Below are 144,179 nucleotides of genomic sequence, written 5' to 3' on the forward strand. Positions count from 1 at the left end.
TAACAAGATAGTTTTATTTCACGACCTGCCTACAACTGCAAGGTTATGGTACAGCAGTAGCAGACAGGAGTGTTATAAGCTCCGACGACGAGGTGAAAGAAGAGGTTCATAACTTTCTGAACAGCATGGTGGCGTGCTTGTATGACATGGGCATAAAAATACTGCCACAGCGTCTACAAAAATGCGTCGACATAAATGGTGATTATGTCGAAAAATAGCTAAATGTTCAAGCTGTAAACTGATGTAAATCATTCTAGAAATAAACAGGTCTATGTAGAGTACTTACAAAAAAAAAATAGGAGACCTTACTTTTGGGATTACCCTCGTAGAAAGACAGTGAAACTACAAATAGGCGCTAAATGGTTGGACGTCCACGACTCTTCACAGAATGTGGGGTTCGGAGGCTTGTCTGCTCTGTAAAATAGTAAAGATGGTGATCTGTGGCATATCTGCCGAAAGAGCATGCACGAGTTTTTCGGAGTACTCCGTTCATCGTACGAGGGCAGTTCAGTAAGTAATGCAACACATTTTTTTTCTCGGCCAATTTTGGTTGAAAAAACCGGAAATTTCTTGTGGAATATTTTCAAACATTCCCGCTTCGTCTCGTATAGTTTCATTGACTTCCGACAGGTGGCAGCGCTGTACGGAGCTGTTAGAATGGCGTCTGTAATGGATGTGCGTTGCAAACAACGGGCAGTGATCGAGTTTCTTTTGGCGGAAAACCAGGGCATCTCAGATATTCATAGGCGCTTGCAGAATGTCTACGGTGATCTGGCAGTGGACAAAAGCACGGTGAGTCGTTGGGCAAAGCGTGTGTCATCATCGCCGCAAGGTCAAGCAAGACTGTCTGATCTCCCGCGTGCGGGCCGGCCGTGCACAACTGTGACTCCTGCAATGGCGGAGCGTGTGAACACACTCGTTCGAGATGATCGACGGATCACCATCAAACAACTCAGTGCTCAACTTGACATCTCTGTTGGTAGTGCTGTCACAATTGTTCACCAGTTGGGATATTCAAAGGTTTGTTCCCGCTGGGTCTCTCGTTGTCTAACCGAACACCATAAAGAGCAAAGGAGAACCATCTGTGCGGAATTGATTGCTCGTCATGTGGCTGAGGGTGACAATTTCTTGTCAAAGATTGTTACAGGCGATGAAACACGGGTTCATCACTTCGAACCTGAAACAAAACGGCAATCAATGGAGTGGCGCCACACCCACTCCCCTACCAAGAAAAAGTTTAAAGCCATACCCTCAGCCGGTAAAGTCATGGTTACAGTCTTCTGGGACGCTGAAGGGGTTATTCTGTTCGATGTCCTTCCCCATGGTCAAACTATCAACTCTGAAGTGTATTGTGCTACTCTTCGGAAATTGAAGAAACGACTTCAGCGTGTTCGTAGGCACAAAAATCTGAACGAACTTCTCCTCCTTCATGACAACGCAAGACCTCACACAAGTCTTCGCACCCGAGAGGAGCTCACAAAACTTCAGTGGACTGTTCTTCCTCATGCACCCTACAGCCCCGATCTCGCACCGTCGGATTTCCATATGTTTGGCCCAATGAAGGACGCAATCCGTGGGAGGCACTACGCGGATGATGAAGAAGTTATTGATGCAGTACGACGTTGGCTCCGACATCGACCAGTGGAATGGTACCGTGCAGGCATAGAGGCCCTCATTTCAAGGTGGCGTAAGGCCGTAGCATTGAATGGAGATTACGTTGAAAAATACTGTTGTGTAGCTAAAAGATTGGGGAATAACCTGGTGTATTTCAATGCTGAATAAAACACAACCTGTTTCAGAAAAAAAAGTGTTGCATTACTTATTCAACTGCCCTCGTACATTGCTGAACATGGAGCTCCACAGTAGATCACCGCAGCGTGTTCACATGTTGACCCAACGACATCGTCAATTACTATTTCAGTGGACGCGGGACCATCGGGATTTGACCGTCGATCAATGGAAACGCGTCGGCTCATCGGGTGAATCGCATTTTTGCTACACTAGGCCGATGGTCGTCTCCACAAATGCCTTCATAGAGGTGAAGGGCGACTCGAAAATTGCAGCGCGCCGCGTATGCAGGCTGGTGGGAGATATTCTCCTGTGCTTTCGTGGGACCTGTCGTAGTAATCGAATACATGCTGGCAGCTACGAACCACGTGCATCCCTTTATTTTCCATGTCTTCCCCCACAACGATGTCATCTTTCAGCAGCATAATTCTCCGTGTCTCAGAGCCAGAAACGTGCTACGGTGGTTTGAGAAGCGTTATAGCAAACTCACACTGATGTCTCAGCTACCAAATTAGCCTGTTGTAAATCCTATGGAATCCTTGTGTGTCGCTATCGGGCACAGTGACCGCGTACGCTGATCAGCAACATGTTATTTGAGCGAATTACTTGGCCTATGTGTGGGCATCTAACGTCAAAAAATGGTTCAAATGGCTCTGACAAGGGGAGGCCGCCAATTGTGAAATTCAGATTCGATTCATACTGCGCATAATAAAAGCTCATGGCCAGAGGTGTAATGTGGCAAAGCACCAAGATGCACTTCTCAGCCGTTGTCGAGAAAATCGACAGTTAAAAGAAACCATTGCAGTGAAATACTCTCTACGAGTCATAATTTTCTACAGCGTCGTGGCGCAGCGGTAACCGCTCGGGTTCGTAATCCGAAGGTCGCCGGATCAAATCTCGCGCCATGCAACCTTCTTTTTTTTAGTATTTGTTTTTTTCAAATATATATATATATATATATATATATATATATATATATATATAATTCCCGGCAATCAGTTGCAATAATTATGCATATAATAAGTTGTTGAAAGTCGTTTGTCGTGGAAAAACTGGCGACTTCGAACATCATTATGTTTTCCGCAAACAAAGTTGTATTTCACGAATGATATTAATTATCTTCATAATGTTATCCACATATAGTTAACGGAAGACGTAGAAGCGATATTCCGAAAAGAATACGTATAGCGTAACACAAACGTTCGAATTAGAATAGAGACACCACGAACACAAATTTGCTGTGGCAGGTATGAAATATAAACTCCGTTACTCGCTCGTTACACTTGAAGGACAGATGTTGAATGGGCCGAAACGAGCCGCCGTATAACAGCGTAGTTGCGTGCTAACTTCGAAAGAAGGTAGATGCGGTCCCTAGCGCAACTTATAACATCGTCGAAAATCAGTGCGGACGGGAGAGCTTTGGTACACCCTGTTAAAAAAAAAGGGAAAAATGAGGCGGTACAATTGGAGAGCGATCCGCCTTCACCAACATGCATAAGCAATTCATTAATAGTATATATATATATATATATATATATATATATATATATATATATATATATATATATATATGAATTACAAAAAACTAATAAAAAAAAGTTACATGGCGCGAGATTCGATCCGGCGACCTTCGGATTACGAACCCGAGCGCTTACCGCTGCGCCACGACGCTGTAGAAAATTATTAGTCGTAGAGAGTATTTCACCACAACGGTTTTCTTTTTAACTGTCGATTTTCTCGACAACGGCTGAGAAGTGCATCTTGGTGCTTTGCCACATTACACCTCTGGCCATGACCTTTTATTATGCGCAGTATGAATCGAATCTGAATTTCACAATTGGCGGCCTCCCCTTGTGAGCACTATGGGACTTAACATCTATGGTCATCAGTCCCCTAGAACTTAGAACTACTTAAACCTAACTGACCTAAGGACATCGCACAACACCCAGTCATCTCGAGGCAGAGAAAAGCTAATGTCACATACCTCCTCAAATCTATCAACAAACCGTCGGATCCCTGATACGAAGAATCACTGATGCATTTCCTTCCAAAGACGGACAAATAGCTATTAAGCAGATGGTCACAATTGTTTTAACTTATCAGTCTACATGCGCCGGAGTTGCACAGGTGTGCATATATGCTGTAGCAACGCCCTCAATCTGAAACATTTTGATCACCCCATATAGCAACCTCATAAAGACTGTCATCGACTAAATGAATGACGTATGTGGACGTTTCATTAGCAATCTCTTTGTTGGCAAACTCGACAGAGAAAAACACTCAAAGCCATTGTTGATTCACTGCAAAACAAAATTAGAATTTTTCGTAAAGAAATCTCCATTCACAAAATAGTAGCGTCGTGTTCAACAAACCCTCATTCTCACAAAAAAGCCTTTTTTCATTCTTCCGTTCACTGAGCTGTTACTACTCCTTTATGTGGTGAATATCTTGAAGCTGAAATTAATTTGATAGAAAACTATTGTTATCAGTAATGGATACGACCCAACCATAGTGGATCATAATTCCAAAAATAAAACGAATTATAGAATTACCACTGTTGACACTCCTAATAAGAAATTTAATGAAACAAAAATTATACAGTTCTTAGGAGCTATATCTTACAGGATTCAGCGTCCCTTCCGAAAGAAATGTTCCCACGATAATTTATTTCTCCACTTCTTCACATTTTTCCTGCAGCCATTTCGCACTGGCTTCCCTCAACGTCCTATTTATTTGATTTATATTTCTGTAATCCTAATCATTTTTGTAGTTCCTTCCGCAGTTGATCAACTGAAGTATTTCTTCTACTACAAACGTTTCTTGGGCTTACTAATAGCTATGTTTGTCTTCCCAACATCCAACGATTGCTGCAGTATCAACATATTTAGCGAACTTCAAACATGTCTCATTCTTCCTCAGATCCTCAGCACCCGCACTGATTCAAAATTTTCAAATGTGTGTGAAATCTTATGGGACTTAACTGCTGAGGTCATCAGTCCCTAACCTTACATACTACTTGATCTAAATTATCCTAGGGACAAACACACACACACAGGCCCGAGGGAGGACTCGAACCTCTGCCGGGACCAGCCGCACAGTCCATGATTGCAGCGCCCAAGACCGCTCGGCTAGTCCCGCGCGGCACCGCACTGATTCTTCGATACGATTCTCCTAAACTTCAGTGTGACCTTCGTCATTACTAAATTGGAATCTGTTTCTCTAATTGTCCCTGGGTACGCCTTGCAATGCAATATCTGATTTTGGAATGTCTGTTTGACCATGAGGTAATCTGACTGAAATCTTCGTGTGTGGCCGGGTCTTACCTCCTTATCATGCTATTCTGCAACAGAGGATTCACTATTACTAATATTGTAGAAATGAGTTAGCCTTTCTTCTCTCTCACTTCTATTACCAACCAGATATTCCCCCGTGATCCATTCTATTACTCCTGCTACAACCGCATTCTAATGCCCCAATGATTATTAGACTTTCATCTCTCTTTAAATACCGATTTACCCGTTCGATATTTGTCTTCTTCTTCTGTTTGGGAACTATCACTGTCGATGTTGGCTTGTTGTCGACTCTGATGACAGCAATCCTAAATTGTTCACAGTAATTCCTTCTCTACCCCAAAAAAAAAAAAAAAAAAAAATGGTTCAAATGGCTCTGAGCACTATGGGACTCAACTGCTGAGGTCATTAGTCCCCTACAACGTAGAACTAGTTAAACGTAACTAACCTAAGGACATCACAAACATTCATGCCCGAGGCGGGATTCGAACCTGCGACTGTAGCGGTCTTGCGGTTCCAGACTGCAGCGCCTTTAACCGCACGGCCACTTCGGCCGGCTCCTTCTCTACCCCATGCTCCTATTCATGAAGGATCCCACTCCCTTCATTTTAATTTCTGCTGTTGTTAATACCTTTTCTTCTTTACATTTCACTGCACTGATCCCCGCTATATCTAGACCGTGTCTTTGGATTTACCCTTTCCGATTTTCTACCTTCCGTATCACATTCAAACTTCTGACATTTCACCTCTCCAACTCGTAGGATGTTACTGTTTCGTTCTCATGGTTTCCTCTATTTTGTAAGTCCTCTCCTGGAGATACGAATGCCGAACTAATGCGAAATATTTTGCAACTGGATAGGTCATCATAATTCTGTTTGAATTTACAGGGCACATTTCCTGTGAATACACTTTATCTATCTTTAATCCAGTGGTTTCCATTGCCTCTGCATCCACATGTTGTCGATCATTGCTGATTTATCCATCTTATGGGGACAGTTTCGCGACCCGATGGCAAGAGAGTGTTCTGAACCTCTCTCCGCTCTTCTGCCTTCTTTAAAATGGTAGAACGAATGTGACTTCTTATGCCAGAAGTTTTCGGCAGCCATTGTTGATGGCTTTTATTGGAAGTGACTAATAAACCTTTTGGTTATTAATCAGAGACCCTAACACTAGAATATGGGCTCATTTGTCAGCAAAAAGTCTACCGTGAAATAATAAAATTGCGTATTAATTCGTATTTTTCTTTTTCGTACATCGGAGAGTTTGTAAAGCACTTTGTCTGCAGGCCACAAGTGGCCCATCGAGAGCATCTGACCACTGTGTCATTCGGATAGGAGGGGCGTGTGGTCAGCACACCGCTCTCCCGGTCATAATGATGGTTTTCTGGTTTTCTTTGACCGGAGCCGATACTATTCGGTCGAGTAGCTTCTCAGTTGGCATCACGAGGCTGAGTGCACCCCTAAAAAATGGCAACAGAGCATGTTGGCTCGGATGGTTACCCAACCAAGTGCCGGCCATGCCCGACAGCGCTTAACTTCGGCACTCTGCCGGAAACCGATGTATCCCCTGCGACAAGGCCGTTGCCTGAGAGTTCGTTGGTCTTCGACAATGCAATTCACCAGCTAGGAAACAGCTTAGCTAAGTAGCTTGCTGGTAAGTCTTTTAGTCACTATAACTTTCTTTTAAATTTTGGTAGCTTGGTGAACCTTCTACATCAAACAACAGCAACTCTGAGAAAAATAGCAGCACTCTTGACACACTGCAAAGACTGAGACATCAGCCTTTCGCGATGTATTTGTGTGAGAACCTCTGATAAAAATTTTCTTTTTTACGAGGACATTGGCAGAGAAGCACAGTCAGGGAATGAGAAGGTGGAAAGCGCTAGCAAAGCAAGCACATGAATTGCGCGTAGCTGCGCAGACTCTTCACTCGTAAACATGGATCAACTTACAAAGTGGCTCCAACGGCACTGCGGGCTGGCGCGTGTAGTGCCTTTAGAGGAGGTTACTGCCGCGCTGACTGCGCGATTAAACAAGTCATCCTCAGATTTTATCGCCGACATGCCTTGTTGAGTTTCAGTACAGCTGTCAGACTATGGAATTCTCGTTCCTACGTGAGAACAATCGACGGCCTCTCAAACATACTTAAGCACAGTGATGTGTGACAATTTTAGCAAGCTAAAGCTCAATGATGCAACGTGAGAAACATCACGTTCATGATTTTCGTTGCCGTCATTGGCGACGTCGTCGTCATCAGCAATTTTTCTTCTGTGACGGATAGGAGAATTTTCGCATTCACTCACGCTGAAACGGTTTTTCCAGATTATTTCTGCATGTAGTTGGTCCAAGACACGCAAAAATAGACGCAGAATCACAATTGTTTATTAGCAGTAGATACGGGTAGGTAAAAATGATCAGAATTTTGTGAATGAATATATTTCACGTTTAACAAAGAAATTACAACAAAAATTTCCTAAATAAGATGTTGTTCCACAATAATGCTGTTATCCACCATACAGTATGATGCCAAGAAAATAGTGTATAAATTAAGAAACAGCGGCAATAGATGAAGTGTAGATCATTGTTCTGACAGTACACATAGGCAGTACGCAAATCTAATTACCTGTCATGACAAACGATTCTTTCAGCTAAGGTGACTTTTTGAAAGACGTAAGGATTGGGCCTGTATCAAAGAAATGTGATGCAGAAAATGTAGGAAACTACAAGTCAATTACTCTGCTGTCATCATCTCCAAAATTAATAGAATCCACTGTAAAACATGGACTAATGAGTTACTTAAATAAACATAGCGTCCTCAGTTAAAGACAGTCCAGTTTCCGGTGTAGCAGAAGTAAGTATCCAGCTGTAGTAGAGTTCATAAACGTAGTATCTCGTATACTACAGAACGATGAAAGTATCACAGTCATATTTTAGAAGTATAGAAGGCCTTTCATACTGTCCACCAAACAATAATACTAAAAACTAGGCTCATTCGTAACAACAGGAATTTACAATCACATTCCGCTCATACATGAAAAATGGGTTGCTAAGGGTAGAGCTGGCATAAATTTCAAATGATGCAAACTTTTTAGTGAAACATTGTTTATATCGTAAGCATATTAAGATATGAGTCCCTCCGGGGAGTATCTTAGGACAAATGGTTCAAGTGGCTCTGAACACTACGGGACTTAACAGCTGAGGTCATCAGTCCCCTAGAACTTAGAATTACTTAAACCTAACTAACCTAAGGACATCACACACATCATGCTCGAGGCAGGATTCGAACCTGCAACCGTAGCGGTCGCGCGGTTCCAGATCTTAGGACACATATTATGTTTATAATTACTGCACAGTTACTCACAGACGTCCAGTGTGGACTGTAATTATCATACATACGGCAGCGAATCTTGGTAGGAATGCTAATCCATTAACGTGGATCCGATTTACGCTGGAAATAAAGGAAGTTCCGTTTTTGGCAAATTAGTTCCAGTTTTGGCAAATCTTGCTCTATCATTACAAGACATGTTCCCATATATAATGTGTACGACTGGCACGTGGGCATAAAAGATCAAATAAGTGAAAAACGTATAAAGTTGATTTTACTGTTAACCATCGACTAGACAATTTGTTCAATATGAGCACCGAAGACGTCAATGATATGGTGCATCCGTAAAACGACGTGATCAACAGCTGGTCGCAGCAGTTTCTGTGGAATCTGAGCAACGTTTTCCTGTATACTGGCCTTAAGATCAGGTAGAGACCGAACGCGTCTCTGGAAACTGCATTCTTTTAGATATCCCCAGAGCCAAAGGTCTTATGGAATCAGATTTTGTGATGGTGCAGGCTATGTATCTGCAAAATCTAAGGAGATAACACGTTCGTGGAAGCTTGCATTAAATAGATGTTTCACAAGATGAGCGACATGAGATTCTGCCACATCTATTACGAAAACAGTAGCTGCCACACAGATGCGCTCTTCCAAAGCAGGAATCACATGCTGCACAGGAAGGTCTCGGTAACATGCAGACGTCGTGGTACAACTGACGGGCCCACTGGATGTATTCTCCCCAAAGAAGAACGGACAGAGAACAAAGGAGCTTGTGGATCCACACCACAGAATAACGTACGGCATGTGCAATGGCTCATCGTGCGCAACACGCGGGTTAACAGTACCCCCATTTCGGCAGTACGCTGTAGTGTAAAATGTGCCTCGTCTCTCCATAGATTGTTGCCCAGCCACAAGTCATTAACTTCGATTGTTCCAGAAAATGAAGATCAAATTCAGAACATTGCTGCGGGTCATGAGGTTTCAGCTGTTGCACGGTCGGACCTTGTAAGGGTTGCAGCTGTTGTGGTTTCCAGTGCAAGGACTGATTTCATGCAGAGCTCCAAGCTACTCTGTTCTGTGCGAACCTCTTCTTCTCCGAATAACTACTGCAACCAACATCCTTCTCGAACAACTTACCATATTCGTCTCTTGGTACCCCCCTACGATTTTACCGCCCCCCCCCCTCCTCGACTTCCCACCACTACTAAAGTGGTGGTCCTTGAAGTTTCTGATTGTGTCTCTTCAGCCGATCTTTTCTTTTGGTAAAGATGTGTCACAAATATCTTGTCTCTCCAGTTCTATTCAGTACCTCCTCATTAGTTACGTAATCTACCCACCCCACCTTTAACATTCTTCTCTAGTACCACATTTCGAAACCCTCTATTCTCTATTTGTCTAAACTATTATCGTCCATTTTTCACTTCCATATATGGCTACACTCCAGACAAGTACTTTCAGAAAAGACTTCCTAAACACTTAAATCTATATTCGACGTTAGCAGATTTCTCCCCTTCAGAAATGCTTTTGTCGGGTGTGTCAGTCTACATTTTATATTCTCTCTACCTTGGCCATCATCAGTTACTTTTCTGCCAAAACAGCAAAACTCGTCTACCGCTTTCAGTGTCTCGTTTCCTAATCTAATTCTCTTAGCATCACCGGTTTTAATTCGGCTACATTCCATTATTCTGGTTAAGTTTTTATTTCTTCTCCCTGAAATTTAATTCCCAATCCTAATTTGTCTTTGGTTTCCTTTACTGTTTGTTCAGTGTACAGATTGAATAATGTCTGGGATAAACTGCAACCCCTTCTCACTCCCTTCTCTAACTGCTGTCTGGTTTCTGTACAAGTTGTAGCCTTTCGCTCCCTGTATTTCATTCCTGCTACTCTCCGAATTTCAAAGAGAGTAGTCCAGTGACCATTTTCAAAGGTTTTGCCTAAGTCGACAGACGCTATAAACGTAACTTTCCGTTTCCTTAGCCTGTCTTCTAAGATAAGCCGTCGTGCCAGTGTTGCCTCGAGTGTTCCTACATTTCTCCAGAAGCCAAACTGATCAAGGTCGGCTCCACAAGTTTTTCCGCTATTCTGTAAAGAATTCGTGTAAGTATTTTGCGACCTTGATTTATTAAACTGACAGTCCAGTAGTTTTCACACCTGTCACCAAATGCTTCCTTTGGAACCGGAATTAGTACTTTCTTCTTTAAGTCAGAGGGTATTTCGTCTGTCTCACACCAGATGGAAGAGTTTTTTTCTCTACCGAGAGGCCTTGTTTCCACTTTTAGAATTATGTCAAATTCTTCTCACAGTATTATATCTCCCACCTCATCTTTATCTACGGTTCTACGTCCTGTTTTCTTCCTGTAACATTGCCTTCATCTTTACCTCTACTTCTCTTTTCCCCAAAGACGTCTTTCATTTTTCTTCAGACGGTATCTATCTTTCAACTAACGAAATAAGCTTCTAAAACCTTACATTTGTCCTCTAGCCATTCTTGCTTAGCCATTTTGCGTTCCTGTCAATCTCATTTCTAAACGTTTGTATTCCATCTCGCCTGCTTCATTTGTTGCATTTTCTCCTTCCATCAGTTAAATTCAATATCTATTGTGTCATCCAAGGATTTCTAATAGGTCTTGTCTTTCATCCCACTTGATCCTCTCCTACCATCACTATTTCACCTCTTATGGCTACCCATTCGTCTTCTATTGTGTTCCTCTCCCCTGTTCTAGTCAAGTGTTTCCCAATGCTCCATCTGAAACTCTTAACATCCTCTGGTTCTTTCACCTTATTCAGCTTCCATCCCCTTAATTCTTTGTCTTTTTCTAATTTCTTCAATTTTAATCTACAATTCATACCCAATAGATTGTAGTCAGAATGCATATCTCCCCCTGGGAACGTTTTACAATTTAAAATTTAGTTCCTGAATCTCTGCTTTACCATTAGATAATCAGCGTGAAACATTAGGTTTCTGCAGGTGTCTTCCACTCATCCATCTTCTTTTCTTTCTTAAACCAAGTGTCAGCGATGATTAAATTATATTCAGTGCAGAATTCTACATCGCGGCTTCCTGTTTTATTCCCCTCCCCGAGTCCCCATTCACCTACTATTTTTCCTTCTTTTTCCTATTATCGAGTTCCAGCTCCTCATCACAATTATATTTCATGTCCTTTAACTATCTGAACTATTTATTACATTTTATCACACTTTTCTTCATCATCTGCGAAGCCACTTGGCACATAAACTTGTATTACTGTGGTAGGCGTAAGCTTCGTACATATCTTGGCTACGACAACGCATTCACTATTCTGTTTATAATAGCTTATCCACATTCTTATTTTCTCATTCATTATTAAACACAATCCCGTATAACCCCTTTTTTTTAATTTTGCGTTTATAACCCAGTAGTCACCTAACCAGAAGTCCTGTTCCTCCTCACACCGAACTTCACTAATTCCGACTATATGTAAGTTCAACCCATCCTCTTCCCTTTTTAAATTTTGTAACCAACCAATTCGATTAAGGTGTCTAACAATCCGCAGAATGCCAGTTTTATTTCTTCTGATGACGACATCCTCCTGCGTAGTCCACTCAAGAGATCCGACTGAGGGACTATTTTACCTCCGGAATATTTTACCCTAGAGGACGGCATCATCATTTAACCATACCGCAGACCTGCGTGCCCTCAGGAAAAATTACATTCGTAGTTTCCCCATCCTTTTAGTTGTTCGCAGTACCAGCACAGAAGGTCGTTTTGGTTGATGTTACAAGGCCAGATCGGTCTATTAACCAGACCTTTTCCTCTGTAACTAACTAAAATGCTGCTGCCCTGCTTCAGGAACCACACGTGTGTCTGGACTCTCAACAGGCACCCAACAGTTGTGGTTTCATCTACGGTACGGCTGTCTGCACCGCTGAGGCACGCAAGCCACCTCACCGAGGGCAAGGTCCTTGGTTCATTGGAGGCCTGTACGAGTAGCAGTGTAAAACAGACCGCAAAACTTTCCGTGATGTTGACCATGGGATGGACGATTCTCGTGACACTACACGAAGACTAGCTCTACCCGGGGCACGTGCAGCATGGTCAGTTACATCAACAGCAACATCGCCAATAACTGCTAACCAGATGGGACGCCTTCCTTTTCCAGGTGCCTCACCAAGTTCATCCGTGTTTTCGAATTTCATTGTTATCTTATTTAATCATTTACTGACAGTGGACCTCCCCACAGACTATTCAGTTAGCGATACTCCCTCAATGCAGCACATTAACTGTTGTTCTTAACATGAAACACACCAACAGTACATGGACTCTGTTGTCGAGAGCCATACTGTTTTTTCACATTATGGCTTGTCAAACGCCAGCATGGATGTTATAGCATCATACGAACAGTGTACAGCGCCGTATATGCACCTGGTGGCCACAACTGGAGCTAATTTGTTTTCCACATTAGTGCGTTGGCATATCTACCATGTTTCGCTGCCGTACGATTCTTACAGCCCACACAGTACCACCGTGCTGTGCGGTACATCAATGACTTTTCAGAAAAAGTTAGATACGTGAAAAAAATTATTTTTGCTAACAAGTCATGATCTTGAAATTAGAGCCAGACCGCAATTATATTTACCAAGAGTAAATAAACAAAGAACACGAAACTGCCATTTACAAGGAATAAAACTGCACAATAAATTGTACGAGGAGCTTAAAGACACAAACAGAATCGAAATATTTTTGAATGTGAGTTTCTGCGTAGCTGTTACATAGGTTACATCGCAAAGTCAAGGGTTTTTTTACGTTTTTTACGTAACACGGAGCATGGAATGGTAGAAAATAGCATTATTCAATAAAAAATCAAGTATCATTCTTCAGGTAACTATTAAAGTTCAATGATTTTTACTATATATTCCTATGCCACGATCTATGACGGAATATTCTAATGATGGAATATTCTAACATCTTTCCAATGTGTGGAGACCAATTCATTCATTCTGGTGGTGAGGCAATGTCTGAGATGAACTAAGAGGATTATGATGATAAGGTCTCATACTCCGAGGAGCGTAGGGGGCGATGCGGGAGACCCGCACCGCCATACTAGGCAAGGTACTAGTGGAGGTGGTTTGCCATTGCCTTCCTCTGACCGTAATGGGGATGACTGATGATGCAGACGACACAACACCCAGTCATCTCGAGGCAGGATAAATCGCTGACCCCGCAGGGAATCGAACCCGGTAAGCCGTTCACGGGAAGCGAGAGCGCTACCGCAAGACCCAAGCTGCGAACCTTAGTGGATAACATGAAAAATTGCTAAAATGGCGAAAGTATCGTCAAGAACTTGATGCCAGCCAAAAGAGAGTTCAAAATGGCTCTGAGCACTATGGGACTTAACATCTGAGGTCACGAGTCCCCTAGAACTTAGAACTACTTAAACCTAACCAGCCTAAGCACGTCACACACATCCATGCCCGAGGCAGGATTCGATCCTGCGACCGTATCAGTCGCGCGGTTCCGGACTGAAGCGCCTAGAACCGCTCGGCCGCCGCGGCCGGCCTAAAAGTGTGTGTATGTGTGTGTGTGTGTGTGTGTGTGCGTGTGTGTGTGTGTGTGTGTGCAGTATGGTGTAGTGTAATGTAGTGGGCAGCAGAGCGATCTTGCTGCGTGAGAGACTCCTATCAGAAAGCACCAGAAAAGGCAGACCAAAACTGGCACTAAAGTAAACTTTCATTATCAATGGGTTCACCTGAAATTTCTGTCTTCATGCGTAAAGAAAATACGGTCTCGTGAAACTGGATGACTCTTTTGAAACACCCGGTATTTTCAGTAATGCATTCATAAGCAAAACTTACAAGTCCGATGATTCTAATGACATGCAGAGTGCATGAATATTCAACAAATCGGAAAAATTAATAGGCAAATATCGGTGAAAAGATAAATTTATTCCGACCCGCAAATGTGTTGCCTAGATGCATTGGCTGGTGGGTGTGAATCAGTTTTAATATCAGCTGAACAATAAGCTAGAGAAAGCCGCGAGATGGCATAAATGAGTAAACGACAGCTCGGTTATTTTGATACTCGCAACGCACAGTGCCAGCTCAGGAGTACGGGGCGGGTTAGGGGATGGCGCAAACCGTGCCGCCGCGCAGGGCGGCAGGATTTTGTGGACGGCAAAACGTTAACATATTGTATTTGGTTCAAAAGGACGTTTTAATCAACATAATGAAAGTTTTGTACAAATAGAAATATAAATCATTCATAATAGCTAGTGTCTTTCTGGAAATTATATACGGTATTGTGAAACAGGTGACAAATGAAGCGCTGATGTTTGTCCCCTTGGGTCTGCGTTTGAAAACAGCAAAGCTTCCTGGTGGCAGCGTTGCCATCTTAATTTCTGCCATGCGCCTAAACAATACCGAAATGTCAACTTAAAAGGCCCTACGGAAGTGAAAATCTTTATAATTAAGAAATAAAGATAGATGTCATTATATCATAGCCTAACCGTAAAAACATATTGCAGTATCACTGAGAAAAATACTTTGTAATGCATAAATAAAGAACAAGCAAGACTTTTCAATCCAGACACTGTGCTTCAGCGACGTTTATACGTGGAGAGATGCACTGAATCTTTTCTCCTACTGATTCTCCTCTTTTGGTCTGCCGTTAATACCATTTATATTGTTCTTCTTCTTGCCACATTCTGTAAATTAACTTTTTGTACTTTGTCTGAAACTTCTTCTAAGATTTCCCTCGTTCACTTTCCCCTCTCGCTCTTGAAAACGTAATCAGTTCATATTGAGATTAAGACAATACAAAAAAACCTATCAAACCTTATTTTGGAGTTGAAGCAACCAAACTGTACTGCACGAGCTGTTCACCCAGTTTCGTCGCATTTTACACTGTTTACCTTTCAACAGTTGTAAATAGGATTTAGCTGTTACCTCTCGGTGGAATAAATGAAAGGCCTTTCGAAACCGCTCGAACCATAGATCATGGCATGTCGGGAATCACGCCTTCTCGGTATCCGACCATAGCTGTTTTTCCTTAACGGACTACGGGCACACCAAACAGATACTGGCGATGTATACACATTTTCTTGGACCGATACAGTATCTAAAACGTTGCGCTATCCACCCATCACGCCACATCTCCTGGAACACAATCCTTTGCTTGAAGGGGGCGTGAACCGTTTGCCACTAGTGGCGTCGAGGCCGTTTTGCGAGAGTGAAGCAGCTCGGACCGCGCAGGTCTGCGGAGCAATGGACCGTCTGTTTGTTTTACCGCCCGTGTGACTTCCAAGTTTTTTATGGCTGAGCATCTTCCGGATCCGAGGGACGTGCACCGGAAATGGGAGTGGACGTCATTCCTTTGGCCGACCGTGTCTGAAGTCAAGCAGTGGGCCATAGTCATTTGCACGTCTTCTGGCAGCTCAACGTTTTTCCAGTGGTTGAAACTTCACGGCAGCTTTGGATGCTCGATGACCTACATTTAGTTGGACGCTTCGGTGCCGGGACCACTCAGCTTTCGTAAAGACTGATCTTGCTTCCCGCTATGAGCGTGATAATTGTGATTGGTTCGGTTCCTGCGCGTGTTTCTGCGCTGCTGTTTGTATACCGGGCTCGGTTCACCCTCCTGTTGTTGTTCCCTGATCCTGTGTCTCACTGGGTGATCTGAGTGCCGTGTCGCTCGTATGAAAGCATTACAGCTTCAATTTAGTAGTTGTCATAGAGTTTTTATTTGATTGTGTCTTTTAGATTATTGGAGTCTTGGACTGCATGGGGTCACGCATTTTTTTTGTGTTCAGTGTGTCATTATTTCGTTCAAAATATTTTTTTGGTCGATATTAAATCACCAAGTCTCCTTTAGATATTTGGAGAATGCAAGATGATGAGTCTTACGGAGACAAATCTTGTTGCATGTACTGGCGGGTCATACTTCCAAGCCAAACTTGTATTTAACGTAGGTGAGCTTCATCAGCCAACCGTTCGCGTCTTACTTCCACCGAGCGAGGTGGCGCAGTGGTTAGACACTGGACTCGCATTCGGGAGGACGACGGTTCAACCCCGCGTCCGGCCATCCTGATTTAGGTTTTCCGTGATTTCCCTAAATCGCTCCAGGCAAATGCCGGGATGGTTCCTCTGAAAGGGCACGGCCGACTTCCTTCCCCGTTCTTCCCTGATCCGACGAGACCGATGACCTCGCAGTTTGGTCTCTTCCCACAAACAACCCAACTCTTATTTCCATTTATGTTTTCCGTCTCTCGCGATGGTAGATACCGTTTCTACCTCGTAGCGTGATTTGAAGCTGAATCTCAGTTGGCCGCTGCACTTCTTTACGGTCAAATGATAATTAAATCATTACCCTTAGCTGTCGACAGGCGTTGATATACATTAATGGCGACAGTTGAAAATATGTGCCCCGACCGGGACTCGAACCCAGGATTTCCTGCTAACGTGGCAGACGCTCTATCCTTCTGAGCCACCGACGGCACAGAGAATAGTGTGTCTGCAGGGAGTCATACCTCGCATGCCCCCCGTGAGACCCACGTTCCCAACTCAATGTCCACACACTACATTCGTAGCACCCCTGCCCATTACACTCATTACTCGCAGCAGACAATCTTACCGAGTCCCGTAAGATTTCGGGCAATGCGTGTGCATCCGCACGGAAAAAGGTCAATGGCCGGTCAGCCTTAACTATATGAAGATGGTATCTGTTCTTTCGGACATGCATTGCCCGAACTCTTACGGGACCCGGTAAGATTGTCTGCCGCGAGTAATGAGTATAACGGGCCGGCGCACTACGAATATATCTTTATTCATATCTGCACTATATATATATATATATATATATATATATATATATATATATATATATATATATATATGGCGCTGGTTGCCCTGGTCAGTTATGATTTTGACGCCTTATTACAACTGTTTTGTTTACGCTGTCAGCTCGTGATGATCACTAAGTATTTACTCATTTTACTTGAATTATACTTCTCTGTTCATCAGGCTACCATTGTATGTTTGTGAACTTTGGGCGTGTTCCGACTGGTTGCTTAGAAAAGGAGGAGTGTGGTGAGCAATGTATCGGGCTTGCCGTAAGTAATTTCGGGGCCGTTCGTCTGGACTACATTGTCTGATGCGTGGTGGTTTCACAACAAACGGCGTTAATTGTTTCTCTTTCCTTTTAATGAACTCCTTTTAGGTAAACCTAACTTATTTGCTGCATTTTATTCAAACACATTCTAAAGATATTAATTGCCGGCCTGTTTTCAGGACTGGTTTCCTGTCATGTTATAAGACGCTGCTAGTTGGTGCATTCTTGACTTTTACAGAGATTGTTTCATCGATTCTCAGTAGCTGTTCTTAAGCTGTTTTATTTAAATGTACGTATTAGTCAAAGTCCTGCTGACCTGACTGGTTAAGTTACTTTCTTGGGGAGTGTTAGTAAAAATATTGATACGAATTATATTCAGTCCTTATTTTGCTCGGTCCTCCTACTCTCAGGCAATCTTACGCCAGTTCTGCGTACCAATTTATATATAAGTCATTCGCTGTCCTATTATCTTCGACGTTGCACATCAGAAGCACCATTGATACCGCAGACAATGCATTATTAAGCAGAGCTGGTTGCTACTGGCCTCACGCCCCACGCTGCTCAGGGAACGAGGAAGAAGTGAGCAGTTTTATTTAGACAGGTCATCCCAGGAGCAATGGTCAGTATTGTAGCAAAAGACAGGAGTGACCTTTCGAGGCAAAGATTTAAACATAGACTCTAAAATGCATATCTTAAGAGCTACGAGCACTTGTTCTGTAGAAAAGATGTATTCTAGAGTATCAAAGATCAACAAATGTTCATGCTAATAGCTCTTGAGATATTCACTTAAGAGCCCATGTTTATTTTTTTTCTTGTTTTACTCCATACTGTTTCCTTTCAAAATATGGAAAACAAAAAGTCTACTGTAGAAGAGATTTGCTTAACAGTATCGAATGAAGAAGAACTCCTAGCTCTTAAAGAACGTATTTTGCCCATATTAACTAGACTCTTTAGCCACGAATTGTGCTACAGTTATTCAGTATAGATAATGATACAACGGAGTGACTGACGTCGCCTTTTTAGACGTATGTTACAAAAATCTTTCCAATTGATTAATGAGTCTATTTTGGAACACAGGTATTTCATTAAAGGTGTCTAAAGTTTCTTGTATTTTCTTATCAAGCTCTTGCGCGGTGATTTTACTTTTGCGCGTGAGGAAACTTCTGCCGACGCCTTTTCATAGCCTCGGTGTTGTACCTCTCTTCTGTTTGACAGTGTCACCTAGAATTCGAAATAATGAACTTTTTTTCTCAGTATTGCTTAATTAGAAGGACCAAGCTTAATTTTCTTTCATTGGCAGCTGTATTCTTGCTAAAAGTACAGCTGCGATACATTACAGTTCAGATCTTTATGATTTCCGTGATACAATAGCTTTCGTTTATCACTCAGAAATAACTTCTTGCGCAGCAACTTCACTAATTCTCATGCAAATAGCTCAAATACTGCATTACAGAATTCGTAAGACTTCATCTAATAATGTCTCTTTAAAGTGTAAGCGCCTACAATATAACATATTGTCTTATAATAATTATTATTAGACATAGAACGTTTATGCTCAAGGCACAGCTAAATTAGTATTCTATAAAAGTAAATGTTTTCTTATTTGTTTTTGTTCGCGTTTTTCTACACATCAGTCTACAGCAGGCGTCGTACACTTAAATGAGTTATAGGACGATCGTCCCTGTTATATCCCTGAGTACAGACCACTCCTTCTGAAACACCCTGTATACTCAGCGAGTCAAATAACTTAATCTTGGCTGGGGTAATTGTGGAGTTACAACTCACTTTGTTATACTAATGGGTGCCCAGTACCTGTCTCTGGTCAAAAAACATATTAGTAAGTGCAGTAAGTGCGATTTGTGAAAATAAACTGTCATGGATATTTTGAAAGAAGTTGATTCAGTCTGAGAATACAAGGTGGATGTCGAGGGAGAGAAGCGGGGAGGGGAAGCGTGGGCGCTGCTTGAAATTTTCGCCCGGTGTGGAAAAATTCCTGGAGCCAGCTCCGGCAGCGCAAGTAAGCCGGCTTTTCCCATGAGAGTTGCCCTTCTGGCAATACACCAGAGCGGCCAACTTAAGAGCCAGGGAGTCTTCCCCGAACTCTCCGGCAAAAGCCACTCGAACGGTCAACGCTGCCCTCCTTGAAAGATCGATTATAGGAATTATTTTTCCTGCAATACACGCTTCACAGTGTTTACTCTGACACAGCCGGCCGGAGTGGCCGTGCGGTTGTAGGCGCTACAGTCTGGAACCGAGCGACCGCTACGGTCGCAGGTTCGAATCCTGCCTCGGGCATGGATGTGTGTGATGTCCTTAGGTTAGTTAGGTTTAATTAGTTCTAAGTTCTAGGCGACTGATGACCTCAGAAGTTAAGTCGCATAGTGCTCAGAGCCATTTGAACCATTTGGACTCTGACACAGTAAAACCACGGAGACCTGCTCTCGAAGCTCATTCTTACACAGACTTTAGACGGAGCCCATTCAGTCTTAGATTCGCGGGGATGTTAAGTCATTAGCACGGAAATTGGTGTCGTCTTTAGTTAATATGAAGTGACACCCTTTATTTTGGAACAGGTTATGTGTAAAATAACATCGGCAGATATCTACCTGCGCCATCGCAGTATGCTTGCGCTTAGCTCGAGCACTGTAACTTCACTAACTGCCTGCACATCAGTCACCACTGCTGTTGCAGTAACAGTCATCGTGGTTACCACACTTTGTATTCGAATCTCTCGTCTCTCATGGTCAACAAAAATCTCCCCTGTACGTTCATTAGGATGATTTCTCAAATTCCACTGGTCAGGACTCTCCAGCTGCGAGCCTATATTTCCTGATTTCCTTGTCGACTGTTTACCTCTTATTACTTTAAGTTACTGCTGAGGACTGGCTACGCATCAAGTATGCCAGAATTCTACACTGATGCCATCCTATGCTGCAGCAATGCCACTTCACATTTAAACTTGTTTTTTAGTGATGAATACGTAATTTTTCCATTGATACAGTGCTTGTCTGCAAGGTGTTCGTGGCCTTTGCACAATCAATTATTATATATTTTTTCCGCTGTAATGTCGCCCCCTGATGTGTCCACTGTTAGGGGACAGATGATCTGTGGCTAACACCTTTTTATCTGCTGATAGGAAAGTGATAACAGACAGGGCAGTAATTCTGTGTAATTCGTCTTCGATTTCATGAATATAATTTGTATCACACTACACAACGAAGCAATGAGTATCACGTACCACTGTCACTAGGATGTTACACTTGGAGAAAACTTTCGACTGAGTTTCAACAAAAACGTTAGAGACACCTCCTGATTAACAACGATACTTCACAGAATAATACACAATTCGCTTCTGCATCATCCATTGCAGTTCATCGAGACGGAGACAAAATTGCGAATTCAAAGAGGGGAGAGTCAAGGAATTTTCATAACACGAAATCTATTCTCAGCAGGTTCAGAAAAATCTGCAATTCCTTAACCAGAAAATGAGCGAATGATTAGTGCTAATAAAGAATAACTGACTAGCATTCTTTTTTCAACGAATCTTACTATTTTACTCTAAAACAGATACACTTCTACGACGAATGGAGGAGTTTGCTAAAGGAAACCAAAACTTATGGCAACACCGAAATAATGTATAACGATCAATTCGAAAAGGATACAGCTCAAAGTAACAATGGTATCACATTATCAACTGAGGATTTCTTGTATTTAAGGCAGCGTAATACAGATATTGGATGAATACGAAGAGAAATAATGTAAGAATAAAAATCTTCTTGAATCCTTTTGGTACACGAAGATTCCGAACTGTCTGAAATAGAAAATTTAAAGTCTACGCATGTTAACTGTTTTGAGCTATAGCAGAGACTGAGTTTGGAAGTGATAACGCCTAGTGAACCGTATGTTCAGAGAGCAATACAGAGACACACGTTGGGAATTACTAGAAAAGATAGGAAACTAGAGAGGAGGATCGGAGTACAGCCTACAACGGAGGATCTCGATTATAATGAAAATGGAGCTGGGTGGGACATGTAACCAGTTAATTTCTTTGCTGCATTCCAAGAGCTAAGACATGACGACCTAGTAAGTATAGCATGGAAAAGATTAGAGGAGGCCATATTCTATAGCTGATACAGACTAATAGTTGATTATAATATTAATGGTGGTGACACTTCTGCCATTTGTTTTGATTTTTATGTAATTCTCTAGGCAGCCAGTGTAACATCATTAGAAGGCGGTGTGGCCGAGCGGTTGTAGGCGCTTCAGTCTGGAACCGCGCGATCGCTATGGTCGCAGGTTCTAATCTTGCCTCGGGCATGGATGTGTGTGATATCCTTTGGCTAGTTAGGTTTAAGTAGTTCTAAGTTCTAGGGGACTGATGACTTCAGATGTTAAGTCCCATAGTGGTCGGAGCCATTTTCTTTTTTTTTTGTAACATCACTGTAATAGTCTTGTGCATGTCTTTTTATCAGAGAAAACTGAACAACAATGGGATTTCAGACTGAAATGAACACTCGTCCATACGTCGGCGAATTCTGTATAACAGCAAACCTGACTGGCTATGCCAGCTACACAATCAAAACAGCAAGCCAACCGGTTTCCATCACGGCGAAGCCGACAAAACAAAAATCACAAATAACTTCCGCAGACCGCTACGGTCGGTGCCCAGGTTCACCACTAGTAACCCTCTTGACGTATACTGTCGTTGCTACAATGCGAGCTTGCCAGCAGCTCAACCACGGCTCAGACGGTCGCAGACGTACTTTCTCCCAAGAATCCCCGTGGCACATTTTTCCTTCCGTCCTAAAAACCTACCTTTCTAATGTCACTGTCCTCTACGAGGGCGTGCGTTTCAGGGATGTTGTCAGGGGTGCAACCAACCATTAATAAGGCCTTATCTGTGATTTGCGACAGAGTGCTGTGCAAACTCTTGAAGCTTTTTAAATCCATAAACGCTATTAATGTTGTACATATTTATTCTTCATGTCTACATATAAGCAGCCCTCTGCCGCCAGAGGGGTTAATTGTAGCGTGTAAGATGGCGGTATGTAACACAACTATGTTCGTGCGTGAGAAACAGTATGTTGTAATCCAGTTCGGAATTCGAAGGGGTTCGTCCACACACGGAGCATCCTTTCATTCAGCACGACAATGTCCGACAACACACGAGTGTTGCGACATCTGCAACAATCCACTACTTAGGTTTCATTCTCATCAGCAATCTTCAGTATAGCTTCAACTTGGCCCCATCCGATTTTCATCTGTTCCCGAAACTTCAAGGACGCTTCACATTGATAGTGAAGAAGCGGTGCAAGGAGAGATAAGGCTTTGGCTCCATCAACGAAGTCAAAGATTCTGCAGTGATGGTATCAACAAACTGGTCTCTCGTTGGGAGAAATTTGTTCGTCACTCATGACCCAATGGTGCCTCCAAAATTCCCATAAAGCCCGTTGTAGACCACATCAAATGCAAAAAGAACCAATCGATAACCTCCATTTGCTTAAGCAGGTGGAAGTGTACAGTATTCATACTTGGACCCTGTATTGTAGGACAGTCAGTAGGATTACACTTCTGCTAGGCACACAAACGGTCCCTATCCCAAGGTCTATCCAAAACACTTGACGCTACCTTTCCATCAACAATAGAACACAAGGTATAACCACTGGAAATCCCGTTTCTATGTACTGCGTTTTGGAACATTAGGTACGCATGCTGTAGCATGCATACCGACAAGTAAACTATCCCTTTATTCTTTCCGATTCCTGCAAGCATGTACGCGCTCAGCTGGCAAAAGTTATGTTTATGAATCGTGTCGTTGGCATAGTCAGTGAATCTTTAGAAATTGGGGAGTCTGCTGGCACGCAAATGGGACTAAATATTTAAGAAAATATCGAAACCTTTGTTACCGCTATGTAATAAATACACTAAGCTGTACAGAGTGAATTTTGGATATGTTTGGAGTATGAAATGATGCGTAGATAATGCTGAAAGGGATCGAAACTTAGGTAATAATTTTCACACAGAATGATATTAAGTACCAGACATCGCTTTCTTTTGCTTAGAAACGACAAAACAAACGAACGTAAAATTAATAAACAAGCATGTAAAATTAGAACAGTATAATGAATGTCTGTACACACGTAAAAAGAAGTATACTTGTCGCAAGCCGCATTAAAAATTTCAGTCTCCAAGTGAAACCGTATGGCTCCTGTGTGTTTGTCCGGCTGCGTCGCACATTTTGCTAGTACATGAGCTTCACCCTTGGTTTTCCGACAAGTGTGAGCTCAGGCACAGGTAGTTTGCAAAGCCGGCCGCGGTGGTCTCGCGGTTAAGGCGCTCAGTCCGGAACCGCGCGACTGCTACGGTCGCAGGTTCGAATCCTGCCTCGGGCATGGATGTGTGTGATGTCCTTAGGTTAGTTAGGTTTAAGTAGTTCTAAGTTCTAGGGGACTGATTCCCATAGTGCTCAGAGCCATTTAGTTTACAAAGGTAAAAAAAATGGCTCTGAGCAAATGGTTCAAATGGCTCTGAGCACTATGGGACTTAACATCTGAGGTCATCAATCCCCTAGAACTTAGAACTACTGAAACCTAAGTAACCTAAGGACATCACACACATCCATGTCGGAGGCAGGACTCGAACCTGCCATCGTAGCTGTCGCGCGGTTCCAGACTGAATGAAGCTTCTAGAACCACTCGGCCACACCGACCGGCTATACAAAGGTCACTCCCGTAAACGAAAACCTGATTGTTGAGTAAACGTTAGGCCCCTCAAAAAATACAAGCGGAATTTTAGTGTTTTATTCTACACCTGACAAAACAAAACTGTTCGCATGTCAAAACTTTTCGCTCGTCTTCATAAGCTTAGGTACCGTTGGCTGTGTACAGCTCGAACCAGTCTAGACACACTGACTGGTGACAGCGACATGTGTAACACACTTTTAGCACTGTATCTGTTCCCTTCTTATTCTAGAGATTCTAGATCTTTTTGAATTTATGTGGTTGTGTATGACTACAGCATATTGTTTTAAATATAGACTGTAACACGTACTTTTATCTGTTTGAAACGGGGAACTGTTTCTGCCTCGTATAAACAAATAAGAGAAGAGCTTTACAATTACCTGGTAGCCGCGTGGCAGAATTTGAGTGTCTGAATTTTCTCGAAAGTAATTAACGTTCGCGTACGTGCGACACCATATTTCTTTTACACTGTGTTGTGTGTTGTGAAACATTCCCTCAGAAAAACTTTATGAATGACTCTGTAGGTAAACCCCCTACGTTATTTGATTTTCAAACAGCTGAGCAGAACTGAACGTGCTCAGACGTTTCTCTCTTTACTTATTCTGATCACCAATAAACTGACACACAATATTGTTAGGGCAACGCATTCTGACTTTCAATAACACCTAGAAAAGAATGGCCCTGACTAACAATAACCTATACCTTTCATGAATCACTTACCTCACAAAAATCTTCGTTACTGTAACTACTGCAACACAGCGAGCGCCGATACTGCCAGCTAAATAAAGGATTCTAACTACTGAAGGAACTAACTACTGATAGGCATAGTTAGCCAATGAAAGATTTTGATGCAGAACAAACTATGTATTTACCTTAACAGTGTTCGAAAGTCATAATATCTAATCAGTTCATGACATTCAGTCTTACAAATTTTGTTTTTCTGACGGACACACGTCCAGACCGTCCGCTTTAAAAACTCTGCCATCTCTCTTCCCACATCCACCACTGCTGGCGACTCACCTCCAACTGCGCAACGCTACGCGCTGTTCACATCCATCTGCCCCACACTACAATAACGAATATTCCAACAATGCCAACCAGCCACAGACTGCACACAGCAAAGGCAGTGATTTTTACGAGGTGCATTCAAGTTCTAAGGCCTCCGATTTTTTTTCTCCGGACTGGAAAGAGATAGAAACATGCGCATTGTTTTAAAATGAGGCCGCGTTCATTGTCAAGACGTCCCAGAGAAGGCAGCACCGTACGGCAGATGGAATTTTAGCGCCAGCGGCGAGAATGTGAACTGTTTTAAATACTTAAAATGGCGACGTTTTCCTTACTTGAACAGCGTGCAATCGTTCGTTTTTTGAATTTGCGTGGTGTGAAACCAATTGCAATTCATCGACAGTTGAAGGAGACATGTGGAGATGGAGTTATGGATGTGTCGAAAGTGCGTTCGTGGGTGTGACAGTTTAATGAAGGCAGGACATCGTGTGACATCAAACCGAAACAACCCCGGGCTCGCACAAGCTGGTCTGAAGACATGATCGAGAAAGTGGAGAGAATTGTTTTGGGTATCGCCGAATGACTGTTGAACAGATCGCCTCCAGAGCTGGCGTTTCTGTGGGTTCTGTGCACACAATCCTGCATGACGACCTGAAAATGCGAAAAGTGTCATCCAGGTGGGTGCCACGAATGCTGACGGACGACCACATGGCTGCCCGTGTGGCATGTTGCCAAGCAATGTTGACGCGCAACGACATCATGAATGGGACTTTCTTTTCGTCGGTTGTGACAATGGATGAGACGTGGATACCATTTTTCAATCCAGAAACAAAGCGCCAGTCATCTCGATGGAAGCACACAGATTCACCACCACCAAAAAATTTCGGGTAACCGCCAGTGCCGAAAGAATGATAGTGACTATGTTCTGGGACAGCGAGGGCGTAATCCTTACCCATTGCGTTCCAAAGGGCACTACGGTAACAGATGCATCCTACGAAAATGTTTTGAAGAACAATTTCCTTCCTGCACTGCAACATAAACGTCCGGGAAGGGCTGCGCGTGTGCTGTTTCACCAAGACAACGCACCCGCACATCTAGCTAACGTTACGCAACAGTTTCTTCGTGATAACAGCTTTGAAGTGATTCCTCATGCTCCCTACTCACCTGACCTGGCTCCTAGTGACTTTTGGCTTTTTCCAACAATGAAAGACACTCTCCGTGGCCGCACATTCACCAGCCGTGCTGCTATTGCCTCAGCGATTTTCCAGTGGTCAAAACAGACTCCTAAAGAAGCCTTCGCCGCTGCCATGGAATCATGGCGTCAGCGTTGTGAAAAATGTGTACGTTAGCAGGGCGATTATGTCGAGAAGTAACGCCAGTTTCATCGATTTCGGGTGAGTAGTTAATTAGAAAAAAAATCGGAGGCCTTAGAACTTGAATGCACCTCGTATACTGAGCACTACGTGACGTTACCAACATTAAAACGTAAACAGCCTGCTTACATTTGGAAAGTTGCAACTGTAAAACGAATACAGCCGAGGTACACCAACATGATAACACACTGCGCCCCATCGGGTATATAGCAAACAGCCATTTGCTGCCGAGATGTCCCAGCATACTCAGCCCACGACAGACAGCGTCCTGGCACTCATCCAGTATGATACTTTCACCGCATTACGCCAATTGAATTTGTCGGCCAAAATGAAGTGTCACATGAACTAAAACTGACACCGGCCCACGGACCTAGTGCTGTATTATGGGCGAGTCTCGCCGACGGTGAGACAAACACCGAGGAGACAAAAGTCGTTGGATAGCTACATACTCATATGCAGATGGTGGTAGTATCACGTACACAGTGCAGCACACTGGCGGAAATGCCATTTTTACTCTGGTGATTCATGTGGAAAGGTTTCCGACGTGAGAATGGCCTCACGATTGGAATCAACAAGCTTTGAACGTCGAACAATTGTTGGGACTAGACACATATTACATTCCACATCGTAAATTGTTAGGGAATTCAGTATTCTGAGATTCACAGTGTCAAGAGTGTGCCGAGAGTAAAAAATTTCACACATTATCTCTCAGCACGGACGATATAGTGTTCGACGGCGATCACTTAACGACTGAGAGCAGCGACGTTTGCGTAGAGTTATTAGTGCTAACAGACAAGCAACACTGCGTGAAATAAATATGAGGTGGACGACGAACTTATCCATTAGGACAGGGCGGCGAAATTCGGCTTTAATGGGCTATGGCAGCAGAGGACCGACGCGAGTGCCTATGCTAACAGCTCAGCATTGCCTGCAGCACCTCTCCTGCCTCGTGACTATGTCATTTGGACCACAGACGACTGGAAAACCGTGGCCTCACCACATAAGTCCCGATTTCGGTTAGGAACAGACGATAGTAGGATTCGAGTGTGGCGCGGACCTCAGGACGCCATTGACCCAGGTTATCAACAAGGCACTGTGCAAGCTATTAGTGGCTCCATAATGGTGTGGACTTCGTGTAATGAACTAGGTCCTATTTGGTTCAAATGAATCGACCATTGGCGGCAAATGGTTATGTTCAGCTACTCGGATCCATTTGCAGCCATCCAACGATGGAATTTTATTGATCTTTATTTTACAGGTCCCTCTTGATCACACAAATTTTTACACTTCACTATTACCGGTTTCGGCTACTGCCATCTTCAGATCATAAAATATTCTGATGTAGTATCAACGTCAAGCTAAATATGTAGGTACACAGTAAGAGCACTTACTATGTACAGTCATGCTCAAAAGTATCCGAACGACCTGAATTGCATTTCGCCTGATTCGCATGTAACCCACATGACGCAGCAGTCTAGCAGGTCCTCTAATCGCTCCTTGGTACAGTCGTTGACTATTGAAAATGGTTCCAACAAGTCACAGCTAGAAAACTCTGCTCTCTGTCGCAATAATTCAAGATGTAAAGTAATACCACGATACTACAAATATCAGCATCAAATATCATAGATAAGACTGTCCTTAAGGCTTGTAAGCTCACAAGTGGTTGAAATGCCTCTGAGCACTATGGGACTTAACTTCTGAGGTCATCAGTCCCCTAGAACTTAGAACTACTTAAACCTAAGTAACCTAAGGACATCACACACATCCATGCCCGGTGCAGGATTCGAACCTGCGACCGTAGCGGTCGCGCGGTTCCAGACTGTAGCACCTAGAACCGCTTGGCCACTTCGGCCTGCTGTAAGCTCACATTTATTGCAATAAATGTCATACCTGAAATGTTACCACTCTCATCATTACATCAGATAGGTAATGCACGTAGTAAGTTCGTCGTATTCATGATTTACTCTTCAAAGTAACCATACCGTACTTGCTCTGTAACACAAAATGACATTACAAATTTAAGTTATTCACGAACAGCTAGTTGAGAATATGTATGAACTTCAAATGACACAACGAACCGACTCGTTCTGCATATGCATTCAAACCCAGATCATGCAGACTAAGATTTCGTGACTGACGGAAACTAACAGTCATTCCTGACTAGGCATACAGAGATTGATATGCCTCGATTTTAGACACTATCAGTTAGCAAATATAAACTTTAAATCACATAACGTAAACATTTTTAACGGACACGAGCTCCTACCCAGCATCTATTGTCCCTGTTAACGAACTACGAGAGATGTTAAATATTGCTTCTTCACAAGTAACTTACTTGAAATGCCGTGAGGTAAAACTTTGTGTTGGACAGGTATCAGAACCTAGAACCTAATCGGATTGTTATCGAAGCACCATCAGCTGTGACATATCGGATTTTCTCGGCAGTAGCTAAATGTTTTAACTGAAATGACGAGACGATACATTACTTTTGTCCTTTCCAGGACTCCATCACGGCACCTATCGCTGTTATATTCTAGAGAAAACGAACGTTAAATATGGGTTTGTTACACCAGCAGCAACATGTGAGCATTTTTGAACTAGAAATAATATGACGAAGAGTTCAGTGCTGACTGGAAATCGAACCACACACATATCGTAGTTAACTACACACAAAGAGACGTCAGCTACCGAATTTTTCTCCACTATCAGCTCGGAATAACTTGCTTGAACTTACAGTGATCTCGCAAATAGTTCTATGTCTCACTGGGAGTCAAAAACGTTAGATATCGTTAGTGTTGACAACGAATGAAAATGCATTAAAAATCAAAATTATTATCCACCAGCAGATAAGTATTCTCATGCTAGAGCCTGATAATACAGCTCGGAATAACTTGCTTGAACTTACAGTGATCTCGCAAATAGTTCTATGTCTCACTGGGAGTCAAAAACGTTAGATATCGTTAGTGTTGACAACGAATGAAAATGCATTAAAAATCAAAATTATTATCCACCAGCAGATAAGTATTCTCATGCTAGAGTCTGATAATACATAACGAAAAGCTTAGTGCCTGGGCCAGGATTCGAACCCATTCATGCGCAATATATGGAGATGTTGAGGAATCTGCAGTTTTGAACAAACAACAAGTTTTAGTCGAGCTGTATTGTCACGAAGGGATCAAATTCCGCGTTAAGGGTGGTCTGAGTTGCATTCCCAGTTCAGAACCAATTTATTTAATACAAAAGCTCAAATAAAAGATGGAATAAGTGTCCTGCGACCCTCCATAGCGTTTGTTTCATCACTATAAATATATAACTAGTAGAAGAATGGCTACTGGTAATGCCGGCCGGAGTGGCCGTGCGGTTCTCGGTGCTACAGTCTGGAACCGAGCGACCGCTACGGTTCCACGTTCTAATCCTCCCTCGGGCATGGATGTGTATGATGTCCTTAGGTTAGTTAGGTTTAATTAGTTCTAAGTTCTAGGCGACTGATGACGTCAGAAGTTAAGTCGCATAGTGCTCAGAGCCATTTTGAGCTACTGGTGATAGAGTTCACACATTTCACCACTCCTGACTTTATTGTGGTTCAACACAGCGTCTACTTGGTAGAGAAGGAATACCATGTTTAATGGGAATTTCAGACCACAATGCCATTATACCTGCTTCACTTGGCGTAGCCAAAAGAGAATAGAATCTGTCTCTCCCTGTTAAAAATCATCGGCAGAAGTTGGAATCGATCCCAGACTACCATCATACAAACCTATCATCAGCCCAACAGACCACCAAATCTTCTTCTCTGATACTTATTTCTCTATCATAAGACCGTTGCGGCGCACTCGATGAGAATTCTGACACACAGGCTCCCTCTAGTGGTTTGCAGGATGTTCAGTACATTCATTTACTTGGTTGACAAAATCGCCACGAACTAGCGGCCTCGGCTACCCAGTACATACATTCGACTCTATTTTTTAATCACTGAAATAAAATCACGTAACTGCCACCTAGTCAGAACTGCCAAAAGTGTAGGATGCAGAAACTGAAATAGGAAGTGTTCCTTTCCATTTGAGCTACTCTATTGCGGTATCTGCTTATTGAAAACGTCGTGCAATGCAAAATAAAGGCTGTAACTGCCTGTCTCTCAGAATTCTAGGTCCGGCCATGTGCATTATCTCACAGCACTGTGGAATGCGGAAGTTTTGGAGGACCTATTATTCACTTCTGGAGTTATTATAGCTACATGACAGTAGCGTAACAGTAAGCGTCGCACACTGTAGGTTAGACGTCGCGAGTTCTGTTACATTGGCTACTACATTTTTTAAAACGCAATTCTGCTGTCTGCTCAAGTTCCAAATTTAATTGAACTTTGAACATAATTCCCTTCACTTCTTAACCCAAAATAGCCGCATGTGGAAAAAGGGCTAATTTCTGTGACATTTTGTTCTTTTGCGGTTTAATAGACGGCTAGGCAGCAGATGCATCTCGAAGCTTTTGTATTATGTATGGGGAAAGCGCATCGTACCAAAATACGTCGGAAAAGTGTTTTCTACATTGGCTGTCGTCTGGTAGTGGCATTTTATTCTTCTTCAAACCTTTTTTGACAGCTTTAACTCAGAACAAGTTTTCTACATGCATGTAATCAATAAACTGCATGTGCATTGTCAGACTGTTATAGATAAGGTGGACCTGTAAAATTTTGTGGATGACAGTGCGCCATTTTATTGGGTCACTGTTGTTCACGATTGGTTTGATGAACATTTTACACAGTTCGAGCGAATGCTTTGGCCTCCCATATCACTCCACATGAATCCCATCTAACATTTATGGGTCATAATCGAGAGGTCAGTTTGTGCACAAAATCCTGCTCTGGCGACACAGCTTTCGCAATTGTGGACAGGTGTAGAGACAGCTTGGCTCAGTAATTCTGCAGGGGATTTCCAACGGCTTGTCGAGTCCACGCCACGTCGAGTTGCTGCAATGCCTGGCAAAAGGACGCCCGATACGATATTAGGAGGTATCCTGTAATTTTGTCACCTCAATATTTTTACAGAAGCTGAAGACAGGAACACCCCAGCTCTGGGGTGGGATAAGGGGTTAAGGAAGACGCTGCGAAGGAAACTTGAGAAAAATTGTTTGTGTCCTGAAATACGGTCAGCTGCACAATGGCCTTCATTAAGGAACTGCCAAAAATCAAGGAAGCTTTCCTCGCCATCAGCATCCATTTAGTGAGCTACTTGTGCACAAATACACTTCACAGAGTTCGTCTTCGCCTGCGGGAAGTATCCCGCGTCCGGAAAGAGGAGCAGTTGAGTAGGTATCTGATGAGGAGTCGTGCAGGTAATTAGGGACAACATCTGTTGCACCAAGAACATGACATCTCTTGCGATCTGCACACCAGGCGGTGCTCGTCTGTGTTCAAAACATCACAGGCAACACACATCGGGGTGTCTGCGAGGTGAATCCTGCGAAGGCGTGACCGACATACTTGTTTCTCATTGACAGTGAGGTACAACGCAGACTGGACGTCATTGTCAAGGTAAGAAGCGGACGCCGATCGTCAAACGGCACACCAGTCGACGCAGGGATGCTTCCCCTCAATCACATTCTGTGACCTGGGCTGCTGAAATGAACCACAGATATCCTTCATGGATGTCAAGTGCTCTGGCAGTGTCAAAGTACAGACATAGCTCAGTTAGAGAAAAAAGTGGCTCAAGTAAAAGATGGACGGCGGGACTTCCGATATCTGGATGGGTGCCGAGAGAGAGTGTGGTACATGCAATAGGCTGGTACAGCACGTAGGACAACGCCATGTGAGAGCCAATGAAAAGGGCTACCGCTCTACCAAGCATATGATACAGACCTAAACCGACCCTACACCACGGGAGGGTGAGGGCCTTGTACGGTATATTGTACAGCAAGCCGGGGCAAACAAATGAACCCATTGCCTGAAGCGGCGGGCCTTGGTTAGCGGAATAGGAAGTGTCTGTGCCACGTGGGGGATACATGACGCCAAATATACATTTATATACTGCGTCCGTTGCAGAAGGTAGAGTACTCATAAACGGTGATCTAAGAGCCTGGCCCGTAGTTGGGAAAGCAGTCGCCGGCAGATCACGTGAATCAGATAGTATCAGTTACACGCAAGGGAGGAACACTATCCGCAGGAAACCCCACACCGATTGCCATGGAGCTCGATTTGTGGCCGTTAAGGCAGCTATCAGTAGTTTCGCCGTAGGTGGTAACCGATGCCAGTTACTCCCCGACCTCAGCACCGCTACGAAGAACGATGACGAGAAGTCTGCGCAAGCAGTGCAGCTGAATGCATGGTTACCGAGATACACCCCAGAGAGACGTTGATGGAGGCCGCTACGCAACGGTTCTATGGCGAAAGTATATAACATTTCAGAGTGCGAGCAGCCTTGACGCACTGATCGACGGATCGAGATGGGAGTGGGATGGCCATTGTATAGCGCACAAGACGTAGCTCCACGAAGGAGACGCATTACTACGCCAACGGTAATATCAGCGTAGTCCATATTGCGGAGCACCCATTCCCCGTAGTCATGCTCGACCCGAATGAACGCCTGACTAAAGTCAGGAGCTGCCAATAGTCCAGGCATAAGACGAGCGTGAGTAAGGGCGATTATGTCCCGGTAGTGACAGAGCGCAGATCCTCCCAGAGAAGTCTGATTAAGGGAAACCATCTACCGAGCTGCCCATGTAAGCCACGCATCCAACTGCCGGGTAAATATCTTCGTGTCACTATTGACTGACGGCAAGGGGCGGTAATGACATATTCGTGAGGTACCCCAAAGTATGTGTACGGGAATGAGGAAACCGTCGAGGAAGCCGTTTGTAATCGGCACGAAAAGTGACATAAGGTACTGGCAAATTTCCGTCCACACTGGCGCCAGAAGTGGACAAAGTACCCGATAAAACTCCAGTGGTAGGCCGGCAGGGTCAGGCGACCTGTTCGTAGAATCTGCCTGGATAACATAGTGGACTTCGTCCTCTGTGACGTTAGCAAACAGATCTATAGTCGCATCCACGGGAATCGAGCCAAAGGAGAGTCTAGAGACTGCTGAAACGTTGACAGGGTGATGATGTTGTCCAGAGTACAGCATAACATAATGTGCGTGGAAGGCAGACCTGATATCACGTTGGGTATCAAAATTCTGCCCATTATCGATCGTAAGAACATTAATCAAAGTCCTCCGACGATTGCGTCGTTCTGCTGTGAGATGGTACATAGATGGGCGCTCTTCCACTAACCCATCATGTGTGCGCGCTCTGACCATAGCTCCTTCAAGATGGCGGCGAGAGAGAGATATGAGCTGTGCCTTGGCACGATTCACCATCGCCTGGCGGTTTGGTGAATACGCACTTCATAGTACGAGGGCGGTTCAGAAAGTAACCTCCGATTGGTCACAGTGCGTGTTGTGGGGGGAGTAGCGACGCCATCTGCGCGTTCACGCACTCAACAAGTCAGTCGGCATCAAGCCGTGGTCGAGTGAACGTCGTACCTGCGCTAGTTTAGTTTTTGTGGCAGTTTGAAATGTGTGCTGCAATAGAAAACCCCGCCAAATGTGAAGGGCGTGCTGTCATAAGGTTTTTTACAGCCAAAGGATATTCTGCAGAAGCTATTCATCGTGAGCTTTGTGCCGTGTACGGACCAAGAGTTATGAGTGAAGGAGTTGTCCGCGAATGGGTACGTTTATTTAAAAGTGGACGAGAAAACGTTCATGATGAAGAGAGGAGTGGTGACTGACGAACTCGTTCAGACAGTTGATGCAAAAGTTCGTGAAAATCGACGTTTCTCAATGTCGGAGTTGTCTACTGGTTTTCCACAGATTTCTAAGACTCTCTTGTACGAGATAGTGACAGCAAGATTGGGTTACCGTAAGTTCTGTACACGATGGGTGCCCAAAATTCTTACCGACCACCACAAAACTCAAAGAATGGCCGCTGCATTAGACTTTCTGTCACGTTATGAGGACGAAGGAGAACCATTGTTAAACAGAATCGTGACCGGTGACGAAACCTGGATTAAGTACGTGAACCCTGAGACAAAAGAACAATCAAAGATGTGGGCACATTCAAATTCGCCTACCAAACCAAGAAAAGCCTCGCAAGATTTTTCTGCCAGAAAACTGATGGCAACGGTGTTTTGGGATGCCAAAGGAGTGTTGTTGGTTGAATTCATGGAACGTGGTACGACCATTAATCAAGACGTGTACTGTGAAACAATAAAAAAGTTACGACGGGCTATACAGAAGAAACGCCGTGGTATGCTGACTTCCGGTATCGTTTTTTTGCACGATAACGCCCGTCCTCACTCTGCTCGCAGAACAACGGCCCTTCTTGAGTCCTTCAAGTGGGACGTTATCAACCATCCACCTTACAGCCCAGACCTGGCGCCAAGTGATTATCACCTCTTCATGCATTTGAAGAAATGGCTCGGGTCACAGCGGTTAGATGACGACGAAGAGCTCAAAGATGCGGTCACAGGCTGGCTCCAGGCACAAGCGGGTGATTTTTATGCAGAAGGAATTTCAAAGCTTGTGAAGAGATACGATAAGTGCCTCAATCGCTATGGAGACTATGTAGAAAAATAGTGCAAAGATGTAGTTGTAAGATGCATATATTAAAATATTTTTATTTAACTTGGTGTATTTTTTTAAATCAACCGGAGGTTACTTTCTGAACGGCCCTCGTACATTCACAGTGAATGATGAAATAGAATTCCTAAGTCCATCGCCGCCATCTGGGCCTTGTGGAGAGCAGGCTTTGTGCAGACCACCACCGTGACAGGGCAGACTGATAACCACCATGGTGTCAACGACAAGCTGTACACGTGCTCTCGATGAGCTGCCGGCAGTCGGGTGAAGTAAGATGGATGATGTTCAGTTTCCATAGTCCACGGTCACAACGCATCGTTTGGTGGCAAGGATTCATGCGGAAGGTATATGCATCATGGTCAGAGAACGCAACGGGCCAGAGTTTAGCAGCCTGCACCTGACTGACAGTATTGTGGGAGATGTAAACACGACCGAGTTGGCTGGAAGAAAGACTAGTGAAATGCGTAAACCCCAGACGATCGCCATGAACTTGCTCCCAAGAATCCAGTAGGCTGAGGTGTTGAAGAATTGTCGCTAGCGCTGCTCACGAAGAGTGACAGGATTGTTGGTTTTTGGGTGCCTGGGAGCAATTAAAATCGCCTGCCATGATCAATGCTTCCTGACGACCCAGGAAGAGAGGCATGACTATCTCTGAGAAGAAGATGGAACGTTCACGGCGGCGACCCGAACCGGATGGCGCATAGACACTGACGATTCTGACGCCACTAAACGTGAGAGCCATAGCTGTGGCATCAGGGAGGTAGATAACTGCGTCAGCGAAGATACCGTCACCCCACTACTAGTAGGGGAAGCATCAGAGACATGTGCTGTAAAACCATGGGGAGCACAGAAACTTGCTACGTGCAGCTCCTGAAGGAGAACAACGTCACAGCATGTCATGGAGTAAAGCCGGTATGTGGCAATGCGAATGGTGTTGACACTGAGCGTGGCTACGCGATAAGTCTGTAAAGCTGCCATCGCCAGGAGGATGTGGGTTATCTGACTACCACGCTTCTGTTTCTTGGGGATAATGTGTTTTTAGGGTCCCGTCAGTTCAACACAAGAAACTGTATTTTATGCGATGAGTGGAATGGTGAGATAAACAGATTATGTGGACACGGTTTTCCCTTGCTTTGTCCAGGGCAAAAACGTGACGTAATGCCCATGAATTATTGGCGCAACAGGATCATCATCAGATGGCTTCATGAAGCTCACAAAATTGTCAAACTCCTTAGTAAAAACATGAGTATCCATCCAGCTAATATGGTTGCAAGTTGAAGTAATTCTAATATGAGGGACCATATTCTAACATGCGATAGTGTAACATATTAGGATCTGCATGGTATCGCATATTAGGAATAAGCTATCCTACACTAGGAATCTAGCCTGATAGTTAGGTTACCCGGATTGCAGGACAATTCTTTACAGCAAATGAAAGCGTGCGCTGTGAAGAAATAATCATATGAATATGTTCATCTTCAGACATTAAATCCCTAGCAGCACATAGACTCAAAATACTTGAATTCCAACATAAAATGAGTGATTTTCGGCAATTCCAGCTCCGTCACATTGTCTCTGTTCTGCGCTTCAGGAGCTGTGAGAACGAAGTTCTGATGCCTACTAGTAAAGCTGAGCACTTACTGTGCTGTAGTCAGAAACTAGTTTTGTCTCATTAGTGAACTCAAACGTAACATGCACCTTTCCTCCATATTCAGTCTTATGGGTAAATAAAAAACAAAGGTAAATCAGAACATAAATAGTAGTTTTTCGAAATTAAATTAGAATTGCAGTTAGGCAAAGCGCGCTCGCCAGGCTAGCGGCACGATCTAACGCACTGCTTTCCGAGCGAGAAGGCGTGCCGGTCCCTGGCACGAATCTGCCCGGTGGATTAATGTCGAGGTCCGGTGTGCCGGCCAACCTGTGGATGGCTTTTAAGGTGGTTTTCCATCTACCTTGGCGAATGCGAGCTGATTCCCCTTATTCCGCCTCAGTTACACTGTGTCGACGATTGCTGCGCAAACACTTTCTCCACGTACGCGTACACCATAATCACTCTACCACGCAAAAATTGGAGTTACACTCGTCTGGATTGAGACGTTCCACTGGGGCTTAACCGCACAATAACCCAGGGTTCAGTGTGGGGTGGCGGTGGGGTGAGTGGACTGCTGTAGCCTGTTATGGGGCTGTGTACCACTGAGGGATATGGCGGGGACGACGCTTCTCCGTCGTTTCTAGGTCCCCGGTACAGTACATACATGCATAAATACAAGGCAAAGCGCAGAGCATGCTGTCATTTGGAATCTGCAGTGTCATACCTGCAGAACACCGAAATTATTGACTACTATTTTCCTTGAAAATAAGTAACAAACTATATTTCCGCAGCAAAACCACATTCTGCGATTTTCCTGTCAGTTTGAAGGTCGTGTGCACTTTCGTGCTCAATTATCTCCTTCAGATCATTACACACATCCAACCGGATTTCAATAAATATTGTTGGACACAATTTAAATGTCTTATTCAGACCCATTACGCTTATAGATGAGTTTCTTTTTCCTCAGGATATCTGTAATTTTCCTTTGAGGTCAAAATTTATGACCTCATCGTTAAAAATATGTTTCTTCTTACTCACTTTCATTCTCACGATATTATCTGTTGCTTTTGTTTCCCCGTTCTGTAAGCTACTTTTGTGAATAGTTTTATGCAAACAGACAAAATGTTTCCTCCGACAACTTAGTGTGTGACTGCTAATGACTCTCAGCATATCCAACTAAAGCAGAAAAAGAATTCCTGTTGAAGTAAGCGCTTACATTGCCATTTTCATCTCCACCATGAAACGAATAATTATTCGATTAGTTCCCAGAATGAGATTTTCACTCTGCAGCGGAGTGTGCGCTGATATGAAACTTCCTGGCAGATTAAAACTGTGTGCCCGACCGAGACTCGAACTCGGAACCTTTGCCTTTTAATCTGCCAGGAAGTTTCATATCAGCGCACCCTCCGCTGCAGAGTGAAAATCTCATTCTGGAAACATCCCCCAGGCTGTGGCTAAGCCATGTCTCCGCTATATCCTTTCTTTCAGGAGTGCTAGTTCTGCAAGGTTCGCAGGAGAACTTCTGTAAAGTTTGGAAGGTAGGAGACGAGATACTGGCAGAAGTAAAGCTGTGGGTACCGGGCGTGAGTCGTGCTTCGATAGGTCAGTTGGTAGAGCACTTGCCCGCCAAAGGCAAAGGTCCCGAGTTCGAGTCTCGGTCGGGTACACAGTTTTAATCTGCCAGGAAGTTTCATTCGATTAGTTACTCTGATCTACACTTGAAATACAAGCTATGTTAAAGATAAATTTTTGGCAACACTCTGATTGATCTAAAATCACGTACTCTTCAGACTACCAATATTATCTCACTGTTATAAAACGAAGGCCTCAAAATAACTTGTATGTGTTTTCTTACAAATTTGTGTGATACAGTTTTTGGTTGCTCCTGCAACAATGCTTCTCTTAAAGACTAAAACAGCATGTACCCATGAAAATAAGACAAGCTTTCACTGTCCTTTGGCCACATGACGGGGAATTAAAAAACTGTTAGCTATGTGGCGGATCCGCAATCTGATTCAAAGTTTGACGCCCAAGCACTTCAACTGTGAGCTGCTTGCACGGATACGCTAGTAGCTTATTCGGATCGCATTTAACGTTCAAGTCAATCACTGCATGTTTCGCGGTTACTGTCGACGTCCTATAGTTCTGTGTATATTGTTTATTCGACATTAATTACCAGTGTTGTGTGTAGTATGTCTCTCCGGTATTACGATTTGGTGCCGCTAGAGCCCAGACAGGACAATGGCTGGTCGAAAGCGTTGCCCAAATTCTGAGGCGGCTGCACACACGGAGAATGCCAGAAACGGAAACAATTTTGTTTTGTCGATAGTAGACAACTTCCTGCACACGTACACAATGAAAATTCATCCTGCATCAATATTTGTGAATACGACAGCAGATTATTTTAATGTCTGATTTTTCCTGTGTTATCATTGTAGTTACTTGTCCAACATTGATCTTCACAAAGTGCAAGGTATTTCATAAAACTGAATTGTACCGCAAAGTCTATCAAAGCGAACGCGTGGTTGTGCGTGTGCTTAAACACATGCATGTGTGCAAATTATGAGAAAGTGTGTTTAAAATCGTCTAAAATAAATAACATAATGAATAGAGAATGTTTGAAAACTGAGCTTGCTAACCAATGATATATTCTGGACTTCCGAAATCTAGCATGTCAGAATTAGATTTACGTTTATAAACAATTTGGTCTCTAGAATTGTTGTTTTACTGAAATATGTCAGTTCTTCCACCATCCAATAACTAAGAAATTTATTTTAGCGACTTTTAGAATGATCCTGGTCTCATTTGTTCTAATCATAACCGATTTATATGGATTACAATTCCTTTTTTTCTGTTGCATTTGCCATCAGGGGAAATTCGGCGAACACTGCGCTTGGCGCCAGGGAACCGTCACGTAAGCCTTCCCCACGTCGGGTGTAAATTACGGTACAAACCGATATTTTCGGCCCGCGAGACCACTGTGGCACCGGGCAAATATTTTTCTGTTAGCGGATCGGCTCTGAGTCTGTTATTTCAGTTGCCCCTGCCGCCGCGTCCATTTACGCTACGGGAAACACGACGGCGACGAGTTTAAGGGTTGGATCCGGCTCTCCTGTTCTCTTCCAGCCCTTCCCTCTTTATTGCTCCTTCAGAGGTCTGGACAGTATGAGTATTGCAGCTCAGTACACGTTCCGCTTCGGTGGTCGTAGCGGTCATGCGGTTTTTACGCTGCAGCCAGTGTTTACAAGCTACGTGCTATTCGTGCCGCCTCGCGTATTCTCTGTTACGCGGCTCCATTTACGCAGAAGCTCATAGTTTGCGTGCCCTCCTAAGCGGATGAAAAGTAAAAACAACAATGGAAATCTACCTCCCGAAGAATACCGGAACTCACCAACGAGCGACCGACAGCCATCGAAATTCAGCAAATATTAAAAAGCTACTTGATAGCAACAAAACATTATGTAGACATTGTGCACTTTATGCTTCAAATTCTTCTCTTTAAATTTAGGTTATTATTATCAAGTGTAACTAAAAATAAAAGTAGAGGACTTCATATTTGTACATTACCAGAGTAACGTATTTGCTACGTTACAAGTAGTGATGTTCAAAGTTTTGCAGTTTACTTTAGGCGTACATGAAAAGAGTCTAAGCAATTTACCAAGGCGGAATACTGATCCATTACCTAAGAGTCATGCCCAGGCTAATCGAAGAGCTGAAGCTGATAACATAGATGACACTTGCAACGTCAAGGCAACTAACAGTAGCCGGCCAGTGTGGCCGAGCGGTTCTAGGCGCTTCAGTCTGGAACCGCGCGACCGCTACGGTCGCAGGTTCGAATCCTGCCTCGGGCATGGATGTGTGTGATGTCCATAGGTTAGTTAGGTTCAAGTAGTTCTAAGTTCTAGGGGATTGATTACCACAGATGTTAAGTCCCATAGTGCTCAGAGCCATTTTGAACCAACTAACACTAAACAGTCCGACCACCGAGGAGAAATTCTGATCAGAACCGGACAGTTGACAACAATTTGCAGAGTCACTATCTGAAAAGGCAGAAAATCCCAGATGGACACAACTGAGTCTGCTGGTACACAAAAGATGAGTCAAGTTTCTACAGAAAATTCTACCAAGAAAAGATCAGCAACTTGATTTTTATGTTTTAAGGAGACTGGCAACCTATCAGGCATGTAAATTTGGGCTATAGTACTGACAGAACGCAGTTATGACCTTTCAGGGTACACAGCATTAGGTGCCCAAAGGTTGTTCCTTCTGCCGGCCGGGGTGGCCGAGCGGTTCTAGGCGCTACAGTCTGGAACTGCGCGACCGCTACAGTCTCAGGTTCGAATCCTGCCCCGGGCATGGATGTTTGAGTTGTCCTTAGTTTAGTTAGGTTTAAGTAGTTCTAAGTTCTAGGGGACTGATGACCTCAGAAGTTAAGTCCCATAGTGCTCAGAGCCATTTGAACCATTTTTTTGTTGTTCCTCCATTTGCTCCGTCCCACTTTCTTTTCTTTCTTTCTTTTGCTTGTGCCTTTTCTCACAATGACGCAGGGTCATTCCATCCCCCCGGGATGGAATCAGTGTACCGCAACTGTCTGCATCTAGTGTAATCCATGGAAGAGTCTAAATGTGTTCAGATGGCTGCGAGCTGTGGAACTGAGGCGGAACGTGGGGACCAGGCCTGTATTCACCTAGTGGGACGTGGAAAACCGCCTAAAAACCACATCCAGGCTGGCCGGCACACCGGTCTCGGTCGTTAAGCCGCTGGGCCGATTCGATCCGGGGCCGGCGCGCCATCCCGAGTGCAGGAAGCATCGCATTAGCGCTCTCGGCTAACCTGGCGGGTAATTTGCTCCGTTCCACTTATGCCTGAGCGCGAAGTGCAATTGAGTGACAATCATTGCGCTCCTATTCTCGGGATGTTGAAAGCGAGGAAAGAGGAGGTGGGAAGTGGACGTTATCTTTCCCAACGTCTTTTGAAATCTTGTTAGAGAACACGTTCTTCTACGCAAAAGAATGTAAGTTATATCAGTAAGTCATATGTTAGCCACACGCACATACAGGTTGAATATTATTTTAACAATGTTCTCGTACTGATATTCTGCAGCTATATATAATGTCAAAATGAAAATGCAGAAACCTAAGGAACAGAGGGACGATGATGAAATATGGTTAACTATTTTCGATTTACAATTTAATCATACCAGTCTCGTTGAATAATAGCGCGTTACCGCAAATGTACTTCACATTAACAGTGCTAGTTTTAATAATAAAAGAAACTAACACATAAGATCGATGTTAATAATTAAATAGTGCTCCGATACTTCTTTAATGACACTCTAATTTCTTTAATTCATTTACACTGCATCTGTGAATCGTACCATAGAAAGACTGAAAGCAAAGAGAACTATGACACCAGCTGCAGGTTGAAAGCCGAGCAGTTTGTCATTATGAACAATGCATGTTACCAACTTCAGTACAGTAGTTCACAAACTCCTAACTCATTGCACTGTTTAGCATTTCGCGTTGGGGCATTAGGCAGTTGCCGTGGGCCGGCCAGAGTGGCCGAGCAGTTCTAGGCGCTACAGTCAGGAACCGCGCGACCGCTACGGCCGCAGGTTCGAATCCTGCCTCTGGCATGGATGTGTGTGAAGCCCTTCGGTTAGTTGGGTTTAAGTAGTTCTAAGTTCTAGGGGACTGATGACCTCAGAAGTTAAGTCCCATAGTGCTCAGGCAATTTGAACCATTTTTTTAGTTGCCGTGGGACGCAGTGAGTGACAAACAACCAGTGCGCTTGTAGTTGAAATCTTTTACTTTCAGAAGGTCATAACTGCTTACTGTAGGAATCAAAGCCAAATTTTTGGCCCAGGATGTATTGCTGGGGCTAATATCTTGCAGAGCCTTCCTTTTGTTTGCCAACTCTCCCATGGTTTAAATTTATTTAGCTTATATTTGAAATGTAAAAGGTCAAAACCTGCCTTTCTTTGCGATAAATAATACACTTTCACTACCAAAAATGTTTTAAGCTGATCGATTTTGCAATGGGACGCATGTGTCCCATGAACGTACATGGATCTATGTTTCTACGTAAACATATGAATTTCAGTGATAAATGTCTTATTTTATCAGGATTTCAGTAATGGAAAAACTATAACAAATCAGTACCAAAACACATGTGTTCTCCTGTCAATGAAAAAGATGTAATATCGCACATAATCTTTCAACATGACATTTAAAAATGGCTTTGAGATACCAAACACCAGTTTTTTTCCACACACTATGAAGGTTACTGCCGGCCGAAGTGGCCGTGCGGTTAAAGGCGCTGCAGTCTGGAACCGCAAGGTCGCTACGGTCGCAGGTTCGAATCCTGCCTCGGGCATGGATGTTTGTGATGTCCTTAGGTTAGTTAGGTTTAACTAGTTCTAAGTTCTAGGGGACTAATGACCTCAGCAGTTGAGTCCCATAGTGCTCAGAGCCATTTGAACCATTTATGAAGGTTACTGGGGAATGTATGTCCCACTACACACAAATTATGTACTGTACAAGCCAGGTGTGTAGTAACGTTTCAAACCAAAGTCTATGATATATAAGAAAATACAATTAGTTACTTCAGACGTCCTTTGAATGGAGAAAATGGTGATTTGATATGATTTTCGTGAAACGGACACGCTATAAACACACGCCACCCCATTTGATCGCTCACAGCCCTCTACATATTCACCCCATGGTCCGTAGCAAGGCTCGAAACCATCTCGCTACATGCTAGCACAAGACAGATACGAGATGCAGACGTTCTCACGCTCAAAACTGCATGTCACTTTAGCGAGGCATATAAATCCCATGAACAGGAGAGGGTTAAAATATGAGATCATGCTGTTTATGCGAGTAGTAGCAAAAAGGGGGCTCAACAATGTACACACAGCGCTCTCAACCACTTCAAATCGAGACCTAACGGAAATAGAGATTCAAGATCTAACAATGACTGACTCGGATGCGGTATCTTATGCCTACCAAATGTCTGTGGAAAATCGTAAAGGCAGAAAGAAAATACTAATCTGTGGATTGTAGGGTTACTTACAAGCAAACGAACAAAAATATAAGGAAAGAGAGGCGAGGGATAATCTCTGTCCATAATCCACACATAGTTATAACAGGAACCGGAATAATGAGTAAAGACAACGGAACTGAAAATAAGTAATTCACAACCTTAAAACGCAATAATGACCTACAGAAATTATATAATTTGTGTATTAAATAAAATTTAAACCAACTTGTCTCCAGCGGTTCTATACGCGTTCGGAATCGGTATAACCTTACTGCAAGAAGTTGATTCAAGCAATCTGTATGAAATTGCAGGATACAGTGCTACTAAAAGGTCATCTGTAAGTACAAGCAGGGCGATATTAACAAAAGACTATATTCCAGTGGCACGAACCGGGAAACTTTTAAGCGAGGGAGCATTATCAATAAATACAGAAGATAAAGTGTTTGCAAACTTGTTTGGTCCGTCTGGAGGCAGTCGTAGAGAGCAGAGGGCCGAGTTTTTCAAACAGGACATTATGTGTGTTTCGCCAACGATAGGGCGCAAAGTCGTATCTGAACTGGGAATACTGATCACAAATTGAAGTACTACTGACTCGTAGGTGACATACGTAGACTCATTACTATACATATAGATTCAGCCAACAGAATTCATCGCGTTTACATCTCTTAAGACTTAGTACGAAGTGACACTAAGTCAGAAACGGGCCTGTAAATTTTTGCTATTATTGTGTTTTATTACCCGAGTCAAGGTACAGAAGTAATCGACTTCCAGTGGAAATGTTCATTGGAAGTTAAATGCTACCTCACTTATAAATTAAGAATTAAGAATTTTGGTGCTGGAGACACGGAACGCGTGCGTCACTAATGTAAGAAAATAACCCATTCTATTAAACTGGAGGGTGGAACAGGCGAAACCAAAAATTAGAACTTTGCAAAGGTAACATGTTTACAAAATAAATGAGAGGCAAAAGAATTACAGAGAAATTTTTATCTCAGGTGTCTCTGAGAAGTGTACCAAAATACTATTTTGCAGTCTCTGTGTTTTAAGACGTACTGTGCAATGTATGTGAGACAGCCGAAGCAATAATAAACAAGTTTCTCTCTCTGCGGGAATCACAGCAGACGTGGGAGTTCTGGACGTGGACACAGAGTGAAATATGGGAGTTTGGGTCAGTTGATGCTCAGATAGCCGAATCGTGGCCCGCACGAAGAGGGAACTCCGGATTCGAAAACCAGTCTGGCACAGGTTTTCATATATTTCTAGTAAACCATGTAGCTCTTGTATAATTGTTTTCGCAATTTTCAAATGCATTTCATAATGTTATACAGTTGTCAATCGTCGGCAGTGACCGTTACTTCGGACATACATTCGAGTTCGAAGGAACATTACATCGAACTATACAGACACGGTAAGATGCAGACACAGTCCTACTGTCCAGAATGAGATTTTCACTCTGCAGCGGAGTGTGCGCTGATATGAAACTTCCTGGCAGATCAAAACTGTGTGCCCGACCGAGACTCGAACTCGGGAGGAGACGAGATACTGGCAGAAGTAAAGCTGTGAGGACCGGGCGTGAGTCGTGCTTCGGTAGCTCAGATGGTAGAGCACTTGCCCGCGAAAGGCAAAGTTCCCGAGTTCGAGTCTCGGTCGGGCACACAGTTTTAATCTGCCAGGATGTTTCATAACAGTCCTACTGTGACTCTCAGGTCAGTTTGTAACACCAGTATCGATTGTAAGTAGTTTATACTGTGTAATTATGTGTATGTGACTATGAAGTGTTTGTTATTTACTAATGAAGGTCATTGAATTGTCAGAGAGAAAGTTGCAGTTTGTAATATATGTGTTACGAAAACTAAAACAATGTTTCAAAATAATGAAACTTTGTGAAATATGTATGTTCAGTAAAAGAAATTGTACTTTGAATGTTTGTTCATGCTTAGAGAACTTGTGTATAAAAGGTGTAGGGAACCCCCTCCCCTACAGAAGTGGCTTGGCGCGCGTTAAAATGTGGATTTGGCGGTCGATCTGGGCGGCTACAGGGTGAGCACACTACGCTGTCAGTGGCTAGCCTTTGTACGGTTAACATCGAGGGGCCAAGTAAGGCATTTGAAAGCCAGTTTGTACTGAAATGGCCTCGTATGTAGTTTCGGCTGTCGTATGGTGCTCTTGTTATTATGGAATGGCTCTAATTATAAAGAGCATTCAACATCAAGAGTGTGAGACCAGATAGCCACCACGTGCTTGACACCGCTATTGCGCCACTGCCCAGCCAACTTCAGGAACTCAAATATGTATCATAGTATGGACTAGTATGTTTGTGTGAATGTTTTTCAATAATAATCCCAGTGGTATAAACATGTGTTTGAAACTTAAAATTGTCGTGATCATGAAACCAATGCAGGTTCCCATCCTAAATGTGCAGAAACCGAGTATCCTGTTTCTAACTAATTAATAGTTTGCTTCTGTACTAAATGTGCTGAAGTTCAGTGCCAAATTGTGTAGAGTCATCGTAAAAATACCTGCTTCACAGGTAATAGACATGGCACACATACTGAACCTATATAAAAAGTATTTTTGCATTGATTATTAGTATGAACTATTTTCTGACGTTAACTGAAATTAACATTTTAATTACTTGCTTTAAAGTATGAACATATAAACTATTTCAAGTATATTGGTAAACTGCATTTTGGTTCCCAAATAGTCACAGAATTTGCCTGTAAAGACAGTTTGAGTTTATGGGCAAACATAAGAAAGATAAACTAAATACTGCTTTTGCTAAAGAAAATGAAGCATTTCCATAAAAGTGTGAGTATAAAAAGTGTCTGCGTAATGTTATTTAACTTCGTTTGTGGTGTCTGTATCTTAGTTAAACCAGAAATCTGGTCATGCCCAATTTTAGTCTCGTGAGGTCTTTAGTAACATCTTATTGCTGAGTTAGCTATTGATTGCAACAGTAACTATTATTACTATGAGTGAATTAACTTTTAAAATAAAATGATTACTGATTTGAGTAAATAGTAACTACAGCTACCCACTACTCAGTTCGGCCGGTAGTCGTGTGTATTCATTGCATTATTCAAAAGGAGTATTAATGAAAGACAATTTAGTGGCTCATTGTCTTGAAACATAATGTTTCAAACTATCATGCCTAATTAGGCTGGCGACCATTTATTATTTCATTTGCCTGAATGTCAATACTAGTATCGCTTGCAAAGTAAAGTCTTTCAGTTTTCTATTAATTGCCACTTATACGAAATTAATGAATGATACCCTCTGTCCATTAGGTAGACACACGGTTAAATAAATGCAAAAATTGACACACAGGGTAACACTAAACTGCGAGCATAGCGTTATACTTGGCGCAAACTTGCAGCCTGCGTGTTATACGTGACTTCTCTGTAACAGGATTAAAAATTCAGTTACTAGGTAACTATTGTGTTATAAATTGGGCTGAAGAATGGAAGAAAATTAATAACAACCAGCTTTCACCAGATGTTAGGATAATATGGTATTGAGTTCTCAGTGAAATTATTCCAGGATGCACACTTCTGTATTCTATCTGTCTTACAGATTCGCCAAGTGTAATAAAGGGGATACGCTTCTACAGCGATTCACATGAGACCACGCACGCTGGGAAAGAACGAAACAAAAACTTGCATCGCCACTGAGGACAGCAGCGCAATATTTCACCATACAAGAAATTGTGACAGCAGGCCAAAAGCTGTACCCCAGCAACGAAAACAATACGGATCTTTGGCTGTCGGGACAATTCTTACACTACGTGACAACAGAAATACCGAGTTTAACGGAATTTAAGTGAATACCTACAACATGAACTGCATAGAAAACGATCAAAACAATAATTCACATTTCAAAAGAGCGTGATATCAGTGCGCCCCAGATAATATCAGTGTATAGATAGTTTATGGCTCCACGTTTGTTATCTATTTAAGATTAACACTTTTACCCACTACGTTACTTGTATTTGAGACGCAGCTTCTCGGACTAGGTCAAAGGTGGCAATAAGAAAAATTACTGCTGCGAAGGAGAAGGGGGAGGATAAGATTAATATTTAACGTCCCGTCGACAACGAGGTCATTAGAGACGGAACACAAGCTCGGATTGGGGAAGGATGGGGAAGTAAACTGGCAGTGCCATTTCACAGGAACCATTCCGGCATTTTCCTGAAGCGATTTAGGGAAATAACGAAAATCCTAAATCAGAATGGCCGGACGCGGGTTTGAACCTTCGTCCTCCCGAATGCGAGTCCGGTGACAGCGAAGGAGGAGATTTTCATTTATTTTATTTTTATCCTCAACAAGAAACAAGAGCTTCAGCTTCTGAGGATGACCAAGTGATTGGATTTAAATAAAACATCATAATTCTTTGTACTGATAAAGAAGCAAAATCTTTTTTAGGACAAAGAGCGACAGAAAGAATTTCAAGAGAAAGGGGAAAGCGTTCTACATCTCAGCAGAGAAGGAATTGTTGCTCACCAAAATGAACTTTTCTGTACTACTGCTATTTCAGTTCCATGAAATATAAAAATTTCCTAATTACTCACTTTACAACGAAGAAGGCATATCTTTTAAATTGGCGATGGGCCGTCTACGATGCTTTAGAACTCTGTTCTTTAAAAGATCATCAGCATCTTTCGAACGAGAATGAGGGAAATCGACTAAAGCAGGATTGAAATTGGAACTAAATCCGAGTGAATACGGTAGGCCGTCTAGCTTTTGCTTGCGATATTGCCATTCTGTCAAACGACACAGGAACTACTAGGATTCTAATCGAACTGTTAAAGGAAAGCATCGAACAAACTAAGCATCAGATATAGTTTGAAAGAAACAGAAGTAATGACTGACAACAAATATGCCCCTCAAACCTGCGGAGGAAATCAGCACAGTAGAAAAATTTAAGTACCTGAATGAGAACATTATGAAAAACTGACTGGACAAGAAAGCACGTAAGGAACCAATACATGAACTTGAAATGGTCTACCAAACGCCGCCCACGATCTAAAAGAAAAAAAAGATGCGTTTCAATAAACACTAAAGTGCAACGGTACGAAACTGTATGAAGCTAATAGGTATAAGCAGGTGAGACCGAAACCCTAAATGCAAATAACAGCTTCCTTAAATAAATGGCGGAGAATGAATCATTAGCGTAAGCAAGGTGTTCAGTTGTCATAATGATATCTGCCAAAAAAAGATACACAAAATAAGTCTATGGAAAAATAGAAAATTACTGACTCAATCTGCAAAAGACATTTACGATTTTACGGTCTTTATCGATGACACCTTAACTGATGGTAAATAACAAGATATTCTTGGAAGACGATCTTCCAGTATTGCTTCCAGATCTTTCCTTGGACTTGGCGTCAAACAACGAGGTTTCAACACGAGAGTTGTCGAGCACATTATTCTGTTGCAGCACGGAATGTATTAGATCACGTGTACAATAGTTGGCGGATCGGAAGAGACGTTCCTATGTCTTAGAATTTGAAGCCATTTTCAATATTTTTCGACCATGACTGTCTCAAAAATATGTAAAGGTTTTTAACTACCGCTAACAGTCACAAAATTTGTTAACTAGTGTATTATTTATTTATTGTGCGACATGCTTCGAGGGTATACCCAATTATCAGGCTATATGGAATTACAAAAACAAAAAATCCACAATAGGATCATTCAGATGTTAAACCGTCTTTTCACAAATGCTGTGCTTATCTTTGTTGTTATGGCGTTAGTAGCGGTAGTTAAAAACATACCCATCTCTTAGCGTGTAATCCCACAAACAAAAAACAGGCTAAGTAAGATCTGGCGAGATCTTACTTAGCCTGTTTTTTGTTTGTGGGATTACTTTCCGAGTGAAGTTTGTATTGACGGGCCAACAAGGCGCAATATCTAACAAGAATCAGTATGTATTACCAAAGCATGTCAGCGGATAAAATCGGAAACACTTCTCACTTGAGTTGACTCTTTCCATGTTCATCGAAGGGGGTGCAGACGTTTTTGAGAACTTGCCGTGAAATAATTTAAAAAATATACCACGTTGGTTAGAGGGGACATGACACACCTCAAACGAGTACCTGCTTGGTGAGTGCTCTGGTTTTCTTACTTTTACGCAATGCATTTTTCTTGAGATAATGCGGTTTTCTGAACCAATTATAATATATGTCGATTATAGCTCCATTCATCGCTCAACGACAAAAGTGTTACATAATAAACTTAGGTATTTTTACCCGTAGAATCCGAATCTACAATAGAAATCGGATGTTCCGATCTAAGATTTCAAATTTGCCCCTATGCTCCATCCCCTGGCAATAGTGCAGGTTGGGTGTCAATATTGGTACCACCGGATAGCATTTTTCAAAATAATGAAGACATATTTTTCCGTTTTGAAATCTGATAAGCAGTTCTGTGAGATATTTTGTTGTTTCAAGATAAAAAAAACTCACCCCGTATACATCGCATACCTACACTGACTTCAGGAGGGCACATGCTGATGACAATGAGGTCGTTTATTCAAATACTGTGGGGTCATTAGCTGAAGTACCGAGTACTGTGTCAGGTGGGCAACGGCCATGGGCTCGTGAATTACTTCGTCATGCGTTATGTTGGGAGAAACTGAAGAGCGATAGACTGGATATTGGTATACAGTACCAAACAGTCTGTATTAGTAGCAGTTATCGAATGCTCAGTTGATTCCGTAAAACTACATGAACTTACTGGATAGTTCGCACAGTTAATAGAAATGTATTGAGGTGTGTCAGGGATATGGTTAAAGAGATGATTCTAATGGCTCTGAGCACTATGGGACTTAACATCTGAGGTCATCAGTCCCCTGGAACTTAGAACTACTCAAACCTAACTGACCTTAGGACATCACACACATCCACGCCCGAGGCAGGATTCGAACCTGCGACCGTAGCGGTCGCGCGATTAAAGAGAGATCGCTTCTTTTCACGCAAACTCTTTGAAACGAACTGATATGACGATTGTTTGTTCTGGAAACTGCGAAAGTCACGGGTAACATAATCTTAAGCAGCGGTGCATCGAGGATGCAGCGCATAGGAGACGTGGAAAATGGAGTGCCCGTAGAGGGCTGCTCTTGTTGTAAACATTTTTTGTGTTAACACAGTGATGTGACGCACAGTAGGAGTTGATAAAATAATCTGCCGTAACCATCAGGACACAGAAGTAATTATTTACCACTGTGGTGTCATATTTATAAATGAGATTAAAACTAAATAGACAGGTCATGTGATTATATAGTGTATTTTTTTTTATTTTTTTTTCGTCGGTGAAGCTGAGTTCGACGATGTGGTTGTATGGAGTTATTGAGTTGTGACTGCTCTGGACGTGTACATCTGAGTTTGCTAATACCAGGACGCATTAGAGATAAGGAGGGTACTAGAAATTACATGTAGTTCTAACTTTAATATCATATTGAAGTTTGTAATGCTCATGTTAAAATGGATCAGTAACATATTATGCAGCATTTGACATCGGAGCACGAACCGTATTATGATTTTATGGTATACCTTTCTTTTTTACGTAGTAGTTAATACGGTTTGCCACAGTGACTGGACGGCCAACTTTACGTTTTATATGGTGGCAAGTAACTAATAACAATGGCTGTATAAATTTGATGAATTTTACTGGTGACTGGACAAATTGCATTAGTCCGCCTGAGGAAGTAAGTACACTCAAAGAACACGATAAAAACGTTATTTATAACGCCGCCGTCTGTGTGTTTGTTTACTGAAATCAAGACGCGATGCGGCAGCGCCTCGTTGTTTGATGTTCTTCCGGAAGTGTGAAGATTCCGCCAGCTCAGGGCGAGTTGTTCCTCTGGTGAGCGTGTAAACAAGAGTCGACCGGCGGCTGTTAACAGCTCCGCCGCCGCCGCCCCGAGCGCCTCCGCCCCCGCCGCCGCCGCCGGCTGCCTAAGTTAAAAAATCGCGAGCCGCCCGGCGGCTGCTACATAATCCCCGGGGCACACTCATTAAGCCGGTGAAATACGGCGGAGCTGCGCGGGCTTCTTACAGTTTGTTGCGGAAACACGGCCTTCATTAGCTGCCGGTCCGGAGGCCGGCTCGCGCTAAGTCTCTCCGGCGAGTCCCCGGCGCGACTCTCCGGCGCTCGGTTCTTGTTCGCCAAGGCGCCCACCCCACTCCGCCCACGCACAAATATTGGCCGAGTGTGACCCGACGCCTCCCTACTGGACTAGCGCGTCCCGTGCTCACAACAGGTGAGCATTAACGCACCGCAGTTTATACAGCCATCGATATGTACTACAAGGACATTTTTTACTTGAATTCACATCAGAAGGATTGACCTGTTTTATTTGGTAAGAACTCTCTAAAGTCAAAATCGAACTTTCACTTGCAACACCTGCAACGTATTGCGGTCATTGCACTGGAGCAACCTACGGCTTTGCTAGCATCTGTATATACAGGGTGTCCCAGCTATCTTGTCCACCCAGAATATCTCTGGAACAATAACAGCTATTGGAAAACGACTTTCACCGGTATCAATGTAGGGCTGGGGCCCATGAATGTACATATTTGGAAACATTCTAAAACGAAAGCATATGTGATTTTTAACACAAACTTATGTTTTTTTTAAACGGACCTCCCATATTTTTTCTTCAGCAATCCATAGCATGACAAAGCACATACACAATGGCGTTGATTGCATAGCAATATTCCCATTACATCCCGAGATATTGAGACGCGAAGTTGACCCTTGAAACACCCGACATGTGCTGCTAGCGCACGTCCTGAGGCTCAGGCGTGAACCCCATGCTGCCCGTAATCGCGATGTGATTGACATGTGTAATCACACCTCCATACTTATCAAGAGGATGGCAGCAGACCGTATTATTCGTTTCGGACCATCGTGATTACGTCCTGAGCCTCAGGACGTGCGCTAGCAGCTCATGTTGGTTGTTTCAAGCGTCAACTTCGCGTCTCAATATCTCGGGATATAATGGGAATATTGCGATGCAATCAACGCCATTGTGTATGTGCTTTGTCATGCTATGGATTGCTGAAGAAAAAATATGGGAGGTCCATTTAAAAAAACATATGTTTGTGTTAAAAATCACATATGCTTTCGTTTTAGAATGTTTCCAAATATGTACATTCATGGGCCCCAGCCCTACATTGTTCCCATTGAAAGTCGTTTTCCAATAGCTGTTATTGTTCCAGAGATATTTTGGGTGGACAAGATAACTGGGACACCCTGTATACTAATCAGACAGAACGTTACTTAGTCCCCCTTAAACATCCCAACCACCACCACCACCAGAACGTTACGACCTCCGGCCTACTATCGATGTAAAACTGTGGAGACGATAGCAGCCTCACCTGTCAAGGGACATGACTGTTAGTCAGACACACTCACTGTGCATGTAGTACCAGAGAGCTTGCTGTTCCTGTGGAGATTGTGATGGCCCGGAAGCTCGGCACGAGCATTTCAGAAATTGCATAACTTGTGGGGTGTTTGAGGAGTGCTATGGTGGATTTGTTCAACATGTGTTGAAACCAGGGCGCAACTACGTCCAGACATAGTGGGGTTGGGTCGCCACCCTTCATTATAAACGTCGCATGTCGTAGGATGGACAGACCGGTAAAACAGCGAACTGTGGCGGAACTAACATCAGACTTCAATGCTGGGCGGAGGACAAGTGTGTCTGAACACACAGTGCACTGAACGCTCTTAACGATGGGTCTCTGCAACCAATGATCCATGCTAGTGGCAATGCTAACACCACGACATGGGCAACTGCGATTGAAGTGAGCACATGACCATTGGCAGTGGACGTTATCGCAACGGCATAGCGATGCATGATCTGATGAATCCTAATATCTTTTTCATCATGTCGATGGGAGGGGGCGAATCAACCATCTTCAAAGGGAACGGTTCCTTGATCCCAGTACTGCAAAACGGGGACATGCTGGTGGCGGCTGCACTATACTCTGAGTAACTGTCACGTGGGTGCCAGTAAATCCAGTGATGCTCGTGCAAGGCACCAGACGACCAAGGAGTGTCGTATACTGGTTGCAGACCACGTACACTCCTTCATGATGATCATGTTTCCCGACGGCAGTCGCAAATTGATAATGCGCCTTGCGACAAAGTCAGGAGAGTAATGGACTGGTTCGAGGAATACAGTGGCGAGTTCCAGTTGATGTGTTGGCCTACCAGCTCTCCATATCTGAAACCCGATCTAACACATCTGGGATGTGATCGAATGTGGCGTCAGAGCTTGTCGCCCCCCTCGCTGGAATTTATGGAAATTAGGTGACTTGTGTTTGCAGATGTGACGCCAACTCCCCCCAGTAACCTACGAAGCTCTTACGGCTTCCATGCCACGATGTGTCACCGCTGGTATCCGTGCCAAATGTGGACATTCCGGCTATTAAGTAGACGATCATAATGTTCTAGCTGATCAGTGTATATCCACCTTCAACATGGACATTCTTTACTTGAATTCTCTCACGTTGAGAAATCAGAAGGACCCATCTGTTTTACTTGGCACAAACTTTCTAAAGCCAAGAATGAACTTCCACTTGCAATACTTGCAACGTATTGAGGACATAGCGCAGGAGCCTCTGGTCGAAGCGCAACCTGCAGGCTTTGCCAGAATCAGCATTTATGTTCAGGCATACTTTTTTTTTCTCTACCACGTTTAGATCAGAGAGTGATCAAGAGTATTACTTTACATCAGCAGACATTAACAATCAACAAAGATATTCATAGAGTATTTACAGTAATTGTTCAGTGTCTTTAACTTCACATGTCGATGTCTATTACAAGTATTATTTTTAACTTCTGAGTATATTAATTTATTTCGCTGATTTACATTGAGTTAACACGCTAGCATTCATCGGGCTTTAACACACTCTGTCCTCTCCGTCTGCACTAGAAGTGACCATTTTTGCCAATTCAGAATGCTCGAGCTGTGTCCGATTCGTTATTTCTTGCCCGGCACCAATCACGTAGTGTCAATGAAACAGAAATATATCCATATATCGGAACTGAAAACGAGCTTTAGGGAGCAGTATAACTTTAACACAAGCTGTACGAGAACTATAATTTTAAAATTTCCGCAAACAAGACAAAAACATTGGCCTTCAAAGGTAAATATACTGTTAGAACCAAAATTGTAATCAGTATGACTATATTAGAACAATAATAATTTAAGAACTTATATCATGTACAAACATCAAAAGGATCTTAAAAATATATTACCCATATTCCAGCAAACATTGATAAACTAAATAGAAGCCTATTAACTAAGACCGGAACAGAAACACGAATGAAGTTAAGTGATGGCTTTGCCTGGGTTCCTTTGTGGATCTGAAACATGAACGCCGATAAAGCTGATAAAAGTAAGATACACCTGGCAAAAAGAGATCCTTAAGAACAGTATAAGGTTGTACCCTATCAGATAAAAAAAGCATTTGAAAAATAAGGGAAGAACTAGGAGTAAATTCTTTTCCAGAAAACATTGTCAACTATAGAAATGATAAGAGGGCAAGTGGACAGAACGAGGGGGAGGTTCCCAAGAAGATTGTTGAACTGTAGGCCTTAGGGAACGAGGAAACAGTGGTCAGTTATGGTTTGGAGATGGAAAAGGCAACATTACCTAATGCATGAACCTTAGCATGTTAGCATAAGGGAATGCAAAAAGAAAGAAGGTGAATGGACTACAATAGTGGACTATGTTCGCGTTGTAACATTTTCTGTTTCTGTCAGCGGGTTTTTTGAATATTAGGTGTAAACGAAGTGTGAAGAATGCCTTGGTAATCAATTTCTGAAGCCAATATAGCATAAATATTTCTTTATTTACTACAAGTCTTAAGATTTTTTTTTTATAAGACGTGTTCATTTTGAGTTGGAAGGAAACTTGGGTGAGCAAAAAGTAGCACATTGTACAAAGATTTGTCATAAACATTTAAAATAAATGTAGCACTCACAGATGATTGTTTGGTCGTGAAAGTCGCGGTACACAGTAAAATATGCAATACCACATCTGTTTACATTACAGGGACTTGTACTAATCAGTGAAGAACAACCTTAGAAGGTGTGGAAGGTACTATTAATTTTATTATGCTCCATGGCTTTTGCGACGTAACAGTCATCTGCAAACGGAGCATATATGGACATCCCCATGTGCACAATGTACTTTTTGATTTTAAAGGTTTTATTTATGAGAATCTTTTGTACAATGTGCTACTTTTCATCCACTAACATGATAATTTGGAGTGAGGTTCTAGTTCAAAATGAACACATTTTGTAAGAAAAATATTTGACGAGTTGAAGATTAAAGCGAAGTCTGTAGAATCCGGTTGTTGTAGAGAAAGAAATACTTGTGTGAACTTGGCCTTACAATTTTACTACCAAGACACTCCGTTTACATGTAATATACAAAAAGTACACTGGCAGAAATGGAAACTGCTACAACAATAACATAGTCCACCAGTGTAGTCGATTCACCTTTATTTTCTTTCTTTCTTTTTTTTATGCTAACATGCAATAGCTCCCAACACCAGAGTACGGTCGATATCTTTTCTTCTGCCCTCCATGACTGCGCAATGTTGTCTGTTCCAGCTTCAAAACATATCTGACCATCGTGTGCTTGTTGCCTTAGGCCTATAGTTCAACACTGTTGTCGGAAACCTTTCCTTCGGCATTCTATCTCCTTGTTTCTCCGAATCATTTCTGTAGTTTACAACTTTTATTCCAAAAAGTTTGTTCCTAGAACTTCCCTTATTTTTTCTCTTAATGTTTCTTCTGAAAGAATACAGCCTTCAAGTCTTCTTACGAATCGCATTTCGGCAGCTTGCATCACGCTTTTATCAGCTTTAATCAACGCTCATGTTGCATATCCATACAGGAAGGCTGACATAGCAATTACTTTGCAGCACTTCATTCATGTTTCTTTTCTGGTTTTTGTTTCTAGGCCTCTACTTATACTGAGATGACAAAAGTCGTGGAATAGCGATACTCTGGTGATACACGTGAAAAGGTTTCCAGCGGAGCTAGAGCCCCAACGACGGGAATTAACAAACTTTAAACGCGGAAAGGTAGTTGGAGCTAACGCATGGGACATTCCATTTCGGAAATCGTTAGGGAATTCAATAATCCGAGAGCCACAGTGTCAAGAACGTGCAGAAAATACCAAATGTTAGGCATTACCTCTCACCACGGGCAATGCCGTGGCCCACGGCGTTTACTTAACGACCGAGAACAGCAGCGTTTCGGTAGAGTTGTCATCGCTAACAGGCAAACAATACTGAGAGATGTGACCTCAGGAATCAGTGTGGGACATACGACGAGCGTATCCATCAAGACAGTGCGGCAGAATTTGGTTTTAATGGGCTATGGCAGGAGACGACGTACGCCAGTATCTTTGCTAACAGCACGACATCGCCTGCAGCGCCTCTCCTGGGCTCGTGACGATATCGTTGGGATCCTAGAGGACTGGAGAACCTTGCTCTCGGAAGATGAATCAACATTTCAGCTGTTGAGAGCTGATGGTAGGGTTCGAGTGTGGCGCCCCCGAAGCCATGGAGCAAAGTTGTCAACAAGGCACTGTGCAACCTGGTGGTGACTCCATAATGGTGTGGGCTGTGTTCACATTGACTGGACTGGACCCTCTGCCCAACTGAACAAAATGAGATCATTTTCAGCAATTTATGGACTTTTTTTTCTCCTCGTGTGACTAGGGCTTCCTGTCGTGGAGACCGTTCGCCGGGTGCAAGTCTTTCGATCTGACTCCACTTCGGCGACTTGCGCGTCGATGGGGATGAAATGATGATGGTTGGAACAACACAACACCCAGTCCCTGAGCGAAGAAAATCTCCGACCCAGCCGGGAATCGAACCCGGGCCCTTAGGACTGACATTCTCTCGCGCTGACCACTCAGCTACCGGGGGCGGACATTCATGGACTTGATGTTCCCAAACAACGATGAAGATTTAATGGATGACATTGCGCCGTAACCAGCCTCAATTGTTCGCGCTTTGGTTTGAACAACATTCTATACATTTAGAGCAAATGATTTGGCCACCTGGATCACCAGACATGAATCCCATCGAACATTTATGTGACATAATGTTCAGCGCCAACACATTCACATTTATGGTCGGCTTTAAAAGTAGCATGCCTCAATATCTCTGCAGTTGACTTCCAAAGACTTGTTGAGCCCGTGCCACGTCGAGTTTCTGCACTAAGCCGAGCAGAAGGAGGGTCCAGCTCAGTATTAGGAAGTATCTCAGTGTGGTTTACTGATGTTTGCTGGGGCAGAGGTAATTTGCGTTTAAAATCCTTCTCATGTTTATGAATAATGAAAACCCGTCTCTTGTTCTAATATAGTATCACAGATAACAGTTTTATTTCCATCAGTATGCCTACCTTTGACAGCACTGTTTTTGTCTTTTTAGGGCAATTTAAAAATTTTAATTCTCACATAATGTCTGTAACGTATATAATCTTTTGTTGCCGATCGTCCTCATTTCTGACATGTGGATATATTTCTTTTTCGTCAACACATTGTGATTCGTGGCGGCCAAGAAATAACACGCACATTCCTGTCGCGCCTTGTATGAGCAGAAATGGTAGTTTCTTGTGGAAGTTTCAGACTGTGATCAGAAACTGCCGGATAGCGGCGTGTTAATCTAAATCAGCGAAATAAATATTACTGTAAAAATGAATGTCTATGATATACACTCATGCTCATAAATTAAGGATAATGCTGATACATGGTGAAACAACGCTCCTGTGGGCAGTTGGCGGGTTTAAATCACCTCGGGGTATGACCATGCGGTGCATTTGACCTGCGGTCGTCGCACGATGGCGCTGGCAGCAGTTCACGTACGCAGTGGTGTGTTGGTGCATGTAAAATGGCTCTGAGCATTATGCGACTTAACTTCTGAGGTCATCCGTCGCCTAGAACTTAGAACTAATTAAACCTAACTAACCTAAGGACATCACACACATCCATGGCCGAGGCAGGATTCGAACCGGCGACCGGAGCGGTCGCTCGGCTCCAGACTGTAGCGCCTAGAACCGCATGGCCACTCCGGCCGGCTGGTGCATGTCAGAGTACGGTGCAGCGAGTAAGTGCGCAGATGGTTTCAAACGTGCTAATGGTGGCTGTGTGTTGAAAATGGCTCAAAGAACACATATTGAGACGTTATGAGGGGTAGAATACTTGGGCGGCTGGAGGCTGGTCAAACACAGCAGGTCATGGCACAGGCTCTCCGTGTGCCACATACTGTGATCTCAGGATTATGGCAACGATTCCAGCAGACAGGAAACGTGTCCAGGCGCTACAGTACTGGACGTCCACAGTGTACAACACCACATGCAGAACGATATCTCACCATCGGTGACCGCAAACGGTCACGGAGTACTGCAGGTAGCCTTGCTCAGGAACTTACCGCAGCCACTGGAACAGTTGTTTCCAGGCACACAGTCTACAGACGACTGAACGAACATGGCTTATTAGCCGGAGACCTGCACGGTGCGTTCCACTGACCCCTGGCCACAGGGGAGCCCGTAAAGCCTGGCGTCAAGAACGCAGTACATGGTCATTGGAACAGTGGTCCCAGGTTATCTTCACGGACGAGTCCAGGTATAGTGCGAAGAGTGATTCTCGCCGGGTTTTCATCTGGCGTGAACCAGGAACCACATACCAACCCCTTAATGACCTTGAAAGGGACTTGTATGGCGGTCGTGGTTTGATGGTCTGGGGTGGGATTATGCTTGGTGAACGAACACCCCTGCATGTCTTTGACAGAGGAACTGTAACAGGTCAGGTGTATCGAGACGTCATTTTGCACCAGTATGTCCGCCTTTTCAGGGGTGCACTGGGTCCCATCTTCCTCCTGATGGATGATAACGCACGGCCCCACCCAGTGGCCATTGTGGAGGAGTACCTTGAAACATAAGATATCAGGCGAATGGAGTGGCCCGCCTGTTCTCCACAACTAAACCCCATCGAGCACGTCTGGGATGCTCTTGGTCGACGTATCGCTGCACGTCTTCAAACCCCTACGACACTTCAGGAGCTCCGACAGGCACTGGTGCAAGAATGGGAGGCCATACCCCAACAGCTGCTCGACCACATGATGTAGAGTATGCCAACCCGTTGCGCGGCCTGTGTACATGTGCATGATGACCATATCCCGTATTGATGTAGGGGTACATGCGAAGGAAACAGTGACGTTCTGTAGCACATGTGTTTCGGGACGGTTTTCTCAACTTATCACCAATACTGTGGACTTACAGATCTGTGTTGTGTGTTTTCCCTATGTGCCTATGCTATTTGCGCCAGTTTTGTGTAGTGTGACGTTGTGTGGCACCACATTCTGCAATTATCCTTATTTTAAGACCATGAATGAATATATGCAGACTCAAGCTACGAATGAAAAATTATACCAAGGCTGGAATTCGAACATGGATCTCCTGCTCACTAGGAACACGCACTAACCACCACACCACACTGGCTCAGTGGTTTTGCACAACTTCACAGACTAGAAGTCCTCCTTCCTCAACCTACATTCCATTAATGCCTCAGCCGACTTGGTATCCCCCCTAAACTCGAACACAAATGTATTGCAATGTATGGCAATAGCACCTCAGCATCGAGCTAAAAGGGTAATACGGCAAGAAACCCAGGCATAGGTGCTTTAATCGGATGAAACTATATGGTTGTACAGAAGTTTGCAAGTCTCAGACATTTGTGATGTGTATATGCAGAGACAAACGAACACAGATTTCCTGCTCAATAGACAGATGTCATCCTGCCACAGCGACTTTGTACAGCTTCACGGACTACCCTAGCACACGAGCCAAGGAAAAATATTTTTAGTGGAAATGAAGTTATAGACAATGAACATTTATTGTAAAACCTTTGTTGACAGCGAGTGTCTAGTGATTTAATGCAATACGTTTGATCACTCTCTCTGATTAACATGTGGTGGCCAAAATTACGGAACACCAAGAGAAATTTTTATTCGAATCTGCAGATTGCGCTCTCTTATTGACCACAAACGTCCTCAATACGTTGCTAACGTCGATCGTGGTCAGAATAGTGTTCTGTGTAGCTGTGAGGGCATTATGTCGGGGCTCAGGCTTTCGAACATGGGTACATTTTTGGTGCTCGTTTGGTGGTTGCTTCCGTAACAAAGGTTTCCGAAGTGTTCGGTGTTGCAAGAGGCACCGTGTTGCGGATTAAAATCGCGTACAAGGAAAGCGGAAAATAATCATCCGCTAAGTTACAACGCGAACGAAAAGTGTGTATTGAGTGATCGTGACGGGCGTTCGTTCCAGAGGATTGTGACGAAGAATAAGAGGGCGACAGCTGCAAAAGTCACTGGAGAACAATGTCGCACTCGCCGACCCTGTCAACCCCAAAACAACACGAAGGGAACTACGTAAGCAGGTAACTGCAGGGGGAGCTGGAATTTCCAAACCCCTCATCAATGATTCAAATGCCTGTAACAGGATGGCATGGTGCCGAAGCCATTGGACCTGGACTATGGAGCAACGGAAGAACGTCATTTGGTCGGATGAGTCTTGTTTCAGACTGTTTACAACTTATGCCCGAGTGTACGTCCGATTAGAGACACATGGAGCGCTCGATGATGATTTCGCAGTCTTGCTGTTTTATACCATGTAACTCTGCAAGTTCGCATTGCTGCCAAGTATTGTATGGCCGTATCGGATGATCACGTCCGTTCCACTGTAAAATGTTTGTTCACCAAGGTGACGTTGTGTTCCAAGACGTCAGGCCCCCGTTCACACAACTCGCGCCGTCCAGAACTGGTTTTGTAAGCACAAATAAGCACTGTCGAATCCCCACGGGTCACCATAGTCGCCAGATATCAGTATTATTCAGCCTTTGAGGACTGATTTAGAGAGAATGGTGCATGATCGCTATCTAACTCCATCACTGTTAGGTGCATGAGGCACTATTTTGGTGGAAGAACGGTATAAGAGGCGCTTGAAAACCAAACAGGACAAGTATTAATCTATTCCATTCCATCGTCTGGAATGTCAACGGATTTCCTTTACAGTGTCAGTGAAGGCAATGTGCCTTGTTTTTGTTGTTGCCAAACTTTTAAAGAAAATATGTTGAGTAACAAGTAACTCAGTAGTGGAGTATTCAGTTGAAGTTACGCTTTCTTGTAATGTGTCTTATGCTGTTGAAGTATACAGTGTACGAAGTTGTGCAGAACTGCAATATAGGAAATATTTTGTATTATTCTCTTGCTGACATTATTTCAAAAATAAGCAGGCACCTATTAGACAGGAAAAATTAAACAGATGAATATGTTATTACATTGTGACAGAGCTCAGTTTCTCTTCTCTTGGATGAGACGTCTTTCGACTTTATTAGGAGACAAATAAGACAATAAATCTCCTTTCCATATTGCACATTGCTGGTAAATTATCGATACAACTGCAGTAAATCACTTAACTGTCAAAAATGGCTTTTCGTTTCACTGACTAAAGCTGCAAACAAAAATATAAGTGCCGTCCGGGGTGGCCGACCGGTTCTAGGTGCTACAGTCCGCGCGACCGCTACGGTCGCAGGTTCGAATCCTGCCTCGGGTATGGGTGTGTGTGACGTCCTTAGGATAGTTAGGTTTAAGTAGTTCTAAGTTCTAGGGGACTGACGACCTCAGAAGTTAAGTCCCATAGTGCTCAGAGCCATTTGAACAATTTTGCCAAAAATATAAGTGAAACGAGGATTCATTTTATTTATTCAACTACGACGTGTAATGAGCCATGGCCCGGAGCCGAGTAGCAAATCTTGACTCTGCTCTCGCAGAATAATCAGACGCTATTCCTCCAGAGAAAGACAAGAGGTATATTTACTAGGATTATTTATTGTTTCTTCCTGCTGCAGCTGCCACTGAGCGCGATGTACAGTGATCAGCCAAAACATTATAACCACATACCCGATAGCGGTATGTCGACCTTTGGCACGGATAGAGCGGCGATGTGTGGCATGGACGCAGTTCAATCACATCACGGATGTCATCGATCGGGTTCAGATATAGCGAGCTGGTGGGGGGGGGGGGGGGGGCAGCACATCAGGTGGAACTCGCCATTGTGGTCGTCGAACCAAACCACACTCCATTATACTCCGGGCCTTGTGACATTGCGCATCATCTTATTGAAAAATGTCACTGTCATGGGGGAACATGATCGTCATGAACGGTTGCGCGTGGTCTGAAAACAGTGTCGATACTTCTTCGCCGTCATGGTACCTTGCACGAGCTCCACTGGGCACTTGGATGCCAACGAGAATGTTCCCCAGAACATAACGGAGCCGCCGCCAGCTTCTCTCCAGCCCGCAGTACAGGTGTCAAGGAGCTGTTCCCATGGAAGGCGACGGATTGGTATCTTCCAATCGGCATGATGAAAATGGTACAGGAATTCATGAGACCATGCAACCCTCTGCCACCGCGCCAACGTCCAGTGCCAATGGTTACGTGCCCATTTCAGTCATAGTTGCCGATGTCGTTTTGTTAACATTAGCATATGCGTGGGGCGATGGCTGGAGAGTTGGTTAGGAGTGTTCGGTGCAATGTGTGTTTAGACACACATGCACTCTGTTCGGCATTAAAGTCTGACGTTAGTTCCGCCACAGATCGCTGTCTGTCCTGTTTTACCAGCCTGCCTAGCCTACGACTTCCAGCGGTGGTGTGGCCGCCCAATCTCACGACGTCTGGACATGGTTTCAAATTGGTTTCGCCATGTGTTGAAGACAGCCATCACAGCACCCCTCGAACACCCGAGAAGTCGTTCAGATTCCGAAATGGTCGTGCTGAACCTTCGAGCCATCACAATATGTCCTCTGTCAAGCTCAGATAGATTGCGCGTCTTCCCCATTCTACCACGGATTGCACGCTCAACGATACGACGTGCACCGTCAGTGTGTCTGACTAGCAATCATTCCTGGCCAAGTGACGCTGCTATCGCCCTGTGGGGTTTACATCGATAGTATGTCAGTGGTCACAATGTTCTGTCTGATCAGTGTATAGCTGCCACCTGTTAGCTTCTGTAGTATTCTGTTGATTATTGTTTAGGCAACGTGGTATCAGTCAGTTATTGAATCTGCAGTGCAGTTTGCGAGGACTGTAAGCGGAGCTCGCAAACACCTGCACTGAACGCTGTCAAACTGATACTCCACCATTTCCACGCTTGTTGGATAGGCTGATTTCATTCTTACGACACTCTATTTTCAAAAGAAAAGAAAACCATTTCTACAGATGAAAAACTATGTGAGTATAATGTCCCTGGAACTCTTTAGGCTGAGATAGCAACTCGCCGTACACAGCGTACGTACGCGTCCAATTTATGATCGTCTTTCGAACTTGGGATAAGATCGAATACTTGACCTGTGGGATATGGAGGCAACGTACCGATAGATGCGTTCTCCGTAAAGACCATCCCAAGGGAGGTTCCTATAGTTGTTTGTTTGGCTGGCTCTAGCGAACAGACGTGTGACAACAGCTCAAACAAAGTGTCACCACGAATAGTCAGGAACAGACTACTGGAAGGTAGGTTAACATCACAAATTTCTACACATCTTTTACCGCAGCTTAAAGTTTGAATCGGCAATGGCCCCCCAGGACTTCCGTCACAGGGCCGCAGCTCGTGGTCGTGCGGTAGCGTTCTCGCTTCCCGCGCCCTGGATCCCGGGTTCGATTCCCGGCGGGGTCAGGGATTTTCTCTGCCTCGTGATGCCTGGGTGTTGTGTGATGTCCTTAGGTTAGTTAGGTTTAAGTAGTTCTAAGTTCTAGGGGACTGATGACCATAGATGTTAAGTCCCATAGTGCTCAGAGCCATTTGAACCATTTGAACTTCCGTCACAAGAAGTCACTCTCGTTCTGCCAACGGCCTCGTCAAAGATGCCGGAGGAGCGGATTGAGGTTCAGGACACTCTCTTGACCTTGGAGTGGAAACTGTCCCTTAAGGGAGCACGAAACGGCAATGATTAGCTGTAGGAGGACGTAGAAGGCAATGGAAATAACTGCGTTAAAGACACAAAACATGTATCCACAGGACTGCGAAGGAACCGTGGATAACAGAAGATGAACGAAAGAGGGAAATACAAAACTGTTCAGGGAAATTCAGGAATACAGAGATACAAGTTACTTCGGAATGAAATAAATATGAAGAGTAGTGAAGCGAAGGCGAAATGGGAGCATGAAAAATCTGAAGACTCCTATGGGAGTTCAGAGGACAGAGCGAATAGGTGGGAGGGGTACATTGAAGGCCTACATGAGGGTGAAGACTCGTCTGAAGAGCTTTGGACGACTTAAAATCAAATAAAGCAAAAGGGATAAATAACGTTCCATCGGAATTTCTGAAATCACTGGGGAAAGTGGCAACAAAACGACTCTTCACGTTGGTGTGTAGAATGTATGAGACTGTCGATATATCTTCAGAATTTCGGAAAAACATCATCTACAAGGTTACAAAGATAGCAAGAGCCGTTAAGTGCGTAATTTATCACTTAATCTGCTTAAGTGCTGATGCATCCAAGTTGCTGACGAGAATGATGTATATAGAAGAAACGAAAAGAAAATTGTGGGTCTGTTAGATGACGATCAGTTTGCCTTTAAGAAAGGTAAGGGCACCAGAGAGGCAGTTCTAACGTTGTGGTTAGCAATGGAAGCAACCTGAGGAAAAATCAAGACACGTTCACTGGATGTCTTGGAAAAAGCATCCGACGATTTAAAATAGTGCAAGATGTTCGAAATTCTGGGAAAAAGAGGGATAAGCTACAGGGAAAGACTGGTGATACATAGTATGCACAAGAACCAAAAGGGAACAATAAGACAGGAAGACCAAAACGAAGTGCACGGATTAAAAAGGGTGTAATGCAGGGGTATAGTGTTTCGTCCCTGGTGTTCGGTCTATATACCGAAGAAGCAATGAGTGATGTGAAAGACAGGTTCAAGAGTGGGATTCAAATTCCGTGCGAAAGGATATCGATAGTACTGATGCGCTGATGACATTGCTATCTTCAGTGAATGTGAAGAACTACAGGATGTGATGAACAGTCTAATCAGTACAGGGTCTGAACTGAGAGTAAATCGAAGAAAGACGAAAGTAATAAGAAGTAACTGTAGACGACGAACTTAGCTTCAGAAATGGGGATAACCTGGAAGGACAGAGCAAGGACGATATAAAAAGTAGACTAGCATTGGCAGAAAGGGTGTTCCCGGTCAAGAGAAGTCTGGTAGTACCAAACGTAGGCCTCACCTTGAGGTAGAAATTTCTGAGAATGTACTTTAGGAGCACAGTATTGTAGGGTAATATGAAATGGACGATGGAAAAGGCGGAATAGAAGAGAATCGAAATATTTGAGATGGGGTGCTGCAGACGAATGGTGAAAATTAGTTGAACTGATACGGTAAGGAAAACGGAGCTTCTCCACAGAATCTGCCAGGGAAGGAATATGTGGAAAGCACTGACAAGAAGAAGGGACAGAACGATAGCGCTTCTGTTAAGACATCAGAGAATAACTTCCATGGTACTAGAGGGAACCGTAGACATACAAACTGCAGGGGAAGACAAAGGGAGGAGACTAAGCAAATAATTGAGGCGCAGGTTCCAAGTGCTGCTCTGCGAAAAAAAGTTTGGCACAGGAGAGGAATTCATGGTGGACCGCACCTAACAAGTCAAAATACTGATAAGTCACGCTCGAGCTAATCTATAATTCGTTATCACTTGGGTTACTTCAGATTACCAGATTTGTTCATCAACGCGAAACCCTTAGCAGGACGTATTAATACTGGGAGATATAATTGCCACACAACCTATCTCTAACAGACATTCCCTACAAAAATCGGGAGGACGACGGTTCAATCCCGCGTCCGGCCATCCTGATTTAGGTTTTCCGTGATTTCCCTAAATCTCTCCAAGCAAATGCCAGGATGGTTCCTTTGAAAGGGCACGGCCGACCTCCCACCCCGTCCTTCCCTAATCCGATTAGGCCGATGACCTCGCAGTTTGGTCTCTTCCCCCAAAACAACCCTCCACCCCCCCAACTCCCTACAACATTAGGCATTCAGGAGATCTGTGTTGTTGTTTTTCCAAGGACCTATTTTACTGTGAATATGGGAAAACCAGTCCAGGGTTTACAGATCTATGTGTTCGACCAACTATTGCATTAAGTCGTGAAATTGAGAGATGGTCAGTAATCCTGCGCATACACTATGTCATCAAAAGTATCCGGACACCTGGCTGAAATGACTTACAAGTTCGTGGCGCCGTCCATCAGTTCTCTGAATTCTCTCGATATTATTTTCGCGAAAAAAAATATCGTCTCCTCTAGAATGATTCCCACTTGAGATCACAAAGCATCCACGAAGTACTCGCCTGTTGATCGAACCTACCGCTAACAAATCCTACTTTATGGCCTTATTTGACTGATTTAGAGAGTGTTTTCTACAAAGTAAGTCTGAGCGCCTAAAGAGTGTGTTACAGTATTTTCAGATTTTGTCAAGTAACAAAAGATTTAATGCTACCAAATCGTTTCCAAAATGCAAGCTGCAGCGACCTTACGAAGCGCAAATTAACATAAAACTTATGATAATAAGGTTGTTATTATCAAGCTGTGTAACTGAAATGAACATCGAGGATATATGCCGCTCCTGCCTCCTAGAAGATAACATTTTCATTGTTCTCCTGCAATTGCAGAGCTATGTAATGAGTAATATTATAATATGTTTCTACAGCTCGAATTTTACTCTTCTGCAGCACGCTTTAGCTGGTGGCGTACTGCCATCGTAAGCTCCGCTTCCAGCACTCACAGGTGTCTGCAGCGCATAGGCGTACGGGGTATTCTCCATTTGCCCTCTAGATTTAAGGGTTCTGGAGCAATCTGAGATTTCTTGGGACCGAATAATTGTAGTAGCGCCACGGACAGAGTCCAGTGCCGGCAGTCTGTTCTCCAGCTAGATCTTCGTCAACACCTGCGCTTGCGGAGCGCTGTATGTTGTGGATACTTTTGCAGTCCTTTCCATGCTTTCTGGATAGTATCTATTTAACCGTAGAACGTTAATAGGGGGGGGGGGAATTTACATTGTTACTAAACGGTCGTAAAATTTCTATTCCATATTTGATTCAAAGGAGGTCATAATTTATATTTTACACAGTTGTTAATTACAATTTTAAGGTTACCAGTTGTATGCCACATACAAAATAAGTACAAAATGCCCTGTTTTCCAACTAATACTGGTAATACCAGACTGGCGGAAACTGTGAACTGGTACGAAATGCAATCGTAAATTTTACGAGAGTTTAGTAAACTAGGGTTAATACTATGTGAGTTCTCATTCGCTTCATGACTTCCGTGAATTAAAACTTACCTTCAGTTATATCAATGGTTTACGAGCTAGCATTAACGTTTGCCCAACGTCTCATCGTTCAATTCTGTTTTGTACTCATTACAGTGCTTCACCTAATTCCCTAATAGCACCGGTTAATGACGGCTGTTATAAAATAGCGTGCTTTTTAGTTTTCATTCTGCTACGTATATTACGTTATGAAAATGTCTGTCATGATAGTCTACGTCCACCTGACGTCTAGAAGTTAGCTGCACAACTAACCGAAAGATAAGTTTACTATGCTACAGCTTAAGTGTGTTGTAGTGCTATTTAGTTTACTGCAAGAGTAACGTGATGTTTGACAAATGTGGACGGTGGCTCACGTTAATTTGTGTGGGAGAAACATATGAGGATCGTGTGTTGTTGTTTTACTGGCCTGAATGCAACGGAACGAGTCAGATGAGGCACTTCCACAGTAGAGGCAAGAAAATCGTGAAACAGAGAAAAATGATTAGTGCCCTTCTGTTAGATGTACACCGAAGCGCCAGAGAAGCTGTTATAGGGTTGCGTATTCAAATACAGAGATATGTAAACAAGCAGAATAGGGCGCTGCTGTCGGCAACCCCTACATAAGTCATCAAGCGTCTCGCACAGTTGTTAGAACGGTTACTGCTGCTACAATGGCAGGTTAACAAGATTTGAGTGAGTCTGCGCGCGTATAGTCGGAGCACGAGCGATGGGACACAGCATCTCCAAGGTAGCGATGAAGCTGGGATTTACGCGTACGACCGTTTCACGAGTGTACAGTGAATATCAGGAACCCGGTAAGACATCAAATCCCCGACATCGCTGCGGCCGAAAATGATCCTGCAACAACGGGACGAACAACGACTGAAGAAATTCGTTCAACGTGACAGAACTGCAATCTTTCCACAAACTGCTACAGATTTCAGTGCTAAGCCATCAACGAGTTCGAACCATTCAACGAAACATCATTGATATGGGCTTTCGGAGCCGAAGGCCAACTCGTGCACTCTTGATGAGTGCATGAGACAAAGCTTTTCGCCTCGCCTGGGCCCATCAACATCGACATTGGACTGTTGATGACTCTGTGTTGCCTGGTCTGACGAGTCTCGTTTCAAATTGTAACGAGCGGATGCACGTGTACTGGTAAGGAACTCATGGGCCCTGAATGTCAGCAGGTGACTTTTCAAGCTGGTGGAGGCTCTGTAATGGTGTGGTATGTGTGCAGTTGTAGTGATATGGGGCCCCTGATACGTCTAGATACGACTATGACAGGGGACACTTATGTGAGCATCCTGTCTGATCACCTTCATCCCTACATGTCCATTGTGCATTCCGACAGATTTGAGTAAATCCAGCAGAACAATGCGACACCCAACACGTCAAAAATTTGCTACAGAGTGGCTCCAGGAACACTGACTTGAAACATTTTCGCTGGCCACCAAGTTTCCCCACACACGAATATTATTGAGCTTATCTGGGATGCCTGAAACTTGCTGGTCACAAGAGACCTCTACCCCCTCGACCTCTTAGGGATTTATGGACAACCTTGCCGAATTTATAGTGTCAGTTCCCTCCAGCACTACTTCAGACATTAGTCGAATCCATGCCACGTCGTGTAGCGGCACTTCTGCATGTTCCCTATACGATATTAGGCAGGTGCACCTGTTTCTTTGGCTCTTCAGTATAGAAATGGAGTGTTTTGAATTAGATAGGTTAAAGCGGAACGAGACAGTGGAAGTTCGAAGAAGCTGTCAAGTAATAGGCAAAAGGTGAAAACCTCAAAAATCTCTTTTCAAAAACCAGTTAGTAATCAGTTTGTCTTGTTATCTGAAGTAGGAAATGATCTCCAACCAATTGTTAAGCTATGTGGAATGCTGCAGACTCGTAGGAACAATCTTAAGGCCATGTTGACAGAAAAGGCACGCAGAAGGAAAAGAGACTTGCTGCTAGGTAGCAATCATGCAAGAGGTGTAGCCCTATGTCTACAGGAAAAGCTAGGTGTAGAGCACCAGATCACGAGCATCGTGAAACCTGGTGCCAAACGTAGCCAGGTGCCAGAGAGTGTAGAAGCCCATTAAGATGCAGAGAATTTGGTGGACAGGAGAAGGTGCATGGTAGGAGGAGAAGGAAACAGCTTGACTGGAATGTGAATGTATGCTTTCCCGGCGTATACAGCTGGCGAAGAGTTCTCGGACTTCCAGCCGGGTGGCGGTGTCTTCAAACTGCGACGTTTCGACGAGTGACATACTCATCATCTTCTGGCGAAGTGCCGAGATTTTGCGGATGCCGGTCCCTTTATACCTGCAGTGTGCCCCCCACCACCTGGCCTCGGGAGGCTGGGGGAGGCTGGGTCCAGAGGAGCCGGCGGGTGGGGTGGAGGGGGAAGCGGGTGCGCCGTTCGTGTCTCCGTCAGAGCATTCTGATCGCGTCTCGTGAGCTGGACGGTTCTTGTTGCGTTCCTGGGGTATTGCGGCTAATGCTGGATTCCAGGCCGCGCTCAGTTGATAGCCTTCGTCCCTGTTCACAAGATTCTCGTGGACCCGTATTTCTATTGATTCTTTAATGACCTGAAAATGGCAGAAGCATGACCGGCACACACTTGGGAGTGGGTTGACTGCAGCTCTCACGCCGACAGTGAGGTGCAGAAACGACATGTTGCCGCAAAACAGATCAACAAATTCGGCAGACTCTCTGGAGCTCAGTCGACCCAGAAGGTGACAAATAGCACCAGAGCTATTGTAAATTTGACAGATAAGGTGCTAGATGCAGCCACAACTTCTGTCCTAACGAAAGGGTTGAACTTTGCACCTGTACCAAGGACCATACCGAAACGGGACATCATCAGCAGCGTAGAGGAAGCAATCCGGGGCCTCCCCAAGGAGGAAGCTGAGCAGATCCGAAGGGAGACCTGCAGGATCATCGACAAGTCACGACTCCCTAAAGCTAACATTACTGCGCAGGAGCGAGAGGCTATCCACGCACTGAGGGATGATGCTGACATCATGGTCCACCCAGCAGACAAGGGAAATGCGACGGTGCTGATTCGCACAGTCGACTAGCAACAGAATATCTGCTCTCTGTTGTAAGACCCAGCCTACAGGAAGCTCAACAAGGACCCTACATCGACAATGACCAGGAAAACCGTGGCGCTACTGAAGGACTCAGATCTACCAGAGGCAGTGCAGAAACGGCTGTATCCCAGAGCGCCAACGACATCGCGCCTGTATGGGTTGCCCAAGATTCACAAAGATGGGGTGCCTCTACGGCCGATTCAGGACACAATCAACTCGCACAGTTATGGACTGGCCAAATACCTGGCGACACTATTGAAACCACTGGTGGGACACTGCAGTCATCACGTGAAAAACTCCAGAGATTTCGTTAGAATACTGAAGGACATCCGAATACAGAGTGATGACCTACTCGTGAGCTTCGACGTCACCTCCTTGTTCACGAAAGTACCGCTACAAGATGCCTTGGCGTTCCTTAATCAGCACTTCGAGCCTGAAACAGTGAAGCTCTTTGAATATGCACTTACGACCACCTACTTCAAGTGCAATAGAGAACATTATGAACAAGTGGATGGAGTGGCCATGGGATCTCCCCTTGCTCCAGGGATCGCGAATCTTTATATGGGACACTTTGAGGAGGTGGCACTACAAACTACTCACCGTAAACCCAGGCATTTCTTCCGCTATGTGGACGACACTTTCGTGATTTGGCAGCATGGCAGGCAGGCACTGGAGGAGTTTATGGACCACCTAAACGGCATACATAAGAATATCACCTTCACGATGGAAGTAGAAGAGAATGGCTGTATTCCATTCCTGGACATACTGATCAGGAAGAAAGCGGATGGCACGCTGGGCTATTCAGTATATAGAAAAAAGACGCACACAGACCTGTACCTCCATGCAACCAGCTGCCACCATCCGGCGCAACGCCAGTCAGTACTGACCACCTTGTTACATGGGGCGCACGTCATTTGTGACAGAGAAAGCCTCTCAGACGAATTACACCGCCTAAGAGAGGTATTTCGGAAAAACGGGTGCAGTGAAACGCAGATTGGCAGGGCTTTCAAGAGGAGACAGGCTGACAAATTTCAGGAAGAGGAAGAGGAAGTTAACAAGAGACTCGCCTTTCTTCCATATTTGGGGCTCACATCAGCCAAAATCGGGAGGTTATTAAGAAAAGCAAGCATAAATACCGTCTTCCGACCACCGCCGAAGACGAAACAGCTGCTGGGCTCAGCTAAAGACCCACTCAAACTAAACACACCTGGTATATACAACATTGCCTGCGAATGTGGTGTGCAGTACATCGGTCAAACGCAGCGCTGCATCTCTAAAAGGTGCGAGGAACACATCAGGCATGTTCGACTTGGACAGATGGAGAAATCTGCTATAGCTGAACATAGCATCAAAGAAAACCACACCTTTGACATCGAAAACACCAGGGTGCTGTGCCGAGCCGGGAGCTATTGGGATAGCGCCATTAAAGAATCAATAGAAATACGGGTCCACGAGAATCTTGTGAACAGGGACGAAGGCTATCAACTGAGCGCGGCCTGGAATCCAGCATTAGCCGCAATACGCCAGGAACGCAACAAGAACCGTCCAGCTCACGAGACGCGATCAGAATGCTCTGACGAGACACGAACGGCGCATCCGCTTCCCCCTCCACCCCGCCCGCCGGCTCGTCTGGACCCAGCCTCCCGCGGCCAGGTGGTGGGGGGCACACCGCAGGTATAAAGGGACCGGCATCCGCAAAATCTCGGCACTTCGCCAGAAGATGATGAGTATGTCACTCGTCGAAACGTCGCAGTTTGAAGACACCGCCACCCGGCTGGAAGCCCGAGAACTCTTCGCCAGCCTGACTGGAAATTCAGAGTATAGGATCGAAAGTGACCAGCAGGAAATAGGAACAGCAACAACAAGCACACATGTGGGGTTTGTGAAAAACAGATCCTCTCCAGGAAACTTCTAGTTAATGAGATATCTAGATACATATTGAGTTGCCTGTCAGACAGGAAGAAACAGTTAGCATTTTGTGGAGATTCCGAAGTAGATTTCATAAAAAATGTGAACAATCAAAACTGAACTAGAATAATTATTTTGCTTTTTCAATCTAATTTCAGAAGAAAGTTTTTCATCTTGTATGCAGCAAGATAACAGGACACTCATAATTTCTTTTTACAGACAATGCTCAGACTCAAACAATTCATGGGTGCACATTAATCAATAGACTATCTAATCAGGGTGCACAAGTAATGGAAATGAACAGTATGGCACATTGCGGCTCTGAGGCAGGTTCATACAAAGCTTTCAGGCTTATTAATGAGAACAGGATACAATGTTTCAAGAGTAAGTTGAGAGTTGTTGTCTGCGATTAAGTTTACTCAGAAAGAGTCCCTAATGTCAAATTCCATAATGAATTTGCGTCAATATTTAGAAGTTACTTTCGTAAAAAGGTATACAGAACATGTAGTGAAAAACAAGTAAACCATGGATAAGCAAGGGAATTAAAATCTCATGGAAAAGGTTGCCCGCAGTACATGAAAACGCTAAAGTGAAACAAGATCCAGCTTTAGAAAAGTAATAGAAGGCGTTCTGAGACCTTCCGCTAGATCCTAATTTGCTAGTACAGCTCTTATAAAAGCGTAAAATAATTTGTTCGGAGAATTCAACCGAGGATCGTTGGAAGAAATGCTGTAATCGAGACAGAATGTTCGACCACTCTACTGCTGCCACTGTTCAGTTCGCGAAGGCACACGACAATAAGTCAAGACAAGTTAAAGTGTGGCATCTAAACTGTTATTTTACGTCACTAATTATGCTAATGGAATAAGACACAAAGTCAATAATATTAATTTCTACCTGTTATCCTAAAAAACTCTTCCCACTTTGGTCAGATCATATTTATTTTGCTTGTCACTACTTTCGTCATCTAATCTCTTAATATATTACCCCAGTATCATCTGATCTAATTCGACTACACTCGGTTACCCTAGCTTTACTTGTACTGGTGTTCATGTTTCAACATACTATTCATTCTGTTCAAACAGTCTTCCATGTATTTTGTCATCAATAACAGAATGACAATTCATGAACAAAACTTAAAAATTATATTTTTTCTCCCTGAATTAGCCGTAATTCCTTTCATCGTTTGCCTTATGTAAATATTGAATAACATTACTCGTTTTCTATTCAAATACTGCCTCCGATTCGTATTCTTCCATTCTCAAAACTCCAGAATGATTTCAATAAAGGAGGTGGAAAAATTTCCGCTCCATTTTTTTTAACAGCGGTAGCAGAAATTCAACAATTCTAGTCAAAATTATCAAATAGCTTTTGTTTTCTATATGTACACGTGCTACACAGCTTTGTTTATGTTTCTTCAATCCGTACAGTATGTTTCTTTATGTAATAAGATCGGCTTTGCTTCGCATTTTCCTAAATTTCTTTAGAACCATAAATGAACTTCCAACACGTCGTGTTTTGTAACAGTTCGTTAATATTAACACCCATCATTAACAGACTTCCTTGATACTGTTATTATTAAATTTATCTTTGAAGTCTTGGAACTTTTCAGACTTCTCAGAATTTATATGTAGCGAACCAGATGGAATAATTTTTGTCATAATTTGTTCTGCCTGCGATCTTTATGATCGTAAGGGAAATTCATCTACTCCTGGTAGGGTCCTGCAGGCAGAATAATGACGCTAGCGTAGGTTCGTTACTATAAACTAGATGGAAATTGGTTCTTCCCATTGGTCGTTGCGCCCAAATAAAAGTGTAAATAATGAATTTCAGTAGATATAATATTTACTGACATCATCATATTTAAAATGCTGCATATTTATTTCATTAATATTTTGGTTCTAAACAAGTCATGTCAGGTACAAGAGACGTTGTTCGACCATACTTTGCATTCATGTGTATAAAATTCAATTTTACATGTGCGTTCTTTGTTCTTCGGGCAAAGTTTCCCTTTCTCTTTCTTCGGGGTTCCTCCTGCTCAAGGCTCTATTCCAGAAGTTTAAACTGAAATATTTCTTTCTTCTAGATAACTTTGTTTGCCAATATCAGACCTGAGATCATTTTTTATTTCCCATATGCTACACTCCCCATATACTGCGATGGTTCTATCGAGATGGCCGCTTCCGGCATTTCAGTCCCCACCGCTCCCTCTACTTCCAATCTCCATTCTTTATACCGCTCTCCAGAGTTTGTTTTTGAAGATATCGATGGCTGTATTTTTTGTTCTTTGTATTGACATAAGCACTGAAGCCCTTTTCAGTGAAAAGACCCCTACATACTCACCACATCTCCGTAATACCGTACCCGCATTTCTTCGGATCCCTTGTTTATAGTTTATTTCATATTACATTCCTTGTCTTGGTTATTCATTCCTAACTTCTTGGCAAGATTGATAACCTGACATGTTCACCTGATAAATTAGATTTCCAGCGCACTCCGTTGCCCGTTCTCCAATGGTGCACAGTCACCATCTCCCTGCTTCAGAGGCGCTAGCCCAGTTTGCAGTTACTCTGGACAATTTATCTCCCTTGATGAAAGCATGACGATGATTAAGGAACTTTGCTTCTTGTCACCATAATATTGATCACCCAATGGTCCAGTGCCAGGAATTGAGATTCTGGACTCCTCCTTATTTTGAAATATTTTATATGTCCCCTTTACACTCAGTAATACGACATAAACCTGCCAAAGTACTCAGATTCCATAAGAGTGACAGTTAAAAATTGGATGCTCTTTTAAAAACATCTTCACAAACATTTCACAAATATAGTTCGACTCTTCTTATTCACATAATTTACGCATTATCATCAGGGCATACACATATTTCGTCTGTTTCTCTACCTCAGCCGTTATTCTCTAGATACAAAAGAGTCCCTTGCGCATGAATTTTGGACAACAGTAAACGTCCTATTTTCAAACCTTCAACATCTTTAAAATACTGTATTTTCACAAGTCCGTCTTGATCACACAGATTTCTTACACTTTATTACCTGTGTCGGCATACTCCCATTCTCAGATCTGTTACAAAGATAAATAATTCGTAAGTAACAGGTTCAATAAGTTAACGCAAAATCTAACCAGTCTTAGTGATACATAAACGATATAGTTATAAAATGTTCATAGTCACGTATAGCCGTCACACATACGATAAAGCATTCTGATGTAAATCATCGTCAAGTTAAACATGTGAGTACATGGTACGTGCAGGTAATACTCAGTTTGCGTCTGGTATTTATACAAGAGACTAATGCCATCAGAGGGCATTTTAGCTATAGCGCATATTGAACCAGTGTCGCAAATGTGATGATTAAATTGCGGTATGCACAGTCATTAGTTAATTTTTTTTTTTTAAATTACTTCCCACAGCAAAACGAACCTCTGACAATCTGACGTAACTGTTGTGAAATTGGGTTCGTACTTAAAATACCATGCAAAGCACAAATACTAATATAATACAGCCCCTAGCTTGACTAGGTAAAACATACAACCTGTATAAGCTAGTATCGAAGGTGTAACAATAAAATAAAATATCTAAAAAAATCTTCCAGCCTGACAGATCAGTTGCCATAAAAGTAATTATAGTACAATTACTAAAACAGTAACTATACGTTAGAAGTAAAAAAAATCGGTAGACGATATTATGTCCAGCGTGTGGTCTCAATGGCGGCATGTCGTTGTATCCTTGTTTTCCTGTGGTGGAGCTTACGGAGGAAGGGACAGTCTCCTCGTCGGCGGCGGCCGGCGCACGTCAAACCACTGGGGTGCTCTACGCTACTCAGACTAGTAAGCCTCTGAATGTATCAAAATAAGCATTTAGATTGAACTCATACTGTTCATTCAAAAGTAATTCCGGTTGTCGTTTCCGTGCACATAAATCTCAATTTCTTCGAGTAGGTTCAGTAACTGTCCCTTTGGCGCCCTACGCAACACATTCATATTATTGTCTATGCTTCCTACTAAATTTCTTTCTCTGTCTAAAGTGTACCGAAAGCGCTCTTGTTTTGATTATACGTATGTTCTCTAAAATGAGTCTGGAAATTCCTTCCTGTCTGGCCGATATAAAAACTCTCACAGTCTTGGCAGCTGATCTTGTAAACACCAGACCCCATATATTTATCGCTGTCGTTGTAAACTTTGTGCTGTAGCTTACAACCAATCGTACCTTTCGTTTGAAACCCAATTTTTATATTCGTTTTCTGAAAGTCTGCGCAATTCTGTCGGAAAACGCACCATTGTACGTCATAGCAACAAACTTATTGCTCTCTGGTTCTACTGAGTCCTTCCTGTCACATATTTTTGATTTTAGTTTGTAACAAAGTTTCATTACATCACGATCTTTATATCCGTTTGCCTTAGCTACTTGTCTAATCACTTCTAGTTCCTCCATCTCGTTATTAGGGGCAAGTGGTAGTCTTAGCATCCTGTTGATTATAACTCTGAACTATGCCCGTTTATGCCTCCTTCTGTGACAGGATTTCACATTTACAATAGTGTAGAGTCTGTGGCCGTCGCCTTCCTAAATATGCTAATCTTATGTCTCATATCCATTTTAGTCAACCTAAGATCCAAGATTCTTCAAATTCCACTGTGTATTTAATTTTTTTGGGCATCCCACCCATTCTTTCCGCTATCTCGCGTATTTCACTTCCGTCATCTTTGTACAGTAGTATGATATCATCTACATATCGTCTGTAATAAACAATTTCCTCGCAGACGTCAGGATTTTGTTCAAAAAACTTATTTTCTAGCTCATTTACAAATATCTCAGCTAAAGTACCAGACCAAGTATTGCCTACTGTGAGTCCGTCCTTCTGATAAAATATCCTGTTGATAAATTTAAAATAGTTGAATCACAACATAAGTTCTAAAACTTACAAAAGCTCTACTATTTCACCCTGACTAATCTTCTTATACGTTAGCAAGTTCTTCCTTATAATATCCAACGTATCTTTTATTGGGACGCTGGTATATAGGTTAACAATATCAAAAGAGGCCCATGTAGCTTCAGCTGGAATTGGTACATTTTTAATCTCATTCGCAAATTCATAACTATTCTTGACATTAAATGATTTCCTGTAAGTATACGCTGCTCTTAGCTTTTTGTTGCATTCCCGGTGGACACGACATATTATTAACAATCGGTCGAATCGGTTCCTCTTTCTTTAATTTAATTTGCGAACGAAACACAGGAATGAAGGGGTTCATCATTTTTAATCTGCGCTTCTCTTTTACATCTGGAAACATAAATACACTTCTCTCAATTACTTTCCTTATATCTGACTGAAATTTGTTGACAGGATTACTCTTGACTTCCACTATGTTATTATCTGCGAGAAACTTTTCGGTTTTATGAATGAAATTGCAACAATAAATCATGGCAACCGAATTGCCTTTGTCAGCCCTTCTAATTAAAGCATTATCCATTTCCAATTTTTGATTTAGGCTTTTAAGTACTTCTAAAAGTTTTGCGTTTTTAAATTCGTAGCGACCTACTTTGGATATACATTTATTAGTTTTTACTGCTATGTCCATTTGATCTAATTTATTTAGTTTAATCAAGTCAGACACAACTTTCACCTCCACGATAGTATTTTAATTAAGTCTGGGCTCAATTTCGTAGTGATACTAAAGTGTAAACCCTTATTCAAAAGGTCCATTTCGTTATCCGTGATTTTTATGTTCGTGAGGTTAACCGCCCTGTCCGCAAATTCATGTTTGCCTTCCCGCTTTTTGTCTATTCTTACATTATTTCTCGCTTTCAAATTAGAAATTTTCTTTATATGCCCCATTGTGATCTTTCTCTGTTCGTTGTCCACTACAATATTCATCCCCTTAAAAACACATGAGAACTGTAACGGCGAGAGTAACGTGTCTAAAAGTTACTGAAATCTGAATGTTTTCAAATTACACTTTTCTTTATTCTTGTATGCTTCCCTAATCTCAGTCCTACTCCATAGAATCTGACTTTTACATTTCACACCTACCGCCGCTGCAGATTGATTATTAATCCTCACATTAACGTATTTAGGAACAATCTCTTCATCCAAACAAAATTTCTTAAATCTTATTTTCATTATATCTTTCCTAATGCGTATTTTTAAAGAACAGTTTTATCTCATTCTTAGCCCGACTTGGCACAAACTTATTAATTGAAGACAAAGTCTGTAAATGGATCCACGAACACTTTTGGTACTTTATTTTCACACATCCGCCTTGATCACACAAATTTCTTACACCTTATTATCGGTTTCGGAATACTGCCATCCTCAGATATGTTACAATGATAAATACTGCGTAACTGACCGGTTCAATAATTTAACCCTAAATCTAATAAGTCTTAGTGATACATAAACTATACAATTATAAAATGTTCATAGCCACGTACAGCGGTCATACATACGATTAAAATATTCTGATATAAATCATCGTCAAGTTAAACATGTGAGTACATGTTACGTGCAGGTAATACTCAGATTGTGTCTGGTATTTGTACAGGAGAGGGCATTTTACCTAGAGCACATATTAAACCAGTGTCGCCAATGTGATGATTAAATTGCAGCATCAAAACAAGAGCGCTTTCGGTACACATTTAGACAGAGAAAGACATTTAGTAGGAAGCATAGACAATAATTTGAAAGTGTTGCGTAGGGCGCCAAAGGGACAGTTACTGAACCTACACGAAGAAATGGAGATCTATGTGCAGGGAAACCGCAACAGGACTTGCTTTTGAATGAACAGAATGAGTTCAATCTAAATGCTTATATTGATATATTCAGAGGCCTATTAGTTTGAGCAGCGTAGAACCCCAGCGGATTGACGTGCGCCGGCAGCCGACGACGAGGAGACGGCCCTTACTCCGTAAGCTCCACCACAGGAAAACAAGGATATAGCGACATGCCGCCATTGAGACCACACGCTGGATATAACATCGACTATCGATTTTTTTACTTGTAACATATAGTTACTATTTTATTAATTGTACTACAATTACGTTTATGGTAACTGATCTGTCAGGCTGCAAGATTTTTTTAGATATTTTATTTTATTGTTACACCTTCGATACTAGCTTATACAGGTTGTATGTTTTACCTAATCAGGCTAGTGGCTGTATTATGTTAGTATTTGTGCTTTTTGATATTTTAAGTATGAACCCAATTTCCCATCAGTTACGTTTTATTGTCAGACGCTCGTTACACTGTGGGAAGTGATATTAAAAAAAAAAAAAAATGTAGCTAATGACGGTGCATGCCGCAATTTAATCATCACTTTGGCGACACTGGTTTAATATGCGCTCTAGCTAAAATTCCCTCTGCTCGAATTAGTCTCTTGTATAAATACCAGACGCAATCTGAGTATTACCTGCACGTACCATGTACTCACATGTTTAACTTGACAATGATTTACATCTGAATACCTTAATCGTATGTATGACCGCTATAAAAATCTGATAATTTTATAGTTTATATATCACTAAGACTGGTTAGATTTTGCGTTAACTTATTGAACCTGTGCCTTACGAAATATTTATCTTTGTAACAGATCTGAGGAGTGCAGCATGCCGAAACCGGTAATAAAGCGTAAGAAATCTATGTAATCAAGACGGACTTGTAAAAATAAAGTGTCAAAAAATGATTGCTGACTCATTTACAGACTTTGTCTTCAATAAATATCTTTTAAATACTTTCTAGGATTTGTTCCCAACCTTCATACAACCTCATGACTTACTACATGGATATAATTTCCCTGTGCCTCGAATGGATATCCAAGTTTACCAATTCAGAAACGCTTTTTGTATTTGTTACTCCGCTTTTTTACTGAAAATGTTTTGACATCCAAACCTTGTGTTTTCAGAGATTGGAAGACGATTCGTGACCAGTTGAATGGTCGGGTGTTTGCTATCAATGAATATATGTTCTAGATTTTACCTCGGATTTCCATTGTCCATAGTAACACGTTTGCCCTAAATTCTGAGTCTTCTTCTCCATCTGTTTCCAGTTTATTATTGAAATTCACGTTTTATTTAATTTTTACAGTATTTTAACGAGCGCACTTGATCATTGCACGAAAGACGTCTAATTGACAACCTACTACCTTCACCAATGAAACTGGACCAGAGCTTTGGACTACATTTTTACATTTCAGGGGACTATAAGAGATACGTTATCACAGATTTAACCTGAGTGAAAGGCGGAACGGATGTGCCTTGTCAACGTGGTAAAAGAATTGATTTCAGCATCCCGATGGACGCACAGCTTTTATCCAGTGCAATCTTTCACGACAATTTAAGCTTCTCAAAATAATGAAAGTTTCAGGTTAGAAAAATTAGAAGGTTGTGCGTAAGCCATTCTTTCATAGGTGCACTACATTTTTATAGAATCATATGTTATAGAAGATATGTACAGGTTGTTTCAAAAGGTATGCCATAACTTGGGTATACTATATCACCTAAATTAATTGGGGTTGGTTCTAAGCACTATGGGACTTAACATCTGACATCATCAGTCCCCTAGACTTAGAACTACTTAAACCTAACGGCATCACAAACATCCATGCGCGAGGCAGGATTTGAACCTGCGACCTTAGCAGCAGTGCAGATACGGACTGAAGCGCCTAGAACCGCTCTGCCACAACGACCGGTACTAACTAAGGCATTCACACGATGTTTCGTTTACGTGACATACCAACTCACGAGGTTCTGTTTGTTTTCCAGACTGTCGTGATGAAGCATAATGACAACGATTCAAGAAAGGGACTAGAATCTCGCACTGTTAGTAATACTTAGCTTAATATTTGTATCTCCTAACCCTTACACCTGATAAACTGTCTGTCAAAAGTGACGTATGTCTCCTGTTGATTTGTAAGTAGCTAAGAGACAATCTTACAATTGCCCCATATGTAAAGAAAAATTCATAAAAGTAATAGCTTATGTGAAAGAAATTATTACATAGCATTGTTGAATCGTAGTGGCTCTGGATCAGATTGCCTTCATGACTCCTGCAAAGAAATTGCAATCAAAATCATTTTCCATTTGTAAACAAAAAAAGAATAAGAAGAATGATAGCGTCGCTTTTTGTGAACGTTCAATTTTATTTGCTATGTACTGCACACACTTAGGTAATAATCTAGGATGATTCGCATGAGTTTTTTTAAGCAATATCCATTTATGAACATTTAAAGCAAGTTTTCATTCTTTACACCACTCCAAAATATCGTGAAGATCCGACTGAACATTGTGTACAGCTCTTTTCGAAAAGTACTTCGTGATAGATAACCGCATCATCCGCGAGATGTTTCAAGTTGCTAATAATGTTCAGTGCAACTAAAAACCCAGACAAAGTTGCCGATTTCACTTTTTTTTATTCACTCGATGATTAGTTTCGGATGGGAACACATTTTCGAATCATCGTAACAGATAGTCAAATTGGTATTTCCGAAAATGGAAAAAATGATGTCAAAAATGTGCAAACGAACAGTTTACAGCAGACACACGATCTCTAACTGTCAACTGTTCGTTTGAATATTATCAGAGATACCAATTTGACTATCTGTTACGATAATTTGAAAACGGCTCCCGGCCCAAAACTAGTCACCGATTGAATAAACAATGTGAAATTTGTAACTTTATTTGGGTTTGTCCTTGTATTGATCAAAAGAAGTTGCTGACGTACAATTATTTCAGCATGCTGTAAGTTCGTGTTAGTACTGTTGTCTGCAAAGATCATTAATAAACAACGAGACAAGCAAGGGTCTTAACAAACCTACCTTGCAGCACACCTGAAGTTATTGGTACGTCTGTCGATGTACCTCTATCCAGGATAACACGCTTCGTCCTCCTCAATTCACTCACAAGATTCGCTTGATATGACATATGTTCCTACGTTTCATACACTACTGGCCATTAAAATTGCTACACCAACAACAAATGCTGATGATAAACGGGTAATGATTGGATAAATATATTATACTAGAGCTGACATGTGATTATATTTTCACGCAATTTGGGTGCATAGATCCTGAGAAATCAGTACCCAGAACAACCACCTCAGGCCGTAATAACGGCCTTGATACGCCTGGGCATTGAGTCAAACAGAGCTTGGATGGCGTGTACAGGTACAGCTGCCCATTCAGCTTCAACACGATACCACAGTTCGTCAAGAGTAGTGACTGGCGTATTGTGACGAGCCAGTTGCTCGGCCACCATTGACCAGACGTTTTCATTTGGTGAGAGATGTGGCGAATGTGCTGGCCAGGGCAGCAGTCGAACATTTTCTGTATCCCGAAAGGCCCGTACAGGACATGCAACATGCGGTCGTGCATTATCGTGCTGAAATGTAGGGTTTCCCAGGGATCGAATGAAGGGTAGAGCCACGGGTCGTAACACATTTGAAATGAGACGTCCACTCTACGATGTCGCCAAACACGGAAGCGACCTTCATGATGCTGTAAATAGAACCTGGATTCATCCGAAAAGATGACGTTTTGCCATTCGTGCACCCAGGTTCGTCGTTAAGTACACCATCTCAGGCGCTCCTGTCTGTGATACAGCGTCAAGGGTAACCGCAGCCATGGTCTCCGAGCGGATAGTCCATGCTGCTACAAACTTCGTCGAACTGTTCGTGCAGATGGTTGTTATCGTGCAAACGTCGCCAACTGTTGACTCAGGGATCGAGACGTGGCTGCACGATCCGTTACAGCCATGCGGATAAGATGCCTGTCATCTCGACTGCTAGTGATTCGAGGCCGTTGAGATCGAGCTCGGCGTTTCGTATTACCCTCCTGAACCCACCGATTCCATATTCTGCTAACAGGCATTGGATTCTGACAAACACGAGCAGCAATGTCGCGATACGATAAACCGCAATCGCGATAGGCTACAATCCGACCTTTATCAAAGTCGGAAACGTGATGGTAAGCATTTCTCCTCCTTACACGGGGCATCACAACAACGTTTCACCAGGCAACGCCGGTCAACTGCTGTTCGTGTATTCGGAATCGGTTGCAAATTTACCTCATGTCAGCACGTTGTAGGTGTCGCCACCGACCCCAACCTTGTGTGAATGCTCTGAAAAGCTAATCATTTGCATATCACCGCATCTTCTTGCTGTCGGTTAAATTTCGCGTCTGTAGCACATCTTCGTGGTGTAGCAATTTTAATGGCCAGTAGTGTATTAAGGGTTGGTGTGCAACTGTGTCACAAGCTTTTCGGAAGTCAAGAAATACCCTGAAACGGTTTAAAAATCAGGCAAGCATAATATAGTTGTGCCACAGTTTGTACTGTATTATGGAAAGGCCCAAAATTTCTGGTTATCTGTCGAGGCTATGGACGTTTCCCAGTGTAATCTCGATATACTGAGGGATTCACAGTGAAAGCCAAGGCAGTGGCAGCCTGGCACTGAGGTACTCATCGCCCCAGAGGGCTGCTACCCCACCGCCCACGACGGCCGCTAACGCGATATTTTATTCATAAACCGACGGCCGTCGAGTCGGATGTCTGACGCCGCCGCTCCCACCCGGCGCCCCCTGGCCATTAGCAGGGCTGGCACGTATCGCTCATGGATTTCTCACGTAAGGCCTTTTTAATTTCCGGATCCCTTCCCGTCTGCGCAGATGGAGACGCGACGCGCCTTAAGGTGTCCGGAAGGGGTGGCGGAGACAGAGGGGGAGGGAGCGAGCCCTTAATGGCGCCCTCAACAGCTCCATCGCGGCGCCTCGACTGAAAATGAGGAATCCCGGTCCACTGGCACATTCTATTTCTTCCCTTGGGAAATCTCCCAGGGATAAATCTGAATTGAAATGTGACTTTTCAGTCAAAAAAAGACGAGAATAATTTTGACGGTGTCTTCCACGCGAAACCTTCAAGAGTGAGACTTCTTGTGTGGGAAGAATACATTCGCAGGCCCTCTGGCGATTCATTATAATTTGAAACCCGTGGCGCTGAACGCTGTCTCCGTGAGGACACTCTCACGCCTCTGTTGACAGTCGCCCAGTTCTCTGTTCCACTCAGCAAATCGTGCCTTTCATTTTATATTCATTCCTTGGCACCGACTGCTACCTCGTTAGGCCTGCGTGGTATTATGCGCGCCCTAGCGGTATTGTGAGACTATGATTCCTACAATGTAACGAAAATTCAGCCCTGTCCTGATCTGACGATTTTCTTTTGCTGGCAATTTTTATTATAAAATGCAGGTTTCTGTACTACGACTCAGCTTTATTCCAGTTACGTTAATACAATTTTACTGATAAGCTATAGAAAGCTGCCATTACTTTCAGTTATGGGGGACGTAGGACAAAATACACAGGTACCTATAAGATAACGTACCTTTTACTGTTTGAGAGCTAATGGAATAAAATTTTCTACGTGTTATCATTTTGTTATTGGATATAATCTGGATCTTCTTAAACTTTTTGTCAAATAATTTGACCAGGTCGTTGCTGAATACTTTTAGAACACATTACGTAACATAAGGAACATTTTCTCAATGAAGGTTCTGCTGCCTTGGGGATCCACGGCCCATGAGTGTTTAATAACAGAATCCATTGTTCTTTGTAGACTGTGTTGTGTTTTATTAAAATAGTGCTATCAGCAAATTTTGGCCGTGGGCCATTATCTAGCATAGTTGCTATATCGTATATTACATATCATGCTCATCACATTCTTTTATGTCACAAGCATAGAAACAGAAGTCGTACTCCATCGTAACATACTTAAAGTTTTGAAACGATTTTAAAACAAATAAAACAGAATCCAGCCTGCAGTGGACAACGTATTCTTTTTTTCCCATTATTTATCACTCTCAAAATGTGGTAGGTTGTTTTTACTAATTATCGAAATACATCTGTGTACCAGTTTCTTAATAACAGTCTTAGAACTTCCACACCAATTTCTTAAATTTTAGCGTATGATTTGTGGGAACTTTTATTTCACAAAAATTTAAATAAATTTGACAGATATGCACTTTGAAAAATTTTCTAGAACAGGGAGTTGTAGTATAGTATGTACGAAGTCTGTAGCAAATTTCACCTGTTATTCTGCAATGGTTCAACAAAAGAAGTTTCCCTAACATTCAAATGAAAGTTGTGGGAAATGGAGAAGAAAGCCATGGCCATGCATTTGATTTTCATGGTCTTCATGTAGCTCTTTTCTTTTAGTCTGATCTCTGTGACATGCCCTTTTGGCAATATCCTTCACTGACATTTGAGAGCTAGCAATATATATATATATATATATATATATATATATAATCAATCTTCTTCAGTAGGTATTCACTAAAGCAAACAGAGTGAAATGCTAGTCTAATACAAGTTCTCGTTCTTCCAGTGTTACCAACATTGAACACGTGACAAGCCTTCTAAGAGGAATTGCTATGCAGATTGTGGAGAAATTTAACGAACGAAATAGCAGCATGGAAACATGTATTCAATGAGGTGAGGTGTACTCGCGAGCTGCATGAAATCTGGAACACACATAAAATCATAACACTATTGTTCCCTAGAAGTAAAATGTAATAAGAAACGATTTTGACGACTGAGGAATGCAACATGAACGTGTAATTTCTCATACACGAATATTCAGACTCACAGAGGAATTGAAAACTAGGTTCATCATTTTCCAGTAATGACTGAATCTTAGAGCCCACTAGTGACCTACATAAAAAAGAATCATGAAAATTAACTAGTTACACGATGCACGAAGTGAAACGTACCAGATGAAAGAAGTTCATTTCCACCTGAATCTTAGTGTAATGGTAACGGAAATATCCCCTGTGGAAACCCCGCACTGCGCCTGCCGATAGATGTTAATCGTTATAGAGAATCCTGAGTCAAAACTAAACTAACTCCCATCCAGACACGCCGTTCAATCGCCCATAGAAATACCGTGTCATACTTATGTGACTATAAAGCAGTGACTGGCTAACTCCGTATGAAATCCGAATTTCTTCTCTTGTGCTTAGGGACATCAAACAAACTTTGGGTGAGACAGGGGGGGGGGGGGGGGGAGACTGACCAGTCACCAAGACGAATTTTCCAGTGGCATCAGACGTCTCCTCCAGTCAGAAGACAGGGGAGACAATTCCTTCAACTTAGAATTTCCATGTGGTTCAACGTCCAAAACCATGTACATGTTGCAGTTACACCGACATTAATTCAGACTAGGACAGGTGATTAGAGGTACATAGTGTGCTGAATATTACATGTCATAAAATTAAAAATAAAATATACTTAGCATCAGTTCCCAGTTTGATGTTCCTTACTGTCAAAAAATAGAAAATAAAAATAAAAAATAATTCTCCGCCGACTTGATCAAATCACGAACTTAAGAACCACAAAATCAAGTTTAAGATGGAGTGGTTCCCGCCATTCAATACGACGTATCGAAATTAATACTGAAAACTGGGCTTGACGAACGTCTACGAGGAATAAGGGGAGAAATGGAAACGAAGGGGGGGGGGGGGAAGGGGGGAGGAGGGGAGGCTTGTGTGGACAAATGCTGTCGAACCGACCCTCAGGTGAACATCATTGGATTGTTTTACTTCTATTTCCATTGTAACCTAGTGTAATTATTTTCAAGAGGAAAAATGATACTCAGTCTTCCTCTGGGGGTTGTAATGGTAATTGAATTACGCAACCATTACGGCACCTCACCTGGACGTATCGATACCAGTAATATTCTACTGCGTTTCTGTAAAGTAGTTGACATATTTCTGAGACAACATTCAGATTTCATTTCATTTGTGATACATCGATATGTTTATATTGCAATGATATTATTCTTATGTGTATTCTTTCTTTTGTGACTATGATCTTTGACGTACTTGTAACTCTGATTTTTGGGCCCGTAAGTGATAGTTAGTTAGTTCTTAAGTTGTTAGAGAGTCGGACCTTGAGAGAGTTAAGTGTTGGACGTCATGTTGGAAAGACGCATAACGAAGTCAGCGTATAAAATGTGAACTTTAACAGTGACTGTGAGGAAGATGTTTTCAAGTATGTTTTGTATTGTGAAGTGATGATTTGTGTTTACGTGATATTGTAATAAAAACAATTAAAAGGAAATGTAATTTAATTTCGGAGTCCTGATTATTTTTTTACGTCACCATTGTCCAACAAAAGTGTAATCTCCAAGAATGGTTTGTGAAGCGCATCTACAAAACTTTTGAATATAGCAGAATAAAACCTAGGCCTCTTTGCATCCGAGCTTGGAATCATAACCACCTGGATTTTCAACGATTGAGCAATGATTTTACGACGAGACCAGCGTGGGAAACACAAAGAAGATGAGTGCCTAGTTTTTTGATTATTACATGAAATGACTTTATTAACTGTGCTCTGATGACACCTGCCACATAATATGACTGTTGTTGCCAGAAAATGCAGTAATTAGCAGAATGAGCAAATCCACAATCGTTATTAAATGCTGACGTTTGTTGTGGTAGGGTTGTTAGAGGGTGAAAGCTGATATTGATATTTACCGAACTAGCGTAACAACATTTATCTTAGTAATTGTATGCGATCCATGGAAATACTACTTAAATATAAATTAAATGAAACTGTGTCAATAATTTAATACCTGTTTGTGCAGTTTGTGATCATTCTTTCAACAACTCATTATTAGAATTCAAAGAAATTTCCAAGTATGCATATGTTTTCCTGTTCGCACTTTATGCTGTTTCTGGTATGTAAGATTATTTCATTGTTTTAAACATATTTGCTTTGGAGTTTTGACAACTTATCTTAAAATTGTACATAACAGTTTGTAATGTGGTCTTGTTTTGTCATCACTGATGTTACTTAACGTTAAGTAACGTCTTCATTAAATCTGCTGAAACCAAATAAGCATTCGGCACCACAGTTTTCTTATTTGTACAGGAGAGCCAATGTGTAGATATGTCAGCGTTGTTTTTTTTTTCAAATACATTTTTAATTCCAATACTTTTTTAATTCCGTTTTAATCTATTGCTATGGTCGTTTTCTACTTATTGCTGATTGAGTGAAACATCATAAAAATAAATGTCAGCTCTTGAGCATCTAGAACCAATCATTTACAGAGGCATCTACAACAACAGTTTGCAGTGTGACGTCAGCTGTCAGAGAGGAGGGCTGCGGGTTCCTGTATCCCAGATGCGAATGGTATTATTACATTAAATCGCGATGTATACTAGTATGTCTATTTAATAGGTTTTCCACTGAATATAAAAAGTTCATCCGGATTTTGTACTCTATAATTCTGTGCAGGAGTTGGAAAGATGAATAACGCATATATTTTTATCGTGAATAACTGATTTTTGGGAGTACAGGAAGAATATATACAAACTGTTGCGTGCATAAGATTATTTGTAAAAGCTGTGACAGGTTTTGTTTCGGACAGTAAGAGTTTGAAACTCGTTACAGGGAGCATACGAATCCGATTCAAAAGATAGTTTTCATGTAGCATTTGAATCGCCATGTGCATGAAAATTTAAGTGCACTTGGATAAGACTTGGAAATATTACTTAGAGAGCCTAAATATTTTGGAGGGCGTCACAACACATACTCATCCTCAAAATGAAGCAAATAATTGGGTAAATTATTAGAGTGAATGTCACACAATATATGCTTCCATATACACTGCGCAACAGACAAAGGTGAATCACCTACAAATGAAGGAAAAACGAAACAAAGCTTGACATGTTGAGGGTACAGGCGTTGTTATATCGGTGAGCACAAGTTAAGTCAAATTTAGAAAGAACTTGGTAGTATGAGGCCACATACCACTATGACGTCGCACCCATTCTATTCTGGGTCCATGTACTGATTCGGTTGCAAACGGTGTCACAAATCCACTGTAACCTACATTCAGTCAACTTGGTCTACAATTCTCGATACTTAATATACTGGCACCGGGACGGATTTGATGACTGACCTAGTAGAAAACGTGGGATGCTCTTTAAGGCTACTCGCAGATGATGCAGTTGTTTATACCAAAGTAGCAACGCCTGACAATAGCAAGAATTTGCAGAACGACCTGTAGAGAATTGACGAATGGTGCAGACGCTGGCAGTTGACCTTGAACGTAAATAAATGTAACATATGGCACATTCACATGAAAAGAAATCCACTACTGTGCAGCTACACTCTTGATGAGAAACAGCTGCAGGCAGCGTCTGACGTAAAATATTTAGGCGACCGTAAGTAGAATGTCCATATAATACATACAGTGGGAAAAACAGACTCAGATTCAACGGAAGAATCTTAAGGAAATGTAACTCATCCACGAAAGAAGTGGCTTATAAGGCGCTTGTTCGCCCGATTCTTGAGTACTGTTCTTCTGTCTGGGATCCACTACTGAGGTTTACCGACAAACATTCTTGCCGTGCACTAATCAAGAGTGGAACAGGGTTGGAGTGGTACCGGAAGTACCCTCTGCCACACACCAAGATGGCTTGCGGAGTATGATGTAGACATAGATGTAGATGTAGATGAACTGGTCCCACACATGTTGTATCAGGGACAAACATGGTGATCTACCTGGGTACAGGAATACCCCAATATCAGCAAACAGCTCGAAGAGGGACATGCATAAGGACGGAGGATGACCAGCGTGTGCCGTTGTGCCGTCAGAGCTCCCTCAACCACTATCAGCCTTGACCTTATGTCACATCCGATGGCTCCCCACAAAATGACGACAGGAGTAACATCACCCAGCCTCTCCAGAACATTGGAAGAGAGGAACATATCTCCATGTTGCCGCCCTGCTCAGTAATAACGCTCATCCCGGGTAGTGCAGAACCATGCTTCATCGCTGAACACAATGCGTCGCATTTCATCAGCAGTCCATGCTTCCCAGCCATGGCTCCATCCAAAACGGAGCCGATTATGTTGTGATGTTAGTGGCCCTGTATACATGAGACTGCAATCCCTTGTCCGACTGGTGCTAGTCTCTGACAATGGCGCAGGTTGACACAGACGGATGAAGGGAGCCCGCCACTTGTTCGTCGTTGGCAGGTACAGATGTGAGGTTGTTACGATGTGCTTGCTGCACCACAGGACTAACCTCCATTGCGATGATTATACCTGGTCGATTAGAATCATGACGAAATATATGTCTGCTGTCATGCAGTCCAAATCGGGTCATTGTTTCACAAGTCGGGATACTTCATGATTCGGCCACCTGACCAAACGCAGACACGCAATGAGAGCTCTTTCGAACGCTGCCAGGTGCTGATAACGCTGTCTCATACGAGTGTGGTATCTCTGTGTCCTTGACTATCATCACGCTGTTCATGGCGCTGATGCGTCCTACAGGCCTGATAACTAACACTAAACACGAACAACACTAATGCAGTCTGGTGGCCATTCTAAGTGTCGTGAAGAACTGCAGCTATGACCAGTTCCAAACACGCAGATGGTGTGTACGTGTGTGAAGTTATCTTAACATCCAACCTCGTCTTCTGGGTGCTTCATTCGCATTGTCAGGCAGTGTTGTTAGGATTTCCTGTTAAACTTGTCATTACCCGGGATATGGACTACTGAGTGTGGAAAGATGGGCAGCAGTTAATTGTGGCTGATGGAATATGGAGATCATTTTTAAAGAAATTCCTGGCACTTAATCATAATTTTTGTATGTTATCTTGTAACTTGGTGTTTCTGACAGTAGTGAATGTTAGCAAATTATTGGATTAATGAGTAATGGTTGCATAATACTAACACTAAATATCTACAGAAGAATTAAAGGACTGGTAGAAACAGACCTCGTGGAAGTTCAGTTTCGGATCCAGGGAAGAGCTGGAATGCGGGAGGCAATAAACAACATAAGACTCATCTCAGAAGACAGACTGTTCCATTCTGGTCAATGTCTTGTATGTGACAAAACCTTCTAGATGCGTGGGATTGACTGGGTTGCGATTTATTGCACATAAAACAAATACAAGTTGTAATGGGTGTAAATGCAGATATTTCTGTTGGTGACTGAGGATGGCGTACTGAAAATCATTACTTCAGTTTAATATTTATAGCCATTAGAAGTTGTATGTTTTTGGTTTTGTTACTATCTCAAAGTACCTGTAGGAAGAGCAAGGCATGAGTACTTATTTCCCTTGGGCAGAATGTCAGTTGTTGACTCATAATGGTTAGTCTATAATGACAGCTGTGATCGACTTAGTCGTGGAGTTACGACTGTGCAGAAAACATCAGGTCGTAAAGTATGTGATATGTTTGTGGGAAGACTGTTTGAGCTAGAGAAAAGATAACCAGCACACTGATGTGTGTACATGTTAAGGTACCACATATACAAATAGCTGCACTTATAACCGTTACTTCTTGAATATCATGAGCTATTATTTATCGTCAATGTGTTTTCTCGTTTTCCAAAATTTATTTAGTCGATCTTTCTCAAGTTCACTCAATCGAATAACCAGGTAATTACGTAACCAAGCGTTGTAACTGTGAGTACCATTTTTAAGACAGAGGAAAAACCTATCCTCCTCATTGATTATTGGGCCTCAAGTAACTTCTGTTCATAGCTCACTAAAAATACATGTGCAATGTAGGCTCTTGATTTCCACGCATTTCCTATGCACGCAGTGCCTAAACCTTTTTATCCAATTTCATTCACATCTTTTGCATGTGAAGCACTTCTTCACAAGAAAGTCAGTCAGATCACATACATCACAAGGCTCCTTTATTTCATCGTTTCGTGGATATCTTGAAAATATAGTGCAACACAATTATGTGCATAGCACATAGTAGATTACTACAAATAGTAATAGCAAGAATCAGCATGTACTAGAATCATCTTACCTGTTGAGTACTGGTGTCTATAGCTATGGAGTGATGGACAACTTTTTATTGCGGTGAAACAACGATGAAACAGCTGTCAGAAGCCCACACAACTGCGTATATGCACTTGTATATCTGTGAACGTCGACAGTAATAATTATAGTTACGGGATAATGTCAATATTTTGATTTTGCACTACTGTTTTTGCATTACTGTCGATCGATAATAAAGATTACTCTTGCTGCTAAAGTCATTATTTTTACCACTAGGGACACGACGCTGCTCTATTGGCTTTCATGGACAGTATCATGAAGATGAAAGATGCGATATTGACATATACAAGGAGTAAAGATGGCAACATGGCGATGCCCATAAAGCGTTTGTTAATGATTATGTCAACAGTTATAGTACTTATTAGGTGACTGCAGTCTCAGTAGGCTAGGCTTGAAAATGAATCTGTAAGGGTTCGAAATCAGTCGTCTAACAAACACTGAAACTGTTGACAGAACGATTAATAAACGCTTTAAAGAATTTAAATAAAGTTGCTGTTCCCTGTCAATGAAATGTTGAAACTGAACAACACGGTGAACTATCTCTTTCTACACTCCTATACGAGTACATTCACCTTTCATCATCTAATAAGTGTATTAGATCTGAGTCACATCTCTTTCGTTTACATTAACAGAAGTCACATAATTTCCGAAAGCTCCAACAAAGGCACTTGATGCCTGTTCGAATACAGGCCATCCACATTCTACTTCCCATGTGAGTATAACAAAAATTGTTCGATATAACATCACTACTGCTATTAAAGTTTCTCTTCAAAATATTTGGTATTTAAAAAAAGTGTAAGGAGGTAGTATTGATCAAATGTAGAACGAAAACTCACAAAATTGTATTTCCACAAAACAAAACCTGCTGGGATGTAGGCCATCTTACTGTTGCAGTTCATTGCACGTTTTTGAATGTTTGTAATTTCCAAGACACGAAACCAGCACTCAGGTCCAGTGGATGGAAAGACCATGCTACTCAATATACTTGACCAACCTATCGCACATGAAACATAGCAGTGAAGGACCGACAAATGATATATACAAACTGGGGTGGTGCCCCATCCAGCATAAACCAGTCTCCATCTTTCTGCAAGGAGAAATCAGGATTTCTGGCCATGAGGAAATACAGTGGTGTATGCCCAACGAATCGACAGTATGTTGTAGTAATAGGAGCATATCACATAGAAATGTGATGTAACTAAATGGAGCTGGGTCTATTTGAAAGAGTGCATGGGCCACTGTGATGAAGGGCTGAAGTATGGATCAAAATTTGAAGCAAGAACAGGTAGCAGCGTCTACAGAATCTACATCTACATAACAGATGGAAATGATGGGACATATCTTAACATGTATTGGTTTCGAGACATATCATTACATGAAGGTATCTTCCAGTTTTGACCAAAATTACCTCCTGTACACCATCAATAGGTAGACAAGGGTGTGAGCCCAAAGTACATTGTTGTCATATTTCTGATTGTATCATGCGCTGTTGCCACTTTTCTGACAGATGTCATTTGCCATATGTATAAAATGCTGGTAAATTCATCTTTGGTGAGTAATTATGATTTTTGTATAAAATTCATAAATTGATAGGAAATTCAAAGTCAACCCAACTACATTAGTGGTTTCTCCCCCTACACATATGATGTCGTTGTAGAAGTAGGACTGTTGTTCTAAATATATATTGACAGGAAATTTAAAAATCTTTGCCATGCTCGAATCCAAGAAGTCTGACATGGAATACTGGCATAGTCTCTGTGATGTCAAATATCCTCTGAGACAAAGGATGTTTGTTCCCTGTACAGGTTCAAGCCTATGATACTGGAACAAAGGACAAGGTCAGCCCCCTCCCATTTCTACCAGTTTCAGGATGAAAGGTGTTCGTTCGGTCTGCGGACCTTTGGTACAGAGCCGAGTGGAGGGTCTGAATCAGAGGCTGAGACGGTTCTGCGACCGTGTGGGCTGCAGATTCCTCGACTTGCGCCATAGGGTGGTGGGGTTTCGGGTTCCGCTGGATAGGTCAGGAGTCCACTACACGCAACAAGCGGCTACACGGGTAGCAGGGGTTGTGTGGCGTGGGCTGGGCGGTTTTTTTAGGTTAGATGGCCTTGGGCAAGTACAGAAAGGGCAACAGCCTAAACGGGTGCGGGGCAAAGTCAGGACATGCGGGGACCAAGCAGCAATCGGTATTGTAATTGTCAACTGTCGAAGCTGCGTTGGTAAAGTACCGGAACTTCAAGCGCTGATAGAAAGCACCGAAGCTGAAATCGTTATAGGTACAGAAAGCTGGCTTAAGCCAGAGATAAATTCTGCCGAAATTTTTACAAAGGTACACACGGTGTTTAGAAAGGATAGATTGCATGCAACCGGTGGTGGAGTGTTCATCGCTGTTAGTAGTAGTTTATCCTGTAGTGAAGTAGAAGTGGATAGTTCCTGTGAATTATTATGGGTGGAGGTTACACTAAACAACCGAACTAGGTTAATAATTGGCTCCTTTTACCGACCTCCCGACTCAGCAGCATTAGTGGCAGAACAACTGAGAGAAAATTTGGAATACATTTCACATAAATTTTCTCAGCATGTTATAGTTTTAGGTGGAGATTTCAATTTACCAGATATAGACTGGGACACTCAGATGTTTAGGACGGGTGGTAGGGACAGAGCATCGAGTGACATTATACTGAGTGCACTATCCGAAAATTACCTCAAGCAATTAAACAGAGAACCGACTCGTGGAGATAACATCTTGGACCTACTGATAACAAACAGACCCGAACTTTTCGAATCTGTATGTACAGAACAGGGAATCAGTGATCATAAGGCCGTTGCAGCATCCCTGAATATGGAAGTTAATAGGAATATAAAAAAAGGGAGGAAGGTTTATCTGTTTAGCAAGAGTAATAGAAGGCAGATTTCAGACTACCTAACAGATCAAAACGAAAATTTCTGTTCCGACACTGACAATGTTGAGTGTTTATGGAAAAAGTTCAAGGCAATCGTAAAATGCGTTTTAGACAGGTACGTGCCGAGTAAAACTGTGAGGGACGGGAAAAACCCACCGTGGTACAACAACAAAGTTAGGAAACTACTGCGAAAGCAAAGAGAGCTCCACTCCACGTTTAAACGCAGCCAAAACCTCTCAGACAAACTGAAGCTAAACGATGTCAAAGTTAGCGTAAGGAGGGCTATGCGTGAAGCGTTCATTGAATTCGAAAGTAAAATTCTATGTACCGACATGACAGAAAATCCTAGGAAGTTCTGGTCTTACGTTAAATCAGTAAGTGGCTCGAAACAGCATATCCAGACACTACGGGATGATGATGGCATTGAAACAGAGGATGACGCGCGTAAAGCTGAAATACTAAACACCTTTTTCCAAAGCTGTTTCACAGAGGAAGACCGCACTGCAGTTCCTTCTCTAAATCCTCGCACAAACGAAAAAATGGCTGACATCGAAATAAGTGTCCAAGGAATAGAAAAGCAACTGGAATCACTCAATAGAGGAAAGTCCACTGGACCTGACGGGATACCAATTCGATTCTACACAGAGTACGCGAAAGAACTTGCCCCCCTTCTAACAGCCGTGTACCGCAAGTCTCTAGAGGAACGGAGGGTTCCAAATGATTGGAAAAGAGCACAGATAGTCCCAGTCTTCAAGAAGGGTCGTCGAGCAGATGCGCAAAACTATAGACCTATATCTCTTACGTCGATCTCTTGTAGAATTTTAGAACATGTTTTTTGCTCGCGTATCATGTCATTTCTGGAAACCCAGAATCTACTATGTGGGAATCAACATGGATTCCGGAAACAGCGATCGTGTGAGACCCAACTCGCCTTATTTGTTCATGAGGCCCAGAAAATATTAGATACAGGCTCCCAGGTAGATGCTATTTTTCTTGACTTCCGGAAGGTGTTCGATACAGTTCCGCACTGTCGCCTGATAAACAAAGTAAGAGCCTACGGAATATCAGACCAGCTGTGTGGCTGGATTGAAGAGTTTTTAGCAAACAGAACACAGCATGTTGTTATCAATGGAGAGACGTCTACAGACGTTAAAGTAACCTCTGGCGTGCCACAGGGGAGTGTTATGGGACCATTGCTTTTCACAATATATATAAATGACTTAGTAGATAGTGTAGGAAGTTCCATGCGGCTTTTCGCGGATGATGCTGTAGTATACAGAGAAGTTGCTGCATTAGAAAATTGTAGCGAAATACAGGAAGATCTGCAGCGGATAGGCACTTGGTGCAGGGAGTGGCAACTGACCCTTAACATAGACAAATGTAATGTATTGCGAATACATAGAAAGAAGGATCCTTTATTGTGTGATTATATGATAGCGGAACAAACACTGGTAGCAGTTACTTCTGTAAAATATCTGGGAGTATGCGTACAGAACGATTTGAAGTGGAATGATCATATAAAACTAATTGTTGGTAAGGCGGGTACCAGGTTGAGATTCATTGGGAGAGTGCTTAGAAAATGTAGTCCATCAACAAAGGAGGTGGCTTACAAAACACTCGTTCGACCTATACTTGAGTATTGCTCATCAGTGTGGGATCCGTACCAGGTCGGGTTGACGGAGGAGATAGAGAAGATCCAAAGAAGAGCGGCGCGTTTCGTCACTGGGTTATTTGGTAACCGTTATAGCGTTACGGAGATGTTTAATAAACTCAAGTGGCAGACTCTGCAAGAGAGGCGCTCTGCATCGCGGTGTAGCTTGCTCGCCAGGTTTCGAGAGGGTGCGTTTCTGGATGAGGTATCGAATATATTGCTTCCCCCTACTTATACTTCCCGAGGAGATCACGAATGTAAAATTAGAGAGATTAGAGCGCGCACGGAGGCTTTCAGACAGTCGTTCTTCCCGCGAACCATACGCGACTGGAACAGGAAAGGGAGGTAATGACAGTGGCACGTAAAGTGCCCTCCGCCACACACCGTTGGGTGGCTTGCGGAGTATCAATATAGAATGTAGAATGTAGAATGTATCCAGGAGTGTCTGTTAGACAAAGGATGTCAATGTTCCACATGCTATTATTCACTCAAACCAACAGAGCTTTTTTTATAATGGTCAGACCCTCTATAGCACTCCTGCATACTGCTTCCACTAACTCTAAGTTTGGATCTTCCCACTTTATATTTTTAACTCTGCAATGGGAGGGAAAGGATCCTTAAACACGCCACTGCCTCTGTTCTGTCACTCATTGTGTCTGTGTGCACTGTGCTGGCCAGGATGTGAGAGACCACACCACACTTTAGGAGGGCCAGATCACGAATAACTGCTTCTGTAACATCGGTTGCAGCCACCTCACCTCAGCCAGCCAATTCACCTGGAATTTGCTGCACAGAGCTAGTGCAATGTCCACTCCTCTATCCTTCAGACAGTTAAGTGAAAGTTTTCATATTTCAACCTTGATAATGAAGTGTAAATGCATCCCCACTTACGGAAAGGAGACATGCTACATTGAAGATATCTCTGCCTATAACAAAAAAAATTCAAGTGTAAATGCATCCCTATTTACAGAAAAGACCTTTCAGTGCAGATCTAACTGCCTGTTGTAAAAACACTTTATGCACATTTGTAAATCCGACCACAGTGAAAATTTATGAAAGGTACATGTATCCATTCTTACAGAAAGATGTATGCAACACAGATGTAACTGTCCATCCTTTCCATATTCCATATGAGGGTGTAGAATTTTAGAGAACAAGTGCCCAGAGTTTAACAACTAGAATTTTTTCTTCATGAAAATAAATTACACATAATACAGTTTTCTTATAGAAAATAAGTTCAAATGAAGAACTATTTCATTTTTTCACATAAAACACAAAAACACTGGAAAGACAATATTTTATCTTCAACGCAGATAAAACAAGGTGCAAAGCAGAGTGTGTAGAATATTTACAAAAATTAACTTCATTTTACAGGACCATTTATAAAAAAAAATTCTCACAGCTTTTCCTGAATAGCATGGGATACACATAGTTCAGCTTACAAACAGTTGATGCACTTTCTTTCTTACAGCAGCTTGGAATATTCATAGCACAGTTGAAGAACTTACACACTTTAACTACATTTTGTAACGAATATTTATTTACAGCTTCTCAGTCCATTAGGAAAGAGTCATAGCACTGATAATGGACTTAAAACATGAGGCATGAAATATATATTTTCAGTCCCCCTCTAGGCTATAACACTAATCTAACAATGAAGTTGTGAAGTCTTTTAGTATCGCCAATATTAGTGGAACTTAACCTACTGTACACTTGGTGTAAAAAATATAATTTGCATACATGGTGTGCAAAAAACAAACTCATTCATTCATATACACACTATCATACCAGTAAGTGAAATGTATATATGCATCAATATATGTTACGATAAGGGGGTCGTACAATACCACATTTTTCATCATACATACAACATACACACACAAACACACGCACACACAAACCCACACACATACATACAAACATACACACACACATACTACAGTTCAACTGAACTGTGTGCTTACACTAGGGTTCGATCCTGTCAGTGCAAATGAGTGGTATATCATGTGTCATGACAGGCCTATGGTATGCACCTCATGCCTTCATGATTGAATACTGAAAAGCTCCACCCTTTGCAAAGTGAGAGACAATGCATTGCCTAAACCATAGTGAATGCACTCAAGTAGTCATCAGCTATGACAACCAATGATGCCACGTCCCTCACTCCCTTGACTCATCTAAGACTGGCATCTTTCTCTGTGCAGTATGTACACATTTTTGAGTGGAGACCCACAAACTCCATAATGTTATTGTTGGCAGGTGTTACACCTTAAGAACTGTCAGCCACATATCCACACATGTTGAAAGGATAGATGTGGCACCTTGTTAACCCATATATATGGCAACCTTTCACTCGGTAGATGATGTTGATAGCCATATAAAGCTACTTTGGGACTGCAAAATGAGTTTTCACAAAACAGTGACGAAAGTGCTACATGTAGAGTCTGAATAGATCTAATATACACAAACCAACATAAACAGATTTCGTGAACTGTGTCGAAGCCTGAGCTATCTCCAGAGCTACAAAATCTTTTGTGAAGATTGTGGCCCATTTAAAATTAGTCCTGGCGATGACGCTTCTTCCAACAGACAATTAAGTGAATTTCGCTATGTTCTCTGACATTTTGTACAGTTTCCCAAAAACACCTTTATCAATTGTTCATGTTACGAGAGCCCTCTTTTTGGTGTTTAAATCGGTGAGTTCTTCAGCCAGTAACGCTGCTTCGAGGAAATAGTGGGATAATTTTATTAAGTTTGAAGCTCAACTTGAGATGTTGTGGGTGATTATGCTAATTTAGTAGGTACCCTGCTTCTCACTCTAATGTTGTGTTCAGCTTGGGGGAAGGGGGAACAACTTTTCAGATCTTGGTGCTCTGAAAACAATGACAAATTGCTGTGCACGTCTTGCAGACTAACAGGGTATGTCAAATATACCTCTAAAATATGCTAGTACATGATCCTTTTTACCAATTCTAATGGTTTCGTTACCAGACAAGCACCAAAACGATTCATGTACATAAGAAATGAGGCATGCAATGCCCCCAACTACCCAGTTTCATCTACTTTTCAATGTCATGTATCCACCCAATTTCAACTTCTTCTTAGTATAACCCTCCAAAGCCATATCTAGATTATCAAATACAATACTTTGAATGTTTACACTGTTACTTCTGCGTGTGTTGTAGGACGGGTTATGACAGGAGCGTCTATTTATTGAAACAAATATACTCTGTAAGGCCTCTTCCATACAGCCCCTGCCGCCACAGTCAACCCCAAGTTTAGTCTGCATATGCCAACTGCCCACTAGAGGCTGGAGGCACCTCGCATCACCAGGCTGTAGCAAAACACCGCCAGTTGTCTCGCCATGCTGAGTGCCTTGTGAGTTGTGTGTATTTTGTAAGTAATATGTACAGTAATCACATTCAAATTCCATAACTATTGCTCTACGAAGTCTATAGGACAGACCACGTTCTCATAATGACAGATACCCAGTGCTAATATACTTACCACACAGATACTGGGCTATTAACAGCTGCCAGCCGCAGCAGTGCACACAGTGCAATGAGACAAGAAACGTGCTAGAAAGTGACACTGTGGGTTGGAAAGCGTCTGAATTTCATCAGTCATCGCCCTGATATAAGATTCTTATCTTTCACTTACTATTTCTTACAACACTTTTAATATTTATTTCTGTATAGGCTAACACCACAGTTATAAATCGTTGCCAATACTATCTCCTTCCTTAGTCAGAAAGTAAATTCGGTAAGTTGACTATAAATGATTAATAGTGTTGGAGTCTGTGTACTCGAGTTCCATGTAGTCTCCATGTAAGTTAACCACTAAAGCAAACGAAGTGTTGTTAAATATTTTTATCCACCAGTGTTTCAAAAACTCTGCAATCGGTTTTCCAGCTTCTAGATGCACAATATGGTCGTCTCATAACCCAGTAGACACACAGCAGAACACTATTACGCAGTATACATCACGCAGATGCAGATGCATAACAAACACTCTTTCTTAGTATGAAAAAAATCTAGCAGTACCATGGAGTTACAAATAGCAGCTTAGTAAAATGTTTCTTTAGTCATGGTAGTTCATAAATTCGTCTATAAACAGTGGCCACCTAGGCTGGAGTAAGGTAACAACACAGACAAGAAACTGTGCTGGAAGGAATACAATGTAACTATAATGTGAGCTATTTCTAACAATAAACCTCTGACTAAAGCTATTTATAGTGCGTAAAACTCTCATTACCATGTCTATCTAGTCTACTTTTGCATTTGGATTGCTACCCACTATTCAGAGCGGATGTCATACATGTCATTAAAATAGAATCTCACCAGTAAACCTTAACGTAAGTGTGAAGGAAAACTTATGGTGTGAACTGAAACACATCAAAGCAAATGTCATATGCCGTTCAGGTACGGAAATAGTTCTGAATCCATCCCATCTGTAATATTTTACATCTTCAGTACAGAAATATTTATCGAATATAAAACAATGTTCTATAGTGGGTGAAGAATGACACATATCTCAGCACGCATAAGCGATTTAGTAGGCAGGATTTGTGGTGCTAAAAGATAGTGAAATTCATACAGATCGGAGAAATATACCATCGAGATCTATGTGTCTCTTGGAAACACCAGAGCGACTGGCAATGCATGATGGCAGAATCCAAAGTCATCCCATATGGGTGAAAGTGGTTGATGGAGCCGTCTTCTGTCTATGGTCGGATCTAACAGCGTTACAGTCGAGAGATCGGTAGTCATAGATGCCAGTAGAGTTTCCATATATCAGAAATACGTGACCACATCGGTAAATCAAACTCATCAAACAGAATAATTTCATGGACATTAGGAATGTATCCTCCAAATCCCAACTCTGAGCAAAATGGTTTATACTTATACACATCATGAGCAGCAACTTTATCAACAGTTGTCCTAGATTTCCCAATATTAGTAAGACCAACTAGATTCGACTGTTTTTTTATGCAAGGCTCTACTCCACCAAGAATTATTTCACCACTTCACAGTACCCCATGTAAATCCGAGACATTACCCATGAATTGGTCTACATCTACCACATTCTATGTTCTTACGGTGGTATGCTTCAAGAAATACACCATTTGATCAATAGTATCAGGACATCTGGATGAAAATGACTTACAAATTCGTTTCGCCCTCCATCGGTAATGCTGGAATTCAGTGTGGCGTTGGCCCACCCTTACCCTGATGACAACTTCCACTCTTGCAGGCATAAGTTCAGTCAGGTGCTGGAAGGTTTCCTGGGGAATGGCAACCCATTCTTCACGGAGTGCTAAACTGAGGAGAGGTATTGATGTAGGTCGGTGAGGCCTGGCACGAATTCGGCGTTCTAAAACATCCCAAAGGAGTTCTATAGGATTCAGGTCAGGACTCTGCACAGGCCAGTGCATTACAGGGATGTTATTGTTGTGTAACCACTCAGCCACGGGCCGTGCATTATGAAGAGGTGTTCTATGGTGTTGAAAGATGCAATCGCCATCTGCGGATTGCTCTTCACCAGTGGGAAGCAAGAAGGTGCTTAAAACATCAATGTAGGCGAGTGCTGTGATAGTCCCATGCAAAACAACAATGGGTGCAAGCCACCTCCATGAAAGACACGACCACACCATAACACCACCGCCTCCGAATTTTACTGTTGGCACTACACATGCTGGCATTCGCCATACCCACACCCTGCCATCCGATCGCCACATTGTGTACCGTGATTCGTCATTCCACACAACGTTTTTCCACTGTTGAATCGTCCAATGATTATGCTCCTTACACCAAGTGAGGCGTCGTTTGCCATTTATCGGCGTGATGTGTGGCTTGTGAACAGCTGCTCGACGATGACATCCAACTTTGCTCACCTCCCGCCTAACCGCCATAGTACTTCCGTGGATCCCGATACACTTTGGAATTCCTATGTGTTGGTCTGGATAGATGTTTGCCTATTACACATTACGACCCCTATCAACTGTCGGCAGCCTCTGTCAGTCAACAGACGAGGTCGGCCTGTACGCTTTGTGCTATGAGTGTCCCTTCACGTTTCCACTTCACTATCAAATCGGAAACAGTGGACCTAGGTACTTTTAGGAGTCTGCAAATCTCGCGTACAGACATATGGCACAAGTGACACCCAATCACCTGACCACGTTCGAAGTCTGTGAGTTGCACAGAGTGCACCATTCTGCTCTCTCAGGACGTCTAATAACTATTGAGGTCGCTGATATGGAGTACCTGGCAGTAGGTCCGAATATTTTTGATTCCAGAGTGTATCTCGATAAATTCATGCATTTCCAGGTGGCAGCCATAACACCATCAGTATAATGAATCACAGACGTCTTAAGTGTTGGATTTGCACAAAAAGATTGATACGACTAACAAAAATGTTAGTCAAAGGCTCTGCATCGGATTCTTCTACTAATCCTTAGGCCTCTTACACCTATGACAATCCAAATGCACTTTGTCACCAAAATTACACCTAATCACTTCATATATATCACTAAGAGAACAACCATTAACATATCACACAAACGAATGGCAATGAACACAGGTGCCCAATTTGCATTGCTAACATTATACTCAGTGGCGTCATAAGATGAAAAAACATCATTTGGAGTGATCTGAAACACGTAGTTACTTTGTTTACAGCGTATGAATGGACTCTGGGGCATTCTGAACCATCCTACTGGAAACATGCTAGTCAGTGAACATTTAACGAACAGAATGCAGTATGTAATAAAAGTTATCTATTGTCACGCTCTTCTCAGCACTGTAATTTCAGATCATGAGTTAGGCACACTCTCGATCCAGTATATCCTTTGTCGTTAACAACACGTAATATCAGAACAAAAACACTTGAATAAAGGCAAACTAGGAGCCAATCGTCGCAAATCAACTAGCAGTGTATAGAGGTATCATATCTGGTGTTACAGCAGCGTGCATGGTTCCTGGGGCTAGTAATACAGGAACAATAACCAAAATTTGGAACGCAGCAGATACAGAGGCTGATATATCGAAGCAGCATGCAAAAATGGTTCCAGACAAGCTGTGTGGTACAATTCATAGAATTGTTCCCGGACTTTGCTTTGACGAAACATGCTATTACTAATCTATATTCCCCTACATTGTCACCCTGCAATAAGTTACCAGCATGTGCATGTATAAACCAAAATCATACTCCATAAGCTATTTACAGCTGTCCTTCTCTGACCCCATAACATTTCTAGTGTACAAACATTGTTTCTCACTCATCTAGAATGTAAAATACTATTAAACCGACTGCTCTGCAGCGATGTGAAACTTCGGAGAACGTCCTCTACATACTCGTATTAGCACATCAAGGCAATCAATAAAATAAATAAATAGACCACCTTGGCAAGGACACAACGCACAATGTGTATTTGTTTAATTCCGACTTTTATGCATGCACCTGCATCCCTAAACGTAAAGCGAGCTATACAGCGATTTCGTCCTGAAGTATCAGGCATCGTATTACTGGTTCCTGTTGTCGCACATTCATTCCATAGATTCAAACAGTAGATTCCACTGCGAATTCAGCAAGGCAGAAGCAGCACATTCTTACTATCTATTGCAATGAGCTCCCAGATATTCTTGATGCTGCTACTACTACTACTACTTCTAGTAGTCTTAGTAGTAGTAGTAGAAGAAGAATATTTGTAGCTATAAACTCTCAGCTACCTGTATCACACATTCTTTGATGGGAATGTGCGCTATGGCGCAGCAGATTATATCAGAAGCCAGGATTTTAAATGGTCTACAATTTTCAACAAAGATTTCCTTGAACTGGAGATGGCAAAGGTTTCAATGGAGTTCATGAAACTTATCTGGGCATGTGCATATTAAATATATCCGAACTAGACATTTAACAGTTTCATCACAGTTTTGCAAAAACTCAACTTGCAAGCTCATAGAAACTTTGTAAGGATACTGACATCCTCATCTATTAGGAGAAGGGCTGTGATCCGTATGAAGTAATAAGATGCCACCGTAACGCATCAGACACATCTTGATATGCGACCGATAATGCCTCTGTCATAGAACCTGCCGCCAATTTGATTATCGCTCTGTTAAAAGATGAGTCGAATGGGTCGCCCACTATGGAGCTTGTATGTCTCTACTCAAAAATGTACACATACTGTACACACACAGACACACAGACACACACACACACACACACACACACACACACATGTCACACTTAAATGTACAGATGTACAGCATAAGTGGCGTTCGCACTTGAAGACTACTTGAACTTTGTGTGTGGTGGTGCTGCCAGTATTCTGCCCCCCTTCTGCACACAGAACTGCAGTTCAATATTCAGTCATGAAGATAAGAGGTGCAAAATCAACCACAATGGAGAACTGAACTGTCATGACCTGACGATAAGTGAGTTATTTGTGGTAATGTGTTGGAAGCTCTACCATACTCACCCTGCTCATTTTGCTTATGCGATGGACAACAGTGTATATGAATTTGCAAAGTGCATAACACATGCCACCTGTAATAATGTTATTTCTTCTGATACCGGTTTTGGTTTTAAACCATCATCAACGACAGATGTACAACATACAAAAGTGGACCATGTCACAATGACAGACGAAATAAGACCAAAGAGGAAAAATCGAAGATGTATCACACATCATACATGCTTCAATATACATTAGCACTGACAACAATAATTGCCAATAAACACGAAAAATTGAGACTAGACTGCAAAATGATGACTCAGTGATGAAAGGACAACATCTGATGTAGAGCAATGTAAGTCAAAAAACTTCAAAGTCAAAGATGATAGTCTTGACCTAATCCAAAGAAGTTGCCACTAAACACTTTTGCAGTAACCAGATTACAAAATTGAAGTATTAACAATTCTACACTTGATTGATACCACATAAAAATAAATAAACTAAATATAAAATGAAAGAATAATGGCATTGAGGAATGTAAGAATATACAATATTTTACAATTGTGTCACAAATGTGAACATGTAAAATACGAGCTACAGAGCAGTCCATGAAATTAGTCAATCAAGACATGTCTAACGAAAATTCACATTAAAGTAAATTAATACGAAGGAATACAGGTTTTAGGAGTGAAGGAAAATACAAAACCAATGTTGCTTACATAGATGTAAAACATTAAAAATTTTATGCATATGCCACAATCTAACTACTTTTTGCGTGTAGAAACGTGGTACAAAACTAAACTGCTAACATTAGTTAGAACAATATATCATCCATTGTCTACACAATCACGAATTGTAATTGAAATTCCATTTATCATACCAATAAAAGTTAATAAAAGGATATGATTTGATAGGAAGTCAAAGTAAAACATATGAGTAAAAAATTTAATTGAAGAAAGACGAAAGCAATTATGATCCAGTAGAAATGAGAGCAGGAAGCAACTTAACAACAGGATTGATAGTCATAAAGTAGTTGAAGTTAAGGAACTCTTCTACCTCAGCAGCAAAATAACGAATGATGGACAGAGCAATGATGACATTAAAAGCAGATTAGCACTTGAAAAATGGGCATTCCTGTGCAAGACAAGTCCACTAATATCAAACACAGGCCTTCATTTGAGGAAGAAATTTCTGAAAATGTACGCTTGGAGCACAGCATTGTATGGCAGTGAAATATGGACTGTGGGAAAACCGGAACACAAGAGAATAGAAGCATTTGGGATGTGGTGCTACAGACAAATGTTGAAAACTAGGTGGAAAACACTGACAAGTAGAAGCCAGAGAATGATAGGACATCAGGGAATGACTGCCATGGTGCTAGAGGGAGTTGTAAAAGGCAGAAACTGTAGGGAAGACAGAGAGTGGAATACATTATGCAAACAACTGAGGATGTAGATTGCAGATGCTACTCTGGGATGAAGAGGTTAGCACAGGAGAGGAATTTGTGGTGGGCTGCATCAAACCAACCATAAGAACAAAGAAAAAAGCCCTTAGGTTAAAAAAACAAGGATGTGGGTAATGACAAGGAGTGAGAGGGGGACACAGATGAAATAAAATGTTGGGGCTTAACTGAGGAGAGTCCACTCAAATATTTGCAACTGTCAGTGGAATTACTTAAGAATCTTTTGTTTTTGAGTTCCACTTGCTCATTGAGAACATTTTTGGATGAATAACCTATTTGTGAAAAGCTGTGTTTCTTCTAGAAGTTCAGCCCTCAGCAACATTTTCATCTGATCAGCAGTTCTGTCCAGTGTATGATTGTGTGATCATAAGTGCATCATTAATGCAGAGGTACTACTTGGATAGATATATTCATTAAATTTAATTCTTAATTTCCCTTCTGTTTGGCCAGTATACATTTTGTCACATTTCAAACAACTAATTTTGTATATGCCTTACTGAATGTAAAGTGATTCTCGATAAATATTGTGGTGAAATTTTAGCCCCAAATTACCTTCACATTGAAATGAAATTATAGTGTTACTTTTGTTAAATAAATGTTTGATTTCATCACATACTTTTCCACAATATGGAATTGTACCACATCTCAAATTTGGCATATCTTTTATCTTTTCCAAAGTGATTTCTGGTCTACCTGACTTCTCTTTACCTTTGACTTTTAAAAAAATATAATTTCTGTACTAATCCAGCGCCACAACAATTTTTGGTTGCAATTATTTTAGGATATTTAGCTCTCTATTTACGTTTTGATCAGACAACAGCAGTCTTAGAACTATGTCCAGTGTAGAGTTGAAAAAGGCGTATTTATGTGACGGGATGTCATGACAGGTTACTGATTATTACAGCAGTGGTCGTAGACTTCATTTTTATATTAAACTAATTTTTACCATTTTACTTTTCTACTTTTATGTATAAAAATTTATTCCCAATTTGTTTTCAACTTAACTGTGAACTGTATGGATGCATGCATATCATTAAAAACACTGTGTAAACCATAAACGTACTTTGATCCCCTTGAATTAAGATCATGGTGTCATCAACATACCTTTTGTAACAGGCAATTTTATTTACTACCACATAATTGTTATTAAATAATTTATACTCTGTATTATCATGGAAAATATTTACAAGAGTGCCAGCTAAACCATAACCCTTTGCAATGCCATTTTGTTACTTCAAATATTCATCATCAAAGATAAACTAATTATGAGATAAAACAAGGGTCAGTAGTTTATTCAATTCAATATTCTGTGGAACATTTAACCTTTCATATTGTAAAAAATTTTGTCTGACTAATTCAATAGATTCTTCAACTGGTACAGTAGTATATTAGTTAACTGCATCAAAAGAGCATAATGTGGTATTTTGAGGGATTTCAATATTATTAAAAATTCTGTCAATTCTCTAGTATTCTTAATACTGATTCTTTGTCGGAGTATATAGTTACTGTCAATTTTCCACTCAAATATTTGAGTGGACCTTGTTAAACTACAACTCTCCTCAATTATGCCCTGACTTTTTATTTCGTATGTCCCCCTCCCCATGTTGCCATGTCCCACTTCTTTGTTTTTCCACCTGCTGGGCTGTTTTACATATACGTTTTACTTTGATATTTTATCATAAGATATCTCTTTATTAATTTTTACCTGTATGATTAGTGGAAGTTCAGTTACACTTTTTGATTGTGTAGATGTTCAATGACATATTCTTCTATTCAATATGTTACAGCTCAGCTGTTTTTTTTTTTTTTTTTTTTTTTTTTTTGCATATATGTTTCACTTTGACTTTTTATCGTACCATATCTATTTATTAACTTTTATTGGCATGATAAATGGAATTTCAATTACAATTTGTGATTCTGTAGACATTGGACGATATTTTCTCATAACTAATGTGTAACACATTATTTGTATACCACGTTTCTACACAAAAAAATAAAAAAATCGTTAGATTGTGGCATATGTATTAAATCTGAGACCTTTCACACCTTCATATTCTATATTTTTTATTTTCCTTCACTCCTAAAATTTGTATTTCCTTTGTATGAATTTACTTTACTGTGTATTTTCGTCAGATATTGTTTGATTGATTGTAATTTCATCGGCTGCTCTGTAGCTTGTACTTTATCTGCTTATATTTTTAACTGGATTGTAAAATAATGTACAGTCTTACGTTCATGAATCCTATGATTCTTTTACTTGATGTTTATTTTATTTATTTGATTTGTGTTGCTATATATCACATGTTGTCCTTTCATTACTACGTTATCATTTTGCAGTCTACTCACAATTTTGCATGTTTATTGGCAGTTATGGTTTTCAGTGGTAACCTATGTCGAAGCATGTATGATATGCAATACATGTGCAATAATTTTTATGAATATTTCGATTGATGTAATGGGTTTTCTCGTTTTGTCTTATTTCCTCTGGCATCGTCTCAAGGACCACTTTTGTATGTTGTGCAACTGCCACTGAGGATGGTTTAAAACCGAATTTAGAAGTAGACTCAATAATATTATCACACACAGCACAATGCTATGCATGTTATAAAATGCACACTACTCACTTTGGTGATAGAGTGTCTCGATGCATATGTGTGTGTTCATGATTATGTGTATGTGTGTGTGTGTGTGTGTGTGTGTGTGTGTGTGTGTGTGTGTATGTGTGTGTGTGTGTGTGTGAGTTTTGCATATATGATGAAAAAATGTGGAATACTATGACCCACTATCACAGTGTATGTGGATGTGTGTATACATCAGTGATTGTCTGTGTAGTGTGCATTGAGTGAGTGAATTTGTTTTTGACCACTATGAGGGCGAGTTATATTGTTTTTTGCACACAATGTGATTTTATTACACTTTGTGAATATTATTTGTACAGTCAGTTAAGTTTCTCTGCTGTTTAGTTTAGTGTTATGTCTCACAGGGGAACTGTACTTATACATTGCATGTTAACTGGTGGTAATATGTTTACACATGTCAACTATGCTGTTTTATTGCAAGCTGTTGGACAGGTAAGTGGTAAATAAATATTTCATGTGAAGTATAGTTAAGATATGTAAGTTTGCCAACTCTACTGTGAGCACTCCATGCTGCTGGGTGCGTGAAAGTGCATCAACTGTTATAAATTTTGCTATGGGTATTCCAAGCTGTTGAGAAGTATACCAGAAGAGAAAAACTTAATCCTTGAGATAAACTTCATATAAATATTCCTGTAAACTGTTAAGTACTTTTTGTAAATATTATGCATATGCATCTGTTCATTTTACTTTTTTTTTTAGATATTTTGGTGTCGAGACCATATGGGCTCATGCAAAGCAGTGTGTCTCATTTGAGTATTTTTTATGATCTTGCGTGATATTGACTGTGGAGTCCCTGTCTTCAATCCATTTTGTCTTTGATCTCTGTGAGGCTTCATACACTGATTTAACATTCGACTATTGTATAATGTCTGTGTATATGCTGCTGTCTTAAATTTGTATTGGATCAAACTGTGTGTTTTCTAGGACAAGTCTGACTTGTGCAGTCCATGGTATTGTTGACTTGCCCATTGCATGTGTATCAGAATTCGGTTGGTGTGACTTGGTAGCTGTCTGCTGACATTAGCCTGTTAATGTGCCTGTAGAACTTAAATCTATTCTTCTGATATCTACTGCTAGATTTGATATCTGCTGTATGGTTTCCTAGAGTGTAATCTTTATTCTTCTTCTGTAAGCTTAGGTCCAAGAAATTTTAATGATTTTGTGTTCTTCCTTTAGTATGCTTTCCATGTCGCTTTTGTATGGAGTGTTGATGTCTCACTTGCATGCAGTATTTCTGGCTTGATTACTGTGTTGCGGTGTTTGAGCTTTGTAGGAATGGACAAGCTTTCCTTATTATATGTATCCTGTGTTTTGCCCTAAGCTCTCTTTAATTTTTGTAGTCAGGTTTTCTATGTGATCTTTCCTCCTCATGTAAGTTGAAGGATTTCACCTATATATTTGAAATGTGTAACTCTGCCATATTTTGTGTCTAGTTCTTGTATGTTTAAGTTTGAGCAGAATAATTCATATGCCTGGAAAGAGATTTATGTGCCAAATTTTTCTCCATGCAATTTTAGTATTTGAATTTGTTTATTTGCTGTTGCTTTAATATCCAAATGTAAGGCCAACCTGGCTGTGAAAACTATGTTTAAGATTTATGTCTTGTCCCGGTATCATCCTGGTCCTGTTCATTTCAAGTGTCCTAGGATTTTCAGTTCTTTTCTCTATTTCCAGGACTAGGTTGAACAACAGTGGGGATACTTTCAAATTATGGTTGTTGGTGTCACTACATGACTCCTTATTCCATATCCAATTTGTATGTAACACTTTATTTTTCTGTACTGCTTCTCTATTCTGAGGTAATCTCTGCTAGATCTAAAGAAGCATTTGCTTATTTGATCATCATTGAACCTTGCCCTGATCTTGAGTAATGTATCATATTATATGTAATATTTGCCTTTCTTTTCAAATCTTATGTCAAATATCAGGATTCCAATTTTTTTTCATCAATTTAACCTTCTAATCTGCTTGAAAATCATGTTCAATGTCACAACCATTGGTAGCAATGTGTGATCCTCTTTGGCCACTTACAACTTTTATCTAAAACGTTTTGCTCTATATCATCCTGTGGATTAAAATGGTCCACTCCATACACATAAGTATAATGTGAAAAAATGTAGTCCTACTTGTGTGGCTTTTTTTTGTAAGAGAAACATATTATTTGCAATTTATTTTCATGAGCAAATAATTATAGTTGTTAAACACTAATAATTAATTTTCTTTTCTTCTACCCTGTTACATATCTACTAATAGTTTACAATGTGCATTTATATCTGCATTCCTCATGTCTTTTGTGATATTCCTGGTTGTGACCACCAATATTTTATTTTCGTTGAAGCTCATCTTGATGCAGCTTGATACATGTGAAGTAGCATGTGGTCGAAAAGTGGAGTGAGGTACAAGTGAGAGTCCCATAGGAGAGTCCGCCAATTGTACTGTACTTGCTTCTGATTGTTCAGCACATTTGGTCCTAGGGAGCCAAAACGATTACCTTCCCTCATTGGTTATTAATATACTTTTCATTGTATTTAACCAAGTTTTTGGTATGACACTCTCTCATGGTCCATCGTTCCGTAATTTTGAGAAACATTACAGTAACAATATTGCAGCAGAAGTGATTCAGACATTTTCGGGTAAGTTTGGCATGCCAGGGAGTATTTCAGCTATGATAGTCACTTTGTTTCGGGCATTCATGAGGGACGGACACGTAACTCTGTCTCAAGCATTCTGGAGGGACGGACATGTCTTACTCTATATTGGAAGTTGGGTGGATAAGTTACTGTACCACTAAGAAAGCTATGTAGAGTGTTTTGAAAGACAGTGTAAAATGAGTGAATATTTAAATAATAACTAAACAGGATACATTAATGAGAAACATCGCTTACTATCATTGTTAGTACTACAGATCCTGCTGTCTGTAGATACAGAGACTAACTTGGGCAAGTTGCACCCCATAAAAAGCACAATCACGGGTTCGAGATGACAACATAGCACCGTCTGCCAAAGAAGGTCCCAACAAGCTGTCTTCTGTGCTGGGGACACAACTTTAGAAGAAGACAGATTAATGGAAAGAGCAGTTAGTCTCTTATTCAATCTCTTCACATCTCTCCAGCTTCCAGATTGGACTTCCAAAGGACACATATAATGTATACTTTTATGCAAGAATGGACAGATGTACACTTCAAATTAACTGTGGCCAGATGCACACATCTACATAATCCAATCAATTCCTTTTTTCAATACACAACCATATTTGCATTGCATGTGCCTTTCCTACAACGACTCATCAATTTACAGTTCCCTTTTTTCCTATAGGCAAAGACATCTACATTACCCATGTCCTTTCTGTAAAGAGAAATGCATTTACATTTCAGTAAAACTGTTCGAAATATGAATACCTACATCTGAATGTCAGATGGACAGAGGAATGGACATAGCCCTAGCTCTGTGGAGTGCATCACAAGTGAGTTGGCCAGCTGAGGTGAGGCCATTATGACTGATGTTACAGAGGCTGTGACCTGCACTTTGGCCCCAGTGCTGAGCGATATAGTGACTCATAGGAGGACCCAATGCTGTGCATGCTGACACAGCCAGCATCTGTAGACAGTGGCGAGGAGGCAGCAGTGGCAGCACACAGGCAGCAGCTTGTCTGGAGTGCCCTTCCCTTCAAAGTGTGGTCATAAAAATGCAATGTGGAACATTCGTACTTAGAATTACGTTTATCATTATGCAGGCATTCCACAAGTGGCCTGACTCTTACAAAAACAGCCCTGCTGTGAGTGACTAAAAGCTTGGCAAAAACATGTGAAGTACATCAGCAGACTGACATCATTTGTCTAACAGACATACTTGGACCTACAGGGAACAAACAAATACCTTTTGTTATAGAATTTTGCAGGGCGGGGGGGGGGGGGGGGGAGTGTGACCTTTCTCTTTGTTCCAGAAGCACAGGCTTGTAGGGTGAAAAAGCTTCCTTTGCCTTAGGGGAAATGTGACATGATACATACTGCGCCAGTTTTTCTGAATTCCAGCATGACACTACACCATCTTGGATTTCTTAATTTGCCGCCAGATTAGACGTAAGACAATAGCCATACTTCCTACTCTTAGGAGTGAGGGGAAAACATACAGGACTATTTTTTTCAATTTCCCGCCAGTTCTTTAATTTCCCACTAAAATTTTGTTTTCCCGCCATTTTATACTTATGGCAATTGATCTTAGCAAGGAATCTGGCAAAATGTACTGGGTGATCAATAAGTCAGTATAAATTTGAAAACTGAATTAATCATGGAATAATGTAGATAGAGAGGTAAAAATTGACGCACATGCTTGGAATTACATGGGATTTTATTAGAACAAAAAAAAGAAGTTCACAAAATGTCCCACAGGTGGCGCTGGACAGCAAAACTTCAGTGACTGCGCATGACAATCGTCATGCTTAGCCTCCCAGGTCCCCAGACCTCAGTCCGTGCGATCATTGGCTTTGGGGTTACCTGAAGTCGCAAGTGTATCGTGATCGACCGACATCTCTAGGGATGCTGAAAGACAACATCCGAAGCTAATGCCTCACCATAACTCCGGACGTGCTTTACAGTGCTGTTCACAACATTATTCCTCGACTACAGCTATTGCTGAGGAATAATTGTGGACATATTGAGCATTTCCTGTAAAGAACATCTTTGCTTTGTCTTACTTTGTTATGCTAATTATTGCTATTCTGATCAGGTGAAGCGCCATCTGTCGGGCATTTTTTGAACTTTTGTATTTTTTGTTTCTAATAAGACCCCATGTCATTCCAAGCATGTGTATCAATTTGTACGACTCTATCTGCATTATTCCGTGATTTATTCAGTTTTCAAATTTATACTGACTTTTAGATCACCCTTTATATGATGTAACTGATCTGGCAATAATGCACTTTGGGCTCAGTCTCTCCTAGCCTAGCTAGTACCGTGCAATTCAAGGCGAAGAATGCCTTGTTTATTACATTGTGAAATAGAGCAAGTCCAGAAGAACATTGCATCGCAATTCGGAATAACACAGGTACTGCAATATCGTATATACAGCATGTGCATTCCGAGGGAGTGTCTAGGGTCGAGTGTGGATACGGTTCACAGAAGTGTGTCCTCCACTCGAAGTAGCCGGCCGCTCGCGCCCTCCGGACCAGGGCTGCCACCCCTCCAGAGCAGGTTCCCCCCACCCCCTCGGCCCCTTCCCACACCGCCGCTGTCTGCTCGAGTGGCGCGCGGCCAGGCGTGGCGGAGGGTGGCCGCTAATGTGCTTCACGTGTAGCGCTCATTAGCCGGCCGTGGCCGCGGCCGCCCCAGTTAGCGCCCTGCCATAGACTGGCGGCGATCGCTTCGCTTCCGACCCGTCAGTCACGGCGATCGCTTCCAGCGCCGCCAGATCATCGGCCGTCCTCTGCTGAAAGCGATGCAGCTGAGGCCGGCAGCTCTCTCATCAAGCCTTCAGACCCCATCCATCACGATTTTCTACGACTATCGGTGCAATCGCTTAAGTATATACAGGGTATAAAAATAGGCTTCCGAGGCCATTGTTACAGTTAATAAAAAAATTTTCTGGGTATGTGACCGCATTGTTAATATTTAAAACTACTGGCATTCTGGACGCTGTTGGATGTGGCCTTCAGGGTGTTTTCCGTGTTTTTGTTTACTGCTGAATGAAAATATATATACAGGGTGGTCCGTTGATCGTGACCGGGCCAAATATTTCACGAAATAAGCGTAAAACGAAAAATGTGCAAAGAAAGAAATTTGTCTAGCTTGAAGGGGGAAAGCAGATGGCGCTATGGTTGGCACGCTAGATGGCGCTGCCATAGGTCAAACGGATATCAACTGCGTTTTTTTTTTAAAAATAGGAACCCACATTTTTATTACATATTCGTGTTGTACGTAAAGAAATATGAATGTTTTAGTTGGACCACTTTTTTCGCTTTGTGATACATGGCGCTGTAATAGTCACAAACATATGGCTCAAAATTTTAGACGAACAGTTGGTAAAAGGTAGGTTTTTTAAATTAAAATGCAAAACGTAGGTACGTTTGAACATTTTACTTCGGTTGTTCCAATGTGATACATGTACGTTTGTGAACTTATCATTTGTGAGAACGCATGATGTTACAGCGTGATTACCTGTATATACTACATTAATGCAATCAATGCTCAAAATGATGTCCGTCAACCTCAATTAATTTGGCAATACGTGTAACGACATTCCTCTCAACAGCGAGTAGTTCCCTTCCGTAATGTTGGCACATGCATTGACAATGAGCTGACGCATGTTGTCAGGCGTTGTCGGTGGATCACAATAGCAAATATCCTTCAACGTTCCCCACAGACATAAATGTGGGGACGTCAGATCCGGTGATCGTGCGGGCCATGGTATGGTGCTTCGACTGCTATTCAATTCCGCTCCAACAACACATGAGCTATGTACCGGACGTCCATCATGTTGGAAGTACATCGCCATTCTGTCATGCAGTGAAACATCTTGTAGTAACATCGGTAGAATATGAAGTAGGAAATCAGCATACACTGCACCATATAGATTGCCATAGATAAAATGGGGGCCAATTATCCATTCTCCCATAATGCCGCACCACACATTAATCCTCCAAGGTCGCTGATGTTCCACTTGTCGCAGCCATCGTGGATTTTCCGTTGCCCAATAGTGCATAATACGCCGGTTTACGTTACCGCTGTTGGTGAATGACGCTCCGTCGCCAAATAGAAGGCATGCAAAAAAATCTGTCATCGTCCCGTAATTTCTCTTGTGCCCAGTGGCAGAACTGTAAACGACGTTCAAAGTCGTCGCCCTGCAATTCCAGGTGCATAGAAATATGGTACGGGTGCAATCGATGTTGATGTAGCATTCTGAACACCAACGTTTTTGAGATTCCCGATTCTCGCGCAATTTGTCTGCTACTGATGTGCGGATTAGCCGCGACAGCAGCTAAAACACCTACTTGGGCATCATCATTCGTTGCAGGTCGTGGTTGACGCTTAACATGTGGCTGAACACTTCCTGTTTCTTTAAATAACGTAACTATCCGGCCAGCGGTCCAGACACTTGGATGATGTCGTACAGGATACCGAGCAGCGTACATAGCACACTCCAGTTGGGCATTTTCATCACAATAGCCATACATCCACACAATATCGACCTTTTCCGCAATTGGTAAACGGTTCATTTTAACACGGGTAATGTATCACGAAGCAAATATCGTCCGCACTGGCGGAATGTTACGTCATACCACGTACTTGTAAGTTTGTGACTATTACAGCGCCATCTATCAAAAGCCAAAATAGTGGTCCAACTAAAACATTCATATTTATTTACGTACTAGAGGAATATATAATAAAAAATGGGGGTTTGTGTTAAAAAAAAACGCAGTTGACATCCGTTTGACCTATGGCAGCGCCATCTAGCGGGCCAACCATAGCGCCATCTGGATTTTTACCCTTCAAGCTAGACGAGCTTCGTACTTTGTAGTTTTTTTTCGTCTCATGCTTATTTCGTGAGGTATTTGGCCCGGTCACTATCAATGGACCACCCTGTATATCCTTATATACCTGCAGACGTGGCTGTTATCTAATTTTGTTATGCTGTTAAGTTGTAGAGGAGGGATGCAACAAGTTCTTTTTCAGTGTTTTTTTATTTCTTTTCGTTGGTGAAACCCAACTTTTCATTGGTGTTTGCATTACTGCTTCTGACTGGTGTAAATCGGTGAATGGAAAAACCAGGCGGCAGTTGTGACATGGCGTTGTTTTCCTGCTTTCTAGCGCTGGCGTATGCGCGCCAGTACTCTATGTACCTGTGATTGCCTGCAGTCTCCCGTGCTCCGGTGTGCACTTCTTCACTTGAGCTGTCGTCCCATAACGGTATTATTACTGGCAGCCAAGACGTCGGAAGTCGGTACCAGTCTTCTCTGTTCATGTTGGCGGCTCGCTTGGCTATTTCTATTGCCTCTCTCAACAAAGTATTCTTATTCAGCAGTAAACAAATACACCCTGAAGAAGGTCACTTGCAACAGTCACCGAAACGTCGGTGGTTTCACATATTGAGAATGCGGTCGCAAACGCACCACAATTTTATTGACTATATTCAGGGTGTCCATAATTGTGGCATGTACGTAAATAACGGGTCAGAAGCCAAGAAATGAAAATTTGAGTTATTAGTGAAATTCCGCTGTGAACGCGAACGTCAATAACTTATTGCGACACAACCGCCAGAACAGTGTTCAACAGACGATACTCGCGTCTGACACCAGTATCGATGTTCAAATAAATGAGTCATGCGCGAAGTTTCCGTTAATCTCTGGGCGTGCACTTGTAAGAACTGCAGACAACTGGAGTTGCTCTGTGGTTGGTTTGCAACAATAGACCGTTGCTGAAGTAATAATTACAGATAAATAATGCACAGTAGTGCAAAACCGAAGGGAAAACTGCATCAAAACGGAGGAAGGGTGGTGAAGGTAAAGCTCAAAGTCGAAGGAAGAAACTGCGCAGCGAAGGAAAGGAATGTGCACTTCCTTCATTAAAGCATAGTAAAAAGTGCTATTTATGGCCGATTTCAAGTTATAACTTTTGGATTCATGTTGGTGATCATCAACTGGTCACATGTTTGTCTGGTAGGGATGTGATTGAAGTTGCTTCCTGCTTATACAAAGCCTTTACATGGAAACCTACTTATAAAAAGAACCTGATAGTGTGGTGTGACAATTGCTGTTGGCAGAAAAAAAATTGTGGTGTTTCTGTAGGTTTACCTAACAGCAAAGGCTTACTTTACCGAAACAGAACACAAGTTTTTCGCGAATGGATACACTTTTATGACTTGCATTCGTGATTTTGCTCACATTGAGAAACGAAGAGGCTGACGATGTGTGCAGTTATGAAAGATTTACACTCCTGGAAATTGAAATAAGAACACCGTGAATTCATTGTCCCAGGAAGGGGAAACTTTATTGACACATTCCTGGGGTCAGATACATCACATGATCACACTGACAGAACCACAGGCACATAGCCACAGGCAACAGAGCAGGCACAATTTCGGCACTAGTACAGTGTATATCCACCTTTCGCAGCAATGCAGGCTGCTATTCTCCCATGGAGACGATCGTAGAGATGCTGGATGTAGTCCTGTGGAACGGCTTGCCATGCCATTTCCACCTGGCGCCTCAGTTGGACCAGCGTTCGTGCTGGACGTGCAGACCGCGTGAGACGACGCTTCATCCAGTCCCAAACATGCTCAACGGGGGACAGATCCGGAGATCTTGCTGGCCAGGGTAGTTGACTTACACCTTCTAGAGCACGTTGGGTGGCACGGAATACATGCGGACGTGCATTGGTAGAACGATGGGTTCGATGACGGTTTGGATGTACCGTGCACTATTCAGTGTCCCCTCGACGATCACCAATGGTGTACGGCCAGTGTAGGAGATCGCTCCCCACACCATGATGCCGGGTGTTGGCCCTGTGTGCCTCGGTCGTATGCAGTCCTGATTGTGGCGCTCACCTGCACGGCGCCAAACACGCATACGACCTTCATTGGCACCAAGGCAGAAGCGACTCTCATCGCTGAAGACGACACGTCTCCATTCGTCCCTCCATTCACGCCTGTCGCGACACCACTGGAGGCGGGCTGCACTATGTTGGGGCGTGAGCGGAAGACGGCCTAACGGTGTGCGGGACCGTAGCCCAGCTTCATGGAGACGGTTGCGAATGGTCCTCGCCGATACCTCAGGAGCAATAGTGTCCCTAATTTGCTGGGAAGTGGCGGTGCGGTCCCCTACGGCACTGCGTAGGATCCTACGGTCTTGGCGTGCATCCGTGCGTCGCTGCGGTCCGGTCCTAGGTCGACGGGCACGTGCACCTTCCGCCGACCACTGGCGACAACATCGATCTACTGTGGAGACCTCACGCCCCACGTGTTGAGCAATTCGGCGGTACGTCCACCCGGCCTCCCGCATGCCCACTATACGCCCTCGCTCAAAGTCCGTCAACTGCACATACGGTTCACGTCCACGCTGTCGCGGCATGCTACCAGTGTTAAAGACTGCGATGGAGCTCCGTATGCCACGGCAAACTGGCTGACACTGACGGCGGCGGTGCACAAATGCTGCGCAGCTAGCGCCATTCGACGGCCAACACCGCGGTTCCTGGTGTGTCCGCTGTGCCGTGCGTGTGATCATTGCTTGTACAGCCCTCTCGCAGTGTCCGGAGCAAGTATGGTGGGTCTGACACACCGGTGTCAATGTGTTCTTTTTTCCATTTCCAGGAGTGTAGTTCGCCTCATCAATGAAGCTCCACACACAACACCATTCACAAAGACTGTTATGCAAGAAATAGATTTTCACGGTTTTCATTCAGCTGCTGAAAACTATAAAGTTTCACCAATGTGCAGATTACAAATGCACAGTGTATGAACTGACCGCTCAACGGCAAGGGGTACAGCAAGTTCGGCCAGCTCTCAATGCAACAGAAGAGTCCAAGGAAAGTTACATCTTGAAGAGAAGCGTCAAAATATGCAAATATACACATATACATAAGGGCGGCACATGGCTGTACCTCCGTTTGCAATCCGAGATCACCAACATGTGTGTTTTCTTGAAAGATCGCACATTCCTGGTAAAGCTCTTTGACTCGACATGCCTGAGAGCACATTGCATAAAATCCGACATAACATCCTGCATTGCTATGCAAACAAAATCGAGCATGTTCAGGACTAGCTTGCTGTTCGACCTGTCAGCAAGACAAACGTTCGCTCTGGAAGTTCTTGTTCGCACGGATGTGGACAGTGAATGGCCATGGAACATTCTGTGGACAGACGCAGCCGGCTTCCATCTCCTAGGATATATCAATATGCAGAATTGTAGAATACGGGCAACGGAAAATCCACACACACATTAACCAGTACCACTTCATTCTGCCAAGGTGACTTTACGGTGCGGTTTGACGGTATCGTTCATCGTAGGGCAAATTTTTTTGGCTGTAAATGGTAAACGCTATAAGAGTCTTCTGTGCATTACCGTCATTGCAACACTTCAACAGTGCGGATGTTTGGGTAGGACCCTTTTTAATGCAAGATGGCACTCCTCTGCACATTACACAGCCATTGAAGTGGCTTCGGCAGACGCATTGCAGTAATGGTAGAATTGTCAGCCGTCAGTTCCTTTCATCCTGACAGTACAGATCACCTCATCTTAATCCATTTCACTTCTGGATGTAGTGTTATCTGAAGGATGTTGTGTTCAGTGGTCCACTTACGAACGTAGCCGAACTGAAGACACGTATCGCACAACAAATTCTGAACGTGACCCCCGAGACACTCGGATCTGTAGTGGAATATGCTGTTTCTCAATTTCAACTTGAAGCAGAAGACAGTGGACAGCATATTGAAAATGTACTGTCCCAATATCACGAGAGTTAGAAACTGATGTGATTTTGCTTTTTAACGGTTTTGTAAGACATTTACAGGGGAAGATGTGGACTCTGAGCACAATCTGTTGGTTATGAACTGTAGATTAAAACTGAGGAAACTGCGAAAAGGTGGGAATTTGAGGAGATGGAACCTGGATAAAGAAACAGAACCAGAGGTTGTAGAGAGTTTAAGGGAGAGCATTAGGGAACGATTGACAGGAATGGGGGGAAAGAAATGCAGTAGAAGAAGAATGGGTAGCTCTGAGGAATGAAGTAGTGAAGGCAGCAGAGGATCAAGTAGGTAGAAAGACGAGGTCTAGTAGAAATCCTGGGTTAACAGAAGAAATATTGAATTTAATTGATGAAAGGAGAAAACATAAAAATGCAGTAAATAAAGCAGGCAAAAAGGAATACAAACGTCTCAAATATGAGATCGCCAGGAAGTGCAAAATGGCTAAGCAGGCAGGGCTAGAGGACAAATGTAAGGATGTAGAGGTTTATCTCACTAGGGGTAAGACACTGTCTACAGGAAAATTAGAAAGACCTTTGGAGAAAAGAGAACCACTAGTACAAATATGAACAGCTCAGAGAGAAACCCAATTCTGAGCAAAGCAGGGAAAGCAAAATGGTGGAGGGAGTATGTAGAGGGCCTATACAAGGCTATGTTGTTGAGGACTATATTATAGAAATGGAATAGAATGAAGATGAAGATGAAATAGGAGATATGATACTGCGTGAAGAGTTTGACAGAGCACTGAAAGACCTAGGTCGAAACAAGGCCCCGGGAGTAGACAACATTATATTAGAACTACTGACAGCCTTGGGAGAGCCAGACCTAACAGAACTCTACCATCAAGTGAGAAAGATGTATGAGACAGGCGAAATACCCTCAGACTTCAAGAAGAATATAATAATTCCAATCCCAAAGAAAGCAGGTGTTTACAGATGTGAAAATTACCGAACTATCGGTTTTATAAGCCACGGCTGCAAAATACTATTGTAAATTGTAAATAGCCTATCGCTCCCTGTATTTTACCCCTGCCACCTTCAGAATTTGAAAGAGAGTATTTCAGTCAACATTGTCGAAAGCTTTCTCTAAGTCTACAAATGCTAGAAATGTAAGTTTGCCTTTCCTTAATCTATTTTCTAAGATAAGTTATAGGGTCAGTATTGCCTCACGTGTTCGAACATTTCTACGGAATCCAAACTGATCTTCCCCGAGGTCGGCTTCTACCAGTTTTCCCATTCGTCTGTAAATAATTCGTGTTAGTATTTTGCAACCTATGATATTATTGGATTTCAGACATTTTGCATATGAGAAAAGGATAGCCACCGAGCTGTAGTTTGTAATGATACTAAGCATGACAACGCGAGAGTAAAGAAATGAAATCTGTTTATAACGTGCGCCTATACCAAGACGCGCGGCCAGCGTTTAAAAGGTACACTATGACTCGCATGGGCGCAGATATTTAAAATCATTGCTGCAGCGCTGGATAGCAAGAAGCTGCGAAACAGAAGAAAGAACAATTTATCATTTGTTAGGAAAATTCTAGAGTCTATGTAGTTAGTTGTACTTCTGGTCATCGACATGTTAACATGTACTTCATTACCTTTGATGTTTGGTCGCCGACTTGTTAAGACGTGTTGTGTAGCACCGCTACAAGTTGTATTTCATTTAGTGAGAAAAACCACGTTATCACCAAGAAAAAAAAACGCTTTTGTAAACCTTGTGTCCATAAAAAAATACTTACGCGCACGCCAGGACATTTAATTTTTACAAAATATCACACATACAAAAGCAGCGATTGTTGGACTGCTCCATGTATGAGAAAAACATAAAAATGTAAGTTTTGTATTCATTGCAAATTCGTTAATGTTTATAGTTTAACGCCTTTGTTCTTTGAGAATATATTGATGCTTCACTGAACAGAAAATCTATGCTTATTCTTTTCTTTAAATTAACCACAAATAATGTTTATGTTTAAATGAACTTTGTTACAGGTTCGCTGTTTATCGCGGTGTCTCGATTGTATTTGGGAGACCATTAATGTGTTCAATTTCCGATCTGACAATTTTTTTTACAAAATTTCGCTGTTTTGCATTCATTTCCAACTTTTTTTTTATTATCCAAATAGGTCCCTTAGGTAATTTCATTGAAGAGTCTGATTGCGTGAAAGCAATCCGGGTTAAGAGGTCATTTGAGAAAGTATTTTCGCGCAATCAATCTGTACGTCTCCTGAACACAATCGAGAACCGACGCCTCGGCGATCATTAATTAATTTTTCTCTCTTTCCAAGTTGTACCAAAAAAACGGCCAAGGAGAACTGCCGTGAGTACGCAATCTAGTGTTAAAGGGTGCATTCTTTATCTTGTCGGCAAACATTGCCATAAATTATCATCATCAATGTTATACTAGGTTAAAAGTGAAAAACAAAAAACCTTTTTACGCTAGATGTGGCGCCCGAACAGGGACTTGACTAAAAAACTAATTTGTTCTTTTTATTTTCATGCTACCATCTGGAGAAAATTGGAAGCCAAAACCAGTGATAAAAAAAAAAAGGACGCATATGCAGAAAATCGCAGTAAGAATCCACAACACCAATGAATAGCAGCGCGCAAGACAACTAATGTGAGTACGATTTTTCATTACGTTTGAAGCTTTGCGTACCGAGCATTCGGTCGGCTCGTGACATTCACTCTCTACGCTTTTTTCCTTTTCCTCAAGCAATTTAATTTCCAAATTTCTGTTTTCTTTTGCTATTAGATCCGCTTCTATCTCATCATTTCGCTTACAATAGTTAGAAATAGTTAGCAAGAATTTCCATTCCTGTGCATTTTAGTGAATCACAATGGCCGCTAACTGTGCCAGTTACAGTGCTCTATAAGCGTTTTTCATTTATTTTATCTCTCCCGTTGCCATATTGGCATTTTCGTGTGTCAGAGTTTCAATTGTTTACAACGCGCAAGCAATATCTGAGAAATCAGGTCGCGAAATCCTTGGCGCACCTGACAAGTGAAAATCATAATTAAAAAAAAATATCTTTTCTAGCTCGTGCAGTGTAACTACTTTAAATTTACGATGGCTGATGAGCAACCAAGGCAACTTAGACCGCGCGCGGGTGTAAACAAACCTGAATCTCGTAGTGAGGGAACAACAGACGACGAAGCGACACGTGAGCTGTCGGCGCCACAGAACGCGTCGCAGTCACGTGAATGCTCTCTGTCAGATACACTAAAATTGTTTGCTGATATGAAAACCAGTTTTGAAGCAAACATGGCACAGCTTACAAACAAGAGTGATAACATTGAAGCTCACATGGGTAATCTTGGAACGCAAATCAGTCAGTTAGCAAATCAAAGTGACAGCAGGTTCAACAGTTTAGAATCAAGGATAGAGGACATCCAAGCACAAATCAAAAATTCGAATGACACCATGGAGGAAAAAATTAAAGCCATTACCACTGCTTACGCAAGCGAGCTAACCGCAAGCGTACACGCAAAAATTGATAGTGTTCTTTCGATGGTGGAATCCGCCGAGACCAACATTGGTAGCAAGTTCATAGATACGCAGGCCCAAATAGATGTGTCTAAATCAACTGCGAGTGACTCTTTGAAACATTACAGTGATGTTTCAAAGAGAGTAATCCAACTGACAGAAGGTGTCAACCACGTTGGCGGGAGAGTTGAAGACCTTGCTCAGCAAATATCCGATGTCAATATTGACAAAAAGATCGCAGATGTCAACACCGGTATAAGCAATACACTTAATAGGGAATTTGAAGAGTGGATGCAATCCAAAGAACAGTACATTATCAGCAAGGTACACGTTGAACTACAGGTTACGGTTAAATCTGATACAGCAGAAATCTTAACCGCTCCCGGTACTTCTGGTGACACTTTAACCAGTGAATTAGGTGAAATCAGACGAGCATTTAGCCACGATCTTCCGGAATGGAAACGTCAGCTAAGCAATGATATAGATCAACTGAAACGACAAGTTACGGAATTGCAAGGTGACAATCAAAGTGAGTATTCGCTACCGCCAGAACATGATAATCGTCAATATCCCGAGTGTCAGGTACAATTCTCACCAACAGTAAATAATACGCGTGACGAAACTTCTACGTCACGTAGTCATGCCGATCAACTAACTCTCGTTGAACTAATGCGAGACGAGAGTGTGCTAAAACACAGAGTCTTTCAGCCTTTTATATTTCTAAAATCATTCACAGGTGCTTTTCCAGAATCATGGAACGACAGGCAGCGGATACAGTTCATCTTAGGCTATGTACACGGTGAAGCATCAATTTGAGGTACAGAACTAATAGACAAATGTCACACCTATGCAGATTTTGAAAAGCATTTTTTGAATAAATTCTGGAGTTCAGGTATACAACAAAGACTCCGAAAGGAGATTTACAACGCCGAACCTTTCAACACCAAAGGAGGAGGTTTGAGACGTTATTTTGAAAAATATCTACGTAAAATTCAGTATTCGGACACGCCCATTTCAACCAAAGATGTAATCATGATCTTAAAGTCAAAACTCCCTGTGTCAATAAGAGAAAAACTAGTTAATGTGAGTGAAGAAGACCTAGAAGCCTTTCTTTCTGTTCTTGACAATTTGGATATGATCTATGAGGATGTGCGTGCGAGCGCGCGGAATAATTATAATAATGGACCGCCCGCTCCGCAGCAGCACATAACAAATTGCGTCAATGGAATGTAGTACCAACATAACACGGGACAACCAAACGCTCAGCCTTACGGAAATCATAACAGTTTCAACCGCCGTAATGGAAAACAATATAACAAATACCCACACCAGAATAGATACAATCCGATTTATCAAAACACACAGCAACAATACGGTAATTCACCGATAAATCACAACGGTAATTACCAGTACCAGAACAACAAGACGAATAACGGAAACTGTCACAAGGAAAAGAATTGGAACAATTATAACAGGCCACAACAGTACAGTCAGGCGAGCCACTTCACTCCCTCTCACCAAATGAATTTTGCACAGCCGAAAAATGTGACATTTTCTCACCAACCCAACCAACAGTTCAGGAACAATAGTCAGGACAATTCGTCGCATGCTTTTCCTGACACCGCCGGTCATAATAGCCAAGGAAATCCGACCATGTTCTACACACAGGCGAACCAAGCACCAAACGCGATGTCAAATAACACGCAATCAAGAGATGCACAAGTCGTACGGGATACGAACGCAAATTTTCGACCTGGTAGGTCGCAAAATACTAGTCAAGTAAAAGCAACTGACATTTCAGCTCCACCCCAGTCGGAAAACCATTAGCAGCTTCTTTAGGCCTCCACGGGGAAGCTGCGGAACCAATGGGGGGCAACTTCATTAAAAGACATATCAACGTAATTAGATACGAAGACAACAGAGACTTACGGGACGAACTATTAGACGAAAAGAACACCTACGAAAACAACGACCTTTGGGAAAACCAAGTACAAGCGTCAACTCTGATTCACATTTATGATATACCAATCATTGCCATCATCGACACAGGTGCAAATATTAATGCTATGTCTATGTGTGTATACAAAAAGGTGTGCTCTGTAACAAAAATTCCTTCACTTCCTGTACAAGGAGGTACTGTATCTGGAGCAGTAGGCTCCCTAGTACAGAAGGTTAGCTTGCAACTACAAGCAACAATACAATTTAAATCCGACTGTATACAGTACACATTTTTAGTAGTAAAGAACCTGTCAGTGCCATGCTTGTTAGGACTGGACTTTCTACGAAGAAATCGTGCCATCATTGATTTAGCTGAAGGTAAGTGCACGTTAAGACTAAATGGTATGACACTGGTCATACATCTAATGAGAACCAAAGTCAGGATAACCAACCTGGAACGTAAAGTGAAAATACGTAGACTTTCTGACAGGCAACATTACCACCGTGCGGTTGACGAGTTCAGTGACGTCAACAATGACCCTGACTTACTGCCAACTGCCGACGAGTTACGCATAAAAATTGTGGAAACAGACGGACTCGACGACAGACAGAAGTATGAACTACATGACCTATTATTAACATTTGTGAACATTTTTTCCAGAAAACCAGGTATCATAGCAGACTATGAATTTAACATGAGAGTGAAACCCCATGATACTTTTTGCAAAACAACCTTTTCAGTTCCGCAGTCCCGTAAAGAAGCCGTCAAACAAGAAATACGTAAAATGCTTAAGTGGAAAATCATAGAACCGTCCGACTCTCCCTACAGTAGCCCGTTGTTACCTGCTTTCAAACACGATGGAAGCGTCAGACTTGTCTTGGACGCAAGGAATATTAATAAAATCATCATTCCAGTATGCACAAGACCAGAACCACTGGAGGAACAACTACAAAAATTCCATAGTGTGAGGTTCTTATCCTCAATAGACCTCCGAAGTAGCTATTGGCAGGTGAAACTATCATCATCATCGAGGAAGTACACAGCCTTTATCTTTGCCGGCAGATCCTATCATTTTCGTGTAGTACCTTTCGGTCTCAACATTAGTTCTGGTGTTTTTATTGCAGCACTTGATCATGTGCTAGGACCAGAGTTACTTGACCAAGTCACCGTCTATGTTGATGATTTACTGATAGCAACGACTTCCTGGGAAGAACATTTAACTCTCCTACAAAAGATCTTTCAAAGATTCTCTGATTTTGGTGTTACTGCAAATTTACAAAAATCCAAATTTGCCAAGAAAGAAGTTTTTAGGACATATAATTTCTTCGGAAGGAATCTCACCTGATCCCAGCAAGTTAATAGCAATAGAAAATTTCCCTGTGCCTTGCACTAAAAGGCAACTAAAAGGTTTCATTGGATTAGCTTCATTCTTCCGTCGCTTCATTCCGAATCAATCAATGAACAATCTCGCATTGTTAAATTTGCTCAAGAAAAACGTCCACTGGATGTGGACTTCTGAATGCCAAAAAGCCTTTGACAAGATCAAAGAAGCTCTTCTAAAGAGTAACATTTTAAGCCATCCAAACATCAGTTTAGATTTCTGCATTTCTTGCGATGCATCGTTTCAAGGATTAGGTGCATGTTTATTTCAAATAGGCAAAACTGATGGGCAGGAGGAAGTCAAAATAATCAGTTTTGCCAGTCGGGTCTTAACCGAATGTGAGAGATCATATTCGGTAACCGAATTAGAGGGATTAGCCGTTGTGTGGGCTTTTCGCCGCTTTAATTACTATATTTATGGTCATAAAATCAAAGTATACTCAGATCATCGAGCACTGAGCTTCTTACTGTCTTGCAAACTGTATCATCCTCGGCTTACTCGATGGTGTTTATTTCTACAAGAGTATGATTTTGAAATTATTTACGTAAAGGGCAAGAATATTATCATTGCTGATGCATTGTCACGTATGCCGGAAGGATTGCCGGAGCCTACTGAATTAATAGAACAGATTTCTAATCACAAAATCCTTCTTATGAAAGATCCTCTACATCGGAGTTACTTTCTGCGTCTTTGCCGTCAAATGAATACTCTTCAAGACACAGATCGCAATTGGCTAGAAATTAAACAGCTTCTTCAAAACAACCCTGATCACTCGTTGTCAAAATTTTATAAAGTACGCAATGGAGTTTTGTTTCACCGAACTTCTCTGTTGACAGGAAGGTATTGTGTCTGTATTCCTAAAGATTACGTTGAACATCTCATTTGGTACACTCACCTCTCCTGGGACACTATGGCCCAGAAAAATGCAAACGCAAGATTTCAACATACTGCTATGTACCTAATCTTCACAAGAAGGTGCACCAATTATTAAGAAATTGTTCCATTTGCCAAAAGGCGAAACCTTTCAACTTGTCAAATGCCTTACCTTTAAACCCGATACGTACAGAAAAACCAAACCAAATCGTCAGTTTGGATTATGCAGGTCCTCTTCCTCAGGGAAGAGGAGGTGTGAAGTATCTGGTCGTATTGTTAGATCTTTTTACCAAACACGTGAGACTCCATGCAATGAAGTCATCTAATATACTTCCACTAATTAGACGTATTGAGGAAGACTATTTTCCTCGCTTTGGCAAGCCTGAAGCCATGTTATCTGATAACGCATCAACTTTCGTGGGGAAACGATGGAGAAATTTCCTTGTAACCAACAACATCAGACAAATTTTGATATCCCACTATCGACCGCAAAGTAATCCCACAGAAAGAGTATTCAAAGAGTTCAATCGTTTCATACGAACGTATATTCCAAACCAGCAGACACGGTGGATTGATTTCGTCACACCCTTTGAAGAGATTGTTAATAATTTACCTCACACATCGACTGGTTTCACACCATCAGAACTAGTCTCTAAACGGCTAGAAAGAAATGAATGGGTAGACCCCATCCAAAAATTACAACACCCTGAAGTAACATTAGACGACAAGTTAAGACAAGCTCTCATATCTTTAACCAGTCATGCCAACCTTAGAAAAAAGGCGCATGACAAACACATTAGCAAAGTCTTATCGTATCGTACAAATGAACGAGTGCTATTAAAGACCCACTTCAAACCATCTTCGATTCATCATAAGAATCGCAGCACTTGTATGAAGGGCCATATATTATATTAAGAAAGCCGCACATTGGTTGCTATCTATTAGCTGACCCTGTATCTGGACGAATAAAAGGATTGTTTCATCACGCAGACTTGAAGAAATACAGAGTCAACCATTGAAAATATCTGTTAAGTTAAGCTGCTAAAATAAAATATACACACACTATAAGTTGTCATACTATGTGTGAAGTACCAACGTATGTAAGAGTAATGCACAGGACTAACACCCTGTCGACCTGCCACAACAAGATAAGTAAGTTATATGAGCACCTGAAGTAAAACACATTTATTGTAGGAGAGCAAGATTTGCCTTAGATGTAAGTTAGTTTTAAGTTAATTGAGCCATGAACGTCCACAGCCGAAAGAGCTGACAAATAAATATTATAGTAGGGACGTGCTAAGTGCCACCTGCCATCACTAGTTTTAAGTATAACAAAGCTCTCTCCTCTTGAATGAAATAAATTAAAATGATCGTTCAGACCAGAATGATTGCTCGTAGCTAAAAAAAAAAAAAAAAAAAAAAAATAATGTTTAAGGTCGCTTACTCTAATGAGGTAAATGTTATGTTATGCATAAGGAGTGTGTGACAACAAATTTTATGAGACCACCTATGAAACGCAGCAGGCAAAAAGCAGCAGCTTAGCATATAAGAATCAAGTAAGTCAATAACGATCCAGGTAAAAGGAAAGAAGTGCGCAACTCAATTATTTTATTATAATACAGAGAACACCGTATACGCTCTTAACAATTTTACGGCACAGTGCAGCTGAAATACTTACAAAGATTATTTATAAATAAATTAATTTAGTACTAGAAATATCTATTTCAGGTCCTCGAGATACGACGATTTTTTTTTTTTTTTTTAGAAAACCAATTTTACGATACATGGAACAGAAGATAGTTAACGGACACAGTTCACTGCTAATGCATGGTTTAAGTAATTTTAGAGATGCATAGAAAATTGTTTAGAGAGCTGGATCAGACGACACTGAAACTACTGTATCGATTTAATTATGCTATTTGTCATGAAAAACTAAGGTGATAATAATTTATGTTAAGCTCATCATATCATACGTCATTAACACTGTGTCTTCAAATCTCTTCACTCCATAAAAGTCTTTTGTGTTTTCCTCTAACCAGTATCCTTACCATCCTACCTAATCCAGTAGAGAAGTGAATTTTACGAGCTGGTTGCATGATTGGTACATACAGGCTATAGGAATGGATAGTCGTGACACATTGGTTGTCGACGGGCTATGCTTATTCTCCGCAAATTGCGAGTTCAATTGAGATTTGTTATGTCCAATTGCACGACAGGGAACACCAAGCTTCCCAATTTCCCTAACGGTAGTTTGAACACAAACTGTTCATCACGTAAACGACGTAATAGAGAGAAAATAAAAGAGCTGAACTTGAGAAAAGAATAACTACTGTAAAAAGAAAAGAATAACAAGATTTCGAACAAAGTGTAAACCTAAAGTGCCTTGGAAGCACAAACTACGAACAAGAGACACGCTTTTCGTCAGGCCTTGTAGTCAGAGAGACTAAATATTTCTTTGTAAATAATTTTTAGACATGATATGTATACTAAATGTTAACTGTACTTTGTAGTAATAATGCAGTCAGTAATAAATGGACACGTATATGCTGCTGCGTGTGAACCGACTATAGACAAGTAATTAATGGACACGTATAAAAGTGGTGCGTGTGAACCTTAACATGACGACCAAATAAATGTGAACACGAATTAACAATAACGTGTGAACTGAAAAGATGATAGCTCCAAGGACACGTGTGAAATACCGCGTGTGAAGTAATGATATAAGTACTTGTACCACGAAACCACGATGTAGAAAGCCGAAGGGTGAAAGTGAATAAGTAATGTACTAACCACAAACGGTACTGTACGCCTTACCACAGACACATTCTTCGAAACAGCTGCGGGAGTCGCCGCATCTGGCTGCTTCCGTAATCCAGAGTCGATGAAAAACTGTGTAAAAACTCACACCACGGCTAGTAAACACCAAACGCTCTGCTACTCGCAGAATACTGCTGCTAGCGTTGTGGAACTGTCAAGTTAGTATCACGTGATTGTGACCAACAGACGTGACACTGTGTACGCTGAGCGCTCAACAATCAGTTTTTCTTTGCACAACGAGCGCAGATGCCAAATGCGTTTGAAATGCATTCAAAATAAAATATGATAAAGCAATTAATGAAGCACTCATGTACCTTGTGAAATTATAAAGACACTAATCGGAAGAGTCTTAAGCTCGATTTTGACAATTGCTACCGAATTTACTGACCAGGCCGAGTAATGACGAAAACGTGTCGAACCAAATAAAACCAGAAAAATAGATAAATATGAGAACTAAGCATTCCTAAGAGAATGAGACCTTACGTACATAAACAGTTGTTATCCTTACCTAATCCAATTTTCTTTTAGACTAAGTTATTAGTAAGTAAGCACATTCTAATGCAGATTTTGTTTCTCAATTTATCATGTACGAAAAAATAAATGGAAGCACGAACATGTGTCTAGTGAAATAGAGACCGCCACCATACGGCTCAACATGTTGCAGAACCAATCTTCCAGCTCCTGACTCACGACGTATTTCCAACGCAACATCACACCCCGACAACTACTCCAACTTCCGCAGTGAAAGTGATGCCCTACTTTTCCTCCACTGTGAAAGTGTAATCAATTTCCCCACTCAAGTGCAGTGCTATCATTTATACCCGACGTTCTACCACTCCCAGTGCAACTCATACCTACCCAAGTGTAGTGAAACATTTTTTTTGCAGGTCATGAAAGCCACAAATAAGTAAAGTGCTACGTATTTGCTGCAAGAAATCTTCGACGAAACAACGACAAAAATATTCCTGTAATATGTCATTGTAAAACAAGAATGTCAATTTTTTGTAACATATTTTTTCCACGAGTGCACACAGCACCCAGACTTCCTGCGAAGTCAAGTAATTTATTTCTTTGTTATTTTTTAATATTTATTATGCCATGTATAGTATATTTATGTATGTGTATCCTTATCTTAATTTCATTATCTTTCACCGAGAAATGAACATTTGTTATCCTTGTACAATACATTAGAAAGAGCACAGTTCAATTGTCATGTAGTTACCCTATGGACAAATTACTATCAATTTCAGTCGTACGAATATACTTACCTGATACTCTGTATGTTAACCACTTTGCCTGATGTAGTGTGTAAAATCTATTGTAAAGAATTTTTGCAAGTAATAGTAACTTATTTCACGAAAGCAATAGTATCACGACTACGCGTGAGTCGCGATGATACTGACGGAGTCATCGTTCCTCACGCGGGAAGCAATGTGATATTATTGGATTTCAGACATTTTGCATATGACAAAAGGATAGCCACCGAGCTGTAGTTTGTAATGATACTAAGCACGACAACGCGAGAGTAAAGAAATGAAATCTGTTTATAACGTGCGCCTATACCAAGACGCGCGGCCAGCGTTTAAAAGGTACACTATGACTCGCATCGGCGCAGATATTTAAGATCATTGCCGCAGCGCTGGATATCAAGAAGCTGCGAAACAGAAGAAAGAACAATTTATCATTTGTTAGGAAAATTCTAGAGTCTTTATAGTTAGTTGTACTTCTGGTCGCCGACATGTTAACATGTACTTCATTACCTTTGATGTTTGGTCACCGACTTGTTAAGACGTGTTGTGTAGCACCGCTACAAGTTTTGTTTCATTTAGTGAGAAAAACCACATTATCACCAAGAAAAAAAACGCTTTTGTAAACCTTGTGACCATAAAAAAAATACTTACGCGCACGCCAGGACATTTAATTTTTACAAAATATCACACATACAAAAGCAGCGATTGTTGGACTGCTCCATGTATGAGAAAAACATAAAAATGTAAGTTTAGTATTCATTGTAAATTTGTTAATGTTTATAGTTTAACGCCTTTGTTCTTTGAGAATATATTGATGCTTCACTGTACAGAAAATCTATGCTTATTCTTTTCTTTAAATTAACCACAAATAATGTTTATATTTAAATGAACTTCGTTACAGGTTCGCTGTTTATCGCGGTGTCTCGATTGTATTTGGGAGACCATTAATGTGTTCAATTTCCGATCTGACAATTTTTTTTTACAAAATTTCACTGTATTGCATTCATTTCCATTTTTTTAATTATTCAAATAGGTCCCTTAGGTAATTTCATTGAAGAGTCTGATTGCGTGAAAGCAATCCGGGTGAAGAGGTCATTTGAGAAACTATTTCCGCGCAATCAATCTGTACGTCTCCTGAACATAATCGAGAACCGACGCATCGACGATCATTCATTAATTTTTCTCTCTTTCCAAGTCGTACCAAAAAACGGCCAAGGAGAACTGCCGTGAGTACGCAATCTAGTGTTAAAGGTTGCATTCTTTATCTTGTCGGCAAACATTGTCATCAATTATCATCATCAATGTTATACTAGGTTAAAAGTGAGAAACAAAAAACCTTTTAACGCTAGAAGCCGTGGCTTATAAAACTCATAGTTCGGTAATTTTCACATCTGTCAACACCTGCTTTCTTTGGGATTGGAATTATTATATTCTTCTTGAAGTCTGAGGGTATTTCGCCTGTCTCATACATCTTGCTCACCAGATGGTAGAGTTTTGTCAGGACTGGCTCTCCCAAGGCTGTCAGTAGTTCTAATGGAATGTTGTCTACTCCCGGGGCTTTGTTTCGACTCAGGTCTTTCATTGCTCTGTCAAACTCTTCACGCAGTATCATATCTCCCATTTCATCTTCATCCTCTTCCATTAACCAAAATATTGTCCGTAAGTACATCGCCCTTGTATAGACCCTCTATATACTCCTTCCACCTTTCTGCTTTCCCTTCTTTGCTTAGAACTGGGTTTCCATCTGAGCTCTTGATATTCGTACAAGTGGTTCTCTTTCTCCAAAGGTCTCTTTAATTTTCCTGTAGGCAGTATCTGTCTCACCCCTAGTGAGATAAGCCTCTACATCCTTACATTTGTCCTCTAGCCATCCCTGCTTAGCCATTTTGCACTTCCTGGCGATCTCATTTTTTAGACGTTTGTATTCCTTTTTGCCTGATTCACTTACTGCATTTTCATATTTTCTCCATTCATCAATTAATTCAGTATTTCTTCTGTTACCCAAGGATTCCTTCTAGCCCTCGTCTTTTTACCTAGTTGATTCTCTGCTGCCTTCACTATTTCATCCGTCAAAGCTACCCATTCTTCTTCTACTGTATTTCTTTCCCCCATTCTTGTCAATTGTTCCGTTAAGCTCTCCCTGCAACTCTCTACAACCTCTGGTTCTTTCAGTTTATGCAGGTCCCATCTCTTTAAATTCCCACCTTTTTGCAGTTTCTTCAGTTTTAATCTGCAGTTCATAACCAATAGATTGTGGTCGAGTCCATATCTGACACTGGAAATGTCTTACAATTTAAAACCTGGTTCCTAAATCTCTGTCTTACCATTATATAATCTATCTGAAACCTGTCAGTATCTCCAGGATTCTTCCATGTATACAACCTTCTTTTATGATTCTTGAACCAAGTGTTAGCTATTGTAATGTCTCTTGCAGCGGTCTCTCCACGATATTTTCAGAAATTTTATAAATTATATAACTCAGTACATATCTCGAAATATCTCTTCTTATCTTACCGATTATCAATGCAAAGTAGTTTCAAGCCCAATTATTCCTTGGAGCGTCCATTTACTCCATGGAATAGCTTCTCTGCTATCTATGTTTTCTCTTAGGAAAAAGAATAGGGGACTTCTTGCCGATTAGTCGTGAAAGAAGGATGTACATGTATGTATTGTTGAGCTAGTCGCCATCTTGATGAGATTCTGTATGAGAAGGAATTTAATACATGAACTAAACTAAAGTAAGTGTGTTCGCGTATTATTTAACGGATTATTATTATTGACAGTGTCTGCTTACTACGCTGTGTTGCACGGGATCAGTGGGGAATGTCTGATTTACACTGGACGAACCTGCCGTTTTGTATGCTCAAGATATCCAGTTACTTCAAATAAACAGGCTAGCACGGTCTTACCAGCAGATCTCCGGTCTTCCCCATGTGATCACCAAAAGTTAATTATTACAAATGTTTCCAGGAGATCGACTGACAATTTTCGTCGCACCGAGACTTCGAAATTGCTTCACTGCCTTATGGAATTTAAGTTAAGCTCAATTTAATCAGGATAGAACAGTATTGAACTGTGTGAATGTGATAAGCCTGCTTTGTCAATGAAAATTCCCTTAATATACGCATGTTTTTTACTATCCTGATCAGTGAAGCTAAATCAGGCCGGTGTGAGAGAGGTTCATTAAATTTTAGAAATATTAAATTTGGCTTCACTGTGACAGGACACATTTTTGAGCATTACTTAAACATTGTGTGAATTTTATGTTGCATGTGCACGAGAGAAAAGAAGACGAGGCCTGTTCCAGAAGTCACAATTTCCCCACAACCTACGAGAACGTCGTTCAGGCCAGACAATATACAATTAAATTTTTGTAGATAGAAATTTAGAATAACTATTTAAATGTCTATCGGTTTGAATCAGACTCATTAAGTGAATGTTGAGTTGAACTTTAGACAGGAAGGGTTTATTATAAGTGAGTATTTTGCAAAATTTAGGTCTGTGACATTATTAACTCAGATGCGAGTAACTTTATATATTTGTTGTTCGGTGTATTAATGGTTCTTACTAGGGCGGCTTATAAAATGGCAATGCAACAGCAGAGCGAATCACAACAGCCCTCAGCTGTTTCTGAGGTTAGTGAAACATTGGACGCTAGCTTAACTGAAGTAGTGCCTCGCGGCAGCATTAGTCAGGCTCCACAACAAAGCTTAAATGTTTCGATGTCATCTGAGCAGGACGAAATAAACCCATTGACTGTAATCATGCAGCAGTTAACACTGTTAGCCAAAAATGTAACAGACTTAACTAAAGCGCAAATAGAGACTAGAAAGGAAATAAATGAACAATTAGCAACCAATAAAGTGGAATTAAATAATAAATTAGTAGAGAGTTTCCAGAAACTTGATGATAAATTAAATAAAACTGCGGAAGAATGGAAAATTCAGAATGAAAAGACAGAATTAAAATTAGCTGCTCAAATTGAGCAAGTCACTCAGCAGTGTAATGAAAATGCGAAGAAGTTACGCCTAGAGCTAACTGAGTATGTTGCTACTAAGCTTGATACTATTAAAGAGCAGGTCGAGTCAATCCCACAGATAGTTCAAGCACTAGAACAGATGCAATGTTCTATCGCAGTAATTCCGGTATTAGTTGAAGTTCAAGATGAGTTAAAGCAACAAGTAAACGAGATGTCAGCAGATATGCAGGATTTGAGACAATTGCAAGACAAGATCCCGAAGGACATACAAAATTTGGATAAATCCATAAATAACATAAAAGAGAGACAAGACGAGGTTGATCATAAGGTAAACATTCTCGCGGGAAAATTCTCGCAGTTAAGTTTAGAAAGGAAAAGCATTTCTTCAGACAATATTGAACATACGGTCAGAACAGCTATACAATCTATGACCGAGAGTTCTGAAGAAAATTTGTTTAATAAAAGTTTTCGAGAAGTCAAAGAACAACTAGGCAAGGAACTTAAACAATGGAAAGAAAACATTGACAGATCTTTAAATCTATATGGTGAAGATTTGTGTTCCACGCAAGGAAATGAACCCATGACAAGATCTATCAATGAAGCTACATCATTTACCCGATCAAGTACAAACAGGGACATTAATGCACGCGCTCGTTTTTGCAATCAACATCAATCACAACACTATGAGGGTAGTCATAATGCCTGTAATTGTAAAAGCAAAACTGAGGACAAAATGCTGAAACAACATCAATTCCAGATCTACAACCCAGACAAGAAAAGTGTTCAGCCCGTAGTGTTTATAAGATGTTTTAGGGGAGTATTGCCAAAAAATTGGAGTGAGTGGCAAAAGGTTAGTTTCGTGACCGGTTGTATTCAGGGGTCAGGAGCTATATGGGCATCTGATATCAACTTGGGACACATATGAAGATTTTGAACGAGCATTTTTATCCAAATACTGGTCTGAAGGAGTACAAGATCGTTTAAGGCAGGAGGTATTATACCCGGAACCTTTTTCCTTTTCACGTGGGTCTTTAAAGAAATACTTTGAGAAATCTATAAACAAATCGCGGTATTGGGATAAGCCTATGCCTCTACAACACGTGATTGGTATATTAAAATCTCGACTTCCGGCCAGCATCAGAAATAAAATGCTGTATATTAATGAGCATGACCTTGACTCTTTCATGACTACGCTTGACACTATAGATATGATCGAGGAAGATGAACATCGGCCAAGACAACCGGTTATGCAGAGGAGAGCGATTGAGGCGCCAAACGCAAACCGGAACAGAAACGGATTTAATAATTATTATACTAGGAATAGTCAGAGATTCAGCGGAAGCAATTGCAACGGAAATGGAAATTTCAATAACAGTGCTGCGAGGGGCAGATTCAGAGACAATCGAACAGGTCGCAGATACAACCCAATGTTTGGAAATGCAAGAGATTATCAGAACCAGCAGTTTTCAAATAATAATAATGCGTACAGAAATTCTGACACTCGATTTGAAGCAAATAACACAACCAGTCATCAACAACAACCAGTCATAACAGAAGTAGTAGATGATTCAAGAGGAAATAATAATCGACATTTAAACTGAAGAGGGCCGCTTTATGCTCCGTAAAGTCGGCCGGGGAATACAAAAGGGGCGAACCTGTTTCAAACGAAATTAATTCCGTGGCAATGTTGAGATATAATGAAGGCGCATTAATGACAGATGAATTGACAAGAGACTTAGAGGCCTGTGTAGTCGAAGATAAAAGGGTTCCTGTGTCTGAGATCATCACAGAAGTGGGAGGAATTTTAACCAATGTTATATTGGACACAGCTTCATCTACAGACGTAGTATCCGGAACTTTGTTTCGCAGAATTAGTAAAATTAAGAAAATCCCTGTCCTACCAGTACAAAATTGCCGAGTTATAGGTGCAGTGGGAGCAAAATCCCGGAACGTCAAGGTACAAACGCTTATAGAGATAAAATTGGGAAATGTAGCTAAACAATGCACATTCCTTGTAGTGGAAAAGTTGTTAGTAGTTTGTATTCTTGGCATTGGAACTTTGCAAACCTGCAATTGCAAGTTGGACTTGGTAGAAGGAAAGGTGCATTTTAAAATCGAAGATCAATTTGTTACACTGATCTTACTGATAAAAGGAGGCAGTGTATGAGCGATATTTCCGTGGTGCTGCTGTGCAGTTGATTTGTGCTGAAAATAATAATATGTGCCGACTACCGATCAAGTCAATTCAAGAAGAGGATTTCAGACAAACAGTCGAACAGAAGATTGCTGAGTCAGATTGCCTAACGGATAGTCAGAGGGAACAATTATTCAATGCATTAACAGAATATGAGTCAGTTTTCGATGAAAAGCCCGGAGTTATTAGAGGATATGTTTGTACATTACAGATTAAGCCCCATAAGACATTTTGCCGCACACACTATCCCATTCCCTGGCGATTAAAACAACCAGTTCAGGAAGAGATACAAAAAATATTAAACTGGAATCTTATTGAACCGTCGAACAGCCCATATTGTTCTTCGTTGCTTGTTGTACCAAAGCCAGGAGGAAAAGTTCGATTGGTATTAGATGCAAGGGAAATTAACAAAATTATAGTACCTGTGCGCACACATCTGGAGAACATCGATGAGTTAATACAGACATTTCAAGATGTATCCTATTTAACCAGTATTGATTTGAGAAGTTCGTTCTGGCAAGTCCAGTTAGACAAGGACTCAAGAAAATATACTGCTTTTATATATGGAGGGAGAAGCTATCAGTTCAAGGTCGTTCCGTTTGGTCTCAATATCAGCTCTGGAGTTTTTATTTCTGCGTTGGACTATGCCCTAGGACCAGAACTACGTAGTCGAATAACAATTTTTGTTGACGATCTATTAATTGCCTCCAAAACTTGGGAGGAACATGTACAACTTATTAGGAGGATTTTTGCTGTGTTCAAACAAACTGGTATAACTGCAAATCTAAAAAAATCCCAATTTTCTCTACAGAGAATTAAATTCTTAGGACATATGGTTAATGCAAAAGGCATTCTTCCAACAGAAGCGAAGATTAGTGCGATAAAACATTTTCCAACTCCAAGAAACAGAAGACAACTGAAAGGCTTTATAGGCTTGGCTTCATTTTTTCGTCGATTTATTAAAACTCAAGCAATGAACTCTGAAGCACTAAACCGGCTCCTGAGGAAAGATGTACCATGGCAATGGTCTAATGATTGTGAAAAGGCTTTTTGTGAAATTAAGGATCAACTGATAAATGCTCCGTTATTATACCACCCTGATATGAATGTCGGATTCTGTTTAGCCACTGATTCATCAGATGTGTGATTAGGATCTTGTTTATTTCAAATTAGGTACATCGCTGGTGTAAAAACCTTTTGTCCAATTGCATTTGCTAGGAGAGTTTTATCCACCTGTGAAAGAGCATATGCCACTACGGAATTGGAAGCTTTAGAAGTTATTTGGTCTTTGAAAAGGTTTAATTATTATGTATATGGCTCAAGGATAGCCGTTTATTGTGACCACCAATCACTAACCTTTTTACAAACTTGTAAGTTGCTGCATCCTCGCTTGTCAAGGTGGTTGCTGGCGCTGCAAGAATATCAGTTTCAAATTATTCATGTAGCCGGAAAAGAAAATATTATAGCTGACGCGTTGTCAAGATCTCCAGAAGGAATAACACCTGAACTGGACGTAAATAATAAGGCACAATTTCCAGTGCTTCTTCTTCAAGAAAATAATTACAAGTTATATTATATTCATTTATGTAAGACAATGGCTCAGCTTCAGAAGAAGGATCGACGATGGAATGCTATAATACGACAATTCAATCAACAAAATCCTATGGTCAATTTGGAATACTACCGGCTTGTGAATAATATTTTATTTTTTAAATCTGGGATGGCTGAGAATCAAAAGTGGTGTGTCTGCATACCCGAAGAATATGAAGAACGATTAATTTGGTTTACACCTGAGGTCATGTTGGTGTTGTTAAGTGTGCTAATAAGATTAGATATTATTGTTACTTCCCAAATATAAGGCGAAAAGTGCACAAAGTCATCCAGAAATGTATTCTCTGTCAAAAGGCTAAGCTGGATAACAAGGGAAATAAAATTGCGCTTCACTCAATAATACCTGAAGCACCAAGATCACTTATATCATGTGATATTTGTGGACCACTTCCTAGAGCCAGAGGTGGTGTTAAGTACATTATTGGATTCTGTGATGTGTCTACAAAATATGTTAAACTATATCCTATAAAATCAGCAACTGCAAGAGCTGCCGCAGTAAAGTTTGTAAATGACTACATTCCTCATGCAGGGATTCCAAAATCTATAATCTCCGAGAATGCGAAGATATTTACTGGATATTTATGGAGAAAATTAGTATCACAACTAGGAATAAAACAGATATTTACATCTTGCTATCATCCACAAGGGAATTTAATTGAATGGGTTTTTCGAGAACTAAACAGATTCATGAGAACGTACTGTCATGATAAACAAACTACCTGGATAACCTATTTGACCGAGTTTGAGCAGATTTATAATAATTTACCTCATAGTTCTACAAACTTTACCCCGAATGAACTGATGTTCAGAGATAACGAAAGAAACTTTTGGGTAGATAACTTGCCTAAACTCGAGGACACCAAAATGTCATGGGAAGAAAAAATTCGCAATCCTCTCATTAATATTACGGAGAAAGCAAGACAGCGAAAGGAAATCCATGACAGAAACATCAAACGGATTCAGACTTTCAATATCGGACAAAAAATTCTTTTAAGTAGACACATCAAGTCATCAAGGTTGAAGAAGACCATCAGAAAATGGAATCTAATTTATACAGGTCCATATATAATAGTTGATATACCGAATCCTGGTGCGTATTTATTAGCATATCCGGATTCTGGAAGAATAAAAGGATTATTTCCCCATGTAGACGTAAAGAGGTACTTTTAAGAAAAGTGTTTCAAATTAAATGAAAAGTCTGTATGAAGTATTTGGGTGTTAAAAATGAAGTGCGAAGGACAGTATGCCTCAGCTACTGTGATAGGTTAAATGACAGCATGCCAAGCATCTGTGATAGTTCAATGAACAGTAAGCGATTGCTTCTGTGATAGTATAGGAACATTTAGAAAAGTAAGTGGAACTGTAGCTATTGCTGCTGTGAAGACTTACGGTTTATCTGTCTACATGATGATCACCAAAGAAGCTTGTGCATGTGAAATAATATACATTCAGGGGGTGTTAATCTCCAGTGAGAATAAGTTTACTGAAACTATATGGTCGAATACGGCGCTTGCGTGTGCAGTTAGTGTTTGTAAACTGGCAGTTCACAGGAGAACAAATGAACTGCGTTAGGAAATTAGAATCGATTGCTACTGTCCACTGATATAAAGACTCGCTGTTTTTTTTTTTTTTTTTTTTTTGGCGCGAGCTAAATTCTATTCAAGAGAATTTAATTAACCAGCTTAGTGTGTGTTTATAAAATTAGAGTTAATAAGAAAGTTCTTCATTGAATTTATAATAATGTGTCATTTTCCAGTTGGATTTGTTTATTATTATATTCCATTCATATATGTTCATGAGAAAATGCGGCATTTGGAGTATAAAAGAGAAAAATTAATTTCAGCTGCAGAGGTCATGCAGCAAGATTTAATCAAACATTCACTTTCAGCAAAATTTCATTTTAATCATGTATGAGTAAGATATAATTTTTTTTTTTTTTTGGAAGTTGTCTCCAATAATAAAGTTTTTAACGTTCTGACATGCTATCCACATTCGTATTTGAAACCAGATTAGGAAAGATTCAGATCTACTTCCACCTGGAAAAGCCAACGAAAAATAAATAAATAAATAAATAATTAAAACCAGGATTAGAACCTTTCGGCTTACTCAAGAAGATGGATGAAATTATCCATGTTTTCAAAATTGTTTTCCGATCTAGAGTTGTGATATTGTGCAACTACAGTATCGATTAAGACACCGAAGTGTGGAAAGTATAAGACGAATGGATTTTCCCATTCCTCAGATGGAAGATTGGATGAATCAGGTCCATATTTGAGTTCAAAATGAATCTGGAAAATTTCGACTAACCATTCTCTTCCAGGAATCTTTAATAATTGACCATTCCTTAGACGAATTTCGATTGTTTCATGCCACAATCCTGAGTACCTGTTCCTGAGGTTCCTTCTGGTCTCTCAAATCCGTTACGTCTCCTGTGCGGTACGCCAATGCTACGCCTGTCCTCCGTGCCGTGACCCATCTTCCTGTTCGATCAGTTTCACCGCAGTTCAGCAAGACATCAATGAAGAAAATTTTTCAGAAGATTGTAAAAAATTTGCATGTGTAAAGATTTTTTTTTGGCTATGAGGCAGATTTTATCTTTCCTATGAATTATAGATAACTCTCAAATTTCTAAATTATTCTGTTTTTCCTATCACCTGTGATACCTAGTTGGGGTCTAAGCCTCCAGGTTTTCCGGGGTTTCCCTGTGAAGGCCAGTTCCTGAATAGGTAGACCTGATTAACAACTATATAAGTCCATCTACCTTGGTTGTGTACATGGGATGCGGGTATGCCCCAGTACATGTGAAAGCAACAACTAGGTATCTAGGTAACGAAGATACCAAATCTCTTTCAATTTTTGTAATCAAAAAATTCTTACTAACTTCTTAAAATTTATAGGAATGTATGTTCCACAAATTCTAACGAGTTAGCTAAGCCAATAGATAGCTCGCAAAGTGGATACATATCAACTTTGCTCGCTGCGAGGGGCG

The sequence above is a fragment of the Schistocerca americana genome, chromosome 4, assembly GCF_021461395.2.
Source record: "Schistocerca americana isolate TAMUIC-IGC-003095 chromosome 4, iqSchAmer2.1, whole genome shotgun sequence".
NCBI classification, from domain to species: Eukaryota; Metazoa; Arthropoda; class Insecta; order Orthoptera; family Acrididae; genus Schistocerca; species Schistocerca americana.